The sequence below is a fragment of the Lepidochelys olivacea genome (assembly GCF_965140295.1).
Source record: "Lepidochelys olivacea isolate rLepOli2 genome assembly, chromosome: 15".
Classification (NCBI taxonomy): domain Eukaryota; kingdom Metazoa; phylum Chordata; order Testudines; family Cheloniidae; genus Lepidochelys; species Lepidochelys olivacea.
This window is the reverse complement of record NC_140425.1, coordinates 17,535,496-17,657,807: the sequence shown is the minus strand read 5'-3', so window position 1 is coordinate 17,657,807 and position 122,312 is coordinate 17,535,496. Positions and strand designations below refer to the sequence as shown.

At 41.8% G+C, this 122,312-nt stretch overlaps 1 protein-coding gene across 1 annotated transcript; it reads left to right on the top strand.

Moving 5' to 3' along the window:
• Window positions 1–3,768: 3,768 nt before the first annotated feature.
• On the top strand, window positions 3,769–120,054 carry PPIL2 (peptidylprolyl isomerase like 2). The gene is made up of 20 exons (XM_084649456.1): window positions 3,769–3,938; window positions 6,058–6,107; window positions 7,957–8,002; window positions 8,623–8,685; window positions 9,657–9,708; window positions 32,494–32,545; window positions 39,938–40,029; window positions 42,308–42,397; window positions 56,021–56,096; window positions 57,159–57,319; window positions 59,852–59,927; window positions 64,292–64,398; window positions 78,608–78,697; window positions 81,549–81,582; window positions 103,804–103,921; window positions 106,212–106,268; window positions 115,815–115,887; window positions 116,054–116,116; window positions 116,655–116,794; window positions 118,379–120,054. Exons 1-20 carry the CDS (start codon window positions 3,907–3,909, stop codon window positions 118,470–118,472), a joined length of 1,566 nt encoding a protein of 521 aa, XP_084505582.1. The 5' UTR covers window positions 3,769–3,906; the 3' UTR covers window positions 118,473–120,054.
• The last annotated feature ends 2,258 nt before the right edge of the window (window positions 120,055–122,312 follow it).

Sequence of the window (122,312 nt, the reverse complement as noted above, 5' to 3'; positions counted from 1 at the left end):
CCTGCAGCTCCTGGAGAGGGGGCCAGGGGCCTCTGCATGCAGCTCCTGCCTGCAGGCACCGTCTCTGCAGCTCCTGGCCAATGGGAGCTGCAGAGTCGGTGCTCAGAGTGTGGGGAGTGTGCAGAGACCCCTGCCTCCACCATGGGCCACAGGGACATGCCAGCCACTTCCATGAGTGGCAGGGAGGCAGGGCAGGCAGAGAGCCTGCCTTAGCCCCACTGCGCAACTGGACTTTTAGCAGCCTAAAATCTCCTGGTTTGGCTTCGATAGCCTCTGGGAGATAGAGCCCGATTCTGGGAGACTCCCAGGGAAACCAGGAGGGTTGGCAACCCTACAGCACCTACATACTAGGGTGACAGCCATGTTAGAAATGCAAATACCTCACATAACTGCAAATTCAAAATGGAAAGCAGTTTATAGGCTAACTTTTGGGAGTGGGAGGAGGGGCGTCTGCTTGATTCTGAAGAGAAATAAATACTGAAAGCTGAATTCTAATTTACATTACTTTGAGTCAGGCTGGGCTTGGAATAGCTGTTATGGATTCTATAATTAGCATATTTTAAAAGTATCCCTCACTTTTGAAGTAATGATTTCTGTGGAATAGTGAAAAACTGAACAGAGTTTGAGAGCTGCAATGTGAAAGCTTTGCTACAATGAAGGCTAACAAAGAAAACAGGAGTTCAGGGGTTACGATATGAGTGAGGTGGCTGTGGTCTTTGGACGTTTAAAAGCTCACTGGCGCTGTTTGCTGACTAGGTCAGACCTCAGCGCAACCAACATTTCCATTGTTATTGCTGCTTACTGTGTGCTCCATAATATCTGAGAGAGTAAGGGGGAGATGTTTATGATGGGGTGGGAAGTTGAGGCAAATTGCCTGGTGTCCGATTTTAAGCAGCCAGACACCAGGGCAATTAGAAGAGCACAACTAGGTGTGCTGCGCATCAGAGAGGCTTTGAAAACCAGTTTCATGACTGGCCGGGCTACAGTGTGACAGTTGTGTGTGTTTCTCCTTGATGCAAACCTGCCCCCTTTATTGATTTTTAATTCCCTGTAAGCCAACCACCTTCCCCCCTTCGAAATAAAGTAACTATTGTTTTGAAACCATGCATTTTCTTTCTTAATTAAAAAAAAAAAACAACAGACAAGGTAGCCCGGGTGGGATGGCGGAGGAGGGAAGGACAAGGCCTTCTGTTGCTTGGGACATCCTCTGGAGTGGAGTGGCTGGGTGCCCGGAACCTCCCCCCCTGCGTTCTTGGGCGTCTGGGTGAGGCGGATACGGAACTTGGGGAGGAGGGCATGCGGTTATACAGTGGATACAGCGGGGGTCTGTGCTCTTGTTGGCTTTCCTGCAGCTCCAACAGATGCTTCATCATGTCCATTTGTTCCCCCATTAGCCCCAGCATCGCGTCCTGCCTCCGCAGTTCGCGCTCACTTAACTTTTTCCTGGCCTCTGCCACTGAATGCCTCCATGCATTAAACTGCCCTATCAGTGTGGGAGGACTGCATGAGCTTGGCAAACATGTCATCGTGAGTGCATTTTTTTTCGCTTTCTAATCTGCGATATTCTCAGGGATGGAGATGATAGGGGGAGCGTAGAAACATTTGCACCTAGGGGGAGATAAAAAGGGAGAGTAAAATTTAAGATGATACATTTCTGAGAACAAAAGGGAGACTCTTTCACAGTGAATCGGCAATTCACAGCAGACAGCACATGTGCTTTAGGTACAAGGTCACATTTTGCTTTTTATATTGAGTGCCTGCTGGTATGGTGAAACATCACACACGGCTGTGCAACAGAATTCGGTTTCCAGGCAGTCATGGTAAGTCTTTTGGTACGCAGGGTTGGCTTCTTACGCCTTTCTAACATGTGGGAATGTTTTCAAACTGCAGCGCTCTCCTTTCCCAGAGCAAGAAATGTGTTGGGTTTCACATTTAAAAGGAGGGGCTGCAGCACATACCTCCTCCGACCCCTCCGCGTGGCTATTCTCTGGGATGATCCCTTTTAGCCAAGCGCAAACAGCCCAGCACGAACGGGGTCCTTTTTACTGTTCCCTTACAAAAATTCCCCTATTTCAACCAGGTGACGATGAATGACATTACTCTACTGAGGCTAACACAGAAAGATATAGACCAAATGTTGCTTGAATGCAACCAAAACCCAGGATCATTCACTGCCATGCTTTGTGCTGCAATGATTCCAGAATACTTGCTACTGGCTTGGCATGGTAAAGTGTCCTACCGTAGAGGATGAAATAAGGCAGCCCTCCCCCAAAACACTCTGCAAAGGCTTTCAGAGTACCTCCAGAAGAGCTTCATGGAGATGTCCCTGGAGGATTCCTGCTCTATCCCCAGACATGTGAACAGACTTTTCCAGTAGCTATACTGGCTGTGAATGCATCCCAATTCTTCGGGGCAAATCAAACTTTAAACACTATTACTTTTAAACCCTGTACTGTAGTTACAAATGTGCACTCAACAGAGGTGACTTCTCCAGCTTCAGGGTTGGGGATCCCACCTTGGGAGGGTATTGGCTCCAGGGTGATGGAAAGGTCCTGGCTGCCGGGGAGAACGGATTCACCACTTGCCTGCTGTGCATTCTCCTCTTCCTCCACAAAATCCTCCTCCCTGTTGTGTGAGATTCCCCCCTTACAGGTGTCCACAGACAGTGGTGGGGTAGTGGTAGGGTCCCCCCCTAGGATGCCATGCAGCTGATCATAGAAGCAGCATGTATGGGGCTCTGACCCAGAGTAACCGTTTGCCTCCTTTGTCTTTTGGTAGGCTTGCCTGAGCTCCTTAACTTTCACTTGGCACTGCTGTGTCCCTGTTGTAGCCTCTCTCCAACATGCCCTGTGAGATTTTGGCATACATATTTGCATTTCTTCTTTTTGATCAGAGTTCAGCCTGCACAGATGCTTCTCCCCATATAGCAATCAGATCCAGTGTCCCCCTTTCAGTCCATGCTGGATCTCGTTTGCGACTCTGTGGGGACTGCATGGTCACCTAAGGTGCTGAGTGCTGATGTGTTCTCCAGGCTGAGCAAACAGGAAACGAAATTCAAAAATTCCCGGGGCTTTTCCTGTCTACCTGGCTAGTGCATCAGAGTTCAAAGTGCTGTCCAGAGCAGTCACAATGGAGCACTCTGGGATAGCACCCGGAGGCCAATGCTGTCGATTTGCGTCCACACTACCTCAGATTCGACTCTGTAAGGTCAATTTCGGCACTACTCCCCTCGTGGGGGAGGAGTACAGAAGTCGATTTTAAGAGCCCTTTAGGTCGACCGAAGGGGGTTGGTTGTGTGGACGCGGTCATTTTCAAATCGACCTGACCCCCTAGCGTAGACCAGGGCTACCAGTTGTTCTATTAATGGGACCGACAGCTGGACGAAAGAGGCTTGCTGTTTTCGCTCCATCCCCCAGGGGTTTGGAAACGACACCCTGGCTCGCTCTTCTGCGGGATTACGGTCTGGGCGGCGGCGGGGCAGGGCAGCCTGAAGGAGAAAGATTTCAGAACTAAGTCCCAGCGCGGGAGGCTCGGCTGTGCGCACCTGCACTGCCTGGACCCTAGCTCCTGTCCCTTGCGCGCCGCGGCCGGGGCGCCCCTTCTCCCAGCACGGCGGACTCACGCTAGGCCAGGACCCAGGACTCTCCCCAACAGCCCGGCGACGCCAGGGCGGGGGCTGGAAGGAGCGGCCGGAACGGTAGTTGGGGCGCCCCGGTTCGGCGGGGGGACTAGTTTAGCGGCGCACGCCGTGGTACCGGAAGTCGCTGTGGTGCCCGGGAGAGCCGGCTTGGCCCCGGAGGAGCCCGCCGGCCGGAGCTAGGGGGTCCGCCCCAGCTTGGGGTCCGTCCCCGCCCTTGGTAGGGGCCGCGTCTCCTGCGCCGGGGACGAGCGGGAGCCGCCGCCGCCATGGGGAAGAGGCAGCACCAGAAGGATAAGATGTGAGTGTGTGAGCGGGGCCCCTGCGGGGGGGGCTGTCCTGGCGGGGCTCGGCCCGCGGGCCGCCTGCTACGGCCGCCGCCGTGGAAGCCGCTCGGGGAGGGTGGCCAGGCCTGGTTTCCCCAGTCCCACGCCCAGGCTGCTGCACCCCGGCGCTTCCCGCCCCGCGTTACAGGCCCTGGGCGCCCGAGCCGCCGCCCCTCGGCCTGGAAGAGCCTAAAGCCCTTCGCAAAGCCTGTGCGGGCCGCGCTGCCTAATGCGGCTGCCTCTGGGGCCTGCGGAGCGGTGTCCTCGGAGCCGCCCCCTTCCCTCCCACATAGGGGCTGCGTGGGCAGAGCAGGCAGGGCCAGGGTCTAGGCCGGTGGTTTTCAAAGTACTGGTGACCCTTTCCCATAGCAAGCCTCAGAGTGTGACATCCCCCCCCGCCTTATAGATTAAAACCACTTTTTAATATATTTAACACCGTTATAAATGCTGGAGGCAAAGCGGGGTTTGGGGTGGAGGCTGACAGCTCATGACCCCCCATGTAAAAACCTCATGACCCCGGTCCCGACTCCCAGTTTGAGAACCTCTAGTGTAGGCACAATCCAATGAATGGGTGTGGCTCAGTGAAATAAGCTTCAGGTTTTAAAACAGGTTTCAGAGTAGCAGCCGTGTTAGTCTGTGTTCACAAAAAGAAAAGTAGTACTTGTGGCACCTTAGAGACTAACCAATTTATTTGAGCATAAGCTTTCGTGAGCTACAGCTTCATCGGATGCAAGACATTTAGGCTTTGTCTACACTGGTGAGTGAAAGACAAAACTATTGTTGTTTAGAGGTGTTAAAAAAACACACACCCTCCCCAGAAAGGCAGAAGTTTTGTCCATGTCGGCAGGAGCGCTCTCCTGCCGACAGCGCAGCTCGTTGTGGGTGGAAGTTTTCTGTCAGCAGGAGATCTCTCTCTTGCTGACAAACAGCGGCTACTCTGCGCGCCTTTTAGGGGCACAGCTGTAGCGGCACAGCCATGTTGCTAAAAGCTCTGTAGTGTAGAAATAGCCTTAGAGCTTGTCTACGTGGGGACATCTGGGAAAGTTAATACAAATTAACTAAAGGTGTGAATTTGAAGTTACACTACTTAAATCTGCAAGTCAACAGAACACCTTAATTTAGTCAGAATTAGAGTGGCCTTAATTTGGTTTAGTTTAGTTCACTTACAAAGTGAATAAAGATAAACTGAATTAAGGCCGCTTTAATTCTCAATAGCCGTCTCCACACAGGTATTTAAATGATTTAACTCCGTGGTTCTCAAACTTTTGTACTGGTGACCCCTTTCACATAGCAAGCCTCTGAGTTCAATCCTCCTTATAAATTAAAAACACTTTTTAATATATTTAGCACCATTATAAATACTGGAGGCAAAGCAGGGTTTGGGGTGGAGGCTGAACGACCCCCCCATGTAATAATCTCGTGACCCCCAGTTTGAGAACCCCTGGTTTAACTAATCCACTTCAAATTCACACCTTTTAGTTAATTTGGATTCTTTTTGCTGTATGCCCCATGTAGACAATCCTTTACTCTCCCAGGTTCAGAAGCGGCTAGGTAGGACAAAACTTGTCTGCTTTACAAGTACTGTGTGTAAGATCACAGCTTGGTTATGGGTTGGGATATCTGTGTTACACAATTTAAAAAAAAAAAAGTTTGGCTGGGAAAATATGAAACAGCTGTATTAGGGAGCTGTGGGTCAGCCTTGGTCCTTTAGCTCCCAGGCTTAAAGCACAGCTCCCTGATGTGATTGTGGAATTATGTTTTCCCATCCATGGTGACAATAAAAAAAAAAATCGTGTTATAACATGGATGTCACTACCTCTGACAGAATATGGTGACAGCACAGTATTGTTTTCTTATTATTGTGGTATTGCCCAAAGGCCCTGTTCTGGGTATTAGGAAGACCAAGGTGTGACACCTAATATCAGAGTTGGTTAATATTGGGTGAAGGTGTGAAGAAGTCAGGTAACTAAGAATGTTTAACATCACTTATTAATATAACTTTTTAAGTTTGAAAAGTCATCAATTTCTGCCAAATATAGTTAGTGTTGTAGTGCAATATATTAAGCATTAACACGTCCCCTCTTTACTCTTTAGGTACATAACATGTGCAGAATACACACATTTTTATGGAGGAAAGAAATCAGGTAAATGGTTTAAAGCTGCTGTGTTTTCTTTCTACATTAATTCTTTTGACTGTTTCTGTATTTTATGTGTATGTTCACACTTTAGTGCTGATGTCTCCTACCCCATACTTCCTTATTGTGCTATCATCAAAGTTGTGAATGACCTTCTCTTGGCTAAGTTTCAAGGCCTACTTGCCATGCTCCCCCCTTCTCCTTTCTGCTGCCTTTGATCTTGTTGGCTGGTCTCTCCTTCATCATGTCCTATCTTCCTTGCCTTTCTTGGTTGTATCCTCTATTGGATCTTGATCTACCTTTCCAACTATGCATTCAGTGCCTCTTTTTCTCTGTTTACTCTCTTCTTTTGTTGGAGACTTTCAAGGTGCCATTCTAGCCCTCTTTTCTTCTTTCTCTACGTCCTGTCCCCTGGTTACCGCATGTGTTTACTGTACATGAGTTTACTTATCACTTCTATGTCAATGACTTTCAGATATCCTTCTCCACTCTGGGCTTGTATCCGTTTCCTCAGGCTTGCACTTCCCACTGTCGCTGTGAGGTGCCATCCTGGATAGGTCATTGCCATCTCAATCTCAGCATGGCCACATTGGAACTCCTCCCAAACCCACTCCAGTTCCTGCCTTCTCAGTTAGCAACTCCATCATCCTTGTAGTCCAGTGGTTCTCAAACTTTTGTACTGGTGACCCCTTTCACATAGCAAGCCTCTGTGTGAGACCCCCCATTTTAAATTAAAAACACTTCTTTACATATTTAACACCATTATAAATGCTGGAGGCAAAGTGGGGTTTGGGATGAGGCTGACAGCTTGCGACCCCCGAAGTAATAACTTCATGACCCCCTGATGGGTCCCGTCCCCCAGTTTGAGAACCCCTGTTGTAGTCGCAGTGGGGTCCTGATACCTGTAGCCTGGATGTTATATTTGACTCCACCCTCTTTCTTCCCTCACAGTTAGGCTTCGGCCAAACCCTGTCACCTTTTCTTCCACAGAATTTGAAAACCTCACCCTTTTCTCTCCCTATAACTAAATCGCTTTTCCACATCCTGAGCATCTTCCACCTATACTTGTCATCTCCTTTCAGGTCTCTAATGCTAACCTTGTCAACAAATCCAAAATGCTATCGTTGCAACCATGTCATCCCCAGCTTCTCCTTTGAGTGTCTTTCGTAGTATCACATTATGTTGTCCATCAAACCTAAACTCCCTGTCTTTGCCTTCAGGGCTGTGCGTTATATCTCTTACCTGGTCTCACCCATTCTTTCCCCCACCCCTTCCAAGCGTCCAAGCCTCTGATGTCAGTTTAGACCTCATTTGTTTGTTTTTCCCATAGGCATCTCCACCCCTTCTTTCAGACTTCCCTTCATGCTGGGAGTACCCTTCCCTAACTTATTTACATGGTACATTTGACAGCTCTTTGTGTATTGTCAGTTTCACTTTTCCCCTTTATATTTGGTCAGCTTCCCCTGTTGTCAGTGTGGTTTTAAAGAGAGAGAAGGAAGAGATTAAAAAAAAAGGATAATGTGGTTGTAAAACCACAAAAATTTGGGGAAGGGGGCAACCGGCCAAGGAATATCTCAACTACTTTAAAAACTTGCCTTTTCCTAAATCTTCCAGTTTCATTTGTGGAGCAGACTTGGGGTTTGCACTGCACTGGTTTGTGAAGTTTTGATTTTTGTTACTGTTTCACAAGATTTAGACTATTTGTCTTTGTCAGGAGCAAATTACTACTTGACATATCAAAACCAGTAATTTCCAAATATATATCGCTAAGGATTAATCATAAGTATCAGAAGCACTTTTACTGCCCAAAATACTCTGGATTTATTAAAGTTATTTTGCTTTTTGTTTTTGTAAACAGATATTCCACAAGCAAATTTTAGACGTTTATCTTTTGATCACTGCAGGTAAGATATAAAAAAAATCTTTTTTGTCTTGAGTCCTTAACCAGATCATGTTTCCTGTAGTGGTAGATAGAGCAGACAGACATCAGGAAAGTAACTATCATTCCTTAAAGTAAGACCAACAAAATTTCAGCAAGGATTGAAATGTATGTTTTCACTCCAAGAAGCCCAGTGTCTTAGAGGTTGTATGTAATAACTGTAAAGTTCAAAAGGAATATATAAACTGTAAAATTTGCAAAGAATTAACATGCAAAGTTCAAATAAGTTAATACTTATACAGTTCTAGACTTGATGCTCAAATTGTTCCCCTTCACTGTGTTTTATATCCTTGATCTGTCCTGCATCACTTAGAGCCAACGATTAAGTTGCAAGGACCTTTCACATCTTAGTTCTTTGTGCTTAGAATTTATTTCTTGCTGATGAAACACAGATGCTAGAATGAAAGAAATCAAGATGCAGTATTAGCAAGTTCCACATAGATGTAAGTTGCAAGGTTCACTTTATCTTCACTGATGCAGACCTGCGCTTAGGGCTCAGATAGAAGCTAATGATATTTGCTAGTTTAGTATTGTGACTTTCTAGGTGCTTTGATAAATCTGAAATAAATGTGTACTTTTTCCTAGTTTATCTCTGCAACCATTCGAATATCCAGTTTGCACACCAGATGGAACAGTCTTTGATTTGCTGTAAGTCATTCACTTCCATTTTTATTTTGTTTGTTTTAGTTTTTGTATAGGCTAAGTGACTTGCTCAAGGTCGTGACTGGAATCTGTGTCAGAACTGGGATTAGAACTCACAAGTTCCTGTCTCTCCCTCTGGTGCTTAGATTTCCAGTCCAAGTCTGTCTCACTTCTCAAATGGTTCTGTTTCTCAAAATCATAGCTATATGTAGAAGGCTACAGCTGTAGCTGTAAATGCACAGTGTTTCTGTGCTGGAGCAGCGTGCTTTTAACTGTGCTTCTTGGCAGAGGTTATTGCATGATGGTCCATAGCCTTTTGTGTTCCTACCAGTTTGAAAGCATGGCAGGGGAACTTAGGTACGGAGGGACTTAGAGATTTATAGTACATGAAAAATTCATCATGCAGCAGCACTTGGGGTAACTGTGCTTACTATGTGCATTGGGAAGAGAAGTCATATAAACACTAAAATGCCTTTGTTTCCCTCTCAGCTCACTTACATTGGGTTTCATTTCTTCCTCTCTGGAGATGTACTCACCACTGTTAAACCGCAGCAGGCAGTCAGCGAAAACCAAGACCTGCAGATTAAAAAAATGCCTTTGTCTTTCATTTTTAAAAGTCAGAAGGGGACATTGTTTGTTTTGTTTATCTAATAAGATGAGCCATCCATAAATACAGTGGGGGAAAATTTTGCTGTGGAGTGTGCATCAGCTTTGCCTACTCAATTAGGGCAAATAACATTTTTGTAGGGTATGTAAAATATCACTTTGTCATGGGAGGAGTGGGTGTGCTCATACTGTACTGCAGCTTTGCAAAAGGTTATCAGTGATAAAAGGCCACTTGGTGCTGCTTGCCTCTTTCAAATACTTCTGTAGTTGGGCTTTCATAACCAGTTGGAGATGATAAAACAGGTCTTTAACAATGAACGTGGGTTCCTAATTCTGTGTATGACTTCCTGTCTTATCTCCTTTCTTTTCAGGAGTATTGTTCCTTGGATAAAGAAGTTTGGGACCAACCCAATCACAGGGGAGGTAGGTAGTAATGGTTTTATTAATAAAATACATGTTGTTTTACTTGCTTATAGCTCTTTCTTGATTTGTGAAGAGAGACACTTTTGTCTCTTTGTTCCATAAATGGGTTCTGTGGGCTTTTAAATGGCTATTTATAGGGCAAGTGTTGAAACTAAAATAGAGATTTACCAGGACATGTTTGTTTTAACCAATAAATGGGAAATCTTTCTGACTGAATGCTAATATCCACAATGCTCTCATAGTCCTAATTGCTTTCCCTGTGGAATGTAGTCTGTGCCTGATCCGTGCTTGGAGGGTAGGAGGGGAGAGGCAAGCATGAAAAATTCCCCACAATTTGTAGTGGAGGAGGCTGACAATGGGATGTTTAGTTCTCTGGAACTTAAACCCTTGGGCTGAATCCTGCTTGTCTTATTCCTGCATTGCATCTTGAACTTTCAGTGAGTCTATATGCATGAGTAAACTGACCTTACTTCCACTATCATTGATGCCCTCAAGCCTGATTAGTCAGAGCAATAATTAGGGTTCTAGAAAAGGCTCTGATTGGATTAGAAGGTCTGCTTGTGAGAGGGTAGCAGAACGGAACTTTGGTTAATGGCTCTTTTCAGTCAAAAATGAGTGATCTTAACCTGTGCTAATAACTCCAAAGGTTTTGCTGCTCATAATGCTGTTACATGTTATCGTAACAATATCCTTTTTAAAATATCTGCTGTGAATTTTCAAATCTTTTCTTCCATCTCGCTGTTTATAATAACCCCATGGAAGATTAAAGCTTAAACTGAAATGTGCTTTGGTATTCTTTCCTTCATTCTAAATGTATGCTAGTTTTGTTGTTGTAGGATTGCATATGAATGGTGAGTTTGTACAGCACTTTGGACATGTGAAGTACCATATACTTGTGAAGCATTATTGCTGGTGTTATGCTGCTGCCATTGATTTTTCTTTTGCTGTTCTTTTTAAAAAACAACAACATTAAAATATTTATTTGGGGGAATAAAAGACAAATAGTTAAAGACTTTGCAAACAGATATAAGCAAAACAAAAACAGATCAGATTTCAGGCCTACTGATCACAACTGTTCCTTTAATTATGGTCTGTGAAGGAGTCTTTCCTTGCAATATGCTCTCTAGAGTAATTGCAGTTTGTTCTTTGAGCACAAGATGGCAGTCTTTACACAGAATTGTCACTAGACTGCTTTGATTTCAGTGTGCTGTGGAAAGAGATTGCTTTTTGAAATGTCTCCGGTGTCCTCTTCGATTACAGACTTCCCCAGCAGGCAGATGAGAGGAGATGCTTAAGTTGCATACAACATTCCAAACTCTAAACATGAGCAGACTCTTCTAGAGCAAATATTCTCTTCAGTATTATGCAGGCTGGTAGCAAACCTGCAAGGGTGTTAGTGTGTTGGAGAAATGATCAAAGCTCTTCTTTTGGTCAGTAGGAAAAGAGGGAACGATGGCCTTTTCATCCACTCTGCCCAGTCTGTAAGCACTTACAACCCCACAGATCAGCTAAAGGCTTTTGGAAAGTTGTTCAAAGCCAGATAGATCTATTGTTCCCAGATAGTCAGATTACCTTTAAGACACCTATTCGTATTTAAAACCACGCAGAGCATTGTGTTTAAAAATGCTTTGTGCAAACACAAAACAAGAGGGAATAATAGAGACTTAGGTATGGTCGTATTGTCTCAGAGAAGCCCCTTTTCTTTTGATGCGTGGTGTGCAAGCCAGACCCAGGGAAGTTTCCCTGCTTTTCAGTAGAACATGAAGTGGTCCTGTAGCAAGGTTGTTCCATCTTACTATGTTAATTCAATAAGCCCTGTTCCGTGGTGGACCATGGCCATAATGAACATGGTGTTCTGACATGCTGACTCTTGTCTCAGGAACAGGCCTGTGTTGTAATTTCAGCTGATGAAGACTCTACTTTAAAGAACTAGTGAGGCCTGTGCAAAATGTTCTTAGTGATCTCTGAGAGCACTCAGTCTGTCTGTGAGCCATGACTCAGGTTTCCAAACTTCTGAGGCTCAGATACGCCAACCTGACTGCCCTCCTACCTCTCCTAAGTAGTAATCCCCTTCCTCCCGTAATCGCTCTCTGTGGAGAACCCAACCTCTGAAGGTTGGCGGGGAAGAGAGAAACCCTGTCTGGAGGGCCGTATCCTCTGAAGGAAGAAGTTACATACACCACTGCAGAAAAAAATGAAGACATTCCTGTTCCCTGATTGCTGAATCCATAGACAGGAGAAAGAAAGAAAAATGTCATTCCTTGTCATTGCACCTGTGGTGAGCCTAGCCTAGTATCAATGGGGTGAAGATTGGGACTGAAGAGAATTGGGAGACATTGAGTTTGGGTTTCCTGGAAGGGCATCTTCTGTACTATGTGGAGGTGGATAGTTTTGGGAGGCAGGAGGAGGAAACCTGTGCTGGGGAGAGGATTTAAAGCCTTGAGTTTGTGCAGCCAGATCATGATTTTAGTGCCGCCTTCTTAATCCATAATTGTTTTGCCATGTTCTGTTCCTCATGCTATTTGCTTGGAGCTGAAGGCAGAAAGAAACTTTTCTGTGATGAGTTGGTGATTTATGCAGATATTTGCATCTCCAGACTTATTTAAAGAAATAAATTAAGGAAGGTTAACTGCAATGGTGGTTTCATAATCCGGACAACAAAGTTACCTTGTGTGGACTTGCTGGAAGAAAATCCGGTCCAATGAGAAGGTGGTGACATGGCTCTGAATAAATCATGTTCCCTTTTTCTGTAGTGAAGTTTAAAAACAGTGCTGGAATCTTGTATAGTTTACCCTCCAGTTGTTATGGCTCACTACTAGCTAGGCATTTTAGAGGTGCTGGACAGCCACTTTTCATAGTGTTAACTATAGGCACTAAGTTTTATCTGGCTATCAAACTCTTAGGTACTCTTATGACACCCCCCCCCTCCCCCCCCCCATCATCAATGTAGTATCTGAGCGCCTCACAGTTTTAATTTTATTTATCCACATCACAGCCCAGGGCTGCTATTCCCGTTTTACACATGTGTACTGAGGCAGAGGGAGACTAAGTGACTTTCCAAAAGTCAAGCAGGGATTATGTGGGCAGTAGGGAATTGAACCTGGGTCTCCCAAGTCCCAGGCCAGCACACCAACCACTTCCTTCCTCTTCTGAAGGAACTTACAAATGTGCCGTGGTCACAGTTATTTTTACGTATGGTTTATAAAAGCATTTTTCTTTATACCCGCCGCCCTTCCTCTGCTTCCTCATACTTTAATTCCTCCTTGTTTTTGAACATCCCTGGGAGGTACAGTGTGGATGCCAATGTCCACACAGAAGAAACAAATCTGTGTTGACCTTTCTGACTTCCTCTTTGGTTGCCCAGGAGCTGCTCCAAAAGGTAATCTCATATTTCCTTACTTGGGATGTTGTGATCTAAAACACTGATGTTACTATGGTTATAATTTTGGAACCAGACTAAGCATCTCCTGCAGCTGAGCCACAACCTGTCGGGTGTTTTTGGCTGTCTTGCCTCCTGGCCTGCCTTCCCAAGACAGTTCCCCAAGCAATGTCTCTGCTGAAGTCCCATCCAACACAGAATAAGTAGAAAAACTATGGTAATCTCATTCCTTGTACTGAAATCAGCACTTTGACATCTTGGGCTCACAAAGAGTTGTGTGCTTGACAGGATGTTTTACGTAACTGGCATATGACAGCAGTGCCCAGTGTGCCCACACAAGTCAGCCAGCTGGGATCTGATGTACCTGTTTCTAAGTATGAAGTTGTTCAGATTATATCTGGTCTAATAGAATGTCAAATATGAACAGATAATGGAGCTGAATTCTGCTAGAAATGTGTATATTGTGGCAAAGGAGTTTCAGGGGAGACAATTCTGAGTTGAGGAATATCTTAAAAATGGGATGAATTCATTTAACACAATTAAATAGTGCAAAGAAGAAAAATGGGGGCGCTTTTCCAATATTAATTTGTTACACTCCAGTTCACTAATATTCTGCCTTTTGTGAGGAGAGTGCACTACTGTGACCTGTGAGTTGGGTTCCTGCGTCTCTACTAGAGACTTGCTCTGTAACCTTGGGCAAGTCACTTGCCTCCCCCATCTCACAAGTGTCTGAGATCTGTGTGCTTCATTATCTCCACTTTAATTATGGGAAAACTAATACTTACCAGTGTGGGGGTGTTGTAAGTTTTAGCACACTTCACAGAAATGAATGAAGAGGTGATCTGCTAGGGCACAATAAAGCATCTAATTTATTTTTAAACAATGAAAATATTTTAATCTCTGGTATCTGTTTCCTAGGGCTAATCTAAGCACAAGTTTTTTGCTACTCCTTTATCTATCTGCTTCTAAACTAGGGGTTCTCAGACTGGGGGTTGGGACCCCTCTGGGGGTCGTGAGGTTATTACATGGGGGGATTGCGAGCTGTCAACCTCCACCCCAAATCCCGCTTTGCCTCCAGCATTTATAATGGTGTTTAAATATATAAAAGTGTTTTTAATTTATAATGGGGGGTTGCACTGAGAGGCTTGCTATGCGAAAGGTGTCACCAGTAAAAAAAAGTTTGAGAGCCATTGTTCTAAACCAGTATAGATATGTGAATACAAAAATTGCATGGAGGCATCCCTTTGTCCGAGGAAGCCAAAATTCAAATGAAATCCACAGTTACTAAGGATGATTACAAAAAAATAGCATAAGCATGTAAAGACAAAAATCAGAACAGCTAAGGCACAAGGGATATTAAGGCAATAAGAAGAGGTTCTATAAATACATTAGGAGGAAGAGAAAAATGAAGGAAAGTATAGGTCCTCTACTTTATGAGGAAGGAGAGCTGCCAAAACAGAGAGAGAACAGGTTAAAGAATATTTAGAGAACTTAGAAGTATTCAAGTCATGAGGGCCTGATGAGATGCACTATAGAGTACTTATTTAACTGGAGCAATCTTGGAACATTAGCAATTATCTTTAAGAACTCATGGAGAATGAGTGAAGCCCCAGGGAGCTGAAAAAAGGCAAACATAATACCTATCAGTAAAAAGGGGAACAAAGAGGACTCCGGGGATTCTAGACCAGTCAGCCTAACTTTGACATCCAGAAAGAATCTGGAACAAATTATTAATCAGTTTGCAAGTACCTAGAGCAGTGGTTTTCAACCTCTCTATATTTGTGGACCTCTAAAAAATTTCAAAAGGAGGTGCGGACCCCATTGGAAATCTCAGACATAATTTGTGGATCCTCAGAGGTCCATGGACTACAGGTTGAAAACCACTGTTCTATGGCAGTAACAGCCTTTCACGGATCCTTTAGACAATGTCTCTGAACCCCCAGGGGTCTGCGGATCACAGGTTGAAAACCACTGACTAGAGGATAATAGTATCAGAGGGGTAGCCGTGTTAGTCTGGATCTGTAAAAGTGGCAAAGAGTCCTGTGGCACCTTATAGACTAACAGACGTATTGGAGCATAAGCTTTCGTGGGTGAATACCCACTTCGTCGGATGCATGTCACCCATGAAAGCTTATGCTTCAATAAGTCTATTAGTCTATAAGGTGCCACAGGACTCTTTGCCGCTTTTAGATGATAATAGGGTTCTAAATAATAGCTGGCGTGGATTTAAGAACAAATCATGCCAAACCAACCTAATTTCCTTCGTTGAGAGTGTTACTGGTCTAGTTGGGGGTGGGGAGGGGGAGCAGTGAACATAAGAACAGTCATACTGGGTCAGATCAGAGGTCCATCTAGCCCAGTATCCTGGCTTCTGACAGTGGCTAATGCCAAGTGCCCTAGAGGGAATGAACAGAACAGGGAATCATCAAGTGATCCATCCCCTGTTGCCCATTCCCAGCTTCTAGCAAACAGAGGCTAGGGACACCATCCCTGCCTATCCTGGCTAATAGCCATTGATGGATTTATCCTCCATGAATTTATCTAATTCTTTTTTTAACCCTGTTGTTGTCTTGTCCTTCACAACATCCTCTGGCAAAGAGTTCCACAGGTTGACTGTGTTTGTGTGAAGAAATACTTCCTTTTGTTTGTGTTAAACCTGCTGTCTAATTAATTTAGTTCTTGTGTTATGAGAAGGAGTAAATAATACTTTATTTACTTTCTCCACACCAGTCATGATTTTATAGACCTCTATCATATGTCCCCTTAGTCGTCTCTTTTCCAAGCTGAAAAGTCCCAGTCTTATTAATCTCTCCTCAAAGGGAAGCTGTTCCATACCCCTAATCATTTTTGTTGCTTTTTTCTGAACCTTTTCCAATTCCAATATATCTTTTTTTGAGATGGGGCGACTACATCTGCACACAGTATTGAAGATGTTGGTGTGCTATGGGTTTGTATAGTGGCAATATGATATTTTTCTTTCTTATCAATCCGTTAATGATAATGCCGCTGCATATTGAGTGGATGTTTTCAGACACTAATCCACAACTCCAGATCTCTCTCTTGAGTGGTAACAGCTAATTTAAAATTTAAATTTAAAATACATCATTTTATATGTATAGTTGGGATTATGTTTTCCAGTGTGCATTACTTTGCATGTATCAGCATTGAATTTCATCTGCCATTTAATTGCCCAGTCACTCAGTTTTGTGAGATCCCTTTGTAGCTCTTCGCAGTTTGCTTTGGACTTAACTATCTTGAGTAGTTCAGTATCATCTGCAAATTTTCCCACCTCCCTGTTTACCCCTTTTTCCAGATCATTTATGAATATGTTGAATAGTACTGGTCCCAGTACAGACTCCCGGGGAACGCTGCTATTTAGCTCTCTCCATTCTGAAAGTGTGATATATCTTGATTATAGCAAGACTTTTGACACAGTTCTGTATGACAGTCCCACATTATTCTGGGATATATTAGCAGGAGTGTTGTAAGCAAGACACAAGAAGTAATTCTTCCGTTCTACTCTGGGCTGATTAGGCTTCAACTGGAGTATTGTGTCCAGTTCTGGGCGGCACATTTCAGGAAAGATGGCTTGTTAAGATAACAGGCAAGCACATCTGAAGGCAAGTTAGCTGGCTGTGCTGTACTCCGATCAGAGTGCCTATAGCCAAACTGTAACTCGACTTGCTAAAATGCAGCTAAAGATGTTAAACTGTGTAGGCATTCAGTCTGTGGTCCCCAAAATTTTCATATCGTGCTGCCCCTCCCCCTTTCTGCACACTCCAGGAGCTGTGGTTGGCAGCAGGGCTGCGGCTCCCGGGGGATGCAGATAGGGTTAAGAGGGCTGTGGCTGGAGCCATGGCTGGGCTGGGAGCCTGGGGTTGTGGCTGGAGGTGGGGCCAGAAACCGGGGTTGCAGCCAGGTGCAGAGCAATGGCCAGGATGGGAGCCTGTGAGCGGGGCCAGAGCAGGCCTGGCCTGGAGCCTGCTCTCTGCTCTCCCGAAGGCTGGCCCAGACCCTGCTGCAACCCTCAAATGTTCCTCTGCGGACCCCAGTTTGGGGACCACTGCATTAAGTGGAGGTTTTAGTTGAGTTAAGCTAGTTTGGTTGAGCTAATTCAATTGAAATACCGCCCTTGTTTCCCTAATTTAGACAAGTCCTGATCCCTCAATTATTGCCCTGCCTCTTAAGAGCTCCATGAAGCAACACAAAGGATTCTGGGGCATACAACTAAAGAGGAACAGTTGCAGGAGTCGAGTCACTGGAGGGGAAAAGGGTGGTTGGCTATGGGGTTGCCGAGGGGTAAAGGCTGAGAATCCCCCTGCCCACCCTGCTTTGTAGGAAAATGACCTTTCTCATTCAAAATAAACTTCTTAGTTCTGTCTGCCAAAAGTCTCACGTAGCTTAAAAGGATGGATGTTTTTAAGTCTCTCACTCTCTTGAGAATATTTTACGTAAAATAAATAGGTGGGGTGAGGGATTGAAATGTCTCCAGTAAGTGGCTAATATTAACCTGAGAGACTCAGCATCCATACAAAAAATCCTGGGTATAGGGGGTTCTCTAGGAAGACAGACGCTTGCTTTCTCCCACTGTGCCTGTCAGCTCTGCTCTCATAAAAGTGTATCGAGAAGGTGATTGTGGTACGCTTCAATGCCCCGTCTCAGAAGAGTGGGACTGCAGAGAGAGTACAATTAGTGCCTCCTCAATCATAACACTGCTGGTGGGTCCAATTTTAAGTCTGTGAGCCTTGACAATGTACCTTTTTAATCCATTGTTTGAAAGAAAAGCTGAACAATGTGCACATAGTAATGTGATGCCTGGCTGAGCAGGTGGTGTGCAGTCTTGGAGTTGGTGGGGGATGCCATGGCTTTGTTACATTCAGCACTTTAATTTCTTTGAAACTTGTACCGTGGGCATGAATGGGATAAAAATTGTTCCCAGCAGAACCATCTCTGTTCATTTCCTGATGATGATCAATTGTTTTCAAAGCAGCATGAATTTCTGGTGAAACTAACACGAAAAAACTTTCCAAAGTACCTTTTAGCCTCTAATTAAAAAGTGAGTGTTGCAGCTGATTTAATTCATTTATATATTTAAAAAAACCCTCATTCATATTTACTTCTTACAATGGCGGATTAGGCACTGGGTCAGTGGGGCCCATGTCTGGGGCCCCGGCCAACTGGGGAGCCCTGGAAAAATGGGCAACCCTGCACCTTGACCTGCTCCGCATGACGGGCACTCATGCTGGGGAGCAGGGTCAGGGCACGGGGGCTTGCCCTGCTCTGCCTGCCCGCCTGGCACTCTAGTCGGGGAGCAGGGTCGAGGCACGGGGGCTTGCCAGGCTCCACCTGCCCGCCTTGCGCTCCAACCGGAGTGGGGCAAGCCCCCGTGCCCCAACCCCATTTCCCTTGCAGGAGCATCATGGGTGAGGGGAAACACATTGCAGGCAGAAGGGGTGGGGAGGGGTCCCCACTTGCTCTGGCCCAGGGGCTTCACAAAACCCTAATCCGCCCCTGGTTTCTCAGACCCTTTACAAATTAGATCTTTGCCCATTATCAAGGGCTTAATAGTTCTTCCAAATGCTAATGGATATTGCTTCTGTCTTGTTAGGCTATGTCTACGCTACAGACCTTACAGCGGCACCACTGTGCCACGTGTAAGGTTTCCTGTGTAGCTGGTCTGTACTGACGGGAGAGAGCTCTCCTGTCGGCATAATTAAACCACCTCCAACGAGCGGCAGTAGCATGTCTCCCACCAACATAGCACTGTCCACACTGGCACTTTTGTGAGTGAAACTTATGTCAGTCATGGGTGGTTTTTTTTCCACACCCCTGACCGACAAAAGTAGACAAAGCCTTAGTTCTGGCTATTATGGAAACAGATTTTGGGTTTTTTTGCTCAAGTAATTAAAATTCAATCCATCCCAGAGAAATTATCTTTTGCACTAAGTGTGAGAGGCTGGTTTGTCAGGTTAATTGAAACAATATGAAAAAGGTTGACTTCATTGTCTGCAGATGTATTCACTGCACTCTGTTTAAAAAAAATACTTATTGCTTTTTTAAAAAAAATTTTTTTTGGCTGTTGAAATAGGAGAAATCCTGCTGGAAAAAGATGCAAAAGTTAGAACGAAGGTGAAACTTCCTTAAACATCTCAATGCTTTTTAAAATCTGTTTATTTTGAGAACATAGAAAAAGAAATGGAAAAAATTGACAAGACCAAGTCAAGAAATTAGATCATAAATGATTTAGGCATTGACTCATATCATAGGGCTCTTCTTGCCTTCTTGTTTTACAGTATTATGGTAAAAGAAACCACATGGTGTAAAAACTGTGAGGAGGGTGTATTGATGTATTGAAGGAATGGCTGCCAGATCTTCAGCAAATCTGTGACAGTTTTTACAACTCACTAGAAGTTAGATTCCACATTTGCCTTTCAAATCAACATTGGACCAAATCTTTCAGAAATGAGCTATGATAGATAAGCTGCATGGACCACATTCATTTCTCTTTGAACTCGGTGTTAGACAATAAGACAAGGATAATCAAAATTAAAGGGACATTCAGCCTTTTTTAATAGGTTGGATGGTATGGATGTCTTGCCTGAGTCTGAAGATGACAAGTACCCTTGCTGGTTAAATGAAAGATGATTTTGCTTTTTCATCTTAGTCTTTGTGAATGGTGTAATAAGGAAAATATTATCAGATGGAGAGCCTTTGGAACCTCTTGCACATAGGCTGTCTCCACATTAGTTTTCTGTTTCTGCTGTGCCAGGATCCCCTAATCATTAGGGAATATAATCACACTGATCAGATACTGTTCTTTAGCAAGATAAATTCAGCAGTGCTGCCCATTCCTCCCAGTATGGATCTTTTTTTGCTTAAGACCTGGAGTATAGGCCTTGAAATCCAAATGATCAAAAATGTCCCCTGACAGCCTGTGGGAGAGCAGGAACTTCCACTAGCAATGGAATACTTTCTCTATGGGTACCTGAAAATGGATGATCACTTCTCAGTAGTATGGTAGCTTCAGGTTTCATCTGTCTGAAGCCCAGCCAAAGGTATAATCCGAAATTCAGGTCTTCTCTGGAGGACGCTTTTCAAGGATCTATGCTGATGAAGAGGATGGGGCATTTGTGGCCCTAGAATCCAAAATGAATGGCTTTGTTTGTGACTTGTGCAACTTTCGATTGAGTCTTCAAATATTTTGCAGGTGGAAATGTCACACTATGTGTACCTTTTTACTTTTTTGGTAAACTTGCCAAGTAGGGTCTTTGGAAACTTGGCGCAAGGGAGTTTCTTTGACTGTTTTAGTTCTAATACAAGATTCAGTGAAGAAAAATACACAGGTTCTCTGTGTGTAGAATAACTTAATACAAAGTAGAGAACAATTACCTTTCATGAGGAAGCTGTGTTAGTGGAAGCTAACCTAAAGAGATTTGGTTTGGGTATGATGTGGCCACGCTGTGGCTTTCACATACTTCAGAAAAAGTGAGAAAAGGAGAATGATCATAAGCATATCTGTTTGGCTACATGGTCTGTGTAGGATAGGAAAGAAGGTTCAAAATTATGTACTGGGACTGCTTAAAGATACTACCCAGTGCCTGTTGGGACACGATTGCCAAACTGTCTGATTTCTCTCAGTAACTCGCCCTTCTGGTATTTCCGGAAGCGGAGATGCTTTCGTAGATAAGAATAAGCCAGGGAGAATGCCTTCTGGTAACGCTGGTGACTATATTCCCATGGCCTATGTTTGCAGCAGTGTTTCAGGAGAGAGTGGGTTTGTTTTTTTTCTGTACAGAGCTGTGAATAGATCTCTCCAGGTATGTTTACAATTGGAGAGGGTAAGAGGCCTCTGGATCAAATATCTTGAGGATGAACCTGCAGGAACTTGTGCCTATTCTGTGTGCCAAGTTTCATATGAAGCCCTTTTCAGCAAGATAAACTATTTAATATGTAGTGCTTGGACCACATTTTCCTTATTGCCTCATTTGCTTCAGAAATTAGTAGATCTCAGTCAACAATCTAAATGTTAATCTAAACATTAATTTTGTTGCAAAAGGCCCAGCTTTTGTTTTGCTAGCATGTCCATGCACATCTTCTCGGAAGAGTGTTGGGACCCCTGCTATGTTCATTGAAACCGCAGGCGGTCCCCACAAAGCATGCTATCCCATTTTATTCTTAGTCCTTTTGTAACGCACACCATGTATCACAACTTCAGGGGAAACAAGAACTGAGCTGAAATGTGGCACTGGAAAAGCATCAACAAGGATCAACATGTACAAGGAAATCTTCAACTGTTAAGGAATTATTTTGGATGAATTAATCCTGCCTCTGGTTGTCTTGATCCCTGAATATCTGATGTTTGTGGCATATAAGATACCAGTAAGAGACTTAACTGAACTGCCACAAAATGCCTTGAGACTTCAGTGTTAAAACAGAACTAATAGAAATTGCTTAAAAATTGAACATCTCTGTTTAAAAAAAAAAAAAAAAAAATCCCAAAGGGTAGGTACTGCAAGATTGACAGTTAAATATTTGTTGTTTGTATTGTGGTAGTGTCTGGGGGACCCGCATTGCTCTAGGTGCTATACAAACACAAAATAAGACAGTTCCAGTTGTAGATGAGAAGATGGAGAGGTAATATCTTTTATTGGGCCAACTTCTTTTGGTGAAAGAGACAAGCTTTTGAGCTACACAGAACTGCTCTACAGGTTTGGGAAAGATAGTATGTTTATCACTATTTGTGATAGTGTTAGAAATAGTGATTTGCAACTTCTCATGGTTGAGCAAAGGTATTAAAAATTATAACAACTTTTTTGCACTGAATCCCTGTTAATCTTTCCTCATATATCATTCTCTGTACTTTAAATAAACAAAAAAAGATGCGACATGCACACTTTGAATGGATGTGTTGAATACCGTGTCAGCCCCTTACCTTGGCTTCTGGGGAATTCACTGCTGCAGTTGAAGGCATAGTTTAAAAGATTTGCAGGTATTAACATGAAAGGGTTTGAGCATTCCTTTCAGCATCCCGTTATTTACTCTTCTTAAAGTTGTGTCAAAAGATCATCTTTTTGTGTACAGTAAAACTATTAATATTTTATTTGGCTACTGCTCATATGTTTGCCAGGTACCCCACAGAAACATGTTCAGACATAGATTCTGCCCAGAGAACAATCTAAATTCGACATGCCATAATGAGTTATGGTCAAAGAAAATTAATATAAGGAGCAGGAGGATGGAGGGAATGAAGGTGACAGTGATAAGATAACTTGGTTACCAGGGTTAGTGGGCTGTGTCTTTATCTGGAAAATTGTCATTTTTTTTTGTTTTTGTTTTTTTTTAAATATATATATAGTTTTTTCTCTCCCTGCCCTCCTTCCTCCCCACTCTCACTTCTCGTAATGGACATGGATCAGTTACCTGTAGGTTGTTTTTCCTTCTCTAGGTGTATATATTACAGGTGGTGACACACCTGTAGCTTGCCTGAGTGTATCTATTTTAAAAAGTCATATTTGGTTCCTTGTGATGCAGCCAAAAGGTAAAACTCTGAAAAACACTTTATTATTTAAATTTACAGTGAACAGGAAGGCTAATTAAAAAAGCACAGCAAGGTGCCGATTAAGCTGCTGTACCTTCCTGGTCCTCTGGATCTGGGGAATGACCGGTAGTTTTGCTATTCAGTAGACTAGCTCTGGACACGCACTCATAAATAGAAAAGGAGTACTAGTGGCACCTTAGAGACAGACCAATTTATTTGAGCATAAGCTTTTGTGAGCTATAGTAGCTCACGAAAGCTTATGCTCAAATAAATTGGTCTGTCTCTAAGGTGCCACTAGTACTCCTTTTCTTTTTGCGAATACAGACTAACACGGCTGCTACTCTGAAGCACTCATAAATGTATCCTGTTATTCCTAATGCATTATTTCTCCTAGAGTAAATAAGTATTTGCATTTAGATTTTACAGACTGAACAGATGATCTTCTCCCCCCCCCACTTCTTGTTTTGGTGGAAGATGGGGTACATTAGATGCATTTTTGTGTTTGTGACACTTGGAAGCCATGAAACGTTGTAGCCTTAGATGAGATTCAGTATGAGGCTCCCTACAGATCTTCTCCTGTCCAGACAAAATTTGAGACTTATGGCTTTTCAGTACTTCTGTGTTTCTGTATTTTCCATAAACTGTGTTGGATTTGGCTATGGTTACTGCATTAAAATTGCAGGTCTAATATTTTGTATTGTACAGTAGAACCTCAGAGTTATGAATACCACAGTTGCGAACTGACCAGTCAACCACACACCTCGTTTGGAACCTGAAGTATGCAATCAGGCGGCAGCAGAGACCAAAAAAAAAGCAAACGCAGTACATTACTGTGTTAAATGTAAATTACTAAAAAAAAAAAAGGGAAAGCAGCATTTTTCTTCTACGTAGTAAAGTTTCAAAGCAGTAGGAAGTCACTTGTAAACTTTTGAAAGAAGAACCATAAAGTTTTGTTCAGAGTTACGAACGTTTCAGAGTTATGAACAACCTCAATTCCCAAGGTGTTCGTAACTCTGAGGTTCTACTGTACTGTTCATTCTCTTTCCATACATCTTTTATTAACATTTCCTTTGTTATGGCAGTGCTTTTGCCAGATTCTGCGAGTCAAGCTTATATCATCAAGCAAATCTCTGCAATCCTAAAGGCAGGACTCTGACTAATGTGGAGTGTCAGTTTAATTAAATATTTACTGTTGGGACATGATGGCCTGGAAGTGGCTAATGAGAGATGCCCCTTTTCACTTCCAAGCTATCAGCCCAAGTCTGGATCTACTTTGTAGTGAATGAAAGTCATTATCAACTAAAAGCTGTTGTTTGACCTGTGGAATGAATTGATGGTATTAGTCTAGCTCTGAATGGACAATTGTCCATGTGATAAAATACCATCACGGCTGGCAGTCATGCTAGGAGTCTCAGCTGAGTAGCTGTAGCTGGAATGGATCTGGAGACTGAACTATCTTCTCACCCCTAGACCAGGTACCTCCAAGGCAGCATTGAGGCATACTGGTAAATCTTAACTGGGGTTTGGCTTGCACCTCTATTTCCCACAGCGTATCTGTTGCATGCACTCACTAAAGACTTTGTCTCCAAGGCTGTCAGTGTGGCACCTTTCACCAGCATTAAATTCACTTTAAAATGTTAAGTAGTACTCAATATGCCTGCTGCTCTGCAATTAAAACTGAAACAGCCAAGCAACGTCATCTGCATTTTTCTTGAATGTCCAGTGACTGGAAAAGTGGTGCGGTTGGTTCTCGAAGTTCAAAGATGGGAAACTAAGAACAATAGGTTTGTGATTTCTAAAAGAACCTGAAGTGAAAGTATAGATGCAGGCAGAAATTCAGCAATGGGTACGTAAGACACACATCCATTTTTATCTTTTGTACCTGCTTTTTTTCCCATCTCTAGTATCCCATTTTGGTGGTTCTCAGCATACAGCAGGGCCAAAGTCTCTTCACTACTGCGCCTTGTCCATTATGCTACAGGATTTGTCTGTGGCTGACCAGTTCAGGGTCTGATGCTTCTGACTCTTCATTGATCTTGCCATCATAGTTGAATTTGCAGAGATTTTTATCCATGATGGCATCACTCCCTGTTCTTGTCCCTGCCTGCCATAGGCTATTAGGTAGAGCTTCTGATTACTAGGTGACTAACATTTTTTAACATTAACTCAGTTAAGGAATCTGGAAAGCTCTGCATTTAGTAAGTAAAACCCTTGCTGCTCCCCACCATCACTATCCATGAGAGGTTGAAGAACAAAATGAGTCTGTTTTGATTGTTTTTCAGACTGGTATGTATCCAACAGAGTCAAAATCTTATTAGCAACAAGTCTTTAACAGGGGAATGAAGAACATGTTGACATGGACCAAAGGGATTCAGAGTGTGTAACTAATTGATGTGCAGGGATTATAGGTTATATCTTCATGAGTCACATGCATCAGTGACAAAGGGTGATTTTAATTTTAAACAATCAGCATGCTTCATCCAAAAGCTTCCCTTCCACATCCCAGGAGGAATGGATTGTATCAGCTGACAGACTAGAGAGAAGTCTGTGGTGGGGCTTGTTAATGCTTGCTAGAAAGTAGGTCATGGCCAAAAGTAGCCTGACTGGCTTTGTTGGAAGTGTGTCTCAAAAAGGGAGGGAATCTGCTGAGGGGAAAGCTCAAATAGTTTTTCCAATCCTCGTTGTTTAACAGCTGATATTGTGTTTTAACCCTGCTTTCCAGTACTAGTACATAAAAGTATCCTTAAAAGAATACTAGCTTTTATTTCTGCCTGGGAAAATATTTATGGCATAAATTTAATCTTGGATGCGAGATTTGGTGATAAATTTAAAATTTCAAACAGATTGTGCCTTTTTATTAAACTTTGTTTTTTCTTTCCTGAATTCTATTTTCGTTGAACAGTTACTGAGACTTGACAGTAATCTTTGAAGAATATTAGTTTTAGAAACAGTTTTGCTCCTCCACCATATATTTTGCGCTTCAGTTCTCTCTTGTGCTTTATTCCTGATAATATATGCATGAAAAACAAGTATTTTCCCCCCTTTAAGAGCTCATCTGCTGTTGCTACAGCTTCTCCATCTGAAGTCTAAGTCCTCTGCCTGTGGCATAATGATCATTTCCACAGCAACAAATTGTGCTATCGAAAATAGGAGGCTTTGACTTTTGGTGCTGAATAAGTATAACAGGAGCATATTTAACCCTTAGAACAGACTATACTGTTTTCAAATAAAATAAAGATTAAGAATTAAAAATGCAGAAAATATGCTATGGGATCCGAATTATGTCTAAAAAGAATTTCCTTTCATAATTTTCAGTGAGACACATGCAGATCTTTAAAAAGCCAACATACTGGAAATACTGCCTTTCTGGCTGGACTTCCCCTCCATAACTTTTCCTTGCTCAGAGTTTATAAACGGAGGACCTGATCCTGCAAACACTTTCTCAGGCCAGAACCCCCTTTTAGGCAATGGGGACTATGCCTGCATTGGGCCCTCGTCCAGCAACCCTTAGAGCTTTCAGCTCTGAGGTTTGAAAAGCCTGCTTTGTGTAACGAGCCTGGTCTTTGCTACATGCAGAGGGAAAAGGAGATGATTAGTTAATAGACTTTTGAAAACAAAAACTGGTGTTTTGCCTACTACATAACCCCAGCCCTCCTATATATGTCTGTTTACAGCCTTGTCTCCTCCCCACCTTCTAAATCTAAACAGTTAGTACAAATGCCTCCTGTGGGTAACAGGAAGTTGCCTCATGGCTCAGACAGCAGGCAACACTTGAGTGCAAAGTCATTGTCACCTGAGCCTGTGTGTGATGCCTCTTAGGGTACATCTACATTGCAATAACAAACTCCTGGTACCAAGTTTCAGAGCCTGGGGCAATTAACTCAAAGCTCGCAGGGCTTGTGCTGTGGGGCTGAGAATTGCAGTGTAGGTGCTCAGGCTCATGGGGAGGGTTCAGGGCTTGGGCTCCAGCCCTAGCCCGAACATCTACACTGCAACGTTTTGCCCTGCAGCCCAAGCCCTGCGAGTCCGAGTCAGCTGACCCGGGCCAGCTGCCACTGCGCAGCTGGTCTTTTATTGCAGTGTAGGTGTACCCTTAAGGTATGTCTACACAGCATTTGGGAGTGAGCCTCTGAGCCTGGGTTGACAGACTTGGGCTAGTGGGGCTTGCATTAGCCCTCTAACAATAGCTATGTAGGCAGCACTTTGAAGCTGTAGTTTGAACTGGAGCTTGGGTTCTGAAGCCTGAGGATGCGGATGGGCTTCAGAGCCCGAGCTCCAGCCCAAGCAGCAACTTCAAAGCACTCTCTCTTCAGCTACTTCTAGAGCATTAGCACAAGCCCTGCTAGGCTGAATTTGTCAACTGGGCTGGGAGGCTTGCTCCTGCTCAGTCCAGAATGCTGAGTAGACATAACCTCTGAAATGTCTGAGCTCCGCTAGACTGGTCGGTGAAATGCCAAGCACACAACTTTGTTCTGGGTTTCTCATATTGTTGCGTTGCACTGGCCCCACGTTTTAAGGGATCATACACCACTTGTACATAGAGTACTTGGGGTGAAGGAGAGGCCAAGCACTGTGTACACTTTAGGCATAAAAAAAAAAGCTGATTTCTATACTTTTGAGAGAGGTTAAACTCTCTCTGTGCTAACAATGATTAACAGACCCTAAATGTTAATCCCAGTTGGTTCCTGTGTACTCGGACGGACGGACGCACCCGTCTGAACTCTTGTATTGCTTTCGTTGAGAGAGAGTGAGAATTGTGTTTGTGTGTGGTGGGAAAGAGTCTTCCGCTGGTGCTAGAGCAGTGGTTCTCAACCTACTGATCATTGGGGGCTGCCTATGCGGCCCAGAACGTGTTACCTGGGCCACAGGTTGAGAACCACAGCACCCCCCCACAGACCTCTATGCCCAGCGCCTCCCACCCAAAGACCCCTCCATAGAGTGGGGCCATCAGTGGAGCCCTGGGTCGGGCGGCAGCCCCCACCCTGGACTTGGGTGGGCAGCTGGGTGGCAACCCGGATCCCGACCCCATGGTGCTGGGTGGCAGCCTGGACCCCAGACCCTGACCCCGCGGAGCAGCCCCATGCTAGATCCGTGTCGCAGACTCCATTTGCAGGGAGTGCGCAGATCCACTGGGTGTCTTGGCAAGCTAAGAGCACGTCTGGTCAACGGCCACTGGATGGGCAGACTCCCTCAGTATGCTATGAATAATGCCCTAGAGCATCTATGGCTAGCAAGGGTGCTAAGAACCCTGGGATACTCCCCCAGAACCAACCATGCCTGACTTGTATCTGTAGTGCACTGAGGACACATCCTCAAAGGTATGAGGCATAGCAATGTGTTGTGGACACCCAAGCTCAAGCTTCGAAAGAGCAGGTTTGCAGGCATGGGTCACTCACTCCCAGGTTTACTGTGCAATGTAAACATACCCTGTGTGTCCTTACACATACGCACAAATATAGGCGAGGCGGTAGCACTGCCTGTTAAGGTTGCCCAACACTTCCCATTACAAGACCCTTTTTTACAGTTGTTTATAACTTTCCCAAACTTTAATCATTTGGGTTGAAATGTTCCCTGCCAGGTATTTGCCTCAGGCTGAATTTCATTTTATAGGGGCTTCAGCCAAAATGGGCTCAGCTGTATCCAAGAAATTAGGAGAAAATGTTGTTTTTGCCCTTATTTAAAATAAATAAATAAATAAAAATTCTGGTGACTTTTTCTTTGGACAGCTGTACTGCCCCTAGGCTTTGGAGCAGGGACTTGACGTTTGCCAGAGGGTGGCCTTTGTGTCAAGCATGTGCTTTTTGCCTTTCCAATGAAAAGCCACCCAAATCTGGCCAAGTTTTAAGCCTTTGCAATTTTGAACATGCTCTGTAGAGATTGGAGGATTGGGCCAAAAGAAATCTGATGAGGTTCAATAAGGATAAGTGCAGGGTCCTGCACTTAGGACGGAAGAACCCAATGCACAGCTACAGACTAGGGACCGAATGGCTAGGCAGCAGTTCTGCGGAAAAGGACCTAGGGGTGACAGTGGACGAGAAGCTGGATATGAGTCAGCAGTGTGCCCTTGTTGCCAAGAAGGCCAATGGCATTTTGGGATGTATAAGTAGGGGCATCGCCAGCAGATCAAAGGACGTGATCATTCCCCTCTCTTCGACATTGGTGAGGCCTCATCTGGAGTACTGTGTCCAGTTTTGGGCCCCACACTTCAAGAAGGATGTGGATAAATTGGAGAGAGTCCAGCAAAGGGCAACAAAAATGATTAGGGGACTGGAACACATGAGTTATGAGGAGAGGCTGAGGGAGCTGGGATTGTTTAGCCTGCAGAAGAGAAGAATGAGGGGGGATTTGATAGCTGCTTTCAACTACCTGAAAGGGGGTTCCAAAGAGGATGGCTCTAGACTGTTCTCAATGGTAGCAGATGACAGAACGAGGAGTAATGGTCTCAAGTTGCAGTGGGGGAGGTTTAGATTGGATATTAGGAAAAACTTTTTCACTAAGAGGGTGGTGAAATACTGGAATGCGTTACCTAGGGAGGTGGTAGAATCTCCTTCCTTAGAGGTTTTTAAGGTCAGGCTTGACAAAGCCCTGGCTGGGATGATTTAACTGGGAATTGGTCCTGCTTCGACCAGGGGGTTGGACTAGATGACCTTCTGGGGTCCCTTCCAACCCTGATATTCTATGATTCTATGACTCTGTAGATTTTAGGGGCTGAATTTCCTGAAGATTCTGTCCGTGCTGCACATGCTCCAGCCCAGAGCTGAGCCAGACTTCCTCTGAAATTTTTGGTCTGGGTTGCTGTAGGCTACATCGGGTGCTAGCATCTCAACTGAGAGCAGAGGCACTCTCTTCTATGCTCTGAGTGCCTGCCTGGGCCCAGCAGGGGAATGTGGTGGAGGAAGCTACTGATTTGAATGCAGAAGTGGTTAGAGCAGATTGGGACAAGGAGTATGGGGGGCAGTCACTGCGACTGAAGGGTGGTGAGGACAGGTAGGGGAAACTGGGAGTTGGCATGTGTGGAGACTGGGAATGATTGGGCAAGGAAACTAGGAGTAGGAGGGAGATGGGGGGAAGACTAGAAGCCAGTAGATGGAGTGGGGAACTGAAATCGGATAAAGAATCTTGTAGGGAGGAGACTGGAACTGAGAACCAGTGAATAAGCAAACTTAATTCTGGCATTTTCTAACTTCTTCGAGAGCTTGAGTTGCCCACTGTAACAATATTCTTTTAATGTAGTTTTTGTGTAGTTAATGTATAACATGAGTGTGAATTAGCCTCTTCCTGATTCTGAGATTTCTTTGTAATGTAGCGCATACTGATCAGCTGGCTATGTTCAGTCAGTCACATCTTTTTGTCTTTATATTACAGATTCACATTACCTATGAATACTATCAGTCTGAGGTGTTGGCCCATATTATTTTTGGATGCTGACATTAGGCCTTGCAACATGAGCCATTTTATCTAGAAATAAATTGTTTACTCGCTCTCGTCCAAAAGATGTGACCTGTGGCACAGTACTGTCTCCTGGGATACTGGATAGGAGCCTGAGGCCATGATAGTGCTTCTAAGGACATAATACATCTTGACTAATAAAATAATGTGCTAAAACTTTTGCTAGTGCTGATCGACTCTAGCTGGAAGCAGAAAATGCAGTCGAGTACAACAGTTTGGATCCTAAATCATGGCTAGGGTCTCTGTCTGAGGACTGCCTCTGTTTGAGCTGCAGCTTCTTGCTTTGTTCACAGATGGCCTGCTCTCCTCTTTTGAGAGCAGAGGGAGACTACATCTCTTTCTAGGTCTTCTTTAAACTGATCTTAACTGAGGTTTTTCAATATTTCAGGAGGTGGTGTCTCTCTAAAGGAGTGCATCCTTAGATTTAACATTTGGGCTGTTTTGTTGAGCATGCATTTGTGGATATGTTTTGTGTTAATATCTCTAGGCAGGACAAAGCCATCCAAACACATCAGTTTACATTGTCAGCTCTACATTGTCTCCCTCCATTTCCTCAATAATTTTTCTTTCCTAGTAAGAAATCCTACTTTAGATTGGACATGCAGTGCTTTGCCATTGCCGTTACTACGCCTTCCTGCAGATGGTGTCTGTCTCGCCTGAGAACCACAACATAAGAACCACCATATTGGACTTGCATCCTCTAATTACTGGGCCGGAGACAACGCTAACAAACTAGCATGTTCATTCTCTCTCCCATTTTTTTTCCCTTGTTCCTCTTGGTAGTAAACTAGGCAGATGGTTACCTTTGTGGCAGCTAATTAATGCTGCGACTTGACAAAACAATTTGAGAGGCAGCCTTGTATTTAAAAAAAAGCCCAGCTGTCATAGAAGAATGAGCCAGCTGTCATATCTTGTAGTTTTCTGATCAAGGAACATAAGTCTTGATTAGACACACAAAATGTGGTCGTGTGACTTTTTATGTAACCACTATGTGCCATCAAAATTGAGCCAACAAGTCTTTGCACAAAGCTTATGCAGATCTACAAACAGTAATGAGTAGAGACCTGTCTAGGGATACAAAGAGGAATATAGCTCTCTGCCTTCTTTATTTGTTGATTAATTGATTGTCTGAAAGCAGGACTAGTTGTCTTTTAAAAGGCCTTTGTTGTAGGAGCTCCTCGCAGGAAATCTGGCAGTGACTAAATTTTTCTGGCAGCCTGTATGTTCCTCAGACTAAGCTTTTTTATTGTTATTTCTGAGGTCCTGACTCAGCTTACAAACCTATGGTCCATCATGATACATTGTATTGGTAGGCTTGATACTGCGAGTTTCGGGAGGTGTCCGTTTTAGTTTTACTTGCATTACCAATAGCCATTCTTACCTAAATTCTTAGGGTTGTAAGGGCCTGATCCTATGAGGTGCCCTCAGGCCATTGAAGTCAATGGTAGTTGAGGGTGCGCTGCGCCTGAAAGAGGAAGGCACTCAGCTACAGGATTGGGCACTAAGGTCTGATGATCAAACACTTACTTCTGTCCTATTGAAATAAATGGGGCTCTGTGCTGGAGGATCTCTATGCTCATGTAGAGCCCTGTTGATTTCAATAGGACTTTGCTGTGGCCTGCCTGCAAAGATCAAATTGCAGGATTAGGGCCTGAGAGACTCCCTGTCAAAGCACTCTCTATTCAGGTGAGAAAAAAAAAAAGGTAATTTAATTAGTTCTAGTAGGCCAACTTAATCTTCCCCTTAACTCTAATTCTCAGTCATAAAATCCATGGAACTCTTGCTACAGTATCAGCTGTATTAAAAATTCGTAATGATCAAAAGTATACATTTCCCAAGAGTTCAGATCACCATTCTTCATTACTTCTGATGTTTTGCTAGTTAGTATGTGGGCTGACGAATAGTCTGTTAAAGCAAAAGATAAACGATAGTTACTTTAGTCACATAGTAATAAATGTAATCACAAAAATAGTTTGCTTGCTTTACGCTCTCCAGCAGAAATGCCTTTCAGAGTTGTCACTTTTAATCAACAAGAATAGCTTTCAATATAATGTATTTGCTGCAAGTTATTGCCTCTCATCTTTTCATGCTGACCCCCTTTTTAATTTGTGCTGAGGCAAAGTATAAATTGAACTATTTCATCTCAGGTTTATTACATTTGTATTAGGACAATACTGTATCAAGCTACAATACTGTAATGTGTTTCCCTGTTCTCAAGTTCCCTAAATATGATTTCTGGGGATTGGCTCTATCCTCTTTCATTTCCAGAGTTACTGTGATAATATAACAGGCAGTTTATTATTGACGATGATGCAGTCAGTGTAATAATAACAAGCTTCATTAATGCCATGGTATTATTTTATTTCTGAGGTCAGTGTTAGCAGTGATTAATTTTTCCATATTTTATTGTATCCCTTAGAAACTAGATGCCAAATCTCTTGTCAAACTAAACTTCGCTAAAAACAATGAAGGTGAGTTGGTGCAATCTTTATTTTTTCTGAACGCTTTTACAAAGCAGGATTATTTTATAGCTATAGGTTCATGTACTAAAATAATGTGTTACCTTCCATGTAGGATCCATAATTTTATTTTTGAGCCTGTCACTGTTGGAATCAACATGTTCTTCATTAAGGCCCCATTTCTGTCACCCTTACATTGAGTAGTTTCTATTTCTGAAAGTAATCCCATTTCGTTTTGTGACTGCTTGCCGAGTAAGGTACTACATGATGAGAGTAAGTGTTTCTGGAAGGATGAAATTACATGGTGTGTTATCTTTAACCGATACCCATAACTACTATAGCCAATTTACTACAAGAATCTGAGCCTGTACCTTAACCCTGGCTTACTTTAGTATTCTGAGATAATGTGCAACAGAATATAAAAGAATAAAGTCTTCATTAATGTTGCAGTGTTATGTCACAGCAGAATTAGAAGCACATTAGCCTGGAAAAGATGTTAATTTTCCCATGCTACTTATTCCCCAGCTTCCCAGTCAATTCAGTGGAATAGTCTCTGGGTTTTAAAAGACCAAGGGAAAGGGAAATGCTACCTTCGCTAAGGATATAGTAACATTGTGGGAAAGGTTTCAGAGTAACAGCCGTGTTAGTCTGTATTCGCAAAAAGAAAAGGAGTACTTGTGGCACCTTAGAGACTAACCAATTTATTAGAGCATAAGCTTTCGTGAGCTACAGCTCACTTCCTCAGATGCATATCGTGGAAACTGCAGCAGGCTTTATATATACACAGAGAATATGAAACAATACCTACTCCCACCCCACTGTCCTGCTGGTAATAGCTTATCTAAAGTGATCATCAGGTGGGCCATTTTCAGCACAAATCCAGGTTTTCTCACCCTCCACCCCCCCACACAAATTCACTCTCCTGCTGGTGATAGCCCATCCAAAGTGACAACTCTTTACACAAAGTGCATGACAATCAAGTTGGGCTATTTCCTGCACAAATCCAGGTTTTCTCACATCCCCCCCACCCCCATACACACACAAATTCACTCTCCTGCTGGTAATAGCTCATCCAAACTGACCACTCTTCAAGTTTAAATCCAAGTTAAACCAGAACATCTGTGGGGGGGGGGTAGGAAAAAACAAGAGGAAACTGGCTACCTTGCATAATGACTTAGCCACTCCCAGTCTCTATTTAAGCCTAAATTAATAGTATCCAATTTGCAAATGAATTCCAATTCAGCAGTTTCTCGCTGGAGTCTGGATTTGAAGTTTTTTTGTTTTAAGATAGCGACCTTCATGTCTGTGATTGCGTGACCAGAGAGATTGAAGTGTTCTCCGACTGGTTTATGAATGTTATAATTCTTGACATCTGATTTGTGTCCATTTATTCTTTTACGTAGAGACTGTCCAGTTTGACCAATGTAAATGGCAGAGGGGCATTGCTGGCACATGATGGCATATATCACATTGGTGGATGTGCAGGTGAACGAGCCTCTGATAGTGTGGCTGATGTTATTAGGCCCTGAAAGCTGAACTTTGTGACTTTGTCCTTACCCATAACTACTTCACATTTGGGGACAATGTATACCTTCAGATCAGCGGCACTGCTATGGGTACCCGCATGGCCCCACAGTATGCCAACATTTTTATGGCTGATTTAGAACAACGCTTCCTCAGCTCTCGTCCCCTAAAGCCCCTACTCTACTTGCGCTATATTGATGACATCTTCATCATCTGGACCCATGGAAAAGAAGCCCTTGAGGAATTCCACCATGATTTCAACAATTTCCATCCCACCACCAACCTCAGCCTGGTTCAGTCCACACAAGAGATCCACTTCCTGGACACTACAGTGCTAATAAACAATGGTCACATAAACACCACCCTATACCGGAAACCTACTGACCGCTATTCCTACCTGCATGCCTCCAGCTTTCACCCTGACCACACCACACGATCCATCGTCTACAGCCAAGCTCTGCGATACAACCGCATTTGCTCCAACCCCTCAGACAGAGACAAACACCTACAAGATCTCTGTCAAGCTTTCTTACAACTACAATACCCACCTGCAGAAGTAAAGAAACGGATTGATAGAGCCAGAAGAGTTCCCAGAAGTTACCTACTACAGGACAGGCCTAACAAAGAAAATAACAGAACGCCGCTAGCCGTCACCTTCAGCTCCCAACTAAAACTCCTCCAACGCATTATTAAGGATCTACAGCCTATCCTAAAGGATGACCCAACACTCTCACAAATCTTGGGAGACAGGCCAGTCCTTGCCTACAGACAGCCCCGCAACCTGAAGCAAATACTCACCAACAACCACATACCACACAACAGAACCACTAACCCAGGAACTTATCCTTGCAACAAAGCCCGTTGCCAATTGTGCCCACATATCTATTCAGGGGACACCATCACAGGGCCTAATAACATCAGCCACACTATCAGAGGCTCGTTCACCTGCACATCCACCAATGTGATATATGCCATCATGTGCCAGCAATGCCCCTCTGCCATATACATTGGTCAAACTGGACAGTCTCTACGTAAAAGAATAAATGGACACAAATCAGATGTCAAGAATTATAACATTCATAAACCAGTCGGAGAACACTTCAATCTCTCTGGTCACGCAATCACAGACATGAAGGTCGCTATCTTAAAACAAAAAAACTTCAAATCCAGACTCCAGCGAGAAACTGCTGAATTGGAATTCATTTGCAAATTGGATACTATTAATTTAGGCTTAAATAGAGACTGGGAGTGGCTAAGTCATTATGCAAGGTAGCCTGTTTCCTCTTGTTTTTTCCTACCCCCCCCCCCAGATGTTCTGGTTTAACTTGGATTTAAACTTGAAGAGTGGTCAGTTTGGATGAGCTATTACCAGCAGGAGAGTGAATTTGTGTGTGTATGGGGGTGGGGGGATGTGAGAAAACCTGGATTTGTGCAGGAAGTAGCCCAACTTGATTGTCATGCACATTGTGTAAAGAGTTGTCACTTTGGATGGGCTATCACCAGCAGGAGAGTGAATTTGTGTGGGGGGGTGGAGGGTGAGAAAACCTGGATTTGTGCTGAAAATGGCCCACCTGATGATCACTTTAGATAAGCTATTACCAGCAGGACAGTGGGGTGGGAGGAGGTATTGTTTCATATTCTCTGTGTATATATAAAGCCTGCTGCAGTTTCCACGATATGCATCTGAGGAAGTGAGCTGTAGCTCACGAAAGCTTATGCTCTAATAAATTGGTTAGTCTCTAAGGTGCCACAAGTACTCCTTTTCTTATTGTGGGAAAGGGAGACCCTCATGTAGAAGTTGATAGAGCTTGTTGTAAGTCCAGGGGGTGTTGTGACTCAGCAGACCTCACTGATCCTCCTTATCAGTCTTCCATGATTTGAACTCCATTTTGAAGACACTGGTAAAATTGGGGGCAAAATGCTCAATAAATCATTTGACAACTCAGGATAATTGTTTTCTGAGGAACTTGTTCATGGCGTCTTCCGAATAACAACCTGTTAGAGAAGAGCCTGTGATTGTGCTTCTGCTGGTTTAGAAACGTAAAATCAAGGATCAATCCAGGACCACCAGTAAGATAAGGGAGACAATTATAGATTGATTAATAATACTTTGCATGTTATATGTTCTAATAACTTTACAACCATTAATTTATAAAACCTCTGAAGCAGGTAATGATCATCATCTCTTTCCTGAGGGGAAAATGTAGGCAAGAAGGGCTCTAGGCATTAGAGATGGGATTAGAATTTAGAAGTTTGTATCTCCTAAATCCTTAGCTAAATCCACTAGACCACACTGTCCGTCATAAGAGTTCTATGATTGGTAACACATTTCTTTAGCGTTCTGCATTCAAATGACAAATCTTAATGCCTTTACAACATTGTCCTAAGCGGTAAGACATCAACAAATTGATAAAGGTTTTAAAAACCGAATAGCAATTTTTCGGTGCACAACTTACTATAGCTCCAGCTCAGTACGTTCTGAAAATTGGGCGGCTTTTGGGGATCTCGAGTTGGACACGCCAAAATGGAGGTGACGTTTGGAAATCCTGGCCGTTATATTTTCAGTTCACGATTCAGGGCATTTAGCTATACAGCTACCGTTAACGCGAGTGGGATTAGCTCAATTAAAATGACAAGCTTAGAATATTAAGGCGTCATAATAGAGACTCTTAAGTATAAAGGAGCCATTTCATCGTGAACTCTGATTTTTCTCCACTTACAACTTTTTGCAAAACAGTATCCTTTGGGCTGCAATATTTTATGCTTAATCTCAACCCAAAGGTGAATTTTTAATTTAAATATTACAAGAATTGCAGGCCGAAGAGTAAAGTGTGGGAGGAAGAAGGTGTGTTTTTAAAGGCGTTCTCACCATTTTTTGCTCTCCCATAGTTCAGTAAGATTGCTTTTGAAAAGTCATCCTTGAAATGAATGCATTCCTCCAGGGGCAAAGTACATGAGACATGTTGGAACATAGTTTGTTTCTAAACGTAGTTATGCATATTGTAATTCTTTAACCTTTTTCAGGTGAATTAGCTTGTGCAGGCAAAGATTAGAACATTCTCAGGGGTCCAGGGTATATAATAATGTGCATCATACATCAGGAGTAGGGGTATAACTAAAAAGGCATAGGATTTAGGGTTAGGCTCCTCATCCTAGAATAATGAAGAAGAGCTCCCCTTCTAGTAGGTGTGTGTGTCTCTGTCCCGGGCTATCTGAGGTGGTCCATCACTGTCACCAAAATTGTTCCCATGCCATGCCTCAGCCTGATTGTAAGAAGTCAGGCATGCTGGAATGGGTCGGATATGGGAGCCTGGTTAGCTCCACCCTCTGATTTTCCCCAGAAAAGGAGGTTGGAGATAGGGACCCAGCTTTTCAAAAAAGGACTGGTGATTTTGCGTGCTTCAGTGTTTGGGTGCCCAACCTGAGAGACCCTAAAGGGGCCTGATTTTCAGAGAGTGCACTTTGTGTCAACCAGGTCCCTTTATATGATGTCTCAGGTAAATCACTAGTATCTCTTGAAAATGTTGTTTGGTGTGACTATTGACAACTAAACCTTTTAGGGTAGGGGATGATTGCTGGAGGGGGCGGATAGTTTGGGGAGTGTTTCATTCTGAATGAGAGAGTGGTAAGAGCAAAGGGAGGTCTCTGATCTGTGTGTGGAAGGGAGAACATGAGGTTATGGGGCATTAAGGCTGGAGCTGGATCCGTATAGTAGAATTTCCTCACTTTTTAGAGTGTAAATTTGTAACTGAAGTAATGTCCCTTCTTTTGGAGGAGGAATAAATTCTCAGCTTTAACAGTGTATTGGCTTTGGGGAAAACTGCTAAGAGTTTACATGTGGCTTGGAGATTCAGTAACCAATTCTTAGAGCATGGGCCCTATTACTGTGAACTGATTGCAATTTCACTCCTGACATTGCTGGTCAGGAGGGAGAATTTGCTTATGGTAGCAGGAACTGAAACTAATAAATATGATGGAGTTGCTCCTCAGAACCAGTTACACTTAGAGGAAAAGAGTCTTATCTACTGTGAAATGCTCTCGTGTCAGAGCAACTCATTGTACATGAACTACATCGTGAGCTGCCATGGTTGAGAGAGCCCTTGCCATCTGCAAGGGAAAGACGAGTCGCTTTCAGTTAACCCTTCTCTCCTGAGGTTGTGGGTGAACTGGCAAGTGTATACTGAAGTGCAGGCTGCCAGCCAAGACTGGTGGAGTGGGTGGGTGGGGGGAAGCACCTGGCAGTACTGTGGGATATATGTAGCTAGCTGTATCATCGGTGCCAAAGTGCGTGCTAGCAGGCTGAAGCACTTTGGGGCAGGGATCATGCTCTTGTTTCGTGTTAGTAGGGTGCTAACACAGTGGGGTCCTGCTCCACAGCTGGGGGGCACAGGCACTAATACTGTACCGGTAATAACACAGGCGAGTTTACGGTAGCCGTGAACTTTCCAAACAGCCTTTTTTTAAGAAGAGCCCATTGGGTGGCGCTAGATGAAGTAAAAGGCTACAATATGAAAGGAAGAGACTTGATCTTTATTTCTGTCTGACAGCAGGCATTTCTTAAAACCTGGTTCATGGAATTTTAACACATGCCCAGATGTCTGTTCTCCTCTTTCATATAGAAAGTCGGGTGAGGAGTGGTTACAGGAAAAGCCATGTAATGCTCTGTCTTTATCTGAGCATCTTCCATTCAGATCAAGATGGAGCACTGTCTTCATGGAGTGCTCCTCTGTATTAAAGATTAAAGCAGCTGCAGTTTCCTTTATTTTAGGCAACTGGGGGCAGGCCTCAGGCTCTAGGTAGCTTGCTTGTGTGTCCCTCAGTGGGACAAAGTAGTGCCGCCCCTGTCATAAAACACCTTCTAAATTTGCCTCTGAAGTGTACACATTCTCATAAAGTACAGAACTTTCCTTCAGTTTTGGGTAGATTAATCAATAAAAAATTCCCAAAATTTCTTATCCTTGCTTTTACAAGTCTGAGATTGGAGCACTATTTCTGGGTGACTCTAGTGGGTGATATCTGTAGGAGCTTCCCTGTCCTGTCTTGGTAGTGCTTTTAGCTATCTTTATTCAATTCTCCCTGCTGTTTTTGATTGATCAGATTGTAATTAGTAGGAAAAGAATCAAATGAGCCAAAGCTGTTTCCGAATTCCCAATCTAGCAAACTGATCAAGAATTAATAATAATCTTCTAATTGCTTTCTGCCAAGTTTATCCATACATTTTCTTGATCCGTTGGCTTTCATCACTATCTTTAGGTAAGATGTGTTTAATATTTATGCTGACCCTCTTAGGAAAATTTACAGCTCAATTTGAGCTGAAGCCAGGTTCTTTATTGAAAAGCATGTGCTTAGGTTTAATGGAATTCTGTTTACTGAGATTGAATACGAAGTGCTGTCTTTTCTGACCAGCAGAACCTGCAAAGGGCACCATCTCATCTGAACCTCTGCTGGATATAAACCAAGATATGTTCCTGAGAACGAGGCTGAAAACAGGGTGGTGGGGGTAGTGAGAAGTTACACTCAACAAGAGTGTCTTGGTTATTACGATATTTATATTGTGATACTGAGTAGACAGCAACCCCATTATGTGATGTGCTATATTGCTGGCTACTGGATGGTGGACTTCAAAGACCCATTTTTCTCTCTTGGTTTATAATACTTCTAGGTGTCATTCTACCTCACCCCCCCCAAGTACTAGAGAAACAAAGCATGAATTAAAAAGACCATAAATTGTACACTGAACATGAAAAATGCATTTGTTTTATAGAAAGAATGTAAATATTCTTCACAAAGGCAACTAAAGCAACCATTCCATTTGTCTAAACAACCATAAGAAACTCATGCAGAATTTGTTTTTTGTTTTTTTCCCCTCCTCCCCCACAGGTAATTACCATTGTCCAGTGCTCTTCACTGTCTTCACCAATAACTCCCATATAGTGGCTATCAAGACGACTGGAAATGTATTTGCTTATGAGGTAGGCTCACCATTGCATTTCAGTGTTAATGGTTTACACTTGTAGCATCTTTCGTTCAGGGCTCTCAAAGAGCTTTACAGAGGTGGGTAAGTGTTGTCCCTGTGTTGCAGACAGGGAAGCTGAGGCACATAGAAGTGAAGAGGCTTCCCTAAGGTCATGCAGCAAACTAGGAGCAGCATGGGGAATAGAATCCAAGTAATTCTAGTTCCCTGCTGTATGCCACGCTATCTCCAATAGGGTGGAATCGACCCCTGTGCCTCGGGCCAGCAAGAGGCCTATACACCACTGAGGTTCCATTTAAGTCTTCAAAATAGGTCTGAAATGGAGCTGAGGCCCTTGGCTTTTTCACAAGGATGAATTTCACCCCTTATGGACATTCCGAATGATTTAAGATGCATATTACTTTTAAAGCCTGTCATTTGAGTAAGCTGCATGTAGCTGAGCCCGAGAGAGAGTTGTAGGTCAGAATGCTTAACTCCTGACTCACTGTCACACTCCTGATTCATTTTCAGTTGAATGAACAAACAACTCTTCTGTGCAGCCAACAACATTTCTTTCTAATATATATCCATGCACAAAGGGCAGATTGGCTGTTTCTAATTTTCTTTAGTAAGCAAGAATATTTTAACTGGAGTTGGAGAAAAATAGATAACTTATTAGTGGACATTTGAGAGCTTCACGTGAACTGCATTTCTCAACTTTTTATTCACATTCTGTGAACATTTGTGTGAACAAAGGTTTGTTTGCAATACAATCAGTTTCAAACCTTTGGGTGAGCATGTACACAGCTTGACTATCCAGGATTGTAATACCGTGGGTCTCAGCATTTCCAGACTACTGTACCCCTTTCAGGAGTCTGATTTGTCTTGCATGCCCTAACTTTCACCTAACTTTAAAAACTGCTTGCTTACAAAATCAGACACAAAAAGTACAAGTGTCACAGCACATTAGTACTGAAAAATTCCTTACTTTCTCATTTTATCTGTATTAAATTTTAGTTTGTACTGACTTTGCTAGGCTTTTTATGTAGCCTGTAGTAAAACTAGGCAAATATTTAGATGAGTTCATGTACCCTCTAGAAGACCTCTGTGTACCCCCAGTGGTACACGTATCCCTGATTGAGAACCACTGTTGTAAGAAATACATGCAGTGAACATTTGTGAACAGTCCACAGGCTGGAATTTGTTCACACAAAACAGACATCAAACTGTTTGAAATACTGAAATTTCAAATAAAAAAAAAATCAGTTTGGACAATTGCAAACAAGAAAAGGGGCTAAATTCACCAAAAAAACCCCACCTCAATATCTTCTCCCAATCCTAAATGGCATTGCACGTTTTAAAATCTCTAGTTAGGGGAACAGATGAGACTGGGTTAGAATACTTGCTATTCTCTTCTGGAAACATGGATACTAGTTTGTTTTGATTACAAGTAAAAATGATTTAGCAGCCTAGTCCTTAATTGATGCTTGCCCATATAGTAGAACTGCTACCCATTTTGCCAAAATTTGCATACCCTGTTAAAGAGACCTCAGCTGAGCAGATGTGTGGGGAAAACTTGCACAGATTTGCTCGCATTAGACATCACTCTCTCCAGTGTAATTTTATTCCTAGGTTATATAAGCCGTAAATTCATTTCTAGACTTTTAAAGTAGCAGAAAAAATGTTACCTATTTTGGTTCTGGGTAGGAGGAGGCACTTGAGTGTGAGTACATCTGTTTCTTTCCTTGTAAGTAAAGCTGTGTCTTCCATGCTTTGATGTAGTGGTGATTCTGGTTTGATTATTTTATTTGTTCAGGAGTACAATGTATTTCTTTGATGTTGATTCCTACCATGCTGTAAACTGCTGCCCATTTTATAAATCACTTTCATTGCACCTGTTAAATTAGAGATTAATATTGCTCCACACATAAAAATGTGGTTCTGTGCATTTTAACTATAATCTAGAAAACTGATGACAGGATTTTCTTTTTGTGCTTGTCTTTAAATTCTTATGTGGAATTTGGTTTAAAAACATGTAGCAACAATGTATGTAGCTAGAGAGTCCTAAATAAAATATTTTTTTATTAGAGATTGTTGAGTCAAATGGTTAGGAAAGAAATACATATGTTTTCCAAAATTAATAAGGAGCCCAGTGAAACAATGTGATCACCTATTGGAGGTGAATGTCTCTAATTTGTTTATGTCATCCTGTGTATTTTTAAAGGGTGCAAGATGTCTTGCATTTGCCTGGCAGATAATTTCAAATTTTAATTTCTTGTTTTCCACCTGGTTGTTAGGCAGTTGAGCAGCTGAACATAAAAACAAAAAGCTACAAGGATCTCCTGACTGATGAACCCTTTACTAGGCAGGACATCCTGACACTGCAGGTAAACCTTCTATTCTGTTCTATTCTGTTTCATGCCTCCTAATACACCCTCTTTTGGAATGGGTTGGGGAGTATTAGGCAGACTGGCCACTCCCTGTTGCATTGCTGATATAAAATGACAACTGATTAGAGAAACAGTATTTTGTAGTGGGTAACAATCGCATCACTTTCATTTGTTCTCCAGATGGCAAACCTAGATATTCCATATAATTTCACCAGAGCTGAAGTGAAACTCTAATCAGATTATTTTTCATTTCATATAGGGTTTGTCTTCACTACGGTGCTAAATCGGCACTTCTGCAATCGATCAGCTCAGTGGTGTCAATTTAGCACGTCTGGTGAAGCCTCAATAAGTAGATGGGAGAGCACTCTCCTGTCTACATAATTAATCCACCTCAACGAGAGGCGGAAGGTATGTCTATGGGAGAGCGTCTCCCGCCAACATAATGTGTTGTAGACACCACGTTAAGTCGATGTAAATTACTTCGCTCAGAAGGGGGCTTCACCCCTGAGCAATGTAATTTACATTGACTTAAGCCATACTGTAGACAAGGCCATAGTAGATCGTGATTAATTAATTAATTTAGCAGGGAAGCCCATTGTGGGTTGCTGAATTTTGTGGATTAATAATTTTGTGGAGTAAGCATACACATTGGGTAAAAAGAAAATCAATAAATCTGCATCTTAAACATACATTGTTCTTGTATTTTGACAAGTGTACTTGTAATTATGTAACACATTACACTATACAAGTAAATGTATTGTACTGTGGTGTAACCATAATGAAATGTTAGTTATGAGACCTGGCTATTAAATCTTTGCTTAAAAGTGGCATGAAACCATTGGGTAATTGTAAGAATTATCAGTTTTGCAGTTTAGCCAAGTGGGAATTAGCCAGCATCTACTGTAATTGTTTATAATGTTAACTAGAAGGAGACATAGATGGCCAGAGCCTTCTTTATGTTTAGCTAGCCAGTCAGATGGCCAATAAGACATGAACCATGTTGTCATAAGAAATTAAAATAATCCACATATAAATTTTCAGCTATTTAAAAGATGAAAAACTGATTAAATTGATACTGTTTTATTTTAGGGGTGATTTTTAAAAATGAAAATCTGAGCAAAGTAGGTTTTTCAAAATGTCTCTACATCTAGAAGAAAACTGGCAGCAATACAGAATTCTTCACCTGAATGTTTTGCTTATGTCTGTTACCGTGTAAAATCTGTTTGTTTTAAAAAAAAAAAAAAAAAAAAAAAGTTATAAAACTAGAAAGATGTAACTATGTTCTAGGTAGAAATAAAATGTAAAACTTCAAAGATAATTAGTACATTTACAAAGGAAGTTGGGAGTCTTTATTTTCTCTGAATATGAAATGCTACTAAGGTTGTTGGTTTTTTTTAGTGAGTTTACTAGTACTCGCAAAAAGAAAAGGAGGACTTGTGGCACCTTAGAGACTAACCAATTTATTTGAGCATGAGCTTTCGTGAGCTGTAGCTCAAATAAATTGGTTAGTCTCTAAGGTGCCACAAGTACTCCTTTTCTTTTTGCGAATACAGACTAACACGGCTGTTACTCTGAAACTTTACTAGTACTGGAACCCATAATAAGAGACTGTAAAACTACTTTATAATCCGCTGTAATAGGCACTTAGCTTACAAAGAAATTTACTATAAAATGAGTTTAAATATTAGACCTTAAAATGATTTTATTGTTAAGCTTGCATTACAGCAAGATAAAAATTTGTTTTGTACTGGTGGATTATGCCACTGGAGTCACCGATTAGTACATATCTCTTATGAATGAGAGAATTGTCACCAGTGGTAGGCTGATAAATGCAAATTTAAGCTGCAAATGTTCCTTAAATAAATTTGTTTGTTCATGGGAAGAAGTATGCTGTTTCCTCTTGTATTGCTGTGCTGAAAAGCATGTGTACAGTTGTCATCTCTCTACCCCGCCACCCCCCCACCCCCATCCTTCTGGCTCTGACTGTTCAGGCTACTACAAAATTAAACATTTCAGCCCAGTGAATGCAGGGCCCACAACTTTCCTCAGATTCAAGTTTCAAAGCTTCCGACAGGATGATATCTGAATCTAACTGCCAAGATGCTAATGGTTTTGCTTCAGTGATGAGACTCTAAGTGACTATTGTATTTGCACCATCATTATGGAAAACCAAACAGTTTTGAATGAGTGATTAAAATCTGCAGTCATTTAAATAAGTGTTAGGATTTTAACATGTTCCATAGGTACATATCTTAAATATATTAATAAAAACAGCTGTCTGTTACTCAACTAAACTTACTGTATTTAAATGTTCCTTTCTAAATTCTCTTAGATGCATAAATCTTCCAAAAACTAGCATGACTGCTTGCAGGGGGTTATATGAATTTACTTGCATCTTACTTCTGCCTCTTCTGTGAAGTTGTATTTCTCTCTCAATATGCAGCAGTCTATATATTAACATAAATGACTTAGGCTGTGTACCAATGACCAGTCAGTCATATTTAGACCCCCCCCACCACCTATGTGGAGATAGTACCCATGTTGTTAAATTGCACTTTTGACACCACCCATGCACTCATCTAGGATGACCTGCATAGTATGTGTGTGGATTTGCTACTCTTAAGAAATGCAGTCATCCCAACTCATGCTGACTAAACCTTTCTACTATACTATTGGGTGGTATAATCTATTTTGTTTTCTCAAATCTATCTGGAAACCACTGAAATGCAGAGGAGAAATTTGCGTCAGTGGAATGCGAAACACATTTTGAGAAACCAGCACACAATCATTTTAAACACGTTTTGCTTTTCTGACTCAACATTCTGTTTTCAAAACTAACTTGTGTAGGCCATTACTCTCAAACTGTTCCTATTGGGTGGGGGGGGGGGGGATTGTCATTGGGATGAAAGTCAGTTTATGTATAGCAGCTTTCAGTGGCTGAAGGAGTTCGTTTTTAACACACAATCAGTGCACATGCCAGCCCTATTTTAGTGAATGCAGTAAATTCTCATGTGCCTGGTTGGACTATGCAGCATGAACTACATTTATCTGCTCAGGCATGTAGCAGACCACTGACTAAATTTGTCTCTGTCTCACCACATTTGGTTCTGCAGCCTCAAAGTATAAGAGGTATTTTAAAAGTGAACAAAGAAAAGGAATTTTCTGTGACAGAAAACAAAAAAAGCTAAGAGATTCACATTAAATGAGGAAATGAACCATTTGTGTCCTCCAACATACCAGCATAATGGGGTGCACTGAGGAAATAGTGTAGGGACACTTGTGTGTAGGTGTTAGAGCATACAGAAGTGTGTCAAAGGGGTCAATTATCAAAGTAGTGCACAGAGACTTAGCTGTGTAACTCTCATTCAGGTCAATGGGTGTAATGCAACTGAATCCCCGTGTGCTATACCTTGAAACTATACCTTATTACTTTTCATTCTTAGGCAGGAATTTCCAGGGGTTTTTGTCATGATCCTCATGTTTTTGTTTTTTTAATGTGTGAATTCATTATTATTTCTTATGTACTGTTTTTCCTTTTGGTAAATCATTTAGAAGAAAGACCAAGGTCTTTGGCTTTCTTCCTTATAAATTCTCTGTGTCGAGATGACCCTGGGCAGTGAGTGAGTGACTTGACCCTTGCAAGCCCTGTCACTAGTTGGCTTTGTTTCTTAGCCAAAGACCATCACTGGGTTGAGTTTGCAGCTGGAACTCTGGCTTATGTACATTGTCTCTTTGGAAAGCTTTCAACTATATATTTAAATCTTTAATTGTCACAGGTTTCTTTGCTTTCCTGACATGAGTTGAATGTCCTTGTGTCTGAGAGAGCAAGACCTGAGAGCTGGATTGGTAGTTCTGACCCTGCTTGCCGGCAAAGCATCAGGCACGGAGGAGGGGTTTCTATAAAAAGCATTCTTTACTTTGCAAATAGCAACTGAATGGAACTGTATTTTTAGTAGCTCAGTTTATTGACAGAAAACAGACTATGGAAATGCTTCATCTAAATGTCCTAGGAAGCAGATGGGGGCACATGTGTTACTGTAACTGATTTTGTAGTGAAATATAAATAGAGTTCAAGTGGAAAGCTAGATTAATGTGTGTTTATCAGGTATTTTCCAGATGTATGACCACATTTTTCCTTTCTGTTACATACAGCAGAATCCTACAGCTGCTGAGGAAATATTTGTTAAAATAGCAAATGACCCCCAAATTAACCTGCCTTTAAAGTGTTTACTTCTTTTGAAGAAGGTGGAGGTGTGGTGTTTTTAATACTTATTCTTTCTAGAATAGAATTACTTAAAGGTATAACAGAAAAATTGTAATAAGTACCAATTACCAACACTAATAATGAGTTGCACAAATACTGATCAGACTTTTTTTTACAGCTTGGCTGATGAGCATCCGCTCAACTGACTGGATATGTTTGTTGCTTTATACAGTCATACCTGGATTGCTTTTAGTAAAAAAGGGCAAAACAAAACTACACTTCTGATCTGGAACAAAAAGCAAACTCAGAATTCGATTTTTTAACAATGACAATATCTTACGTTTATATTGTACTTTTCTGTGTAAAGAGCTTTATGCACTTGCATATACATAAATTGCTTTAGCCACCACTGGCCTGGTGTGGAATATGGCAACTGTTTAACATTACACAGCAGCATTACACTACCCCTCGGGAAGCAGCAAAGAATAAGATCATCTCTGATTAAAATTTTCAGGGGAATGTAGGTAGGCAGAATGCAGCTACCAAAACTGGCATTTGGCTAGGACACTAGGTCTAGTGTCTCCAATCCTGCAAAAGGTGTCATGGGTTCTTTTCTCTCTGTAAGTGATCAGGGCCCTGAGTTTTACATACCATCACAGAAGGCAGCATTTTTAAGTGTACTACTTGCCATAATGCCATTCTGGGGCAATGATTCAGTACTAGTTCAGATGAAGGAATGCCCTACTGGATCTCTGAGCACCACTTCCCAAACCACAAAAGACTTTCCTTGGGAGTGGGTCTTCCATTCAAATACCTGGCCCGATCCTGGGTAGCTTGTGAGATCTCATGAGATCACAGTAGGAGAATGGTATTGGCTGCAAACAGCTACCATAGGATAATAGAAGCTAGATGGAATGCTCATCTTATGTCAGCTAGTTGTATGATTGATCCATCTTTAACATTTCCTGATGGTTTGTTCAGTAGAAGTTTAAAAGTCCACCCCTGCTGTTGAGAGACCATTCTTGAGAGCAAAGTGTATTAGGCTGGGGAAGCTTCTCCTGATACTCAGCCTAAATGTTTCTTTCCAAAATGTAGATCTCTTGTTTTTCCATAAATAATTAACTATTTCCACTTAACAGTTGGGGGTTTACACTCTCTCCAGATATTTGGTACTCTGTCATCTCTTAGCCGAACATCTCTCTCTCTTGCTCTCTCCCCTTTAATCTCTCCTCATCAGTCAGTAACCCAGATCACCGTTGTAGCTCTTGTGTGAACTCCCTCCACTTCGTTAGTATCTTTCTGATACGTGGTGCTCAGAAATATACACAGTATTCCAGGTACAGTCACACCAGAACCGCAGAGAGAGTGACTGTTAGGTCCTTGCTCTAAATACACCTGACCTCAGTCTTTATACCCCCAAAATTACATTGTCCTTTTCCTGGCTGCCATATATTGCTCCAAACACACGTTTAATTTGCTGTCCTCTATCACCTGAGGACTACTTCATCCAAGTTTCTCTCTCCTATAGATTACAGTTCAGATTGTTTTCCCCCAGCTGTATTAATTGGTATCTCTTACAAACTGAATTTTGTTATTTTGAACATTTCTAATCTTTCTAGGTCTCTGCATTTTCTCTGTCTTGATTGGAAGTCAACTCTCCCAATTTAACATTGTCTACAGATTTCACTAACATGTTTCCAGATAACTAACAAAGATCTTAAATACTCCAGGACTTAATACTGATCCCTGATACTAATGATACAGACCCTCTTTGTAAATTGCATTGATATCTTTGGATGAAACATAAGAGCAGGTATTGGTGATATTTTTGATATCCCATAAGAGATCTCTCACCCACCCCCTCATTTGATAAACTGCCGATGTTACACTTTTAGCTAGTTTTCAATGTGTATGTCCCCTCCACAAAGCAATTTGAATTAATTTTTCAAGTAAGATTTTATGAGTTGATATTAAATCCCAACATATGGCCTGTACTACATTCCCTTCAGACTTTAATTTGGAGATTCTGTCAAAGCAATCAAGTTCGGCTGGCAACATTTATTCTTTATGAACCCATGCTGGTTATTGTATATTAATTATAGGTTAAACCCAAATGTAACATCTTGCCTCTTTCTCTTTGAGTAGTTGTGAAGATCTGGGATAGAAGGCAGTGTACATGTTTCTACCAGAATGTGTTATATGGGACGGGGAAATCTGAGGCTCCTACCACAGCTCAGGGGCAGATGACCAGAAACGCAAAGAGTCAGATTTTTTGCCTTGAGAGGATAAGCCTACACTCACTCTGTGAAAAGTGCTGAGCTCTGTGGGCCTCCTGAAGGAGCTATATGAGGTACAGTGTATGTTAAGAGCTTCCTAGTGTGCAGCAGCAATGTACCTTCTGCAATAACCCCACGCCCCCTTTAGGGTGGATGGTGTATCGTGTATTGAGGGGTGGTAAGCAAAGAGGAGTCTCTGCATATTAGTGCTCAGGGACTCTCAGCCCTTCACCACCCCTGTGCATCCATGCACACCCAAGCCCTAAAGTTTGCTGAGATACAGAAAAATTATTCCTGCTATGCACTGTAAAACCATATACAAGTTACTGTTGGCGTCCAAGCCTGCAGGGGATGGGCGTCCTGTGAGAGGAACTGTGCTGCCTCTCTAGGTTTTATTCAATAGCAATCCTTGTGGGTGATGAAGAAGCTGAGTTGACAATCTTGTCTCTTTCTCATTGGCCAGGAGGGTGCTGCTTGTCACATGGGGCTGCCAGAAAAATTATTATAAAATGTGGTTGTGCAAGTCAAATGGTTCCAGAGCTGTAACTGGCTTAGTCCCCGTAAATAACGGAGTGTTAGAAAGATTAATGGATTTAATCCCCAGTGCTTTGAACCACAAAAAATGATGGAATGGTGTTTTCTCAGGAGAAGTGACTAGAGAAGAAAAATCAGGGCATAAAACATACAGTGGCAGATACATTTGCAGCCATTTAAAAATAAAGTATGTATGTATTGCTGTGTGGTTTTTTTTAAGTGTTGCTGTACAGCCTAATCAGCTGTAGACAAGACATGCATCCTGACAAGCTGTTGAACACCACTGGTGTTTGTGAGAAGAAGCATAATTAATGAACAAAGTTGGAGGTAGCTGAGCTGTGTGCTAATTGATATTGTACTCTTGAGCCATTTCCCATTTGCTATTCTATTTGTCTAAAGGGTAAAGCAAACACTTTCTATGGAGACAGAGGGCTCCTTGGCAATGAACGGGGTGCACAGTCATTGCATACAATCAGAAGGGGCTGGATACAGGGATGACGTGGTAGGGACACACCACTCTATCTGAGCTTCCTGTGGTATGGGGTAGGACATGGTTGGGTCCAGATGATTTCCACTGTGTGAATCCTCTCACCATTAACCAGCATTGTGGAAGGCAGTGTAAGTGCCCATGGAGGTTAGTCCAGCCGCTATGCTGGAGTAACCTCTATGAAGCAGCTCTGAAGCCACTTCACAGCTTGTGCAGGAGGGTTCCTAATCAGGCTGGGTGCATTCACCCCAAAGGCAGTTTTCAAAGTGTACATAACAAGTGAGAATTCTTGGGAGACTGATCTTATCATCCCATTAAAGTCATTAGCAAAACTCCCCATTAACTCTGTCTTGAATTAGGCCCCTCTGTATGTTTTTTTTAATCTCTAAATTCCATGATTTTATCGCTGCCTAAAAGGACATATATAGTATTGCCAGCACCAAGTATTCAAAAATCATGACTGAGGCCCCCAATTCATATCTTTTAAAATGGGTTAGTTTTTTTTGCCTCCTGGTTTTGAATCTCTAGGATGTACTTGGGTCACGTTTTTAAGCTTGTATTCCACAATCATGAGGGCTAGAAACTTTAAAAACAAACAAAAAACTGATTCTCACTTAATGAAAGGTCTTCAAGGGCCAGGGCTTTAAGAAAAACATTAAATATCATGAGATTTATGGCAAAATTGTAACAGCTGGCAACACTGTGAAATTCTTACCTGTTAGTAATTTGTTAAAGTTTAAATCAGAAAGAACCTCAGAATTTTAATTTACTATTTTTTAACATTTCACCTTTAATAATGAAGAGGCTAGTTAGTTTTATTTTGTTTTGTTTTTTAATCATTAGTTTTATTTCCAGGCTCTCCTGCATTAACACAAAGGGTTTTTATGGTCAGAACAGTTGAGAGGAATGTTTAAATAGAAAAGAAAAAAAGTTCATTGAAAATGATAAAATTAAATACTCCATTCAGATTGGGGCTTAAAAATAAAAAATATCATGCTGAAACTATTTAATGAACCATAAGTTTCAATTTCATTAGACTTGCTGTAGTTTAAAAAAAGTGAACAGAAACAGGTTAGGCCTCTTTCTCTTAACCCACCAGTGCCCTTTATTGCTAGCTACAAAAAAAGCAATTCCACATTTTTGTAGCTAGTAACAAAAGGCAAGTTTGTACAAAGAGGCAGGTATGTACAGCAATTACCCAGGAATTTTTAGCTCTTGGTCCTTCACCTTAACTGGAGCAGGGGCACTCCCTATTGACTCCAGTCATTTTCTACAAAGGAGAGTCCATCCATACAACTATGGTGCCTTGAAACAAGTGTCTTAATCTCTACATCTGTCTTCTCAACACTCATGTCTTGATTTGACTCCCTCTCTCATCTGATTCTCTGCACAATAACAGTCATTGGTGTAATGAGATGAACCTGGCATGTTAAATATTTTATTAATAGTTGGACAGTTTCTTCCTGAAAGGGATATGTCCAAAGAATGTGTATTATTTGTGTTTTTATTTGGATTTTATTTGGACAAAAAATAACTTGTCCACATTATCTGCAGCACAAGTTAGGATTGGTCAGACCTATTTTGCGAAGTTTTTGGGGAGAGGTGTGCTTAGTAGAACCCTGCAGTATTCTGTACATAAGTTAACATCTGTTGCTGTGCTCTTGCAGTCAACATATGTCTCGTTCTAAATTAAACTCTTCCTAGTGAATCACAATGCTTAATTTTAGAGGGAGGAGTCAGTTGACTTATTGCCCTAGATAACCTGACTGAGATGCCACTCTCAGATTTCAAGTTATAGAACATTTCTTCAATGACGGAAGGAAAAATACACTTGTAGTATGTATGCTGCTTAATTGGCCTGCCTACTCAATGTACAGTGAAATTCCTGCGTTGCAGAAATGAGAATAGAAGGATGATAGTATAAATCAAATCTTTAAAGGTTTCTACTTGAATAAAACAGCCCACCTGAGTATAATGAAGAATAGCTCACAAGGCCTTGGGGTTTCTCATTTGTGTCATTCATGCTTAGAACTCCAAAGGACAGAGAGACAGAACAGCTATGATCTCTAAGGAGATGAGGTTGCAGTTTGCTGTTTACCATATTCCATACTGTGATTCTTGAGTTATGAAGAGGTAGTTAAATGAGGTTTTGGAGAGCCAGGGGAAGTATATAGAGGGGTGGGTGGCTATAAAGGCTTCTTCCTTAGTTGCTCAGTGTCAGCGGTCACACTGATTAAGCCAATAAGCAACTAAAAGTATTATGGCTGTGAAATGCTACCTTTTAAAGTTAGCTACCTTGAGGAGTCTGTGATATCCTGAACGCTTAAGACTTCGCTTTATGGAGGCCTTTAAGTAACTAGATATCTAAATTTATTTAAATTATGTATAAAATATAAATAAATGTAATCATGAGGCTTTTGTAAAAGAGAATATAATGTATGTTACCAGATTAATCTTTATTGTAGGCCACTTTTTCTCCCTCCATCTCCCTGTTACAAAGAGAGACTGTTCCAGGAGCAACTCTTACCCCTAAGCTTGAGCAGGAGTGGCAGAAATGTGACTTTCTGTAAAATCCTTATGTTCTCTATTAATATGATGATGTATTTTCAGATCCCTGGAATGGGTAAATTGTCTTATTCTCTTCACCTGTAGTGTCCTGGCATGCTTATAGCTTTCTGTAAGTAAACGTTGTAGCCTGTGAGTAGCTAGAGGAATGCGTGAAAACAGGCAATCTGCATTTTCTGTTGGCAGTTGAAAGTTGTGCCTTTGCCTGGGCTTTTTTTGTTTTGTTTTTCATTTATGCCTCACTTCCCTCTATGATGTCAATTTAGAGATCAGAAATTACCCCTGGATTTTTTGGGGGCATGTTATACTTATTTTTTGTGCTAGAACAGTTTGTTTATATACAAAAGTGAAAGAGCATACCAGGATGGTTAAGAAATGCGCCCAGATTTCCTATTCCTGGAAATCAAAAGCTACATTCTCTTACGCTAGAGCTCAAAGAAAAGAAACAATATCTAGCTTTTCAACATCAAATGCCTTGGTGAGGCTGCATCCTAGTTGCTGTTGTGGAACTGAAAAATAATGGGAAATGATTTGACGGGGGGAAGGAGGAGAGAAGCAAACAGGCGAGCCAGTGGGTCGTCATTAGGGTGCAAACTCATGCAGGCAGATTTCATAAATGTCTTTTGGTTTTACTGCCAGCAATAAAACTAAAGATTTATTCACCAATGGAGGCATACAATTTCAGGGATGAATGAAAGGCATAATTGTATCATTTAATGAGAGATGAAGCCACAGCTCTGCTGTATTAACCATTGACTTAGTAGAGATGGAATCTTGAGAACTTTCTAATTGAAAGTAACAATTTGAGTAATTTTGTTACTTTTTTTGAATAATTATACTATTCACATTCATGTCAGTGTATTAGTCACTAACCTAGTCTGCAATATTTTTTTTTGAATGTTTGACTGTTGTATTTTTATTAAGGTATTTTAGATTTTGTCTCCTCAAGCAACCTTTACCACTTCACAACTCTCTTTATTTTCTGTAAGATATAATTTCCTGGAATAATTATTTATCCTGATGTGATGTTGTGACCTCTTTGCTTGAAAGATGAGCTTACAAGGGCCAAGCCTTAGGGGGGAAATGATGATTATGAGGAAAGATTAAGGATTATTGAATGATACTGCCTCTCCAGTAGGCATCCCCATGTCTTAACCACTTTAACTAAAGGTCAAACAAAATTGTACAGGAAGCCACATGGCCACACAGTTTAAAGATCCACATCTAGTAGGTCATTAATTTTTTTGCTGGTTCTTTGAGTGGGTCACTTAATAGAGTTTTCAGTGTGATACTTATTTGTTGCTTATTTAACATCGTCTTGTAAATGAGGATTGCACCATACGAAACATCGCCTAAGAAACTGTCCCTGCCCCCAACAGCTTACAGTCTAATAGAGCATACTTGGTCTGAGGATATTTAGGTTTTGAAATGCTCCACAAAAGTTGATTAAAGCTCACAGCCTTTGTGTGTGTGAGGCGTGTTTTTATTGGTAGAGAAAGAGCTGAAGGGATTTGCTTCCGGTCTTACAGCAAGTGGCAGAAATAAGGCTAGCCCTCATGACTCCTGGTCCCCTTTTCTATCCACTAGTGTGATTACCCTTCTCTTGGATCAGCTACTTGACCCTAGCAAGATGTGCTGGCAAAAACATGTGCAAGGTGACTTTTCGGATCAAATCCCAAAGGAAGACTGCAATCCTGCAATTCACTGCATCTTCTGCCAGAGTGCAGCAAATTACAGGCTTCTGACCTAACACATCTGTGAAGTCAGTGGGAGTTTAGACGGAGTAAGGACCTCAGATTCAGCTCCTAATGTCCCTCAGAGTGAGCATTTGCTCCCTACTAGTATTAAGTGGCTTAAAAATGAGTGTAGTGCTTCAAGGTTTTTTGTTTAGCTATACAGTTTACAGAGATATCACTAAACTGATTTACTGACATACCCCTGAGAAATAACTTTATAATTCGTTTTTAAAATATTAGTATGGAAATTAGAGTTAATTGTTTTAAACATTAATGTCATTTTAATCATTTACCACCTTTCCATGCTTAGGAAGCTGTTTGAAATATAGTGTCTGTGTGAAAGTGGTGACTCTCCCGCTCCCCTCCCCCCAACCATTCGTTTAATACCTTGGCTACCTTTGAACCCGGAGTATTCCATGATAAAAGATCTCTGTTCTTTTATTTCATGTACTATTACTATCCTCAGTACTTTTACTGAACTACCTTCACAGCTCAGTTGGTAATACTCTTAGGTCACGAGTTCAAGTCCTACAGGAAGATTCGATATTAAGAGATTTTGGACATATTAGACATATTTTTAGACATATTCTTCTTCAAATGAGGCATTACATGGAGGGCGTCTCCTCCAATGTTTGGTGGTAGTTGTCCTGGTGGAAATAAAAGATCAGACGGCACTTTCCAAAAATGGGCAGGGACACTAATAATACTCTCTAGAAGTGGCCTCCTGCTCCCAGTCATGGATTTGCTGAACAACCGCAATCCTATTGTATGCTCTCAATAGACAGCTTCTGATATCTTTCAGAGTCGCAGCCATGTTAGTCTGTATTCGCAAAAAGAAAAGGAGTACTTGTGGCACCTTAGAGACTACCCAATTTATTTGAGCGTAAGCTTTCATGAGCTACAGCTCATTTCATCGGATGCATTCAGTGGAAAAAACATCAGTCAGTCTGATATCTGACGCTGTATGTATGGTAGAGCAAATAGCTCTTGTTTCTTGGTCCGCATAATCACTGTGCTGCTATGATCAGACTCCCTGCTGTTTTAAAAGAAGTCTGTGTTATCTTGGGTATGAAAAGTGTTGTATGAAAGTGAATTTTTTCTAAGACTGTGGAAAAAATGTGTTGCGTGATCAATAGGATCCATGTGGATCTGAAGGCCCTGCTATATTAGCTCACGTTAAATGAACCTCACTGCAAATGAATAGCACGTACTACACCACATGGGCATTCAGTTATCTTTCCTGTTTAAAGTGTTAAATTTCTCATTTAAAAATGAAGGAATCATTTTTATTGTATTGTATTTGTTTGCAGTGTTATCCTCCTTGGGCCAAATTTTTTTTAAAGGTATTTAGTTGCCTAAAGAAGTAAATAGGTGCCTACGTATTTTTAAAAATTCTAGTGGGCACGTATTTGTACCTATAGGTGCCTAGAGAACTTCAATAATCTGGTCCTTTGGTGCTGGACATTTTATTTGGCTAATACTCTGGAAGGCTAAACTCAGTTTAGAATCAGAATCTCAGAGTTTGCAAGCTGTGACCAGTTATCGGAACCCAGTCCATTAATGAGCAACACTATGCTAGTAACTGGTTCTGTACTTGCTAATTAACACAACACTAAATGTCAGTCATATAACAAATATAACCAGGAATTTTTACTCTTTCAGATATTGCTATTTTAATAGCTATTTTCTATATATCGTTTACCTGAAATTTTGTCTGTATCATGTTTAGTTCAGTCTTTTCCAGCCCACCATTTAACACACGCTTGCTATTACCTGCTGTTTCATTTCCATTATACTTTTTTTTATTTTTATTTTCAGGATCCAACCAATCTGGACAAATTTAATGTGTCCGACTTCTTCCATGTTAAAAACAACTTAAAGGTGACAGACCCAGGTAAGGATGAACTAAAGCTTGGCTGAAGAAACTCTAATCCTAATATACAAACCCGGAGAATAGCTTGTGGAATGTCGAGTGATTTTTAAAAGAAAACACTGGATGGTGGGATTATGAAATGTTATGCAATGGTGCCTAGAGGCCCCAGCTCAGATTGGGACCGGTAGTTCTAGACATTGTATAAACACACAGTAAGAGACAGTCTCCACCGTGCTTATCATTAAATAGATCAGAGGACCCCAAACTGTGGGGCACACTCCCCTGGGGGTGTGTGGCTGAGGCCCGGGCCAGCCCCACTGGGGAGTGGGGAGGGAGCACCACCCAGCTCCACTCCTGACCCCGGCTACTGGCCCCACACCCGAGGCCCCAGCCTCAGTCCCCGGCTCTGCTCCCACCCCCAGCTTCAACCTCCTTACCCCTGTTGTCCACCCCCTCCTCTCCCCAGCCAAATTCAGCTCTAAATATTTGTCAGCAAAAATTAGGCATGCTAGGGCAGAACCCAGGTATGACTTATATCACTTCAAAAAAAAAATGCTTCTGTACTGTGACACCATGTATCTTGGGCATTATGAGCCATAGATCTGTTTCATTCACTGAGGGGACAAAGGGCAGATTTTTTTGCATTATGTATCCAAAAATAGTGTCTGTCTTTTTAGTATTCCGTACAAGTGGTTTAAATTGATTTATAAGAGTTTAGGTAGCTTCCAGTTGTTCTGAAGAGTCTTTCAATGGGAAAGGATATAAAGTCAAGCCCTTTTCTAGTACATGGCCAGTAAAGTATTTGTCTCACCATACTTGGATGTCACTTTTTTCACATTGTGTCTTATTGCTGACTCATTCATCATAATCACTTCTACAAAAGCAAAAATGTGTGTCAGTTTCCATGAAAAAGATTTCTTCTTCTATAGAGAAACAAGGTGGGTGAGGTAATATCTTTTATTGGAGCAACTTCTGTTGGCTAGAGAGATATGTGTGGCCTTGTTAAGTTGAAGGGGAACAAAATGATTTTGAGATCCAGAGCTTGCTTTTTAACTGAAACTGTGGTTTAATACTATCTTACAGATGAAGAAAAAGCAAAATTGGATCCATCTTACTATCTGAAAAATACAAATTTAGAGACCCGAGAGACTTTACTGGAGCTGTATAAAGAATTCAAAGGAGATGATATTCTAGCAGCTACAATGAAGGCCCCGGAAAAGAGAAAAGTGGATAAGCTGAATGCAGTAAGTTGATTTATAGTTCGACACTGATTACATTTCCGAAGAATGGTAAAAGGCATTTTTCAGTATAGTAGCCATATCGCCACCTGAGCAGACAGGGCTGTTTTCTGGTGCATGGGAACTTACCATACATCAGAGGCAATGAGAGTGGTGTAGCTAAATTATACTGCAATTCTTTAGAAATGCAGTGATGTGTGTATGTCAATGGATTTTTTTGTAAAATATTTGTAAATGAGCCTAAAATATTTTTTAAATCAGGTGCGATAAGAGGTAGAGCTCTTTAAATTTAGGATGTGATTACCATGGTGTGAGTTAGGTGATGAAGATTTTTCCTTCCAGCTTGTAATTTCTTGCTTTGAATTAATTTATCATTGGCAGAAGGAACACAGCTTAAGGGCAATGCAAGTGAATCGTTCCTGATGTAGGCATATATATAAATCACCAGAAGCAGCTTCAACAGTTCTTCTTCACAGTATTTTTAATGGATTATTGTAAAAGGTGCCCTTATCAGGGGCATATTACTGTGTGTTCATGGTTGTCAAGAAATAATCCGTCTGCATATTGAATCCAGGATTGCTGAGTGTTATCCTCTCCCTAAAACAGTTCTCTGGGACATGTCACTGTGCTTAGATTACCCTTGTATGAACATCAGTTAGTAGGAGTGTGCCACGTGATTTAAAAACAAAACAGAGGCAATTTAGACTGTTTATGAGCCTAGATATATGAGAAGCTGCAAGGCTTAGATTTGTCTTGGCTTGTTTGTTCCTATTCAGGCAATTATACAATTTTAAAAAACAAAATGTATTTGGGGAAAAAGATGAAATCATATGGACGGTGAACTGTCCGCATGTCACAGGACCAGATTGTCAGCTGGTATAATTGGCAAAGCTCCCTTGGCTTCTGTGGGAGGCAGTATAGCCTAAGGGGCAGAGCACACAGGAAACCTGGATTCTATACCCAGCACTGCCACTGATTTCACTAGGTGATCTTGGGCACGTTGCTTCATTTCCCTGCCTCTGTTTTTCCCTTTGTAAAATGAGGATATTATTGTTTACCTCAATAAAATGCTTTGAGATCTACAGATGTGTGTATAATTATTTAAACAAGCTATATATTATTACTTATTTGGTCTTGAGTTAAAAACACAAATACATCTTAAGATCCATGAGTGGGGTTCCATTTTTTTCAGAAAAGAAAACTATGAACAGGGCTATAGATGTTAGGGGTCACGTGACAATGTCCGCTCAAGTGTCACTCTGAGTGTTCCCAAAGCCCCTCCATATGTTTAGTTAGCTTTAATTTCACTTACCCAGGATGTTTTACAGAAGTCTTGCCAGCAATGCTCCCTTCATATCTCCAGCTGTGAATATAAAAATATCTTGTGATAAGAAAACCCTTGCCTGATGATGTGGAAGCAATAAGCCCCTTGAGCTCAGTGTCTGGACAGCCTTAAGTAGAAATTCATCAGAGCAAATGTTATAGGTGACAGATGGAGAAATACCACCGCGTAGTGCTCCTCTTTCCGCTCCAGTTCTTATAAAGAGAAGGTCTGCTTTAAATAGGAAACATAGAAGACATTTGTGTGCTTCTAGTAATTAAGTGGTAATATTTTAAGTAAGGAATTACAGAATCTAACCTTTTTTCTTTTTATCATGGCCAATATTACATAACCTAAAAATGAAAAGTCAATATGAAATTTTATCACAACAGTATCAGACACGCTTAAAACTGCAGCACTTGTGCATCTGCAGAAGAGGAACCAAGAAAGCCGATGTATGTTTTCCAAAGCGTTATTAAACCATGCTGTCCCTTTTGGGCGGGGGAGAATGTAGGCTGTGCCACGTAGTATAGCAACCTGCCAGATCTTATTATTTAGTTTAGCAACTGTTAGTTAAGAAAAGGAAAGCAGTATATGTATTGTTCAACGGGATAGTTTCTTTTTCAAGATCTTTAGAGCCCAGCTTTGTAGTACTGCAAAGACATTGGAAATGCGGCAAATACTTTAGGAAACATTGCTCTGGTAACATTTAAAAAAACACAAATGTATCTAATTACTGTTTATAAGACAGTCTTCACCACAGTCTATCTGAAGGCCTGGTGGGAATGAGAAGCTAAAACCGACAGTTAATTCATTCTAGCAGGGCACTTAGAAAAGTACTGGTATTTAAATCCATTGGAGAGCTTAGGGGTAAAATATTGGCTCCACTGAAGACAACGGAAAAAAACATCCATTTTATCCATGAGGCCAGGAATTTACCCGATATGTAGATGGACTTCTGATCTTCTTTTAACAATTAATAGAACTGGAGTTGCTTTGACAGTAGCTGACTAATTGCTTCCATTATTCCCTCCAGCTGTATTATTATTATTTCTTATTAATTACTACGACTGCTATTATATAGGTAGCTTGTTATTTCACTGTGTGTGTACGTACATCAAAATTAATTAGATGGATTTGAGGGCAGAGTGCAGGTGCATCTCTTTCCTCCAGTTTTTGTAATGTTAACTCTGCTGAATTTTTAATCTTTTGTACAGGCTCACTATTCTACAGGGACAGTAAGTGCTTCCTTCACATCCACTGCCATGGCCCCAGAAACAACACATGAAGCAGGTACTGTAGATACCGATCATTAACAAAGTGTATTTTAATCAAATATACTGGTATAAAGTATGTTGTCCTGTATACATACTTTTGAGAGGACTGCAAGAATGCATTGTTAACTAGTCAGTATATGATGTCTTAGAATAGTATTGTACATGCAGCTATAGCCCTGGTTTCTTCCTTGAGTGCTTGCTCATGTCGATTCCATTCTAGGTGTGTGCGCGCCCACGCACGCAGTCGTCAGAGATTTTTGCCTTAACGGTATCCATAGGGTCAGCCCTCTTGAGGTGATATATCATGCGCTCATGTGCTGATATATCAGGCGCCACTGGCCCTATGCCTTCTCAGCTCCTTCTTACTGCTCATGATGGTTGGTCGGAGCACCTCGTCTTCTGTTCTTAACAGCTGTTGTTATCTCCTTTGTAGATATAGTTTCTAGGTACTTAGTTAGCCATTAGTTTAAATGTTAGTCTTAGTTTAGTAGTTAGAGTCCCAGCTGGGACTTCTCCCTGGAGCAGGGCATGCACCTTTCTCCAGGCTTCAAACCATGCTCGTCATGCAAGAGGCCGATGCCTATTAGTGACCCCCGTGACAGCTGTTTGAAGTGCTTTGGGGAGTCCCATATAAAGGACAAGGGCAGGATCTGCAAGAACTTTCGCCCTAGAACCCAGTAGGAGCAGGATATCCACTTGAGGGCCCTCCTAGTGGAGGCTGTGCTTCGTCCTGCGTCGGAGCCCTCCCATTTGGAATCCACTCCTGGCACATCAGTATCGGTGCAGAGTGCGTTGCCGGTGCCTAAGAAGCGGCATAAGAAGAAGGGCTTCCCCGGCACCAGAGGGGAAGGTGGCTTTGGGCAAAGGACCTGTGTTGGGCCACATGCCTGCCCTGGAGCTTCACGGCAGTACTGCTGCGCTCAGACCCCCTAACCCAGCCAGGGATCTGCCTCTGACTCCTGGGAGAAGCAGGGCATCCTGGCTCCTTCTAGGGCCTTCATTGCTTGAAGCGGCCTCAGCAGCTAAAGACCCAGTAAGTCAGCTGCCTCTGCGCCAAGTGCTGGACTCGGCTAAGGACCCGCCGTCCAAGGGCAACCCAGTCATGGGACCGCCCCATAGGGAAGTGGAGCATCCTCGGACCGCAGGCATAAGTCCCCATCACCACGGCCGAGGACCCCGTTCCCACAACCTCCGTCTCTGGCCAGAAGACCCAGGTCCCTGATGCTATGCTATGCTCTCCCCCCCCGAAGTATGGACACCAGAATCGAGGCACCGGTCCCTGTACCATTGGTACCGGCAAGCCCCCTGTCAGAGATCGCCATGGTGCAGGTCGCTATCGCCTGGACGATCTCCCAAGCGTCAAGCCCCCACCAGTATGGGATTGCTCCCCATTGTGGCACTGGTCTCCATCTCCCTGGTACCGCTCGTAGGACAGGCACCGATCCTCACCCTCTTCTCACCAGTCACCAATGAGGGTCAGTCGGCAAACTCAAGCTTCCACTGTTCCAGCCTGGTCACCGGAGGGGCAAGGGTTCAAGTTGGAGCAGGAGTTCAGTCCCTCGCCAAGAAAAGGTGACTCACCACCAACTCACAAGACCGGCATGGCATTTGCGATAGCAGCATGGCAGCAGGGACAGTGGCCTGCTCAATGGCCATACTGGAATCTTTGGGGCATGCTGATGATGTTGGTCCCGTACTCCCACCATTCCTTCCTGGCTGCCTGGGACAAACCACCACCAGCACCGGAGTCGGAGCAGGGTGCAGAATCTGATGTGGGGGCAGCACAGCAGGCTCCTACACCTAAGGAGCCATCCCTAGAGAGGGAAGGGGAACCTGCCTCTCCCCCTGCAGTGCAGTTGTCATCGTTGTCTCCAGAGGAAGCGGTGGCGGGCCCCTCCCAAACTGGCAGTCCCATCCATGACTTTAAGGAGCACCAGGCCCTCCTAAGAGGGTGGCTACTGATTTAAACCTGGAGATTGAGGAGTTGATGGAGGAGTCAGATGACCTTTTTAATGTCATATCCTCCACCATCCCTGCCCAGATCGCGCTGCCTGTCCACTCAGGGGTTCTTATGATTGCAAAATTGCTGTGGCAGACCCCCTCTGCCATTCCGCCCACTTCTAAGAAGGCGGAAAAGTAGTATTTTGTCCCTGTAAAGGGATTTGAATAGCTAAATACACACCCTCCAGCTGGGTCATTGGTTGTGTCCGCTGTTAATGAAAGGGACAGGTGAGTGGCATGCCGAAAAACAAAGACGCCAAGAGACTGGACGTATTTGGCAGAAAGATTTATTCTACAGCCATCCTGCAATTTTGGGTGTCTAACCACCAGGTCCTGTTAGTCAGATACAGTTTTAATCTGTGGGACTCCCTTAGTAAATTAAAGGAGGCTCTTCCACAGGACCAAGCCCAGGAGTTCACCTATTCAGAGGAGAAAGGCAAAGTGATGGCGAAAGGTGCCCTCCAGATGGCCTGGGAGGCTACTGACTCGGCGGCCAGGGTTGTCACCTCTGCGGTGGTAGTGAGGCGCAGCTCTTGGTTACAGTCTTGTGGGTTATCCCAGGAGATGCAGACCACACTACAGGACCTCCCATTTGAAGGAGCAGGGCTCTTCTCCGAGCTCATGGACGCACAGCTGCACGGTTGACCTGTTCACGGCTGACTTCAGACTGTTGGGTGCTTGACATATCTTCGGGCTACAGCCTGCAGTTCTTGGCTGACCCTCCCTCCGACCCCCCTTCCCCATTCCTCTTCAGGGACCCTTCTCACAAGCAACTCCTCGCCCAGGAGGTAGACAACCTCAGAATGGGGGTAGTAGAGGAGGTCCCTCAGGAGAAGAGGGTTGAAAGGATTCTACTCAGATTATTTCCTAATCCCAAAAGCGAAATGGGGCCTCAGACCCAACTTGGACCTGCGACGCCTCAACAAGCACCTCAAAAAGTTGAAGTTCTGCATGGTTTCCCTGGCCTCCATAGTCTCCTCCCTGGATCCGGGAGACTAGTATGCCGCCCTTGTCTTGAAGGATGCATATTTCCATGTCTCCATTTTCTCTGGACAAAGACAATTCCTCCATTTTGAGTTCCTCCATTTCCAATTCATGACACTGCCCTTCGGACTCTCGTAACCCCCAAGAGTGTTCACAAAGTGCATAGCACTCAGGAGGGTGCCACAGCTGACCCCATGGGTACCCTAAGGCAAAAATCTCCGATGACTGTGCACATGGGCACGCACACACCTAGAACGGAATGGACATGAGCAACACATCTTGAACAATAGTTACGAAAAGGTAGGCAGCTGTTTTTTCCAGTGAGTTCATTCCAAAATAATGTAGCAATTGTGAATTTAGTTTTAGCTCTGAATGGTAAGTATGTAGATATTGAACTAAAATTAATGAGGTATTTCATATGCCTATGGACCACAAAATGGGATGCACATATATGCAAGTTAGCAATGAAACTTGATCTCCTCTCATGTAAAACGTTTACTGTCTTTTGGCTTAAAAACCTCTTGGTTTTGGTTAAAATTATATCTTAAAAAACTGCATGCTGTCTGGCAGCTTTTGACTTACTGCTATTCAAGGTTCTATTTCTTGCCAAAGATGCATTTTAAACAGTAATTCTTTCCTTTCGTCCTCTAGCTTAAACAAAAATGCACTCAATGTTTTAATTTCAGTGTTAAGTGACTTGGCAATTAGTGTTTAAAATGCAAGATAGAGCTCTTACTCTTGGGATTAAAGATTTCAGACTATCAAGTACACTTAGTTAAAGCCTGAAGCCAGTACTCTAACTGCATATTTACCAAAGTAATTTTCTTTACTTAGCGTGAATTCCTGTATCTTTCCCTAGTTTTATTTTTCTATGCTTTGGAGACAGATTTGGGTATCTAGAAATATTGATAGAAATGGAGTTTCTTTGACACAAAAGAAATAAGTCTCTTGAAGTGAGCCTTTGGTTTGACTTTCCAGTAGTGACATGGCTCCATCAGTTCAGGTCTTCATATGTCAACAATTTGTGGTTGGCTGATGACTACCTGCATGGTTTCTAATTTGGCAAGAAGCAATTTGGTTTCAAAATAATACCCATAATTAGTAGATACTACTGGAAAATTACAGTGTGTAGTATTCAGGGTTACCTGATGCTTAAAATACAGACCACATTGTTGGCTCTAGACAAGTTGTGGCTTTCTAGAATGAAAATTTTGTGGCGTAGGATGATTAATGTGAGATTGCCATCTGATGATTTGTACATTACCATATGTGAGGGCCCTAAGTCCATGGGGAGGATATCATCTAATAGGGATCTAGTAATTTGTTTGCAGATAGCTTCTAAAGGTTAATGAAGAAATTTCAAAAGTGCTAATTTTTACCTTTGCTTTGAGGCAGCTGCCATTGAGGAGGACGTTGTGCGATACCAGTATGTGAAGAAAAAAGGTTATGTACGACTGCACACTAATAAAGGAGACCTGAACTTGGAGTTGCACTGTGATATGGTACAGTATGCTACCTAGATTCAGTCTTGTAATGTAACTCTAGATTATGAATAGAACAGGGGTTGGAGCTCCGAATAGTGAAACAATGCAAGCAGTATATACTCAGTGATCTTTTTAACTTTTAAAATGTGAAATTCTAAGAGAATCTGAGACTCAAGAGGGTGAGAGCGGAAAGGAAAAGCAGTTCCTGATGGCATGAGCTGTGGAGGAGAAGGCTCTTGCATCGTTCGTGGCCCTTCAGAGTAACACAGGAGTAGAGATAGTCAGGGTCTTCGAAGTCAGCTAATGCAAGTCTATGGAGAAATTAGAAAATAATTAAAGCAAAATTAAAAATCGAACGGAGATTCTCAAACTCTTTCATAGCATGGACTGCATCTTAATATAGAAATTATCTTATGGATATCTCCCTTCCTATTTGCAGTTGAACACACCATCTCGACTTTAAGAAGGGAGGGGAGTCAAGAGACCTTGCTTATATTCTTGACTCTGCTGTTGACTTTGTCTGTGTGCTTTGGGCAAGACACTTAGCCTCTTTGTGCCTCAGCACTACCTGTTTGAAAAATGGTCATAATAATTATTGCCCATTTTTGTAAAGCACTTTGAGATCATCACATTAAAATGCCACATTAGTCCAAAGTATTGTTTCTATTATGAAATGTGATAAGCTGCACTAATGTAACATTGAAGTTGCATGGTTGAAATGATAAAACCAAGATATACAAAAGCGAAGGTTCCAATACCACTGGTTACTCAGCTGTGTTATACATCCTGTCTTTATAGAGAATAGAGTTTGATAGAAATGGTAAGATATTACGCTATACATTTAATCAGATAACTAGTAAGTATGTGCAAAATGGACTAGGTAACATTGCCGTGCATTTCCAAACTGTGATTTTAATTGTGCAATCTCTGCTTTGTGTGAATACCTTTTATAAAAGTTCTTCTCCTTTTTAAAAGAAAAAAGGAGAGAGAAGCAAAAGGAAAAATTCTAGAGCTGTTCAGAGTGTGAATTTTATAAGCTAATAGCTGCATATCTTCTCTCCAGCTTCACCAGCTGTGCTTACAGACTTCTTGCTAAGCAGCTGTTTGGCTTGTAGAGCTTTCAAGTTTCACCAGCAGAGCTCGAGTTCTTAGAGCCAATGAGAAGAGTAAACTTGGGCCAAATTTTACCAGGCTTTTGTTGAGTAATATCTTACATCACAAATAGTGCCATTGGAATCAATAGGTCTACACTCAATATCGGGCTCGACGACTCCACATGAATGAGTTGGCAAAATCTAGCCCGTAGCTAGTTATGAATACATAGTGTATATATGTGTAAGTGTGAACCAGGAACATTAAGGAAATGTCCTGCATTACATGGTCAGTGCATAACTTTCTAATGCTTTAATGTCAATCTTAAATTAATATTTGTGTATTACGGTAGTCCTTACAGGCCCTAACTGAGAGTTGGCACCTGACTGAGAGCTAGGCATTGTACAAATATATGAGCCCCAGTTATGCAAAGACTTGCACACATGTTTAACTTTATACACTGTGGGAATACCATTAGCTTCAATGGGACTGCTGAGGTGTAGAGTTACACACATTGCAGGACCATGACCATAATATATGAGAGACTCTACTCCAAAGAGCTTATATAATCTAAACAGACAGGACAGACAAAGCGGGGATGGGAAAGAGAGGCGCAGAGAGGAGAGCATGACTTGCTCAGGGTTACCCAGCATGTGAGTGGCAGAACCAGGGACAGAACCCAGGTCTCCTAGACGAATGCCCTATTCAGTGGGCTGTGCTGCCATCTTCCTTTATACCAAGTGGAAGCACTAATCCTCAATAGAGACAATACAGCTTTGCCAACCCCAGGCATTCAAAACTTTGAGTCAGATTCCAAAATGTCATGTGATTTTATAAAATAACTTCGGGGGTTTATTTACCTTCTGGGTGTCCAAGTCTCTACAGTTCACGTTTTCAGGCTTTTTTTTAACCTACAGCCAAGAGGGTAGAAATTCACTGTTTTAAAAAAATGAAAGCTGAGACAACCCTATATTTATCTGATTCCAGGACACAGGGTTATCAGAATCACAAATATAGCAAGACTCGTAGTAAAATTGGCAGAGTGTGACATCACTGAATATTTTCTGTACCAAGTTGCAAAAAGTAGCTTTCTCCCCAACCCCACTCCCTCCTCAGCTCTGTTTTTTAAAACAAACACAAACAATATTGTCTCGCTCTTCCAGAACTCACCTGAAGGGATTACACTCAAACTTTTTAAAAAATTTTTGATTTTTAGGCAGACACCAAACTTGGAAAATTTCAGCCCAAATGGTATTTTGGAAAGTTCTAAGCATGTGAATTAGGAGATTATAATGGGAAATATTTTTCGGGCTTACTCTAGACGTTGCTTCTGGTGACCACTATAACTGTAGAATAGTGATATTTAGCCAGTGACTCAGAAGCTTCAGGCAGCTATTGTGGAGTCCAAAAATATGACCAGAGCTTCCATTTCATTGCCTAGCAGGCAGTGTGCAGGGCTGGAGATGTGGAAAATGAGAATGCAACAAATACACCAAGCTCCGTTTATCCTCCTTTCTGCCAAACAGTAGTGGTGATGAGTGAGAGATGCATCACCATGATGTGGGAAGCATCACAGCAGCATGTCACGCCATGATTAATCTATAGGTCTGTCACCCTGTTCAATGACAAAGGTGGCTTTCTTGCTCTTAAACATTGAATAGCACTATGTAGTGATGAAAAGCAGATGATGGCCATACAGCACTGTTTAGGGGCAGCAACAGAGTGAGCAGACTGTGTGTTGAATTGTTTATTTTGTCAGGTGTTACAAAACTGATTCCTATCTAATGCATGCTGAGCGAAGCCATTCCCATGTTGATCAATATGGTTCCTTAGAGCACTTGAGCAACCATTATGTCTCAGTCCTCAATAGTCTGTGTCTAGTTCCCTTTATAGCATTCCCAGTATGGTGCCTAACATGTTTCTTTATTTTTCCATACATGTCCTTATGTATGTCCCTTTCAAGTCAGTGTTTTCTTATATGCATATTGCAAATGTGTACTGTTATGCACAGCCAAGCCTGATCAAACACTGGCCTATGACCATCTGTTTCTTTTATTTCTTTGCGTTGATTAAATATGTGCAGATTAAGCAACCTTTTGGCAGCAGAGAGGCACTGTGTAAAGCTATGCATGTATTAGTAAAATAGTAGTGAGCTAAATTGGAGACTAATTACTGCTCTGAGAACATAAAATATGTATATATTACACACTAAAATACAAGGTAAAAACTATTTAAGATTGCAAAGTCAAGCATTCAGAAGTTGGGAAATACCAAAATGAAGGTTTCCTGTGCTGCCTTAATTCATATGCATCATGACAGTCTTTAATTCTTCTTTGAGTGCTGGTCCCTGTACATATTCCACATGTGGGTACTCATGCACACCAGGCACCTGAGTCCAGAAATTCTTCAAAACAGTGTCTATTGGCCACACCTTGCACACTAGCTTTCCTTGTGCTTCCAACTCAGGGTATAAGGGGTGGTACGGGTTGACGCCTCTCCCGTTCCTTCTTGTCGCTGCTTGGCCTGAGTTGGAATCGTGTCCACCTTCACTCCGTTGTATAACCTGCAAAAGAAAATATTTGTAAATTGTTATATATCTTAGCTTAGTAGTTAAAACTTATAGTTATCATAGAGTATTTCTTTCCCCACAGTTGGGGAGCCCCTCGCTGGCTCTGGGGCTATGTCTAGAGTCCTGGGATTCATGGATTGCATCTCCTACACTTGCTTCTTCTCTAGCTGTGATGAACATCAGCAGTGCCTGTACTGTTTGGGTGAGGTGCACATCTCTGCAAAGTGCAATATCTGTTGCTCCTTCCCACCCAGAACTTGAGAAGCCTGTGAGCTTAGCACAGAGGCTCAAAGTTGCTATAAAATACGTATTTGTTATCTCTCTGTAGGTAATACTGCAACACTGAAATTTCATTTTAAAATAATCCAGTGGGTTAGAGTTGAAGATTTCGAGGTAAAGGCCTCTTGCTGAAACAGCACATCTGCTGTTCTCTTATCTCCGAGATCATAAGATTAGCTGGTGTTGGGGTTCTTCTGACACACATGAAGTTTTTTAATTAGTTATTTTTGTGTCTTAAAACAATACAGTAATCCACATATACCAAAATGGTGTGCAAGTTGCTAATCAGTAAGATTGATGGTGATGAGATTCTGCCTGGCAGCATAAAGCTAACCAAGAAATGTTTTGTATTGATCTAAGTGAGGGAAATCAATATTCCATTGTGATTGAAATAATCACTTATGCTGTGATGGGCTTCAGAAACAGAGCGTGCAATAAGATTGGAATCCAAAATTTCCTGTGTGCATCTGAGATCGCTTGTCAAGATCTCTGTAAAACTTTACGTGGGTTCCAGAATGGCAAAGATGTTGTTTGACATATAACTTACTGAACTGAAGAAAAGCAGTAAAAAATATTTCTGGAGATAAGCTGACTTTTCTGTTGATTTTAAATGCCTTAAATGAGCAGAGATGCAATACTGTTCTCTTTACAGCATAAGGGCATTCCTGTTGCTTATTCTGTCACTATTTTCCTCCCTGTCTTTTTCATTCAGATACAGCATGCTCCATTTTGTGGAGACACACTTAATCAGATGGTCACTTTTATTGTGACATGTGCCAGGGAGCTGAATTAGTCAAGGGATACTGTATTTCCAATAAATGCTGCTTAACTGGAACATTAATTCTACTTAGTGGAGATGCATTCGGCTACTGCACAGGATTTGCTAGTGTTTAACCAGGTGTTAAATTCTTAGCTTTGGTCTTACAATGTAAAAAATTGCTAACCAAAGATAATATGAAGAAATAAAGATGAAATGCAGTGGATTTCAGTATTATTCTTCTATTTTTGTTTAGTATAGGGTTTTTTTCTTGTGGTTGCTTCTTTAGTCAAGACAATAGACCAACAACCAGGGTGTCTCATTTAAAATGGATTCTATTGTATTGGTAATTATATCAATGCATGCATAATTACTAGATTGTGGAATAGTCTCCCAAGGGAAGTAGCAGAAGCCTCATCCCTGGAAATGTTTCAAATTAAATTGGAAAAAGAACTAGAAAAGCAGCAATGGATTGAGCCTGGGACTGAAAGCCAGGAGACCCTGAGTGCTTGGTTCTGACATTGACTTGCTACATGACTTTGGCAAAGTCACTTGGATCCAGATTTTTAAACAGTGATGTACTTTTTATCACTTCAATTTGCAGATGCGCATAAATGTGTGTATAATTTTGAGCCTCAAATCATTTACAGGCACACTTTAGGCCACTTATATATTTTGGGATGCAGCCGTCCAAATAATCTAAACTACGAGGTCAAAAAGGGGGTCCTGTTTGAGAACGGGCTGAAAATCAGGCCTTTGGTTTCTGGATCTTCATCTTTAAAAAGGGATAAAAGTATCTGCCTCCCTCCTTACAGGTGTATGATGTTCAAGTATTTTTTATTGGGGATAGGGAAGTGTAAAGCACTTATATGCAAATTGCCATTAGTGCAAAGCCCAAACCAAAGGGACAGACTAGTTATCTACAGTAAAATTCCTTCCATCTCTAATTGCTCTGTTTCTGGGCAATTTCTCATATAAGCAAAGAATATGGAATGTGATTTAGTAGAAAAACACACAGTATTGGTCATTTAATAGTCATTCCTAGCTGTAGCCATTTTTGCAGGTTCATACTTTTTTTCAGTTTAGTTTTCTATTGTTAGGGAGGTTTGGAGATAACATAGAATAAAAGAGGGAGAGACTAATTTCATATCTCTCTCTTTCACCATGTAAATGGATTTTAGGCTCTTGCTGGAGCCTAGCAGCTCTGCTTAATGATGACATCTTGACTATCTGAAGAGGAGCCATTATTCGGCAAACACTGATCTTTAGCTCTTTTGGTACCATCTGACCCATCAAATATGCCTGAGTGCTTGGCTCTGATACTGACTTGTGGTGTGACCGTGACCAAGTCACTTGGGTCCAGATTTTTAAACAGTGATGTACCTTTTGTCACTTCAGTTTGCAGATGCACATGAATGTGTGTATAATTTTGAGCTTCAAATTATTTGTAATTTAGCTCTTTTTCTTGTAAATCTTCTATCCACTAGAGATGGACCATTTCGAAGATCAGATGCTCAGACACTTCTCATCCATTTCCAGTAGAAAAGAAGAGATTTGTTTTAAAATTTCTTTGACCTTGTTGCATGATCATGCTCTCCAATTCCTCTGGAATCTAATTTTTATTCTAGCTGATTTCAGTAACCATGATACCTATTTTCTGTGTCTCAGCTTCATCACTTTGCGCTCTCTGGTAAATGTCTTGTTGATGTCAGAGTATCCTGCCTAGCTTGTAATATTGTTGCAATGGCTAAATAGAATGCTGCCCAAGGGGGCTATAAATGACTTATTTCTCATTTCTATACCTGTGTTGTTGTTAACCGATAAAACATCTTAGGGTAAAAGCAACTACAGCTTGCAGTTTTTAAGCTTTAAACAAAAAAAAAAATCCTGTCAGCCCTCAGGTATAAAAGCAATTAGAGGAAACATTTGCTAGTAGGCTGTGTTGATTTCAGAAGTGGAATGTTCCCTCCAGAGTGCTATGTTGGCCGATAAATCAACCTGCCCTTCTTCGTGATGAAGGAATCTCGTAACTTTCCATAGTTCTTTGATAAACTGTATTTCCCAAATGGTTTCTTCCTCCTTTTGAAGTAAGTTGGATGCTAACGTGTAAAATGCTTTGAACTTTGTGAATATAGTATCCATGATTGGGGTTGGAGGAGGAGAATGATCTTCTCAACAAATATTATTGGCAAACTGTTCATTTAGCTGCTGTAACTTGTTCTGTGCTTCACAATAGGGTTGCTGTTGCATGTTGTTTGTGCTGCTTTGTTTTGCTCCTCCTAAATCTGGAACTGACAGGAATAGTGGAGGGCCCTTCCCATCTTTGGGGGCCATAGCTGTCCCCCATATGGGCTGATCTCCCATTACTTCAAAGGGATTGTCCTTCTCTCCCTTTTTTAAAGGGAGGTATTTAATTCTACGCTGGGGCAGAGAGATGCACTCAGGCCAATCCTTTTTTCTTATGTACGCATCCTGGTGGGATGGTCTATTTGAGCTCTGGATGTCTGTTTCGGGTCTCCTGGTATGCTTTGGTTTTCAGTGGTCACCTGTTGGAATTGCAAAAGAACTTTCCCATCCTGCAGATATGCATGTTCAGTCAGGATTTTTTGCGTTCCCCAGAGCACCTGACAAGCTTCTGTTGGGTTGATCACTGTTTATATTTGTGTATGTTCTATGCTTCAGTTTTGTGGGGCAGGTGTGCTAAGATAGAAGGAGTCACTCAGTGATCCCCAGTCCGGAGAACAGGGCTGAGACCTGCAATGGTGAGCATGACAAAACTGTTCCCCTTCAATGTTGTGTTCTGCTGGAGGCATCCCTTGCTTGGGTCTTGAGTCCTCTGATGAGGACACGTTGATTTGGAGTTATTGGCTATTACCAGAGCCTTATGGCTTCAATTGGAAGTGAATGCTAAGGTAGCTTCCCCTTCTAAGGTGGAGTCTGTATGGCCAGTGATTGGACTGCAGTATCGCCAACAAACTGCCTGAAGAGCTGTTATGCTCTAAATCTTTTCACTTACTGATGCTTGCTCAAATAGTTGAAGAAAGTTGTGGCTGACATTTAAACCATACCAAATGTGTGCTGTGTCTGATTTGCTGTCTCTGTCAGTATCAGTAACATTTTACAGAGCACACAGCACAGTGGAGTAGTATCTTAGAGCTACTCAAACTCCTAATGATCACATGACTTGTGCATTTGTTTCTTTAACACAGCAAATAAAAGTTAGAACAGAAGGAAACACTGACTGTAGTAGGAACAAATTCTCTGCTTCTGGAGAGCGAGTGAGTAAAACTGACAAATTTTAGGTTAGCGAATTAGATGCCCTGTTTACTTTAGATTGTGTTTATCTAAACTAATCAATCGCTGTTTTACTCTCGAGTGACGGACAAAACTGGGCTATGAATTGTTCTACAGATGCCTGCTGTAAACTGTGCTTGCTACTTAGTCATTTTAGATCATATTCCTTAATGGTAGCACTTCGAAGAAATGTTTTTGAAAAGTGAAATTTAGCTGTCAACTGAAATTCTGATTTATTTTTTAAAAAAATGCTTTTAGCAAGTGCTAAATAGCAATTTAAAATAACAGGTTTTTTGTGTGATGAGAGAATGTTAGTTCTTCTGCTGTTGTTTTTAAAGAGCTACTGTAGCTGTAAGTAGCCAAATTAGGTAACTGCTTGATACAGTTTCGTTACCTAAGATGCTTTCTGTTTGTTTGAATCTCCATGTATCACTGTGAGCCTGGTGAAATGCTCTACTTTAGGATGCCCTGTCTGATGTTTTCCCCTTGCATATGTCATCTCACCTCATTGGAACGTCACTGTTCTCATCATTTTAGTCAGTATGTTGACCTCAAGGCATCTGCCCACTGTGTGTGATTGGATTGATAAGATTTTGGTGAGACCACCATGTAATTTACCTGAACCGTAAGCCCTGCCTCATTCCTATTTAAAAAACAAAACATAGAGCTGTCATTCTTCTCTGTCACCATAGCCAATCTGTTTATCACAGCACTAAATAGGATGAGAAGGCTTGCAGGCTGTGGTGAATAGATGTATTTAAAAACCCACCTATCCTGTAGGACATCCCATGGTGAGTTCCACTGAGTAATGCTGAGTTCCTGTCAGAGACAGTACTCCCTGCAGCAGAGAGGGAGCATTAAGATTCAAGGGCTACGCAGAGGAGCAGCTACAGTAAACATGTCTGATCTTCAGAGAGTAGTGGGGTCAGTGGGAGGGAGAGCCCAGTTTAGACATTCCCAGTCACCCCATTATGTTTCTTGTAAAGAAGTGATGCAGGAGAATAACCTTGGTGAAATACTTCATGGGCAGAAATGCCTTAACTAAATAAAACCTCCAAAAGCAAAACAAAATCTGCCTTGTATTTAAAAAAAAAAAACTATAAAAAATTGCAAGCTTAGTTTGAAGTCTGAAAAATTTATTTCACCAGTTCATGCTTCTTAGTAGAGGGATTCTGGCATTGGAATGATAAGATGAAAGCTGCAATGTAAAGAATAGAATTTAATTCACAGAACCAACTTCTCATTATTTCAAATTATTACTGCCTGGACACAAATCATTAATGAGCATGGGGGGGGAGGGATAGCTCAGTGGTTTGAGCACTGGCCTGCTAAACCCAGGGTTGTGAGTTCAATCCTTGAGGGGGCCATTTAGGGATTTGGGGCAAAAATTGGGAATTGGTCCTGCTTTGAGCAGGGGGTTGGACTAGATGACCTCCTGAGGTCCCTTCCAACCCTGATATTCTATGATTCTATGTTTTGTGGCTGTGTAGTTCAATGCAGCCGCTACAGAACAGCCACAGCTTTAGGAAGACAAAAACAAATAACTGGAGTGGCGGAATTAGCCGTAAAAGAAATTTTACAGTTGTGTGAATGACGGCTTGTGACTGCTTAGTGTGGAATTTCTTTTTAAGATGCATGCAGATCCTGAAGGGATGGAATGTTTTGAAATTATTCGCTCTTCACATAGTAAAGCCTTTTTGCTTGCAGTCATAGCAACAACTTAGAAGCTCCAGTTCTTTTCCCTTCTGCTGTATCTTGGCAACAGGGGCACAGCATATTTCTAATCTATTTCTAATTGGCTACTTAACTGTCCAATAAGAATGACTTTTTAAAAGATAGCAGTCCATTTTTGCTGATGAGAAAGGAAAGCTGCAAACTGAGAGAGTAACTTGGCTTGGTTAGTCTTATCCCTCAAGTCTCTGGCTCCAATAAGACAGATGGGTTTTGCCTGGTTTACATCTATGCTTTTGCCAATGAGAAAAGTAAAATATGATCAGTCAGTATTTATAAGGTATTATGTTATTTAACTTGCTCTTTTAGTAGGACTTCAGATTTTAAAAAATACGTTTTTCCTTTTTCTTTTTTTCTAGTATTTTCCCCTTGCTTGTAATGTCACTGTCCATCTTTTGTCAGTGTTACATTTTTGCATGCTCTTTCTTAGGAACAACCAGTTTTTCTCATGCTGAAATCCCGCCAGGCCCTGTTGGTGGGTAGTGCAGTGACAGCAGTCAGTATGTGCCACGACAGCATCTAGTTTGCAGACACTTAGGTAAGCTGAGACTAAACACCTTTTGAAAGAAATGAAATCTCCATTTCCACATCAGATGCACCTGTTCCCTGCCAGCTAGCAAGGGAAGCAATCAGATCAGTTTCTAGGGCAGTCAGCCTTCAAATCCTTTAGGATGGGAATCTTGATAAGAGATCAATGCTTGTTTTGGGAGGGAATTTTCAACCCACTGGCAAATGCAGGCATCTCACAAAATATACGGAGAGAGAGGTTAGTCTCTAGGGATAAGACTCATTTTACTGTAAGCAGGGAAGTTGCTAAAGATGCTGGTCAGAGTTTGGAAAAGAAGAGTATACCCTTCCCAAGGGTCAGGGAGAGCATGCAGATGGGCCACATGTTGACTCATTTTTGTGGTCCAAACACAATCTGAGTTGTTAGGCCTGGGAAATCCGGAGCAGGGGTGGGAAGAGCAGGGCTTGAGGGAAGGGGTCGAATGGGGGCAGGGTGGTGGATGGGGCTGGCTGCTGGAGCCAGCGCTGCACACGCAGAATGCAGCTGCCTAGGGCACTACGAAATGTGGTGCCCCAAATTACGTGGTGTTCCACGCAGCTGCATATTCTGTGCATGCCTAAGGACGGCCCTGGCTGGAGCTGTTGTTGCTGTTTAAAGTCTGATCCCGTTTCATCACAGGTGGGGCTTGCGATTCAGCTGGAATCAGCAGAGGTGGCAATGTCTTTTGGTCCCTCTCTCTGGCCTGGTCTGGTTAGGAAAGGATCAAGATGATGAAGGCCTTGTGTGGCAGCCTGATGGTAAAGCTTGCTCCACTAGCCAATTTGCCCCCATCCCCAAAGACACTTTAAGGGTACCAAGACGGAGTGATGGGGGCAATAGATCATCCGCTCGTTATTTTTGTCCACCAGTTAAGCCTAGTGTCTGACACGTCAATTTGTTGACACGTCAACCACTAAGTTCTGGTTCTATATTTTTCTTATTTACCAAACATGATCTTAACACAGTCCTTGAGTTATATCAGTAAGACTTTTTGTTTGGACTAATTCAGGCTTTCCATCTCTCTTTTGTATCTTTTCCCATCAGTGTTTGTTGTTATAAAACAGTTATTAGTGACACTTTATGAACTTTCACTCACTTCTTACAATTAAATTCACAACTCGGGTACGTTTGTGGCCCAATTATCACCACAGGCTTCAAGCTGTGATTATCAGTAGTTTTTGAAAAAACAAGTTCAGCATTAGGGTCCGCCACATGATTGAAACTAGTGTCTGCTAATTAAAACCTTTTATTGGTTCCTGTACAAAAAAGCCCACCATAAATGGTAACAGTAGTGTTGCTAAGATACTGTTTACCTGCGGAAGTGTATGTCTGTTGTATGATGCATGAGGTGCCATGGGAACCAGTTTGGTAGCAATTATTTAAAGAAAACCCTGCAGTAAATGGTTCTTATATAGCTGCACACACACACCTAGTTTCTGAGAACAGATATAATAACTGGAAACCCATTCAGAGAGATGGGTCATCACAGGTTCTGCTGTGAATAAAAAATTCATTAGCAGAAAAAGTATTTTTCACCTATATTTTACAGAGCATGTTTTTCAAAGTAAATACCTAATTTATGTAGCAAGTGTCTTATCAACATTCTGTGCATTGATTATTGGTTTAAAACAGTTTGGCACTAAATTCCGTATTCCCTGCGGGGCTTCAACTTTCAGCTAATTTCATTTTCTTAAAAATTTAATTACAGGTTGCCTTATGCCCCCCAAGAGAACTAATTAACTGTCTCTCTCCAAAGAGTTTTTTGGTTCTCATGAGGGAGTACTGCCTTAGGCTAAAAGCTGCCAATTCAATTTCTGATTCAGAAAGGATTTTTTTCTTTTTAAAAGTGCAAAAACCTCTGTGCTTGTTTTGTCCTTACAGGCATTTTTCATGATCCATAGCTTCTCCATTCTTGATTCTAATATAGCACTCTCTAGTATGGTATTTTCTGTTACACACAAATGATTCTTCCTTGGTCAAATTTTACAAGCATATTTTTTTAAACTGTGTATATAACTTCAAAAAAGGCTTTAGATGTACTATAAACACTGAAACATATATATAGACCTTCCTGTTTGAAATTATTGGTTATGTATGACATAAGCTGCCCTCAGGATGTTGCACAAATATATGATAAAGTATCATTCTGTCATAAAACAGATATTTTAATCTAATAATAAGCTACACTGCAAGGCTGAGATCAGAGGTAGCATTAGATTGAATTAAGACTAGCTAGTTTGTCTTCCGCTGTAGCTGGCTGCTTCATTTTCTATATGTTGGGTAGACTTAAGAGGAAATACAGTACAGCCTTGATTATCCAGATGTCATGAAGGACAAAGAATGCGTGGCTAATCACGGGAAATTTCAGTGTAATTCATAGACAATGTGGAACATGACCCTGTTTCCAGGTAACAGGGAGTTTTAGACTATTGAGATTTAGATAACTGAGGCTGTACTGTAGCACAGTTTCTCTTTGGGAGAGGGATCGGAGAGATCATTCAACCTTTACACCGTGTGTGTGTGTGTGTATATATATATAATTTTATTTGTAGAATGTGCGAGCGTGCCTTATTTTTGTAATAATGTTTTATAAGTTTTATGTTCATGACTGAGGGCAGGTCTACGCTACAGCCTAAGTCGGTATAACTTACTTTGCTCAAGGGTGTGAAAAAGCCCTCTCTCCCGCCAACATAGCTTCCGCTTCTCCCCAAGGTGGAGTAATTATGCTGATGGGAGAACGTTTTCCCATAGCATAGCGCATCTTCACCAGAGGCGCTACAAAGACGCAGCTGCACCAATGTAGCACAGTAGTGTAGACTTGCCCTGAGTCTTGCCTCTGTCACTGGTGAGTTCTCAGAGCAACATTACAGATGAGCCATACTTGGTTAAGGCAATGCTAAATGCATCAGTTTTATTCAGAAAGAGGTTCCAACTCTTGAAAGCTTATCTCTGCTAATTTACAGAGTCTTGTGCTCATGCTGGGGGCTTATTATCACATGCAGAGCGCAATAAGAATATTTCTAAAGCCTATTACAGCTCAGCTTATTTAAGACCTGCTTCTATGAAATAGGATTCATAGTATTTCCATAATTTACAACTGAGGGGGGAAAGCATGTCCAAACTGAGAGGCTGTTTCTCTACTTACCATGGATTCCATCCTGGCACTGCAGAAAAAAGAAACTATTGATAAAGGAAAGACAAGTATTTGGAGTATCAGAGGTCATCTGTGCTGTAGTCTTTTACTAAGTGGTGTTTGAATGCCATGATTGAGGATAAATATCTTTCATTCACAATGTAAAAGCAAAGGAGAAATATGCAATGTATTTAACATAACTGGCTAAGATTTACTTTTAGATTGTGAAAATAAGTCATCAATTTCTTTGAACAGACTAATATAAAATATAGTGACTTTTGTGGTGCCAGTCCAGTTCTTAGTAGTCAGGTGCTCAACACAACACTATCCTAAGTGGCATGATTGTATTCCCTTTTGTAATTGTTCAGCAAAGATGTCAAGGCCTGAATGAGTCTGAAGAATGAACCACTCTTTCAAATCTGGAAGTAGTCCCGTCAGAAAAAGGATTGAGGCATGTTGCTGGGACTGGTTAGGGATAAATAGATGAATTTGGTCTCCAGGATTGTCCTCTTTATTGTCATTGTCTTCACTGGGAAATATTCTAAAAATAAAACAATACATAATGAGAATAACGTTCAGCATCCTTCCATGCCACTTGGGAGAACTACGTTTGACATATTGCTGTAGAATGTCTCTCTCTGATATACAATATGCTCTTCTATAGGATTTTTTTTTTTGTTGTAAACTAGAAGGAACTCTTAATCAGAGTCCTGACTAATTAGTCCTTTATAACAGGCACAGACAAAATGCAATTATTTTTAACAATGTAATCATTGATTTTACTGTCTAAAGATACTGCTTCATTAAATACCTAATCTTTTTCAGACACCCAGAGCGTGTGAAAACTTCATCAAGCTATGCAAGAAGAACTATTATGATGGAACTGTTTTTCACAGGTCAATTCGTAATTTTGTGGTGAGTGTTGAACAAATGCTACATAATGCACAATAGGTTTTGCCACCCTCATTTCCCCAAAATAGGAGTTGAATATATTAGTGTTAATTTAAAATTCTAGTTACTTCCTTGGAGCAAGTAGGTGTACACTAGAGATGGTCATGAAAAATGTATTTTGGAAACAAGGATTATCCTCATATAGTGAGGGCAAGATGTATAAATTTGATCACCTAGCAGCTGTCACTGAAGAGTACTGTCACTCAGAGCCTGATTCAAAGCCCGTTGAAATCCCTGATTGGCCAGACTCCCATTGTCTTCAGCGAGCTTTGGATCTGACCATTAGTGGCACTGAGCTCAAAACCCTGATCTGGGTGAGTAATATCTCAGCCCATTTAAATCCCATTCAGCTGACACTTGGTTTACAAGATACATATTTTTACATCCAGAGTATCTGAACTTCATTTAGTGAGGTTCATAGCCCTAGCTGAAACAATCAGGGAGCCAGTTTCTGAGGGACTTCTGGGACTGATCTCTGTGGTTTCGTATGCAGGGGTTAGAGAAAACCAGCTAACTCTTGAAGGTTTGTTTGAGTGTTAATTGAACTCAAACCTCCAGGGGGAACCTGCCCCAAGGTGTGCCCTCTCTCCATAGAAGTAATTGAAATCCACCTCCTTTCTTACCTCTTTGGTTGAGGACAGCTGTTGGAGAGGAAGTAAGGTATGCTGGCTTGAGAAGAGAGGGTTTCCCAACCAAAGACTCAGTCCTAAAAGATGCTGAGCACTCTGGTCCAATCCATCAAATCACTGAAGTACATGCTTACAGTTAACCATATGAGTAGTCCCATTGACTTCTGTGTAACTTCTCTCATGATTAAAGTTAAGCACGTGCTTAAGTACCTTGGATTGGGGCCCAGAGTGCTCAGCAGTGTACAGGATCAAACCCAAGTGAATACCTCAGCCTGTTTTTGTGAACTTCTATGAGCATGGGTCAAGTTTCATGAAGGTATCAAACCATAATCCCACAGCAAAGGTTTTCAGAACCTGTTTATTTAAGAGACTCGTTTAGTGACCCATTCTGATATTCTGAAAAAAAACATGTTTTACAATGTGAGATTTAATTTTGAAAATTAAAACAAAACTTTCGATTTGGTTACTAGCCATGCCAAGTAAATAGTTCACCTGCTGCATTTTTAGTTTTGAATGAATAATTGTTTCAAATGTTACCCTTGTGGCACCTCATTACCATGCCAGCTCCTTAAAATGCATGGAAAGATGCTAGCATTGATTTGCAAAGGTCTTAAAATCAAACCATTTATAATGATGCTACGCCCACTCAAACAGCTTAGGGCAGTTTCTTTCCACCTTTCCAGACTACTGGGCCCCTTACAGGAGTCTAATTTGTCTTGCATAGCCCCAAGTTTCATCTCACTTAAAAACTACTTGCTTACAGCTCACTATTACTGAAAAAACGCTTATTTTCTCATTTTTACCATATATTTATAAATAAATTGGAATATAAATATTGTACATACATTTCCATATATAATATATAGAGTAGTATAAAGAAGTCGTTGTCTGTGTGAAATTTTATTTTGTACTGACTTCACTAGTGTTTTTTATTTAGCCTGTTGTGAAATTAGGTAAATATCTAGATGAGTTGATGTACCCCCTGGAAAACCACTGCGTATCCCCAGGGATATGCATACCCTTTGTTGAGAACCACTGGCTTAGGGCACTGCAGACGTTGCCTTAAATGGAACAAAATACTGTAACTAGTTTTGCAACACAGGGCTTGTCTACGCTACCTGCCAGATCGGCAGTCAGCGATCGATCCAGTGGGGGTTGATTTATTGCGTCTAGTATAGTATAGATGCAATAAATCAACCGCTGAGTGCTCTCCCATCGACTCCAGTACTCCACCAGAACGAGGAGCGCAAGCGGAGTCGATGGGAGAGCATCGGTTGTTGACTTACCGCAGTGAAGACACCACAGTAAGTAGCTCTAAGTACGTTGACTTCAGCTACACTATTCACGTAGCTGAAGTTGCGTATCTTAGATCGACCCCGTACGGTAGTTGTAGACAAGCCCTTACTTTTCAAAGCCCACTGAAGTCAATGAGAGTCTTTCCAGTGACTTCAGTGACCTTTAGATTGGGTCCTGTGGTCCTAAAAAAAGAAAGTGACTTCTCCATTTGGCAGCACTGTGTTCCTAGGTTTATGTTTGATATCAAAATTAAAATGGTGCTTTTTTGTGCTTTCGCTATGATTTTAGCTAACTTGCACGCTCCCTCTGCTGACTTTGGAGCAATAAAATCCAAAATATTGTTTTTGTATAGGTCCTACATAAACAATGGATATCTTGGTGGTTTGGCTTCATTTTGGGATTTTTTCTTACAACTCATAAAACGAATATAGTGCCAGAAAGGTGGAAGCAAGTGTGGAAAGCTCTTTTTTCTTGCTGGAGCTTTGATTGCAAAACTAAACACTTTTCAAACTTTAAATGCAGCGCATCATCGACTGGGTAACTTAGGTCACAGCAGGTGATGGAAAAGATATTTTTCCATTAACCTGTACAAGACACAGTTCATTTATTTTTTCTTGTTTGTCCACGGGAGTCCTATTATTATTATAAACCTGTCACTCTGCTAGATGATTTTCCAGGAGCATATGACAACCAACTGATAAAAGGAGCCCCAAACTAATTTGAGTTTTCTGTTTACTAGCTTGCCAACACAACACCATTTAGTAGTAAGAAAGGTTGAGCAGAATTTCTCTTTTGTGAAAATATTTTATTTCTCATCTCTAATAAATATTAGGCATATTTTACTATAGTATGCTTTAGGATATAGTTTTGTTTTGTTTTTCATTCTGCAGATCCAAGGAGGTGATCCTACTGGAACAGGAACAGGTAAGTGTGTGTAAATATAAAGTGCTGCATAAAGCCATGTGTTACTGGCTGGTTTGTATTGAGAGAATTTCCATGAGTCTTGTTCACAGTTCAGTGTGCTGGGATTGTGTTATAAGAAGGAAAAAATATTATGGACTAAAGGAAAGTTCTCTCTTTATTCCATATTAATTAAATGTTAGAGACCTGTTGAGGCCTAGTTAGTGGCCAAATACTATTCATTCCCCCAGAATTAATCCCCTTGTTAGGCACAGGCCTCTTCCCTTTTTGTTTCTAACTTCTAGGGATTACTTTGTTACTACTTTTTCCTGGCTGTTCTTCTTTCCTAGCCTCTGTGATCTAGATACAATGGTGATAGCCGCTGTAGAGATGCAAAAAGCTTAGAATAGACATATATGAGAGTTGCTCCTACTACTGCAGTGAAGGCTCCTCAGGGCATTGACCATCCTGTTCTATATAAGGTACATTATGAGCTTACCTGCTGCTGTAAATTGGCTCGCCACACACCTGTACAAGTCAGTTTTGCCTGCTCACTATCAAATGTCAGCCAGCGTCCACAGCTGCTTGTCAGGCAGGCCCCAGGATTCTGTTCTACTGCTAAGTTACACGGGTGCTGCTTACACACACACACACACACAATTCCTGTGCTCACACAATCTATTCATCCAAAGGTTTCAGAGTAACAGCCGTGTTAGTCTGTATTCGCAAAAAGAAAAGGAGTACTTGTGGCACCCTAGAGACTAACCAATTTATTTGAGCATAAGCTTTATTCATCCAAAGGAATGTCTATGTAATTGTTAAATATTGTAGTATGTATTATTTAGTTATCAATTCAGATATATTTGGACTTGCCAAGACTCTACCCCTAATGAGCATAAAGGGCTAAAATTAATGAAGGATTATGCAACTGCCGGATCAGAGTGGTTAGGGATTCTGTGTCTTGAGTGCTGAAGCCCATTGAAAAGATCTGTTACTTACTATACGTTTTGTTACTCTTGGACTGTCCAGTGAAATATGGTCTGATGCCATTAGAAGATGACTATTGGTTTGAAGGTATCTAAAGGCATAATTAGGAACATCTTAAAAAAAAGAAGTGAAAGAAGTGCTAGGGAACTAGAGGTACTTGAATGGGTTAGTGGTATACCCCAGTAGCCTTTCACTTCTATAGGCAGGAGTTAAAATCTTGTTGTGGAATGAAAATGAACTTGGTGGTGTCATTCTAAGCTCCATTTGTGCAAATCATAAAACTACCATGAAATACAGCATAATTAACAATCTGTAGAAAAGAGGGCCAAAGCTGGCAAAGCAGTTATGTTGAAGGTTTAGGGAGGAGTTGCAATTTTGAGTGAAAGTTAAGAATTTAATGCAAATAAAGCTGGGGGGGAAATCGTAATGTGTATCTTTTCATTTTAGAAGAGAGCTTGATAGAAGGATGGAATCCCAAACCAGAAAGAACAGTCTCTGATTTTTTTCATCTTGTTTTCTTCCATTTACTTCATTTTAATTGGATCTGAATCTACTATAGACCTGGGGATCCTGCCTGAGTTTATGAAGCCTGTAGCAGCTCTCGTAAAACTGTCAGTTTATACCCAAATGTCTCTGACGGAGCTAGCAGCTCTTCAAACAGTTGCTGCAGTTCAGGAGAATCCAGACATTGCAGAAATCAACTTTTCAAATAAAGAAGCAACAAGACTCACTTTCATCAGGCCTGAGTTTTTTAAAGACCTTAACTTGGTTCCAGTCAGAAATAAAACATATTTGAAACACTTGATGTGATGAGATGTTAGAAGTGCTAGGCTCCTACAGGACTCTTAAGCCTGTTTTGTTTGTGTATATTCTTTAATATTACACAATTTAATCAACTGTGGGGAAAATCTTCAAGATTTGTTCTTGATTACCTAGAAACTTCTGCACAGCTGAGTGGTATAACTTCAGTGGGTTTTAGTTTCACAAAGCAATTTTTTGTCTGCTTAATTCAGTCAGTATTTTGCTATTGTCATCTAATTGATACATTTGATCTTTTTATACTTCATTAAGCACTAATCATCTTTGATCATACTTACTATTTTTGATGTACATAGGATGAGCAAATAGTTACAACTATTTCTGTTTCTGACAGTGCATATGCATGCAGCCTTTCAAAAAAACAAGATTGAGATCATCTTGCTGAATCTTTTGTCTTTGTTTCTGAGATGAGTATATTGAGTGATGCAAAAACAAAGACATTTATTTAAAAAAAAAAAAAAAAGGTTGGGGTGGGGGGAACCTCTCTAGGCTTCTTCCCTGTCTGTAATTGTTTCGGCACATCATAAAGCAAATGAACAAGAAGTATAAATAACTGTTTTAATACTCTGAGAGCAGCAAGTTTAAATGCTATAATCAAAATATTCTAAACTCGCTCTCATTTGCAGTTGATTAAACCTCAGGGTTTTTTTTTTTTCCTGTTGCTTTCAAATGTGGAGCCATTGTATGCGGAGGGCCTGCGTTGTTGAACACAGCTGCAGTCCTGAGCTTCCCTTGTTTTGTTAACTGCAGTGTTGTTGCTTAAAAATAACAGATTTAACATGAAATACAGCTCTGTTCTGCTCACAAAGTGGCTTAATTTTGTTCTCTGAGTAGCTCTGAAAAAGGCCTGGATTATGTTTCAAACCAACACCTCATTTAAAGGTTCAGGATAAATAACGTTATGATTTCAGAGTCCTGGTATAAGTCACATACCACAGAATGACTAAAGAAGTATTTGTTAGAAAGTTAAGTGGGAAGTTGAACTTTAGGGTCTATGGGCAGGACCTGTTGGTATCAACATAGAAGGGCTACAATCCTGACATGGCACAGACTACTGCACTCTGTTTTTTCTGTAAGAATCATGGATAGCTCTTGTTTCAAAGAGAAGTACTGGTTGAGTAGTGCTAAAACACTAGAATTTAAGTAGAAAAAAAAGAGATGATCAAAACTGCTAGGACAGCAGAACTGTTTTGAGTAAGTTCTATGGTCTGTCTTGTACTGGACGTCAGACTCTTAGACAAATGATTACAATGGTCCTTTCTGGCCTTGGAATCTATTTTAAAAAACCTAGACAAGGTTTTAATCCATAAATCGGAGCTTTTATATATTTCATTTCAGGGCAGTGAAACTATAATATTTTACAAATAAAATTAATCTGTATCTTAGAACTTTTTATTAAATGAATTTATCAAAAATCCCCCACTAAGGAAACCTGCTGGTTTTTGTCAATTATTCCTTTATCAGAAAGCAACCAGATGATGGGGAAAATCACAAAGGCTACAAATAGGAAAAACAAGTACATCCTCTTAGTTGGCACCATATCTCTTTTTTTGGAGGGAGGGCCGGAGGCTCTCTACTTGAGAAAACTATATAGTGTTTCTTGACAATACTGTTGAAAGCTCAGATATTTTATTTGTGAAGCACATGCCAAAAATGCATAAGCACATGGGGTAAACATTTTTTTAAAGGGTCCTAATTTCCAATTTTAAGAGAGACTTAGGCACTTCTGAAAATTTTACTCATGACTTGATTGCTGTGGCCCTTGTCTCTTTTGTGATATCTGTTCGGAGGCAGCAGAAAACAATTTAACAAAGAATAGCATTGAATTTTAAGAAGTTTAAGTTTGCTGCAAAGATGCCACCAGGAGGAAGTTAGGAGAGACCAGTAGAAGGACAATGGATGGGGACATATGGGTAGAAGAATTGGCAGATGTGACATTCATGTGGTAGTGATCTTTTCATGGAAAAAAGTGGGAAGTTCCACGCACTTAAAGTTGGAGAACGATTGAAGGGGAGTGGAGGATGGTTGGAGCAGAGAGTTCATAGTGCCCAAGGGTCTGAGAGTCACCAGTACTCTTTAAAATTGTTTTTCAGTATTTTGGACGGAGTCTATACTTCACTACAGAAGGAAGACATACTTGTAGTGTTCCTTACCTTACCCTGAGAATTATGGAAAGAAAGGAATTTTGGGTCTCAGCAGCAGATAGGTAGATGTCGAGATGACAGATGGATTGGAAAACCTCCAGTGCAGACATGGAGAGTTCAAACTCCGAACTAGAGATAATTGCAATGTTTTCTCTATCCTGTGTTCAGAAGTGTTAGTTGTCTGGGCCAGTTGCCTTAGGGAGTTAAAACAAGGCTCAGCTTAAGTTCTGGGTATTTAACTCTGTGTATGTGTTAAGTGAAGGGTCTCTTAAGAGCCTCTGGCCTCCCTTCTCCACATTAGAAAAATGCTCAAGATTGGATAGTTAGAATCATAGAATATCAGAGTTTGAAGGGGGTTATCTAGTCATCTAGTCCAACCCCCTGCTCAAAGCAGGACCAGTCCCCAATGTTTGCCCCAGATCCCAAAATGGCCCCCTCAAGGATTGAACTCTCAACCCTGGGTTTAGCAGGCCAATGCTCAACCCACTGAGCTATCCCTCCCCCACAAAAAATAAGGGCTCGTGGGGCATGAGTGTTTATGCCTATTACTCCTGATAATGCTAATTAGAGTGGTATGTGTAAATCCATGCTCATTGTAGCTTCAGGAATTCTATATGATAGACTAGTTTCATTGTCCCAAGAGCTTGTTTGTTCAAGGTAGGTGTTCACGGGGGTTTCCTTGAGTCATTTGTCAATTCTGAAACTTTCCCGACAGGCTATATATCTGCATTAGAAAAATCTCAGAAAGTAGGAGTGGTTTGTTTCAATCCTTATTTAAGATCATACATTTTCTCTAGGTGAATTTTCAGACCTCTCTTAGGATTGGCCTCAACTTGTAAATCTCATGCCATGCTTTGTGTAGTATCTAACACAGTCATGTCAACCTGGAGCTCGTGTTCAAAGGAAGTGTTCAGCCTATGGATGTTACTGTGGACTTTAAAAAACAGAGTATATAATTTTAATGCCTTTAAATGTGAATTGCAAAGTTTGCACAATAAAAGGTCCCAACTTGAGTGGGAGCAACTGGATATGATTAACTGGGATCTCACAACAAGTTTTAAATTGTACTCCACTTTGCAGTTCTTCAGAAAATGCACTAGGCGTATGACTTTAGGAATACAATTGATCAGCACAGAAACCAAAGGAGACTGCTTCCTATAGGGATTTTAAAAAGGCAGAATTTAGTCAGTATGAGTAGCTGGTTAAATTTTTCAGTACTGCCAATATGAAAAATCAGTGGGAGTTAAGTGCCTAACTGCCAGCCTTTGAAAATGTACTCTACATTTCAAAAGTGTTGCCAGTTACGCACTTCTCTCTCTCTGTGTGTGTGTGTGTGTTTGTTTGCATAAAGCAAAAGGAGACATTAATTTCTTCAAAACAGCATCCCACCTGCCTCCATTCTTCCCTTCCTGTCACTGTGACCTACAGGTTAATGAACTTGGTCTCTAATCAGAGTCAGACTAAGGGTATGTGTACCCTTTGAGCTGGGGGTGTAATTCCCTGCTCGAAGAGACATATCCATAGCTGTGATCAAGCTAGCATGCCAAAGATAGTGTTGTGGCAAAGTAACAGGAGGCACTAGCCACCTGAAGTACTTACTTGTCTGAGACAGTAGGCATGTGCTCGGGCAGACTAGCTCCTTCCACTGTTCACACTGCCAGGGCTGCACTCTGTTTTTAGAGCACTAGCTCAATAAGAGTTAGCTTGGGTTTGTCTCCTCAAGCTGGGATTTACACCCCAGCTTGAAGTGTGGACAGAATGCAAAGACCTTCCGCTGAGAATGTTGGGCCCCTAGTGTCTTTTAAACGTATGTACTGTTACTCACACACTCCAGCTGACCTCCGGTGCTAAATCAGGGCCCCAAAAATTTAGAATTCATTTGTGGAAATTCGTTGTTTCCTTCCCAAAACTTAGATTGGAGCATTTTAAGTCAGTCAACTTTAGCTTTACTTTGCCTCTGCTCTTTTGAGTTTGTCTGAAGATGGGTCTGCAAAGAACTTGAATTGTTTTCATCCTTTTGAAAGTCTCTGAACCATTGGTCAAATGAATCTCTGAAAGTTTTTTTGATTGTGTTTAATATTGTCCGCACGTTTTCTTGAGCATTTGGTTGCAAGACACTTAAGTGGTAAAAATCAGAAATCAGTTTGGATAACACTGAGAGACTAGCCAAGGGAAAAATCAGTGAAATAAACAAGCTTATTAAAAGCATGTTTGGTATTTTGTGCCCTCTATTTTCAAAGAATTCATGAGAAAGAGAAACTTTATTTCAAAGGCACTTAAATTGAACATGATGGAAAACCCAATCCATAGAGAAGACCATAGAGGCATCACTGTCATAGGCACCCTCTCTAGTGTTGGTCAGAGGGAGAGAATTCTAAATGCCATGAAGACTGGAGGAAAATTTACATTGGTTGATAATCCTGTTTCATGGTAGAGGCAAGAAGGAAGGACTTTACATCTCTTGACTTTTGAACAGTTGGGCATGAGAGGTGGCCATTTTCGACTGGTCCACACCCGGCCCTCATCAATAAGAGTAATACTCTTTGGGGTGCAAACTCTGCTTTATATCTGCTGGATGAAAATTGAGGAGAAACTTGCCGCTTTGTCACTGTAAGAAGAGGAATGAGGAGTTCAGTGATTGCCTCTGATCTGTTATGGACAGGATGTTGTACATTACTTTGGAACTTGATGACCAATTAATATTTGGGAAATGGACTGTAAAATATGCTGCACAGTAAACTTTATCTCTCCTTGTTAATGGGGATTACAATAACTCCAGTGTTTTTCCCTCCCCGCCACCAGAAATGGTGGATGATCACTAATTTACCAGACAGAAATGGAAAAACTTGTTTTATTTTGTACACTAGAAATCTGGGTTTGTAGTGTGGCATTTTATCAGGAACTAAGATACAGAATAAGTAGCCATGAATATTAGATAATTGAAATGACTAAAGGTGATTTAAGTTACTTTTTTTGCTATTTAATAGGCAACATGTTTGTTGCAGTCTATTCATTTCTTTTTTTTCATGGTGTATGATGTTTGTCATCTTTTCTGTAATTTTACTTGCTGATGTATTGTTTAAAAACAAAGTTAAAAAACCAAAACAAAACCCAAACCAACCAAATCTTTACCCAGGCTAAAAGAGCCAAGTTTCTTACCTAAAACTCTTGAATTCAGCGCTAATGCAATGTTAGGGGTTCCCAGAGAAAGCTGAGTCCTGGGGCCCAGGTTTAATGTGGATTGCTTTCAAACATCCCCGTTCTCTGAATCCCACTTGTGACCTGCAGGCACCACTCACTAGCTATGGCAACATTTGGTTTCTGTCCTCAACTGACCTTTTAAGAAAATCTTGGAGGTTTTTAGGTCATGAACTGTGCAATGGCTAGAGTTTTTGTTTAATCTAATTAGATGGATTTCAGTCATTTAAGCTAAGTAGATTTAGTTTTCAGATTCTTTTTTTAAAAAAAAGGGCACAGCCAATTTACTAACCAATAGCAGTGACATAGTAGTTGATACATCTCGAGAGATTTGAATAATTGTATTGGATGGAATTTCTTGAATGAAATACATCAGAGAATAACAATGTGTTGTGTTAAACTCCAGATTTCTTTGTCCTGTTTCTGTTGGGCTGTTTTCCCCCTGTTTCTCTGGTGTCTAGAGGAACTACTTGCATAGCACAGGAAATGTGTGGGGCCATCTTAAAAACAACAGATGCCCCTGCTACTCCTGTGCAATGGCTTTGAAAAGGTGCCACGTAAAACCTAGTCTGTCAGGCAAGCTGGATCTGACCAGTGGGGCATATTTTTGACACCCCTGCTTTAAGCTTTCATCACAGTTTAAATTTATCTTTCAGCATGAGAGCAATATAGACCAAATGCCTTAAAAACAAGGAAATATTGAGCCCAGACATTTATTTTGTGGCATTAAATAGCAGGCCGAAATCTGATAGTAGTTTTACCTTGACCAAAAATAATTTATATGATATGAAACTTAGAGTAACTCCTCCTTTTATTCTCATTTCCTTCTCCCCCAAATAACAATAGCAGTTTGCGTAGTTTATTTTTTCCTCTGTGGCTGTGAGATGCATGGTTGGTTAATCCTAGAGGAATTAGAATAGAAGTAGTGCGGTGCTCTACTTTTGCCTTATGTCTAGTAGAAACTGCACAGTGTTCCTGTGAGAATAAGGTTACTAACATCCCCAGCTGCACTTTGGTCCCAGACATTGTTTACTTTTTAGCTGTACACTAAATCCTGCTTCCCAGAACTAGTAAAAGGCCAGCTTTATACATGCACATGTGTAGAGGAGAGGACGTAAAAGTTCACCACAGCATAACCAAATTCAGTGTTTATCCTGAGATAAATCTGCTGTACATTGCAGCTAGACGAGGAATCTTCTTTATAATCTAGATAGTAATGGGGCTGGAATTCCTGGCAGTTATCAGGTGGAAATGTTTGCTTCCCAGCTGCAGTCCTCCATAATGGCATCTTGCAGGCAGGGCTGTCCTTACTCATATGCAAACTACGCAGCTGTGTACGGCACGAGGAAATTTGGGGCATCAAATTGCCCAAATTTCCTGGTGCCCTAAACAGCTGCGTGCTGCTCCAGTGGCCAGCCAGATCCCCCAGCTGGCTGAGCCAGCCAGGAAAGCTGCCTCTGCTCCGCCCCTGCTCCGCCCCTTCCCACCCCTGCTCCGCCCCAGCCCCTGCTCCGCCCCAGCCCTGCCTCTTCCCACCCCTGCTCCGCCCCAGCCCTACCCTCACTCCACTCCTTCCCTTCCCCAAAGCCCCCGCCCCTGCTCTGCCCCAGCCCCCACTCGTTCCCCAAAGCTTCTGCCACTGCTTTTCTCCTGCCCCGCCTCTTCCCACGCTTGCTCTGCCCCCTGCTCTGCCCCCACTCCACTCCTTCCCCAAAGCTCCTGCCACTGCTCTGCCCCCACCCCACCTCTTCCCACTTCTGCTTTGCCCCAGCCCCGCCCCCACTCCACCCCTTCCCCTGAGGTACGTCCTGGGGGACTGTAGCAGGGGTTGGGCACACCCTGCACTCACCGGGCGGCAGGAAGTGGAGCGACCCAGCCCCAACCTGTTCCACGCCGCCGGTGAGTGCTGGGGGCTGGTTCCCCCCAAGTCCCAAGGGTGGGAGCCAGGGGAGCAGAGCGGAGCGGGCTGGGGCCGGGTCACTCCACTTCCCACCGCCCTGTGAGTGAGGGGTCGGGCCTGCACTGCACTCACCGGGCGGCAGGAAGTGGATCGACCCGGCCCCAACCTGCTCCGCTCCACCGGCTCGTGCTGGGGGGCAGTTCCCCCTCCTCCCCAAGCCTGCTCCTGCCCCCCACAGACCTTGGGTGCAGCCCTCCCGCCCCGCAATGCAGAGGCTGCGTAGGGCACCAAAATGTCTCAGGGTCTACACAGAGAAAAGGAATAGCCTGAAACTCTTTGAATAGACCTGATATTCTGATGCCTTTGGCAGTTCTTAAATTCATCATTGCCTCTTCTAATTGCTGATGTGAAACGAATTAGATTTATTTCTTCATTTTATGATGTACTACATCAATGAAAGGCTTTTACCTCCATCCCTCTGTCATCCACACCCTCTAGTTGCCCTTTAATTCTTGCACGTTCACAAGGACCTGCAATAACTCTCCCTCCTGAGTCTACAAAGCCACTCCTTGGTTTTGATTCTGATCTTGCATTGATTTTACATTATTCCATTGGGAGGAAGACTCTAGCTCCCCACTTACCTTGAGCAGAGTTTTGACCTCATAAAGGGAGAAGTGCCAGAGACTCCATGAAATCCACTTAGAACTTGGCTATCGCTATTGAGATTTTATGTAGAAGGTGCTTAGATACTACAGTGATGGATGGCTGTTTAAACCCTAAAATAGATTTAATTGGAGGTACTCCTGAGATCAGAACTGGGGCCTGTTGAGTTTTCTGTCGAGGTCTGTAGAGAGCAGTGGTTTGACTCTGGAGACTGAGCATGCTTGTAGACCAGGGGTGAGCAAACTTTTTGGCCCAAGGGCCATATCTGGGTACGGAAATTGTATGGCGGGCCAAGAATGCTCACGAAATTGGGGGTTGGGGTGCGGGAGAGGGTGAGAGCTCCTGCTTGGGGTGAGGGCTCTAGGGGTGGGTCAGAAATGAGGAGTTCAGGGTGCAGGAGAAGACTCTGGGCTGGAGCAGGGGGTTGCGGTGCAGTGGGGTGGTGAGGGCTCCAGCTGGGGATGGGGGCTCTGGGGTGAGGCTGAGGATGAGGGGTTGAGGGTGCAGGAGGGTGCTCCGGGCTGGGACTGAGGGGTTCGGAAGGCAGGAGGGGGATCAGGGTTGGGGCATGGGGTTGGGGGGCAGGAGGGGGTCAGGGGCGCAGCCTCCGGGCAGCGCTAACATCAAGCAGCTTCCAGAAGTAGCAGCATGTGCCCCCTCTGGTTCCTACACAGAGGTGTGGCTCTGCACGCTGCCCTGTCTGCAGGCGCCACCCCTGCAGCTCCCATTGGTTGTGGTTCCCGTACAGTGGGAGTTGCGGGAGCGGCGCTTGGGGCAGGGGCAGCATGCTGAGCCACAGGGGGGACATGCCACTGCTTCTGGGAGTGGCACAAAGCGGGGCAAGCCCCCAACCCCGCTCCCTGGCTGGAGCCGGGCAAGTCCTGGACAGATGCATCTCCTAAAGCTAAAATGACAATATTTCCTAATGATTTCATCACTAGAAAAGGAGCAGGGATTGGAAAAACATCAATTTCCCTGGAAACTTAATGCTCTTGCAAGGTATATTTGAAAGTAATTTGCTGGCTTACATGATATCAGTTGTTCTATAAAAATAAATTGTATATGAGATTATGAAAGTATTTTTTTCTCCATTACTAATGGAAAGGGTTTGATCTTTGACTACAGGGAGACTCCAGACCTTGTGAGTTTGTCTCTTTAAACAACCTGTGCTGTTTCTGGGTACAGCCCTTAATATGAGGACTTCAGACTAAAAGAATCTCGAAAGAGATTTTTGTTTTAACTAGAATCCTACTGTTTAAATTCTTCAGTGGAAGAGGCATTAAACCTATGTGTAATATATATATAATCCATACATAGTTATATAGCTAAAGAAAGGTTTGTTTCATAAATGTAAAAAATAAAATAAGCCAAGCTAGTAGCAATGTTACTCTCTGTAAATTTTCATAGATCTTTAAGATTAGACTAGCTCCATCTGGCAGGCAGGCTGACAGTTTTTGAATGTAGTACTGTTGTCTCTCTATTGCTGTGGAGTCTCTTGTTAATGTTTCATTAATGAAGCTGCTGTAATTTGAGTAATAAATTTAAATGGCCAGTAATCTGTGCTGGGAAACAGTTCACCTCACGGGAAACTACAGCATTGAGGAACAAGAAAGATTAAATATAACATGGAATGAAGGGTTCTCAGTGGCTCATCTGTGTGCAGCCACAGTAGTTAGATATACATTTACTTGAAGGTTTAATACTTGTTTAGCAGGCCGAGCTAATTTCCATAAGTCTTGCACTTAATGTTTCAGGAACACAGTTGGGAAAGATTTTATTTCCTTTCCCAAAGCTGCAAATAAATATTTTTTCCTTAACAAAATAAGCACCCAGAAAGGCAATATTCAAAACAATTAGCTGAATCATGGCCATTCTTTCTCATGATTAATTTTTTGAAAATGAATTTCACAGTCATGATCTATCTATTCCTGCTGTTCATAATAACAAACTGGCTAAACATTGTGAATAATTCTCTCAGTATCTAGAATGTTGCCGGTTCCTGTGCAAATGGAACAGCTGTTGTGTATTCCCAGTGTTCTGAATACAAAAGGAAAAAGTGTGCATGGACAAAAGCAGGTTTAATATCCCATCCACTTTGATGAAGGAAAAGGGAAGAGACTATACGCGTTTTTAAAGCAGAGCTGGAATGTTACAGTGGTGCTACTTGTACCTGATCAGGAAATTTAATTAGCTAGATTCTCTTGTGCTCCAGCCCCATCATGCTGCTGGCTGCAAATGCCCAACAGAGAATCCACCTGACAGATGGGAATTCCGCAATGGTATAAAGCCAGCAGATCCAACTCCTGCTCCAACCATCGCCACCCCCAAAGTAGGGACCAAGGTCAGAATAGAGCTCAGCTCTGCTTTGCCAGTCCTCTACTGGCATAAGGTCCCCATGGGACTAACTCTACAGTGGCCCCTGGTCCTGCATTGCATAGAGCTTGGCATAGGGGAGAATGAAGCCCCAGTAATATATTTATCTAGTAATATATTTCTCTCTGATAGCAACATCTCTGAAAATCAGGCCTATAGCATGCAGGTTCTAACCTCTGTGCCTCTGTGTCCCCATGTATGAAAGGAGGCAGAACTTTACCTCTCCTCATGGGGTGAGGGGAGGATTTAATCTTTGCAAAATGCTTCGTGAGTCAAGTGTCTTGGATGGAAAGCTCTATACAAGTGTCATGTTATTACCATGTGCCTTGTTCTTCTGAGTGACAAGAAGAAAGCTATAGAAAATAAGCCGTCATTTTTATGAATTGGAGCTCTCCCACTTCTTTTTTCAGTGCTTTGCAATTTTTGTGCTCCCCTCAAATTATTTATTTTAAAATCACAACTGTCATGAGTGATTCCCAGCCCACACCTTTTTTTTTTTTAAGCATTATAGTTTCTGAAACCTTGCATGTATATGAGGTGCATCTCTTCAGTTTGTTGCAAAGGGCTTATACAACAATATAAGATTAATTTACAAAGCATTTGTACATTTTGAAAAATAGTTTATTTGGGAGGAAGCAAAACCTTCCTGTCCAACAGAGAATGAGCTATTTCAGTTTGCCTGGAAGTATATTTTGTCTTTATCCCCCCATGTGTATTGTCTCTCTAGATGTCAATTTGTATCTCTTCACTTTTTCACCAGTGTCACAAGTTGTGGCCATGATCTTGAATAGCTAACCGATGCTACAGATGCCGTTCTGAACAAATATTGAACTGATAAAAGCAGTAGAATTTACCCATCTGAGCTGTGTAGTTTACAGTTTCATCTCTTTCTTTCTGTCAGGAGTAGGTAAAAATCATGCAGTTGCAAAGATGAAAAGAAATCGCCTCTTCTATTAAAAAAATACAAATGCTTTGTAAATTAATCTTATCAATCTGTTGTATAAGCCCTTTTCAGTCTTAAAAAATAGAAGAGGCAAGTTCTTTTCACCTTTTCAACTGCATGATTTTTAGTAAAATCTTGGGCGTGTGGATCCCACCTACCCTAATTTTGAATTTTAGGGAAAGTTTCAACCCTCTAGATGGGTTACCAGTATCTGCTGATTTTTATAAAGTTGTGCAAAAATTATTTGTGGCTCCTGAAGGCTTCAGAGGAAGGTCAGCATTTTGTAGAAGCCCATCCCAAATAAAATCTCCAGCTTTGTGGCTGTAAGTGACAGAGCTGGTCAGGGTCAGGTTATGTAAATTAGCTCCCCATCTGCCATTCTCTTAACACCTGATCTGCCAAGTAGTCATATCCATGTGGAGTTCTGTCTGCTCCCACATGGAGTCCCATTAACTTTAGTTCAACTGTCTCTGAGGCCTGGTCTATACTACAGTGTTACGTTGATCCTATTTCAGAGTAACAGCCGTGTTAGTCTGTATTCGCAAAATCTTAAAATTCGCTATCTTAAAACAAAAAAACTTCAAATCCAGACTCCAGCGAGAAACTGCTGAATTGGAATTCATTTGCAAATTGGATACTATTAATTTAGGCTTAAATAGAGACTGGGAGTGGCTAAGTCATTATGCAAGGTAGCCTGTGTCCTCTTTTTTTTTCCTACCCCCACCCCCCCAGATGTTCTGGTTTAACTTGGATTTAAACTTGGAGAGTGGTCAGTTTGGATGAGCTATTACCAGCAGGAGAGTGAGTTTGTGTGTGTATGGGGATGGGGGGGATGTGAGAAAACCTGGATTTGTGCAGGAAATAGCCCAACTTGATTGTCATGCACATTGTGTAAAGAGTTGTCACTTTGGATGGGCTATCACCAGCAGAAGAGTGAATTTGTGTGGGGGGGTGGAGGGTGAGAAAACCTGGATTTGTGCTGGAAATGGCCCACCTGATGATCACTTTAGATAAGCTATTACCAGCAGGACAGTGGGGTGGGAGGAGGTATTGTTTCATATTCTTTGTGTATATATAAAGTCTGCTGCAGTTTCCACGGTATGCATCCGATGAAGTGAGCTGTAGCTCACGAAAGCTTATGCTCAAATAAATTGGTTAGTCTCTAAGGTGCCACAAGTTGATCCTATTGGGATCCGGGAAGTGGCAGTGTTACGTTGATGCAAGGCAGCTTACATCGACCTAGCTCTGTAAACGCCTACACTAAAATGTTGCTCCCGCCGATGTAACTTGCCTGCTACACCGACTTAATAACTCCACCTCCATGAGAGATGTAGTGCTTAGATCGACGTAGTTAGGTCAATGCGCTGTCAGTGTAGACACTCTGTTACTTACGTCCACTTCAGTGGCCTCCAGGAGGTGTCCCACGATGCCCCATTACAACCATTCTGGTCACCGCTTTGAACTCCACTGCCCAGCAGCCAGGCACACAGGTATACGCCCTGCCCCATTAAAGCCCTGCAAATTTTGAAATTCCATTTCCTATTTGCTCAGCGTGGAGAGGTCACCTAGCAACTACCCAGCTAACCAGGCCAGCTTCACGCTGCAGACATGCTCCTGCCTAGAGTGCACAGGTGGTGGTAGATGTCTTGGGTCTCCGGGGGAGAAGGCACAGCTCCGGTTGAGCCTAGAAACATCGATATCTACAACCAGATCTTTTGGACAGGAAGGAGAAGGGCTACAAGAAGGCCCCGCTGTAGTGCTGCGTGAAAGCCAAAGAGCTGCGGCAGGCATAGCAGAAGGCCAGGGAGGCTAACAGTCGCTCTGGTGTGGAGCCGCAGACATGCCATTTTTACAAAGAGCTATATGCCGTCCACGGTGGAGACTCCACCACCCCTCCTGAGAGCCCTGTGGATACTTCAGAGGAGCCTGAGTCATAGGCCTCTGTCATGAACAGTGACGAGGAAGAGGAGTATGAGGGACAGACGACCGGGAGATACAATGGCGCAGCAAGCCAGGACCTGTTCTTGACTTCTGCACAGTCCAGCCAGTCCTTACAGTCAGCCCAGCATAGGCGAGCCTGATGCAGGGGAAGGAACCTTTGATAATTATGTAGTTTGCTTTGATATTGCGGGGACGCATGTACTTAGGTTAAAAGAGGTAGTGAAACTACCAAGAGAGGTAGTATTACTATTTGCTTTGCATTCCCCCATACAGTTAGGCAGAAGGGCCCTGCGGAGCAGTTTATGTGCACCGAGATGTCCTGTGAATCCTCCATAGAGATCTTGAGGAAACTTTCCTGGGTAGTCTGCAATCCTCTGCTGAAGTTTTTTGGGCGGAGCTGCCTCATTTCTCCCACACTTTCCCATGCCACTCAGCAATTACTAGCAGCATACAACCCTGGTCTGCAGCTTGCGTTACCCTCAGGACTATCGCTTGTGGAAAACAATGCCAGTGTTCAGTTGCTCTATCTGCATATGCTCATGTAAGTTTCCACACAGCCATCGCCACTCACTTCTCCAGTGCAGCTCTCATTTTGGTGTTACGGTGCTGGAGGGCTGGGGCGAGCGCGCTACACATATCCAGGAATGTGGCCTTACACTTCTGAAAGTTCTGCAGCCACTGCTCATCCTCCCAAACCTGCATGACAATGCAAACCCGCCAGTCAATGGTTTGTTTCTCGGGCCCAGAACCAGCACTCCACCATCTGCAGCTGGTCTGTGAACGCCACCGACAACCTTGAATTGTTTCTTTCTATGTCGTGGCCAGGGGAGAGGCGCCTATCCCGCGGCCCCAGCCCCGGAGCTGCCATGGTGGGGAGCGGCGCCTCTCCCCTCCAGCCCAGGTTCTGGTGCTCCCAAGCGCTCCTGCGGGGAGAGAGACCTGGGGGGAATTCTCTCTCCCCACTGTAGCCATGGGGCAGTCTGCACCCCAAACCCCTCATCCCCCGTCCCACCCCAGAACCAGGTCCCCCAGCCGGAGTCCTCACCCCGCTGCACTCCAACCCTCTGCCCCAGCTCTGAGCCCCCTCCTACACTCCGAACCCCTTGGGCCCACCCAAGGTGTCACACACCACCTCCATATTGGTGCACATAACAAAATCCATTCCGCACATGCATGGGAAAAATTAGACGGAACACTGTTTGCGGGGGCTTTTGAAAGGAGGGGTGAAATATTATGGGATGCAAATAAAATTATGGGATGCATTATGGAACGTTGAAATCATGTTCCCAGTCACCCCTGCAAAACTCGTTTGCCCCCATGAGGCATTGCAAACCTTTCCCAAAACACCCTGTGCTAGATGGTGGCAAGTTGCACAGTGGGATAGCTACCTGTGGTGCACCGCTCTCTGCAGCGATGCAAATGTTGCTAGTGAGGACATGCTCTGCTGACACAAGGAGCATAGCGTGGACACGCAAAAGCGATTTAATTATTGCAGTGGCTGTATGTCAATGTAACTTAGGTTAACTTAATTTTGTAGTGTGGACTTGCCCTAAGACTTCTTCTGTAGCCCTTTTCATATGTCGTGGAAAAATTAACCACGCATTGTGTTTGGATCAGAACAAAGCCTGACATCCATTTATTCAAGCATGTGCATACAGGGAGAGTCAGCTGAAGCTGCTCTGGCGTATACAGAAAATACAGGCGCTTATATTGCTGAAAACCACAATTTGTTAAACCCACTTTCTTTAACAGTATTTTACTTATTTGGCATATAGTGCAAGTTTCAACAGTAGCTTTGCCTTATTTGGAGTTTAGCAAAAACAAGCTTTTCCTGTTATTGACCGGTGTTTTCTTTGCGGTTAATGGTTTTTTCTAACGTCTAGCTATTATGGTTACATTTTTTAAGCTGTGCTGTTTGCAATCACCCCTTAATGGAATTTTCCACACTCTCTTATTATGCTTCATATACACAGATAGCTTGACCAAAGTTTTAGGCCTGCTTGAGAAGTTTAGGCCTACTTGAGTCCACTGAATTTTTCCTCCACACATATAAGGATCTCAAGAATATTTGCAAACACTTACACACCACAGTTCCCCTGTGGGGGAGCAGGTGTTTGTTAGCATCATTTTACATATGGGTAAACTGAGAGGAAGTATGGTTTAGTGCAGGGATGGGCAAACTTTTTGGCCTGAGGGCCACATCTGGGAATAGAAATTGTATGGCGGGCCATGAATGCCCACAAAATGGGGGTTGGGGTGCGGGACGGGATGCGGGCTCCGGCTGGGGGTGCAGGCTCTGGGGTGGGGCCAGAAATGAGGAGTTCAGGGTGCAGGAGGGGGCTCCAGGCTTGGGTGGGGGAGGGCTCCGGCTGGGGTGGAGGTGCACAGGAGCCGGAGTAGGGCCATGCCGTGGCTTCCAGGAGCTGTGTGGTGTGGCCCATGACCCAGCGCCCCGGCTTGAGTGGGGCCATGCCGCGGCTTCTGGGAGCCGCATGGTGCAGTCCCCAACCCTGTGCCCCGGCTGGAGTGCTGGAGCGGGGCCTAAACTTCCAGCATTACCCTGGTCAGGTCACTTAGTCTCTCTGTACCTCACATTTCCAACTGTAAAATGGAGGGGATAGCACTGCCCTACCTCCCAGTGGTTCTGAGAATAAATGTATTAAAGATTGTGAGATGCTCAGACTCAGCAGTAATGGGGGTTATATGAGTACCTTAGATAGATGGGTGCAAAGAGTTTGAACGACTTTCTGAAGGTCATACAATGAGCTAATAACAGAGTTAGGCAGAGAAACAGAATCTCAGTTCTCAGTCCCTTTTCTCTAACCATTAGATACATGTTTCCAATCCATGTACATATATAGTATTGATGTGAGAGGCCCTAAAAATGATTTTAAATAGTCTTCAGAGAGAGACACTCTGGTTTTCAGTAGGAACGTTTTATTTTTCATCATTTTAGCTGCCTGTCTCTGCCATTGTTTCAGGCAGGTACTTGGAATGATTCCAGAGGTTAACAAGAGTTTGCCATGGAGTGCATCTTTGCTGTTTTTAAATGAAGTAGAATAGCTTTTGTTTCGGGTTTTTTTTTTTTTTTTTTAATGGTTTCCTATAACATACTGCTGCCTAGGTCTCCTCAGCATCCCCACCACCACTCACTGGCCTGTAGGCAAGGCTTCGGCAGACATATGTTCTGTGTAGAATTTCCAGCCTCAAGAGTTTTCGTGCTGTATAGACTCTGCCCTTGCCCAAAGCTCTTAGGCAGACAAAATGAGCTTTGGAAACAACTCTGTCATGGACGGATGCAGGGAGGCACTGAACTGAATATTGAAACAATTTACTAAAATATTAGCTTTTCAGATAGTTAAACTGAAATTAGCTATTGTGTACATAAGATTTCTAGCCCTGTGCTTGTGAACTTGAATGAAATTTTAAGAAAATAAATATCATGAAACACAAAGATCATGGCTCATTGCTCCTGTCAGTATGCTGTTCATGCTGTTTGCTTGTTGGGCCAGGGAGAACAGTCTGTCATGCACAATTTTCCCCTCTCCTTCAAGTTGCTCCTCTGGCCAGTAAGTCCTCAGGCTTTGTTCTCCACTCTGTGGCACCAGCTTGACAGTGGTGTAACTCCAATGCCATACAACAGCGTCAGAATGGTGTAACAGTCAGGAATTGGGCCCTCCACTTTTATGCTCTATCCCAGTTGGATCCACTTGTATACACGTTTCTGAACATTTCTAGGCAGCAGGTTCCCCTCTGTTTTGAGATGTGTGCCAATATACATGTGTTTGGCAGTTAATTAGGAGTTTCTTCAAAGAGATTCTTTGAAGTGAAATGTAGTTTCCTAAGGGAAATTGAAATGAAACTTATTACTCATATACAAATGGATCCAATTTGGGTGGAGCATAAATATGGAGGGCTTGCTTCCTGACTCCATGTACACCAGTTTGATGCTGTTGTAAGGCAGTGGAGTGAGTTACACCAGCTTGACAACAGTGTTACAGAATCAGGCTTGGGGACTGCAAGTTTAGTTGGCCAATAAAAGAAGCAGCGCAAAGGAAAGATGGGGCAATTATGATTGGCGGGGAGACTATCTCCTTAGCCCAACAAGCTAGCAGTAACCAGAGAATATTGACAGTGGAATTCTCATATGTATGGTCTTTTTGCCAGCAGTGGTGGATTTTCAGGGCCTTGCAGTTCTGGTTCGTGTTTGGATCAGAAATTGATGATACTAAGTCAGAGTATTTTCTTCAGGTAATTTGTTTATTTACAAATGTAGGAGCACTGTTTTCTGAAGCAGGGCTGATAATGAATGGCACAAGTCTAACCACTTTTGGTGGAAATCTCTGCCCTGTTGTCTCTTCCAGGGACACACACAGACCAACCAGCCAAAACTGTCTGCTTGTAGCTTAATACACAGCCTCTTTCCAGCTTCTTCTGACTCATTCCAACTGCTTAAACATACATGTAAGCAGCCACTAGCCTCTGCTGTGGAATGACTGTCTAGGAGAGCATGGGCAATTATCCTCACAGTACCCCCTTGAGGTAACCTGCTTGTATCCATTCTTTCTAGTGTGTGTGTGTGTGTGTCTGACAGACATCCTTAATGACAGGCAAGTACAATATATAAGTAGACAACTCCTTTTAGAAAAGATTACTCCCATTTTTCAAAAACACAGGAGGTAAATACTATACACGCTTATGGATTCTCCATACCTCGTTATATTTCAGCTGCCAAACCATTCTCACCATTCCTTCCTTCTGCATGTCTCCGCGCCAAAATAGAGCACGGAATGGAAAAGGAGAATTACTAGCAAAGTACAGTACTGGCTTCTAGGCAGGATATGTTACAATTATTAAGTTGACTACATCTGATTTACTCTAGAGTAATTGTTTCTCAAAGGAATTGCCAGACAAAGTCACACTGAGGTGTAGCTGATCTTAAAATATTCAGTAGCCAAATATCAAGGATGTAATCACAAAAAGAAAAGGAGTACTTGTGGCACCTTACAGACTAACCAGTTTATTTGAGCATAAGCTTTCGTGAGCTACAGCTCACTTCATCGGATGCATACTGTGGAAAATACAGAAAATGTTTTTAATACACACAGACCATGAAAAAATGGGTATTTATCACTACAAAAGGTTTTCTCTCCCCCCAAACCCACTCTCCTGTTGGTAATAGCTTGTCTAAAGTGATCACTCTCCTTACAATGTGTATGATAATCAAGGTGGGCCATTTCCAGCACAAATCCAGGGTTTAACACGAACATCTGAGGAACAGTGGGGAGGGGAGGAATAAACAAGGGGAAATAGGTTACTTTTTAATTGGATACAACTAACTTAGGCTTGAATAGAGACTGGGAATGGTTGATTCATTATAAAAAGTAACCTATTTCCCCTTGTTTATTCCTTCTCCCGCCCCCCCCCCCCCCCACTGTTCCTCAGACGTTCTTGTTAAACCCTGGATTTTTGCTGGAAATGGCCCATCTTGATTATCATACACATTGTAAGGAGAGCGATCACTTTAGATAAGTTATTACCAACAGGAGAGTGGGTTTGGGGGGAGAGAAAACCTTTTGTAGTGATAAACACCCATTTTTTCATGGTTTGTGTGTATAAAAACATCTTCTGTATTTTCCACAGTATGCATCCGATGAAGTGAGCTGTAGCTCACGAAAGCTTATGCTCAAATAAATTGGTTAGTCTCTAAGGTGCCACAAGTACTCCTTTTCTTTTTGCAAATACAGACTAACACGGCTGTTACTCTGAAAGGATGTAATCAGTAACTCTTTACTCCTGATTACAGGAACTCCCCACAGTGTTAGAAAGTCTCTCTTCGCCCCCTCTTGTCAAATTGCAGAGCTGGCAGTATTCAACTTTATTAACAGGTCTTTTGAGCAAGATTAATTGGGTCCTTAAGCGGTTCAGTTTCTCCTGAGATTTCACATTTGTTTAGGTCCACATGCATCTGCATTTACAGCTGTCTACCTGCAATGCTTGATTATTAGACAATATTGTGAAGTCAGTATGAATAGGTTTCCCCAGAGTATCTTTCTTGATACATATTTGCAGTTTTCTGTACTGGGCTTTAGATAGCAGCCTCTTTCCCTCCTCCTCAGCGGGTACTCTTTCTGTCCAGTTGTATCATAAAATTTCTTTCCTGTCTACATGTGCAAATAGCCATTGAGTGTTGCAGATCCGTTATTGAGTATTGCAGATGCTGCTTTGCTAGCGATATGGTTACTCCAGAGAGTTCACAAGCCTGTTCTGCAGATGAGCCAGCCCGCTTCCCTAGTCTGATCTTTTGTGTTTGCGTTCTTTCTAATCCTGTGCTAAGGTGAAATATTCTTCACAGTTTGTCAGACAGGATTATGGAGTTGACTGTAAAACTATGGAAATGACTCATCTCAGCATTTTTTTCTTCTTAGGAGTGATCTGGGATGAAAGTGAAAATGTCAGATCTGTTATAAATAATGTGGAAATGACAGCCCGGCAGAGAGATCTGCCGTCTCGCAGACCCCTTTTCTATCTGCTGCTATTGAAAAGAAATAAGTCTAGGATGGCCAGATCCCCAGCTGATGCAAATCTACACAGCTCCCTTGACTTCAGTGGAGCTACATCTGTTTACAGCAGCCAAGGATCTGGTCCAGAATGTCTAAATTACTGTGTCAATTTGGATGAAGTATATCCCCTTACGTTGAGCCAGGTTGGTTAGTTAGGAGTTGAACTGCTGAGTTCTTAGTTTAGTATTGGGCTCTATACCATATACTTTATTGATCCTATGAAAGTGTATTTAATGCAGTAGTAAATAATTTCCAAACCTCACAGCAGCAACGGAGTATCCAGAGTGCAATTAAACTGGTAATTTTCTGCTCGTTGCCTTTACTTTTGTCAGGAAAACACCTTTCAGAATTTAATGTGGCACAAAGAAGGTTGTGGTTTGATGGGCCAGCAGTAAAAAATTACATCCCTGAGAACCCTGGGTGAACAGAATATATAATACAGCCAATAAACAATCTCATCAGTCACACTTGATGAGAGCAGTGTGGAGGCAGTGTGTTGTGTTGATCATTCCAAAATTTGATTTCATGGGGACATTTAGGCATCAGGGTGGTAGTGGGAAAGGGAATGAAAATGTATACAAAGGAGTCAGGAGCCCCATAAACCTGCGCACAATGGCAGCACCACCAAATAAGTATGAGTGCTGGGAGCAATTTGAAGGGTAATGGGAATCTAATGAAGAGCAAACATCAGGGTTGTTTTGTTTTTGTTTTTAGGAGGAGAGTCCTATTGGGGAAAACCTTTTAAAGATGAGTTCAAGCCAAATCTGTCCCACACTGGACGTGGTATTGTTAGCATGGCCAATTCAGGACCCAACAGCAACAAATCACAATTGTAAGTGGTCACTTCCTATTTTATAAGGGGTTTTCTTATAGAGTGAAGAAAATAAATGGAATTCTATGAACTACTTATGATGCACCAGAATGAAATGCTCTCCCAGGTACTTCGTATTGATACCACCAAAGTGGAAGACCCATTTTAAACAGTAAGATGAGAGCAACTTGAAGCATGCCATGAAGATCTGTAGTTCCTTTGTGGTTTTGATATCATCAGTAGAGTTCCCTGTTTCATAATTTGTCGTTTTTGTTCACTTTCTCTGGCTCTTCAGAGAAAAGAGGTTGTTCCTACTATGGAACTTTTAAAAAGACACTCTCTTATGGCTCAATCCTGCAAGGTGCTGAGCACTATAGCACCTTCATTTAGACATGTGATTAACTTTAAGTACATGAGTAATAGTCCCATTGTCTTTAATAAGATTACTCATGCGCTTAAAGCTAAGTACTTGCTTAAGTAGTTTGCTGCACTGGGACCAAAGTGCTGGGCACCTTGTAGGATCAAGCCCTCAGAGCCTGTCTTGAAGCTGAGCATTATTGCCAGATCACTGATGCTAAATCAACTAGTGGATAGTGGAGTTTTCTTTAAAAAGATATTTCAGGTACCCAGGAAACAGATTATAGGAAATTATTTGGAACAACTCGCAAGAGCTACTGTTCATACTCTGTGATTTACTGCTATTGTGTCACAACATCTACTTTCATGTGTGCCTATATTTTGCCTTGGCACTGTAAATTTACACAAAGTTCCTTTTATACCATGAAGTCCTTGAGACTCTCCAGCTGCTTGCTTTTATAAGACTTCATAGACAATATTTAGAATTTTCTGAGAACTGTTGCTAACTTAGAAGCTGTATGAATGGCTCACCTATACAGGTGATGGTCACACTGATGTAGAACGAGGTAGGTAGATAGGTTCAGTGTACAAAGTTACAATAGATCATTTTTATAAGCACCTGGTCCTGACAAGGACTTTAGTAAAATTCAGTCTTCATCCCAGGAATCCTCAGGAATTAGGTTAATTCCCTGTTTGTTTTGTTTTGGCTGTCCTCATGAATGATGAGCTTTCAGTATTTTATAAGGCCCATGTTAGCTCTCAAGTATTTTTGGTATACTGTTATCTGATTGACTTCTGCTGGTCTAATTATTGTACAACTGAGAATAAGATGTTACAGGGCATGCATAAAGAAGATTAAATTTAATGTGCACCCCTTGAGAGACTCATGCATTAACCCAGGGATTTCCAAACCTTTTCATGGGCTTAACCACATCTTAATAGAGAAATTACCTTGCAGATGTCATCCACTCCCATTTACAATCGCATAATTTCTGTGTGGCAACTACAGTACTTGCATACATGGGAAAGGGCTATTAGGAAAATGTTTTATTTTTAGCTGTCTATAATGCTATGTAACCGATGAAAACAAGGAGGAGAGCCAGCACTATGTGCTAGCCAACTCTCCAGGGACCATCAGTGTCCACAAACCACGCTATGGGACCCTCTGCATTATATATAGTTGTGGTCGGAGCTTCCAAAGAAATGTTAAGCCATTCAAAAAAGTTTGAGTGATTGAGCTTACTTTGCAAACGATATCTTAGACCCTATATTTAAGTTTTGCAAAACTTTAAACAAAACATAATAGCAACAAAAGTTTTCTGAGTTTTATTATTTCAGTGAAACACTGTTTAATTTAAATATTCTTCTGCAGTGTTTGCAACCTAAACATGGCATTACTGAGCCAATAAGAGAGATGGATTGTAAACAGGCCAATATAGCTTCACTTTACCTGTAAATTTTCACCATTTACAATATTTATTTTTAAATCTATTTTGAAAATTGGTACTAACCTAGTGAGGCACAGTGTTAAAGTTCTTTGCCAGGTACAGAATCCTGATCCTTATAAATGTAATCTAATTCAGGAGCAGGAGCCATAAGGACTTGCTAACCTAGAATGGCATTCTTAAAATCTGAATGTTCATAGAAGGGGATGTTCAGCTGAGTCAAAGGCATTTGCATAAGTTATTCGTTAAAGTGGTAAATAGGACTGTGAGAGAGAAACTGGAATAAAAGTATCAAAACATGAGGAGTAAAGAACTGGCTGTTGTCAGATACAGTCCACAAAAAGTAAAATATGGTAAGTCTCATTCATTGTGCTCCCCACAGAAAGGAGATGGTTCAAGTCTCATCATAGTGGGTTGCCATGTACGTTTTTTTAAACATAGTTGGCTTTTAAAATATTGTTATATCTTAAGGGTCATATTCTGAGTGTCATATTCGTGTCTCCCTTCAGCTTTATCACATTTCGCTCCTGCACATACCTGGACAAGAAGCACACCATTTTTGGAAGGTAAGAGAAGGAATAGAACTACATCATGGATATAGTATGTCCTGTGTACTTTCAAGCCATGGAGATGAGTCTGGTAACTTTTACACTTGATTTGAAGCAAAATCCTGATTTAAGAGCAAACTCTGTCCTCATCTCTGTGGGCCTCAATTGACAAATATTCCTCTTACTTTCCATGCTCATTAGCTGATTTCCTGCACATTTCTCTGGGTCTGACACCTGGAAATAGCCTTTTAATGTCTAATTTTGTTGACGTCTCTTTTCTCCTTTCACTTATTTTGTGGCAGAGCACACTCCTCTTGCGCCGAGTAGGTCGTGGGTATTCCAGCACCACCACCAGTCGGACATTCCCTTTGCCATCATTTTTCTCCCTGTCCACTCTTTCATCATCATCAGTCACCAAATTATTGTGAGATTTTCTGTTGATGGGCCTCCAGGAATGGTCAAGAATGGAACAATCAGCACTCTTGTTCTCTTTTTTTAAATATTTACACACTCATCACTGTGACACAATTGTGACACAAAAAGATTACCTCTTCAACACTCTACCTTCATCACTTCAGGAACTGCCAACCAATAGGTCAGTCATGACCCAGTGTTTCCTATGTGGTGGCATAGAATACTGAGCTATTGCATAGGGCCAGCTCTTCTGAGCACCCTTTATTTTGCATCCTAATGTCATTACTGTGACAGATATGGCAATTTCCTGCAACATCCTTAGGAGACCATATAAATTAAGTTTAAGTATCTTTGGGATCCATTGTATTAAGTGAATGATTTATTTGTCATTGTGGATTGGGATTGTGTGTAACCTCTTGAGGGGGGAGATGTGACAGATGTGAGACCTGGGGTTTCAAAGGTTTTTAGAGAACAATATGCCAGACAAGAATGGACTTTTGGAACAAAAAGTGTGAAGTGGTTTTCCTGGGAACTATGTAGGGAGAGTTTTTCCTGGCTGCAAATTCCTCACCTCCAGTTATGCAAAAACCCAGCCTTTCAAAGCTATGCCCAAAGGAGTGGACCTTTGTCTGTTGATCACCTGTTACATGAACATGAAGTGGTATAAAGGCAGGATTGCATGGTTGTTCTGATTCTGAATCTGAGACAGTTAGGAACTTGTAACCATGGGGAAAACCCAGTTGTGGATTTTCAAGGATTGACACCTACCAGAGCCTGAAGTTGGAGTGATCTCTGGTAAGCTTATTAGCATGTGTAGATTTTTATTGTTTTAATATGTTTTTAATGCTTTCACTGTAAGAATAAATGTGCTTGTTTATGAAGAGCTGAGTGCTAACTTATAAGTTTGGGCCATTATGCTGTGTGTAGCCTCTAGGAAGAGAGCAAAGTACACACCCTATTCTGGAAGGCAGGGAATTGTGCGGCCTGGACAAACCCCAGTCAGGCGGGAGAGACGTGGGTATCTACCCAAGAGAGATGATGGCTGAGGAGCTGGGAGCCCAGGGAGGGTGCCCTTGAGAGAGTTGCAAGGGAGAATACAGGTGCAGTTGCCCTGAAGTGCAACAATTACCATTGTGGTACAATGGTAAAAATATTAACCCAATGAGTATCAACATGTGGAATTCCTAGGACCATTCCCTGTTGTGAGTGGAATGGTGTTCCCATGGTTCTAGTCCATTCAAAACCCCAAATATTGCAAAGGCCAAGGAATATAATGCAGATCTGCAAAGAAAGTGCAGCATGTCGTTGTTTCCATCGCTGCAGGTGCAAGCACTGATAATAGATGGTGCTAAATTATGTAAAGCTGTTCAAATGAACATGTCAGTGTAGTAGTATATACGTTCAGTTTTATCAGACTATTTCATTGATCGTTCCTTAGAATCCTATGCTTTTTCTTTTCTTTTTTTTCTTTTTTATTGCAACTCTTTTATTGACTTTTGATTTTTACTCAATTTGAAAAACTGCTTAAAATAAATGTATGTAGTACTCAGTGTGATTAGATGTTATATAGCTGAGCTGTTTAGTATCTCTGATATATTATTTTCCACTGGGCTTCCCAGTATAGCCCATTGTAAGTTTTCAGGCAGGGATTGGTTTCATGGTATGTGTTCTGTAGAACCAAGCATATTGTTGGCACTTAGCACAATAGTAATTTCTGACTGTTAATGTTCCCAGTACTGACATTTCAATAACTGCACTCCCTGAGTTACTCTCCTTCTGCCAAGGTATCCCATTTGCCTTGCTAGTGGCTCCTCCAGGTACAAGTTGAAGCTCCTGTATCACTTTGTGAAACGAAAGTGGATAACTTCAGTTTCCTGGCCAGCATTCTATCTCACTTAAACAAGTTCTAATGTTAAAAGCTGTGAGTGAACATATTCCTATAGTAACTGCACTGCCTGTACCTAAGGGCTTGTCTTCACTGCGAAGTTAACTTCAGTTGTAACTCGAGTATTGTCCCTGAAATCTGAAGTCCCTTTTTTAGTGGATTCTAAATCAGATTGTACTATGTAGATTTCTGGCTTCAACATGAAATTGAGGGTTATTTCTTTTGGACAATATAAGAACATCACTATATGCTGAGAGCCAAATTCTGCGCTCAGCTGTTCCCTCCTTCATGCAACTTCTGTTTTTGCCAGTAGGGTTGCATATATGTACTTAAGGGTAGAATTTTGCCTCGTATACGTAATCGTCGTAAAGAGAGTGAAGAGGAGACAGTGTCTTCAAATGAAGGTGTATTATAGGCTGTGTGGATTTCCTGCTGCAGTGGAGTTGCCTAGATTAATTCAGTAATTACCCTCTCCAGTGATAATTGGCAATGAACTGCATGACATTAAAAATGCTGTAATTAACTTGAAAATTAACTAATGGCTTTTGCTGACTTCTAACTGCTTGTTAAGACATTTAATTGAAAAACCCAAATTGGTGTAAGCCATTTGGTATTTACCATCTCTGCCCAGTGTGGGGCAGGCATTTTCTTCTGGAAGAGAAGCATTTTAGGAAGGCCCACTGCATGGGGACATTCCTCTGAGTTCCTTTTTATATCATTACCCTAGCTCAGGGGTTCTCACAACATAATTTTTGGTAGCCTCAGAGGACAGCCGCCAACTCTTGCTGGTGGCCGCTCTGAGAATTTTTCCTAAAATAGTTAATTAACTTTAGGCAAAACAAATAAATATGCACATATATACATGTCCATATCATTGTAATTTATTTATCTTGGGGTTTTTTGCAGACTCAGTAATAACAATAATGTACAGTTATCGCTATTCTTTACTGGACCTAAACAGAATAGAAACAAAAATACGGTGCTTTGCATGTTTAGATTTTTTTCAGATTGCTAGGTAGTAAGTCTGCTACTGTGAAAAGTGATATTTGTATATTTGTTTACTATCACTTTTCACAGAAGATTTACTCATCCAGGCATGTTGGGGGACAAATTAAGCCTGGGATGAGGAGGTGAGTAAGGAGGCAGGGGGGCACACTGAGTGCTCCCGACAAAGGAAATATGATCAGGGTCACGGTACACTTGCTCCTCTTTTTTTCCCCAATCACATTTCCCACCTATGAGTGTAAGTGCCACTCAGTGTGCATCCAGACATATAGTTTGACCTTCAGTAAGAAAGGTCAAGGTCTCCAATGATGTCCTGTCTATGAATTCTGAAATCAAGTGTGAGCTGAAGAAACCTCCAAAATCAGAGGCAGAACCATCATAACGATTCAAAGATTGCTGGCTCCTGACTAGCTGCTCACAAGACACGACAACATGACCCATGCATAAAAATTATCAATACAGAGAGGACAGTGAGCTTAAGCTGTTCTTCTGGAAGTAATGTCACTGCTGCTCATGCAATTCTGTGAGAGCAGAACTCTGAATGCGAGAGGAGGGGGAGAGGGTATAGTATCTTTTCTTGTGTATAGGGCAGTTGGCTAAAATCTGTTGGCTGGAACAATCAAAAGTAATTATATTATTTCAGAATTGATTGGCTGTTGTGTGACAGCTATGGCAATTTCTTGGGATACCCTGGACAAACCTTATTGAATTAAATTTAAGTATCTTTAGAGCCCATTGTATTAAAAATGCAAAGTTTTTGTATTATGATGGGGTTACATGTAACTGCTTTTGCCGGGAGACGTGGCCAATGTAAACCTTGGGGATTGTTATGAACTTCAAAGCATTATTTTAAACAATGGGCCAGGCAAAGTTAAGTGAAGTTCCTAGGAAATACTTGGGGAGGAGAATGCAAATTACCACCTCTAGTTATGCAAAGACTCAGCCTTTTGAAGCTCCTCCCTGAGGAGTAGGGGACCATTGTCCGGCTGATACCAATTCATGGTCTCTGCAGATCAAAGATCCAAACTGTATAAAGGAGTGACTCACATATTCATGGTGCTTGCTCTGAACAAACAATTGTTATGAACCTTTCAGAGTAGCAGCCGATGAAGTGAGCTGTAGCTCACGAAGCTTATGCTCAGATAAATTTGTTAGTCTCTGCGGTGCCACAAGTACTCCTTTTCTTTTTGCGAATACAGACTAACACGGCTGCTACTTCTGAAACCTGTCAAATAGAGACTAATGTCCTCATTACTAAATGCAAATCCAATGAAAGTTCTGCCAAAGTGCTGGAATGCCAGTCAGTCTGAAACTAAGTGTCAGCAAGGAAGAGTAAAAGCAATAGGAAAAACCCCTAACATAGGCACTAGATTGACTAAGCAAAAGTCTTTGAGTGCATTTTAAACAAAAATGTACTGATAATGGTAAACTAAGACCTGGCTCATATGCCTCCTATGACTGACCCGAAAAGACATTCTTATAAACCGAGAGCCTGATGTCTTAAACGGTAAGATCTTGCGGGCACCGACTGTGTACATCACCTAGCACAATGGTGCCTGGTTCCTGACTAAGCCTCTAGGAGCTACACAGTACAAACAATTGTTAGGGCCTTTCAGATTTCAGCATTCAGGCCTCTCTTTTCCTGACCCAATGGCAACTTGTAGATTCATTTTTGCTTTTAGGATCAAAGGAAGATTTTTTCGGTGTTCCACAACCCAAAGGAAGCTTCAGAAAGTTCATTGATCCATTCCTTCTTGTCCGTTTCAAAGTTTTTCCCTTTATACTGCACTGTTTAGTCTTTCAGCTTTCATCTCTCTCGTACTGCTTTCATCTCAGTCCTGGAGCTCCTAGTTAATTAGTGGTCCCTCCACTGTCTCTGTGGTAGCATTCTTGCATGTTGTTTTCTAGCTACACAATCATATGAGTCTGAGGATACAGTTCAAGGGTCTAGTCAAGTAAATTCTTACTACTGAATGTAGTACTTATTATTCTGAGTACTCACAGTAATGAGTACTTTTATTATTGGTATTATGGTAACATCCGGAGACCCAAACCAAAATCAGGGCCTCATTGTTCAACACTGTACAAACACAAAGTAATAAACTGTCCCTGCCCTCGAGGCCAGGTAAACTTCATTATTTCAAGTCAGACTTTAACAATACTAGTTAATAACAAAGATGGTAGCAGATTTCAAAATATTGTAGATTCTACATAAGGATGAGTGCTAATGGGCACCTTTGTAATACATTTAATAATTTTGGGGCAACACAGTGATGGATCTCAGAAAAAGAACAAAACCCTTGAGGCTACTTGGATTCTGGAGTACAATCTCTCACCATTTCCCTCCCAGTGAGAAGTATGTAAAAATAGATCAGATATGGGGTCTAAACTAGAAATGGCACTCAGTCTTTGAAAAAATACTGGCAACAGAAAATTTCTAATTTTTCATTCATCTTATCAAAAGATGAAGCTCCATAAATACCAGCAAAATACATTAATATTGTAGGATGTCTAGCCTTGGGATACGGTAATATTTCATTGAGATTTCCAGTGCTCAGCTATCTGGCTGCTTCTAAATTATCATGAAAACACAAGAAGATAATGAATGGAACTATTGGTTAGAAAACCCTCCTGTATCAAATCCTAAGTTTGCTTCAGGGGCAATTAAAAATACAGAGAGCATATCTTTAGAGTTTGGTTTAATTTTCAGCATTATAAGTGAATCTGTGATATCAGCCAGGAGGAGGAGATGAAAATTGGGTATCTGCTATAAAATCTCAAAAGTGTGTGCAGGGTTTTGGAAGCTCTATGGAACTCTGGGAAGATTTCCCCTGTGTGCTACCTAGAGTTTCAAAAAAAAAACAAAAAAACCTGAGACTTCTCTAGCCTGCATAAATATTTTTATTGTTTAACAGCCATGTGAAGCTGGGATCTAAATGTAAAATGTAGATAAGACCCTTGAGGACTGAAGTGGAGAGGTTTTGTAAAGCAGTGCAGCAGCAGCAACAAAATTAATAATTGTAGCAAGATTGTGTTGCACAAATATTTAGAAATTATTTTAGCTTACGTCATTTTCTGTGTCTGGCTGGGTCTGACTTTTCTTGTCCTTTTGTACCTGGTCTAGCCAAAGTTTTTGTATCAGTTTTTGTATCAATGTAACTGTAAGTTAGGGATGTGATTATTTTTGTTTTTTGGATAGTTTAGTAGTGTGGATGCAGTTACAATAATATCAAGTTGCTTTATACCAGGATAGCTTATTTCCCTTTCTATATGGGACTAAAAAAGCTACCGTGCTATAAGCACATTTATACTGATATAACTGGGTCCACACTAGGGGGCTGTCCTGCTTTGCCTCCACCAGTGTAGCCAAAGTGGTACGTTTGTGTGTAGACAAGGCCTTACATAAGGAAAAAACATTTGCTCGTCGGAATCCCCATAGTACAAACAAAGTTAGTTTTGGTCAATTGCATTTTATTCATGTAACCCTTACAAGGAGTGTATGAACAATGTAAGTACTAGGCTACCAGCTTGCTATACAGTTGTTTCATCACCAAACAGTATTTCAACCATTTTAATTGCCCTAACAGGTAACGATTTCTTTGAAAAACAGAGTGTGATAATATCAGCATCAAGAAAATCCTGTTGCTGTCCCAAATGACTTCAAGTCTTGTTAGAACTGGTTAGAGCTGAATATCTGTCAAAGGTCTGCAAGGACACAGAAATTACATTAGAAGCATGTAATATGTCACCATGCATGAATATTAATACATGAAAGTAGTTTTTAATACTACTTACTTATTGACTGAGGCATTCTCATCTGAAGGGGTTAAGCTAATACCTGGTGTGTTAGAGGTTATAATAGAGAATCCATGATATGGAAAAAAGAGAATTATATACGGAGACGTGGTTTTGCCTGTATTACATGGTGATTTTCGTTAGTGAACTGAACTCTCATTTTGCCTTCCTGAGCACAGAATTCATGGAAGGTATACAAGAATTTGGACTTAATTCATAAAGCTGCCTTAAATCTATAAAATGGTTCAGTTTTCTGAGTGACAGTTACTTAAAAAAGTTCCATCCCTGAGAAAACCAGAACTGCTATCAGATATTTTTTTACAGAAGCCCTCTCATATTTTTGATTCAGAGGCTTTTTTAATTAGCCTGAAGCAAAGAACAAAAACAAGTAACTTATTTGTTACCTAGGCAGTTTTTTTCCTTATTTATTGATGCTGTTTTCACATGGATGACAAATTTGTGGTGATGATGATGATGATGTGCGTCCAAATGCCTTGTTACCAAAAATGTTCCCCCTGTCCACATGGAGTGGTAGCTAGACCAACTTTTTCCTTCCGTGAGAAAACACATCAGCACAAAGGGAAGTCTATAACATTTAAAGCTAAACAGCCATAAGAGTTCTGAGTGAAGCAGCCATAGGCAGCATTAACCAAACCATTGTACATGCAGTATACTGATCCAGTGCCCACTGAAATCAAAGGAAGGATTCTTAGCTTAGTAAGCACAATACAAAGAATACTTTTTGATGTTTGTGTGATGTTATTTTTCTAACAGCTTGTGTGATTTAAAGTGACCTCCAAAATTGCACCTGTAAAGTTAGCAAGTACACCCCGTTATCCGAGCAGGGAACACTAGTACTGAAGTGGGCCCCAGATTTTTATATATGGACTGAAAAAGAGACACTGCTAGAACTCGGCTCCCCAGCTCAGCTTGACATTGTAAAAGCTTCAACATGACCCTGCCTGATCTGGCGGTGTTTCCATGCAGGAACTGTAATTTAAAGGAACACAATAGAGCATTAGATTTGGAGGGAACACTCCAATCAGTGTGAAATGTTCTGGTTTTCATTATAACATTGCTCCTAGTACATTGCTAAGGTGTTCTTGTACCTATATGGTGTAATTCCATAAGAGCATCTCTTTAATGGAGTCATGCCATCTTTTTTTAGAGCTTTTCAGGTTTTAGAATAACAGTGAAACTTTTCTTAAACACCTTTTTCTTTCTGCAAAAGCGTTTGTACCTATATTGGTCTGTTACTTTATTACCTGCGTTTGAGACAGAGTTAATTTGGGTCTATTGTCTGTACTCAGTGCTTTGTCAGATTTCCCCCAAGCGGAAGAGTTGAGATTAATTCTATGTAGGTCTCCCAGCTGTTCCTCATTGAAGATATCTCCATCCATTAAGACTCCCTCCATTCTGCTCTAGCCCTGTGTTATCACGCTTCTGAATATCAGTTTTAACAACAACATTGCTGATTCTAGAGGACTTTATGGTAGAATCCAAAGTCCGGTCATTTTCACAGTGACCCACATTTTAATTCATACTGATCCAGCATTTGGCCTTCACAAATTGAAGTCTTTTTTATTCTGATCAGATATCATTAAGTCTGACTTGTTAAATGTGTGCACACCACGTACTTCACCACAGTGAAAGATCAGCACTTAAGTCAGACAGCCATAAATTGGGTACTGAGAAAATATAGCTACAACTGGAGTTTGATTTCATCCTTGCAGTACCTGGCCTCTTTCCAGCACTGAGTGAAAGTTTAGTACAGGTGATTTGACACTGCTAAAATTCATCAGCAGGAGGCTTCTGGGTGCATAGGGCAACTAACTCCTTCCCTTTCATCAAAACCTCCCGATGACTGAATTCGGATTATTTTACATCTTGCACTTTGGCCCCAATCCAGGAAAACACTTAAGCACATGTTTAACTTTTAGCACATGAGCAGTTCCATTGAATTCAACAGGAATACTTATGTGTTTGAAGCCAAGTATGTAGTTATGTCCCTTGCTGGATGGGGCCTTTATTATTTGTGATTTATAAAGATCCAGGGCTAGTTGTTAGAGTGAAAGTGTTTAATAAAGCTAGAAGTAATTATCTTCTAGCAAAACCAGTTTGCTGTGGTGGGTTATAATTTGTGACAAACCAGTATTAATTCCTTTGTTCCCAACTGCTATTTTAGGGAGTTGTCACAATACAACCTCAAATGACTCGCCAGTGTGTTGATTTTATCTCCTTCCTTTAAGAATGTTCATCTTGGTTTTAAAACCTTCGCTTTGGCCCACAGGGCCATGTTGGGATACGATACTCATTGTCTGGGTTTCTATATATCTGCTAAGCACATGTAGCATGGATTTGTCTCTTTTCAAGCTGAGGGGAAACATCTGCCGCATCGCCCTCCACAATGAGTGGTTAATGTTCCATCGGTACAGCTGGAAATTAAATCCTTTCTTCTGTTTTAGAGTGGTTGGTGGTTTTGAGGCTCTGACAGCTATGGAGAATGTGGACAGCGATCCAAAAACAGATCGTCCCAAGGTACTACTTAAACTTAAACCAAAAGGGTCACCAAACAAAGGGAGTGCATGTGTGTCCCCTGAATGTGTCCCCTGTTACTGCTTATTTTTAAAAGTTAGCTTCAGGAAAATGAAACAAACCCAATTAGCAGCTTCTGGTACCTTTAATTTTAATTTTCTGTTCCCAGGAGGAAATACGAATTAAATCAATAACTGTTTTTGTTGATCCGTATGAAGAGGCAGATGCTCAGGTGAGGAGGGAATCATCTGTTTGATAGGTTTGCAAAGAAATATTTAATTCTAAACTGTAGTCCCGTCCACTTCTTAGGGTTAGGGGTTAGGGTTAGGGTTATACTCATCCCATGTTGCATGCCTTTCTTGTCTTCCCCTAGGGTGCTTACACCTATGTTTACAAACAAAGACTGAACAGCTGCAATTTGAGGCTGTCTTATTTGCTAGAAACATGCTAGTGTTGGAGTGGATAGTAGTTTGGAGAGTAAAGCAGCACAAGGTTCATAATACACCAGACTTTTAAAGGCTCCCCCATGTCCCCCAGAGTTACCTCTGCCTTCCCAATGGTAGTTGCCTATCACCTGCAATGGAGCGATGGCCATAGACCATTCATTCCTAGTGGCCCCCTTGAGGCACCGTCAGCCAAGCATGCACCGTTAAGTCATGGCAGTGATGGTATGTTACAGTGCTTTGTAACTACAAAGCGCTTTAGACACGGTCGCCTTTTCTTTGAACTAATCTCTTGTAACATACTCTAATAATACTCATTTTTCTCAGATCTCTGCAGAAAGAGAGAAGGCCCGACAAGAGGAGGAAGCAGCCAAAACCAAAACTAAGGCTGTCCTGCCAAAGAAAGAGAGCCAGGCTCCCAAAACTTACCGGCAGGGCATTGGGAAGTATATTAATATGGCTGCAACGTAAGTCCCTTGCACAACGGTGCTTTGTTCAGTGTTTGTGCTCTCTTGCACTGGGAACTCCCCTGTCCGCTGTGGCACTAGTGTTACCCAGTACTAGTGTTACGGCTCAGTATTGTATGGGACACACTGTCACATACCAGCTGTTTGTTTGATGTCAATGGACCTTGCTAGGGACGTTCATGTACCAATCACAGCAGTCAGTGTCTGGCCCTATTGTTTTAAGGATTAAAAAGCTAACTTTTTTTTTAAAGGCTCAATGTAAAAGCCACAGCTGATCATTAACAGCATGTATGTGTGTGTGGTTACAAACACTTTTATAATCTTTGTTGAGGAGCCTGTCCATCACTTCCTGGACAGAACCTGAATTCAGTCTTCTGTGTTTCCCCTTCTGCAGCTGTTACTAAGAACTCTACAGCAGCATTTCCCTGCACACACCTTGTACTATTGATAGTTTAGCTTTCCAAGGGCGAGCGCCAAACCCTGGCCCAGCTTTTCAACTATTTTGGAAAATTAAAAGTAATTTGTACCTCTACGTTTTGAACAGGCTTCTACCAAATCCTCCCACAAATGTAGCTGTCACATTGTAGTGTCCGCAAAGGCATGTATTTGTATGTATGGACCTTGGCTGTTGATGAGCCTGTATGTCTGTGCAGTTGGGAGATTCTGGTGCCCATTCAGTTGAAAATGTGTCCTGTAATTTTAGCCAGCACATGTACATTGTTAATCATTTGGGTCTTTTAAAAGTTTAGCTACAAGTGTTGCTGTTCACCTCTTCTAAAATTGTGCTGAAATTCAGTTGAACTTAAAATTGGTTTCCTGCTCCACCGTGGTTACTATGGAAACATGTAGGAAAGTTTGCAAGATTAATAGTCTATGCTGAGTGGCCAACTGGTTCCCTGAGTTTTTTTCCCAATGTCTTTCATCCCTGCAGTCTTCTCTGTAACATGCGTGACACTGGTCTCCAATGAAACCTTTGGTGGTTTCAGTCTGATCCCTATTGGCCACCTCATGGGACCTGGCAATCAAGTAAATTTCTGCATGATTCATAGGCTCTGCTCAAGAGATGCCAGGAATAGCAACATGGGCTGCTCTTGGTCTGGATCAAGATGCATTTGGCAGCACCAAGAGGAGTGGGAAATGTCACACAGCCCCATACTCTTTGCATTGTGCCCTGCGAACTGCTTTTAATCCTTTTGCATTTAAAAACACTAAGCACTCCATAGGAAGGTGAGCAAAAAGGCTTATGCTTTCGGATTTGCCTGTGTTCCTATGTGCTGGGCCTGAACCAAAGCCATAGATTCAAACCCCCCTATCCCTTCCACATTTCGGGAGTGTCCAAAATCCAAACCTGAAACCGTCTCCAAAATTTTAAGTGGCCCCTCTCTCTTTAATGAGCTAGACCAAAACCCTGCATCTTCAACACCCCTGCAAACCACATCTCAGTGCTGCAGCCAAAGCGTCTCTGTAATTTGTATGTGACAGGCTAGCTCCATTCTATATCACACTTGGAAGGGAAAGGAATCCAGCTGCCTTTAGCCAGCTAACATTAGCAGTCACTGATATTTGTTTTCATTTTGGCTGCAGAAAACGAACAGCAGATGATGATGGGCCTTCAACCAGTGCAGCTGTGAAGAAAGAGAAAAGGAGCACAGGCTTTGGGGATTTCAGTTCCTGGTAGTAGAGTGGAGAGCCTGTCACTGGAGCAGTACAGCAAAAAAAAAGCCTCCCACCAACCCCAAGGGGCATGAAAGGCAGGCTGTCCTGGGGAGGGAAAGCACTGGCCCACCCTTCTAGTGGGGAAGAAAATCACTGCTTTGTAAAAGCTCCTTAATGCGGCTTTGTTCTCTAGAGAGCTACATTCCTCCAACTGCATCTTCCTTGAAGCCCTGGGTTATGGTGGATTTTACAGCCGTGGAGTGGGCACCCCCACTACTCTTTCAGACTGTTGATTATCTAGAGCCTCTTTGTCTACTTCGCTGCTTGGCAGATTAAGCAGAGTCATCTCCGTCGGGACAGGAGCTCAGGGAACAGGCGTGGTGGTGAGCGAGCTCCTTTTTTCAGGGAATCGCTTCCAGATGAGACAGGTCCATGCCAGCTGAGTGAATTGGGGGAAATCAGTGATGACACTCTACCCCTAGCTTTAGTCTTTCCCCCAAGCTCTTTACTGGAACCCCGGGGTGCCACTTATTGTCCTCTCTCCACCTCCCTTCCTTTCTGAGCCCCTGTGCAGCCACCCTTATTCTGCCCAAGGAGTGCCTCTGGAGCCTATCCATACTGCTTGTTAATGGGTTGAGAGGTTGCTGGCAATCAACATAAATCCATGGGCCTGAACAAGCTGTCTGCAGCCAACCAAACCCTGCCACAGCCTGGGAAACAGCTGATCAGGACTGGCAGCCTAATCCAGAGCCTCCACTTGGCACTGTCGAGCAGTTGGGCCACCATGTTGGCCCATTTATTGTTCTGTCTTGGTAGCCAGCTTTGCTCATAGCCACTGAAACACCAGTGTCACCATCAGCGCCACTCTGACTAAAGGCCAGAAGATACCGGTTCAGAACCCTGTCTTTATCTTGTGTAGCTTCCATTTGGGACAAGTGACTAGTAAGAAGCAGCATTGTAGATTTAGTTTTTAAACCTGTCCTTGTCATTGCAGAATAACAGGACTGAGTTCTGCTCTCATAGGAAAGAGAGAGAGCGCCCTGCTTTCGTTAACTGCTTGTAACAGTCCCAGAAATCACATCCATCTGATACCTCCTTTTTACAGTGTCCAACTAGAGAGAGACCTCATTAGGATAATGTGATGTCAAAGGGCATGCACAACCTGTACCTATTCACCTCAGCTGCTTAAATCCCTTCCAGAATCAGCCCCAAATATATTAATTACCCAGAGTAGCCAGGCACACACAAATTAAGATGTTTCCAAACTTAAGAATTTAGGAAGAAGTGACTTGTATCAGCCCATAGCATTTAACCTTCTTAACCTCCTAATATTCTTCACCCTCTGTTTGTTACCATCCTTGTGGCCTAAAGAGGTGAGGTATTTGTCCTACAGAGCAATTCTTTTCCACTGCTCCTCCCATACATTTTGAATCAGCAGAAATCCCCTCCTTACTCCATCTCAGAAGCTGAGTACTGCTTTTGCAATCAGATTTGTAAATAACGCATTTCTGTTAAGTGTCTTGTTTTAAAAGAACTCTGCATTTATACAAAATTGAACTTTTGGTGAAATGTTTTCATTAAAAGCTTTTATTTCCTTTTGAACACTTGCCATTGTGACTGCTCTTATTCAGATATTTTCTAGGACTATGGCATTACAAAGTACAAGGAAATGATTCATCCATACTTTAGCAGATCTATCTATAAAGATCTTTGGACTCTTTTGGATATGATTATGACTTTCTGTAAATTATAGGAAGTTCAAACTAGCTTGAAAAGAATAGGGATTTTTTTGTTTTAAAATAGTTTGTAGTATATAAGTTTGAACAGAATAAGCATGTGTCCAAATCTTGGCACAGGAAACATTGTGGCATTTCTCTGAAACTGACTTTCTTTGTGTATTACTAAAATTTCTAGCTCCCTTTCCTGGCAAATCTTTGCTGAGCTCTCCTGTTTAATAACTGTTGTAATATACATATGGTTGCAAAGCTCACAAATCTTGTACCACCTGGTTGCCCTGCGTACCTTCCAATTCCATTACAGGCTTGCATTTTTATACATTTTGCGAGAGTTCACGGTAGCCGTGTCTTTTTAAACTCCTCAACACCGCAAAAGATAAACGCAAAAATAGGAGGAAAACAATTTGAGAATTAGATTGGCTGTTGGCAGGCAGTCTTCACCCAAGACACTTCAGTCACAGCGAGCACCACTTATGCATTAGAGTTAAACTTCAGTTTGCAACACAGTGACATTGGCAGTGTGGTCAGTGGCTGGCTGGATATATGTTGGTAGTTCCGATCATAGCCAACACAGAGCCTGAAGTTCAGGTAACTAAAAGTAAACCAACATTAGAGATGGGCTGAGGAGATGGTGGACAGAGCCTCAGGCTGGGAATTGGGTTCAAAGCAGAGGCTGGGTTTGGTTTTAGATAAAACATTTCAGGATTTATGTCCTTCGTCTGTTTAGACTGTAGCGGGGACTGTCTGCTACTCTGATTGTACAGCCCCATTATTTCTGTTCTCTTTATTCTTCCTCTGAATGCTTTCACTGGCCCAGGTACTGTTATGCGGTGACCACCACTATTATTCTTTACCTTTGTACTAAATACAGGCTGGCCCTGGGGCGGGGAGGGGGAGTTGGGGGGGGGGAATGTGTGGGGTTATTTGAATAGAATTAGGTGACAGACATGCCTATGCAGAACGTATTTCCAGTGTGTGAGATACAGTGTTATCTCAGGTTTCAGAGTATCTCTCTGGTGCTTCGTATTGACACACTTGCAATCCTAGAGAGAAAGTTCTGGGCTTGGTGTATGATTTCACTGCAGCACTGTGTTAACAGTTCATTCAGCAACTTGCCTAAATAGCCTACACCATTGAGTGGCAAAGTGAAGTACCTAACCAATACCGTGGAAACTGCAGCAGACTTTATATACACACAGAGAATATGAAACAATACCTCCTAACTTCCTAACCCAGGAACTTATCCTTGCAACAAAGCCCGCTGCCAACTGTGCCCACATATCTATTCAGGGGACACCATCACAAGGCCTAATAACATCAGCCACACTATCAGAGGCTCGTTCACCTGCACATCCACCAATGTAATATATGCCATCATGTGCCAGCAATGCCCCTCTGCCATTTACATTGGTCAAACTGGACAGTCTCTACGTAAAAGAATAAATGGACACAAATCAGATGTCAAGAATTATAACATTCATAAACCAGTCGGAGAACACTTCAATCTCTCTGGTCACGCAATCACAGACATGAAGGTCGCTATCTTAAAACAGGTTTCAGAGTAACAGCTGTGTTAGTCTGTATTCGCAAAAAGAAAAGGAGAACAAAAAAACTTCAAATCCAGACTCCAGCGAGAAACTGCTGAATTGGAATTCATTTGCAAATTGGATACTATTAATTTAGGCTTAAATAGAGACTGGGAGTGGCTAAATCATTATGCAAGGTAGCCTATTTCCCCTTGTTTTTTCCTCCTCCCCCCCCCCCGATGTTCTGGTTTAACTTGGATTTAAACTTGGAGAGTGGTCAGTTTGGATGAGCTATTACCAGCAGGAGAGTGAGTTTGTGTGTGTATGGGAGTGGGGGGGGTGAGAGAACCTGGATTTGTGCTGGAAATGGCCCACCTTGATTATCATGCACATTGTAGGGAGAGTGGTCACTTTGGATGAGCTATTACCAGCAGGAGAGTGAATTTGTGTGGGGGGGTGGAGGGTGAGAAAACCTGGATTTGTGCAGGAAATGGCCCAACTTGATTATCATGCACATTGTGTAGAGAGTTGTCACTTTGGATGGGCTATCACCAGCAGGAGAGTGAATTTCTGTGGGGGGGTGGAGGGTGAGAAAACCTG

Excerpts from the sequence above, each read along its gene's own strand:
- PPIL2 (XM_084649456.1), top strand. The coding sequence starts at position 3,907 with ATGGGGAAGAGGCAGCACCAGAAGGATAAGAT. Across the intron at positions 8,686-9,656 it reads GGAACAGTCTTTGATTTGCT|GAGTATTGTTCCTTGGATAA; the intron begins GTAAGTCATTCA and ends CTTTCTTTTCAG. Across the intron at positions 64,399-78,607 it reads TGGAGTTGCACTGTGATATG|ACACCCAGAGCGTGTGAAAA; the intron begins GTACAGTATGCT and ends AATCTTTTTCAG.